Raw genomic sequence first — 144,179 nt, 5'->3', positions numbered from 1 at the left:
AAAACGTAATACCCAATACACATTGATAAAAATTATTTTTTCAGTAAAAAATACGTCGATATTTTAAACTACGGAGTGTTCATTTTGATTCTTGATTTCAATCTTCTCGTAACAATACATAATTCAGAAAGTGGTTCTTAAATATCAAAATTAACTTATTATTATTTTTTGAAAGCCAATTTTTTGGGAAAAATTTTGCGTACCTTTTTTAAAACTGGCAAAAAATACTAAAAAATATGCTTGATAGAAACTAAAGTAAACCCTAAATTGAAAAACTGAAAAGACTATTTCATGTTTGTACGATTTAAAATGTTATATGTTATATGTTATATGTACTGAAGCAGAACACAAGTATGTATTAAAAATAACAACTAAAAAAAAATAAAAATTTATTTTCAACAGATTAATAAACATTCAGAAAATGTTTTCATTGAAAATGTTGGATCCGTGACATTTGTACCCCGTCGAAAGAAAAACAAAGTTTGAACGTTGCGAAATGACTGCACAATCATGCACCGCAAAAAGATTTTTTGCATCCCCTCAATAATCAAGTCTTACAGTTTTTCAACTCTAAGTGTTGCTGTGACATGACAGATGTCCTAGAACGCTCGCACATCCTTTTAATGAGAAATTCTCTATAAAAATCTGAGTTGAATTTCCCATGCGAGCGTTCTGGGACAGCCTGTATGTACTCATTTGAAAAAATAGTACGTTCTGCACCACCATGCACCACCAAAATTTTGGATTTTGATCCAACCCTTAAAGAGTTCATCCCTTACGGTAATTATTTTGTTGCACTTGCTCAAAAATCGATATAGCAATGGATTGCACTCGCGATGCGACAGATCGCAAACAGTTTTTTTTGTACTCCCTTAAGGCTCTACGCTACGCATATACCCGGTATATGGCTTACGATTTTTCATTTTTGAAGCGCATTTTGGACTTTGAAAAATCGCTCGACCTCTGTATGTATGCGTCTCAAGTAGAGCTATGGAGGTGACATCTTCAAATTTTGAAAAAGTGAATAATTTGACTTGAATTAATTAAAAACTGAAATTCCCATTTTTCGTTTTTAACGAATATGAAGCAACATATAAAGTTAAAAAAAAGACCAACATGTGGAGAATTAAAACCTCTATGGAGGTGACATTTTTGTTTTTGTCATTATGCTATAATTTTGAAGTTATTAATAAAAAAACAAATCAAAAATAGGCAACCAACATTACAACTAACTCAAATCATCTTCTTCAAATCTCATAATTTACGGCCGCTCACTGGGGGGTCACTGACGTTCCGCCCAATTGTAATAAACTGCTATCGGGTAAAAGCAGGTAAAGACCCAACTGGCCGCTCTCGGCAACAAACATCGAAGACACTTGTAGCAAGTGTATTGAGAAATAATACTTTATTATCTCTGATATCCGGCAACATTTGTGATCACCCCCAAAATTGTCTTAGAGGTAAAATTTTAAAAATTTACATACGCTAATAGATAATCGAAGAAACTCTAGAAGATGACGCAAAAACTTGTTCTTTATTACCGATAGTTTTGGCGTCGCGACGCCTTAAAAGTGTAATTTTTATCTATTTGTGAGGGTTTTTGGAACCATTCAATATATTATATATTTTTTTAATATAAATGTGTTAAAAATATTTCAATTGATTTTTTTTTATTGTATGCAAATTGTGTTTAAAATTTTAGAAAAAAATGCTGCTTTATCAGTAAGTATAGTAAGAAGTTATTTTTCAAAACTCAATAACCTAAAATTGTTTTTTTGGGTAAACCTAATAATGTGTAAATTATTGTATTGTGTAAAATTATTGTTTATTCATTGAAAAAGCTCTTGCGAAAACACTGTGTCCGAATAATTGAGGTAAAGTTGAGCTAAGTTGAACAAAGTTTTTTTTTTAATTCTCTGTACAAAATGATAATACATAGTAATTAAGGCAGTAAACCTTCATATTAATCCTGACATTGTAAATGATTCTTTAGCGATGGTTGTATGGCAGGGAGCAAAGGTATCTTCAATTGCGTCAACGCAATTTTGCGCCACTGATTTGAAATCGGGCCCTAAGTTCTTATTTTTCAATGTAAATAATTAACTATTTCTATTTAGTGTCCAAAAGGTGCAACAATCAACGTTAATCAAAATTGAAGTGACTTGTAAAAATTTGATGTAGTTTGCCAATGTCCGTCATAGTTTTGAAAACTAACTTGTTAAAACAGTAATTTATGCTCAAATTGCACAAGTTACATTAAATTTAAGATGAAGCTGGTCACAGTTATGTTAAAAAAACAATTCGCGAGTATTTACGCAAAAACTCAAACATCGCTAAAAATTACTCTTCTAACGCATCGCAAATTTTTGCTTTAGATTGTTAAGCTTGATAAAGCGAATGCAAAATTGCAAATATTTATTTTTGAAATTAAAAACGATTTTGAGGGTGATCATAACTGTTGCCGGACTCGGTATAATTCAGTTTTTCACACAAAATCCAGTTATTTACGCATTAATTTTACATTTTGAATTTTCCAGTTTTAAACTAAAAGACCTTTTTTCCGCAATTATAAAATGAGTATTATTGTGAACATTTTCTATTTCAAAAACTTTATCCGATAACTCTGACTAAAAACCGCTTTTTACATTTTCACTTTCTTAACTATTCCTAATATTTTTCATCACCGTTTTTTAATAAAATTGTTGGCTCAAATCTTGGTGTTGACAAAAATTATCAAAAACACAATTTATTCCCAAACACCAAATTTCGTCAAAAAATGCTGACGCGCAAGTTTGATAAAAGCAACTGACCAACTTTAAACGACAAAACTCTAGAAATTTAAAAAAGTACGTTGATTTACAAGTCGAGCACAGTCAAAAACACAAGTATCCAAAGATTGAAAGAATTTAAATATTTTTTCAAGATATTTATTTATAGGTTTTCCGAAATACATTTTTAATTGCTTTTGGATGATTTGGAGTTTTGGGTTTTACAATCTTTTTTTGAAATGAAAATTATGTTATATTCGATATTTTTTAAAGCAAATTGTCTTATTGGTAACATGTAAAATCCACCGGTAGCAGGTAATGATTAGCTTATTAGAGACGAGGATTATTATGTAAAATTCGTACAATTAAAATTTTTTTTGCATAATAACATTAAACGCCAATTTTACTTTTCCTGAGTGGTTCTGGCTTAATTTTTATTGATTAGTGGGATGTATTATTATGAAAAGTTAATTTTTAAATCACAGAAAACAACAGAGTCGAAAAGGTCCAAAAACTCATGTGTCAGGTAAAGAGTTTGGTTAAAAAAAAATTAAATGCGTTTTTCTCAAATAAAAATAATAAAATAATAAGTAATTTTAAAAATTCCCCTTCGACCAGTGAGGAAAAATTTTGGATCACATTTACGAAAATTACATTTTTCAATTAAAAAAACATTCTTCCATTACGTACTATTGGAACTGGAAATTTGCGGATTTTATACATATATTTTATATCAAACCTTAGTGAGGTCCAAAGGTTGATCCTGGCCCGAAATTTGGGACTGTACCCAAAAACTGTGTCGAGGAATGTACTTGATAGGGATATTTTTAAACACCAAAAGTTGCCGACATGCATGGCAGCATTTTGACAGGAACGTCAAAATTTGTAAACATTGATGAGACATTTGCATTTCGCGTTGAAATAACATTAAAAACTGTTGAATTCTTTCGAAAATATGAAGTTATTGCATTAAAAATTGGGATGGTTTTTAAATAAGTGGTTTCTTTGTTTGTTATTAACAGTGAAGTAATAGAATCTCGCCGACTAGCAGTTTACTATTGTGTTTTTGAAACACGAATGTTTAATCACCGAATTAAAGGATTAAAGAGGACAAGAAAAGTGATGCAAGTGAAACTAGAATGAAATCTTAACCGAAATCTTTGCCTACTCGTCCACAAAGAAGTAGTAAATTCAAAATTTGATAAATTTGCTCTAACCTTAACCACTCTAGTTGGAAACTGTCTGATTTTACTTCATGAATGTTTGCAACTGTACTGCGTTTGCGTAAATTCAGCACACATTATTAACTTTATGACCAAATGCCCTACTTATGTCAAACTCTAAAGGAATCTTCAAACTCTAGCATTGTTAAATTTTTCGCAATGAATTGTTGTCAAAGGCAAACACCACTTTTCTTGTAGTTTATAAATAATAAGCATAAAGCATAGATGTCAATTTTATCTTTAAACCGAGCTACAAATCAGTTTTTGCTTCAAAAGTTTCTTCACACACGCTACTCTTACTGCATTGATGTGCAATATGATATAATGAAATCTTGAAATCATAAATCTGATATAATCTTGCCCCAAAAAGCCTATGGATGAGTTTAGGGTTTACCTCTTCGTATTAGATGTAACGGATGTAACCTATCATTGCGAAGTCTTCAATGGCAACTTACGCCCGGTCCACTGTAAGAAAGGACCGGTATCATTTTTTTAGTGTTTTGCCAACTACTTTCAATTTACAGTGCAGTTTTTAAGAGCCAGCGAAGTTCATAAATTTAAGTTTGTAGGTTAGTGTAAACAAATCCATTTTGACATATTGACGTTTGACACGATATCCCCCTCTTCTTCAAAACACCCCAATTAGTACCAACTTTAATGAATTTTACTAACACAATACAATACACTGGTCATTCATGTATACTAGTTGACACTAAAATGGGGGCCACACTATCAATTGGTATGACATATACATTTTCCATTAATTGAAAAAAAAAAAAATTACGCCCGTAAAATTTTTGTCTACTGTAACCAGAAATTTCACAAGCTCAAAACGCAGAGAAACTCAAATCCTGATATTTTAACTCATCTTTGGTCCAACACGAATTTATTGTTCCAACCATTATTATTATTTATTGTTCATTACCAAATCCTCGGTAATCCCTTTTGGCAGCTGTCAATCAAAGGTGTTGTTAAAGTTGCATACTTTTCAAACACGAAATTTTCGGGCAGGCTCGTAGACCCTTAATAGGGAGAAGTTTTCATCTAGCGACCTTAAACCTAATTGACAACTAGCGCCACAGCGCTTACCGCATGAACTACAAGCTAGCTAACTTCACACATTTGAGATCAGCTGTTCGGTAAAACCACGCGTGCTGCACGTTATTACAAGCGTGCAGGTCAAACAATTTGTTTATAGTGTTTTGGTTTTTATGATTTAAAATTACTTAAATAGTCGTTTCGGTTATCGTCGTGTGCAGTGTGATTATGTGCAGATGCAAGAAATTTCCTGTTCTGTAACCGGTAAGTCAATAACGATAGGAACATGGGGGCCCACAGCCAACCGCTAATTGTAATTTTTCACAAACACTTGCTTTGGGCCCAGTATTTGGTAAAAACGATAATCCGTAAGGACTAAACGTTTTGGGATTTGGTTTTTATGATGAAATCCTCACGACAGTCGTGCATTGACTGCATCGATTAGGCGCGAAATTTAAATTACTTACCAACATTGGTTAACCCCAACATTTATTATTTTTGTTATGCTTAAAATAATAAATAAAAATTATTTACATTTTATATATATTTTCGTAATAAACATAGAATAACATACAATTTAATAAATAATCATAACATCATAACATTTGAAAAAGTTAATAACAATAACATACAGCCGGGGACAAAATATTTTTTTGAACTATTATCTACCACAGATAAAATAAGAATAATCTTTTTGGAATAGAACCGTAAGATGCCTGTAAAATTAGAAATGCCGAAAAAGTTTTATCCATTTATTTTGAAATTAAAAAATGGAGACTGTCAAAACTGTCATTTAAAAAAGTAAGCTTACAAATTGTAAATAGTGTTTTACACCATTCGATTTACGTCTAAGATGTCCATGGCTATAGGACCAATACAAAAACAAAAAAAACAAAACTATGTAACGTCATAGAGTAAACACATACAGTTTGGGGAATTGATACCCGATGAATGGGAACAATTTTAATAAGAAGTGGGAGAGGAGTAGTGTCAGTGGGTGGCATTACTCCCCTCAATGCATCCTAGCGACAAAGTTCTCGAAAATTGTAACTCAAATTCATTGAGAAATACAATGCCTATCATTACTCTAAAAAAATAAAATTGTTGCATTTTGCATTCGAAGGACCAAATCCCTCTAATAGCGAAGAATTACTAAAGGAGCAATCATGTTAACACCTCGTCTTGCCAAAAATGATAAAACAATGCCACGACGCATGCATTCGCGCTGATGGGGGTAAATTATTTTTATCTTCCTCGCTCCAATGGCAATTATGGTTTTCTTTGTTGCGCTCATCTATTTGTCCATTAATCGGTCTTGGACTCACCGAAAATTCATGTTTCTTGATGTGTGTGAGAATGAAAGAATGCAAGAATCTCTTTCTCGCTCGGTGTCCCCCACTTTCTATTAAATTTAATTCCATGCATCGGGTGTCAATTCCCCAAACTGTATAGAGGAATCATGCTTATGGGAGATTTGTAACGAGCCAACTTTTGCAAACTTGACAATTTTGTGCCTAAGGAAGTGCATCAACCTACCAGTGGGTAGCTTAAAAAATAGTACCGTTACAGTTATCTGTAATAGTTCGGTAGCAAACCCAAAAAACGACGGTACTAAACAAAGATAGATTATTCGGAAAAGCGTTTATCGAATAATATGCTGACGATTCAATTTCTGGTATCGGTTTTATTGCAGGATTGTTTTCGTTTCTTTTTTTAAACAAAATTATTTGATAAGCTGAAAAGCACTACAAAAATCTTTGTCTCTACTTATAAAGGGAACTAAAATCAAATCACATAATATAACAATTTTTATTTCAACTTTTTGGAATACATACACTTTCAATACTACATTGAATTATATTATATCGTATACATAAAGTAACAACTAAACTAAATTACACAAACCATATTTTTTGATCGATGGTAAAACATTCTTGCTTTTACGTTTATAATAATTTATTTCGTGTACGAACTAAACAAACCTAATTATCTATATCTTAAAAAACACTTAATTATGAATGAATTTACAAAATGTTACATATTTATGAGTAACATTCTTAATTTTACGTTGGACTTGTTTTGCATCTGTTTCACTAGACGATTTTGAAATACTGAACAACTTGGTATTTAAAAGCTTATTCACTAAAAATGTCCTATGTTCTAAGCAACTCTAAACCTGTCAACCATTGTCTGATGGAATTGTCACAATTTATTTTATTTTTTAAAAATCCTTTAATATTTGATAAATGAGGTTTTTAACATTTTTTTAACAATTTGATAAGTCTCGATCCGGGGCCTAGTGAGTGAGATATTTGATCGAACTGTCACTGTAGTCTCTATTAAGTATAAGCAATTCATTAGTATCAATCACTTGTTCATTAGCCAGTGTTAATTTAGTTCTGCAATTATTGCATTTAAATTAAATTTTTCTATAGACCGTTGTATTACAAAACCAGCTAAATAATTAACTGAGCAGGTTTCTAAATTTGGAATATTGATAGTTTCATCTTTATTATGAGATTCGGAAGACTCTCTCTGCTTGTAACTTGGTGATAGATTTTTAACATTTTTTTAACAATTTGATAAGTCTCGATCCGGGGCCTAGTGAGTGAGATATTTGATCGAACTGTCACTGTAGTCTCTATTAAGTATAAGCAATTCATTAGTATCAATCACTTGTTCATTAGCCAGTGTTAATTTAGTTCTGCAATTATTGCATTTAAATTAAATTTTTCTATAGACCGTTGTATTACAAAACCAGCTAAATAATTAACTGAGCAGGTTTCTAAATTTGGAATATTGATAGTTTCATCTTTATTATGAGATTCGGAAGACGATGAAGATGAAAAATGTGTGGAAATATTTATTTCCGACTCCTGAGAATATTCTTCAAAATCACTTTCAATTGTTTTACTGTCAAAGTTATCTGATTTGAACATGTAAACATCTTCATCGTTTTCACAGTTAGAGCTTTCAGTAGATTTATTTAAAGACGCTGAAATTATAGTTTGTAGTGCAAGCCGAAAATGTTTTGTTGAAGGATTTGGATCGAATCCTCTCTTTTGCCTAATTTGGGAAAACAAATTTTCCAACGCGTCTTGATTGAGACAACTTGTGAGCAGATATGAATATGTCTCTTTATTATCACGTCATAAAGTTAGTATCCCTTTTATTGATTGAATTAAACCATCGAAACAATATGGTCTGTTTTTCTCTACAGTCCACGTTTTAATCTATTTTAGCGCACGTTCCAAATTATTTTCAACTTGTGGATTTTCATCAGAAAAAGCACATTTATTTGGGTTTCTGTCAAATTTAAATTTAGAATTCAAATTGTCAAAAATATCATTAATTTTTAATAAAAAATCTGCTGTTGCTTCACCTGATTTTGACTTTAACTCTTTTGTCGCAATACAAGTATTCATTGCCGATGAAAATCGTCTACTAAATATCTGCGCTGCCAGTGACACACTCATTTTTTGAAAATTGTTAGGAGAAATATGTTTGGGCGTAATTTTTGTTATTGAATCGGACAAAATACTCCTCTTATTAATGTTATATGTTTCAACTACATCTTTCCAAGATACGCATTTAGAATCATAAATGATATCACGTTTCAACAAAACATTTCGGATACTTTTTATTAAGTGAGGAACGTCAAAAATCGCTAAAATTTTAAGTTCATTAAAAAGAAAATAAGGTTTATCTTTTGTTACATTTAGCTTGGTATAAAGCGATCTATTATTACTTCCTTGGTCACAAACAATAAGTTTGACATCTAGTCCTACGTTATATAGGTGTGACAAACATTCTTTGACCAGTTTCTCTAAATTATTTCCAGATACTGTACCGGCTGAAACAAAATATGCTACAGGTATTTTCCAGTTATCGTACAAGCCTTGAACTTCAAAAGTCAACGCGTGATTTCCTAATTTATTGGCTCTTCCCAAATTACCCAAATCTTCAAAACCCTCAATTATATCAAATTTTAAATTATAATCCAAATGTTTTTTTATGGACATCTCATCAAACAAGAGGACACATTGTTTTTCTCGTGAAGTCATTACTGACACTTTTGCACGGATTTTCTGAAAAAGCATATTACAAAAGCCGGGTCTTAAGGGGATGTCTAACAAATCGTAACGGTAAATTCTGCTGCAAATAATGACGTGTAGAAAATTTTAATCCAAATTTTGACAGTCAAAAGTATTGTATAACCATCTTGCTTCAACACCCAACATTTATTGGCGGAACTCCTTTAGTGAGGACCGGTAGTGAATTCATACCCGACCGTAATAAAAGCATAAATAAATATTTCTTTTAAACCGCAATTCTGGTCGGAGATACAAGCTTTGACACCAGTGTTGATATTTCGAATGTTCTCATATCCACTCCTGTTTCATGTAAAATTGCAGAATAATAAATAAATAAGTATTTTTTTAGAAATTAAATGTTTAATACAAAATTATATGTTACATAGTTAATAAATAATAAAATAAATAATAAATAGTTAATAAATAAATAAAAAAAATCCCAAAAAATAATAAAAATAATTTTTAAATTCGTTTATAAAAGAGAATTTGTTTCCAACAAAAATTCTTGATTTATAATTGCTGGTAGCAAATGTTCAGCGTAAAACAATGCCAACTTTGGAAGCATTTCAAAGCAAAATTTTGTATCTTTGGAAATTCTTTCGAATAAAATGCCGCGGGGAGTAAATATTGTAAAAAAACAAACTTCACGTTCAGTAATGTACAGCTGACCCTGGACTTGGTAATAATAATTATGTTTACGATTTAAAGTCATTTTGCCATCTATTATAGAGCAAAAATTTATTTTTTTCTTCAAAATTGCTTCCTCTGGAGTTAAATGTCTTGCAGCGTATGGGCATTTCACTTCCACAATGGCGCTACTGCCTATCAATCCATCCGGTGATGCACCCAGAAATGGGTGTATTTTGTCAATTATTAGTCCACCCGGTCTAATTCGCAGACCAGGATGATCCTCCTGAAGCACCAATTCCAATCGTTCAATGGCTTTATATTCGTTTTCACTCCCATATCTTGTAGCCACGTTACCTGCAAATTTTGGTTTTAGAATTCTATTTACGGTGTTACTTCTACTTGTTGTTGGCCGCAATTTACAAATAAGTCCAAAATTTGACGATGTCAACCTTTTTGTTCTTTCTTCGAACCATAATGAATTGTTACGTTGGCCTTCTGTATGTTTCATTATAAAGTCTCGTTCTAGGCATCTCTTTCTGAGGTGATCTAAAAACAGTTTTTTCCGCCTGTTATAATCTTCAGGATTGGATTCACAAAGATCTGGCTGATCGGCGTTTGGCCCGTAATCGGCATCTGGCTTCCCGTGGTTTTGATTAGAGCGATATTTTTTTGTTTGTTTTTTCTTCATACGAAGTTGTAATTTTTGTTTCACAAATTTTTGTGTGTAAAATTCTGATTTGCCATTCTTAATAGCATTCAAGTAATTTCCTTTACTATTAAAAGAAATCGCAGAAGCAAAACAACGCATGCGATATCCTCCTCGGGAAGTATAATTTATGCGTTTGCCCCCAACGAATTTTGCCACAATTGAATTGTAAGATTCCGCAAGGTTGTTGGTCATTTTTTTCAGTAAACTCCTTGCATTGTATTTTAAGCGATGTAATGCCGTTTGGATATCATTTAAAACACCACAATTTTGCATCTGTTCTATCAAGTTTTCTTCTGATGGGTCTTTTCTCTTACAAAAGTATGATGCACAACTTTTATGGTTACCAAAAACGTGTTGGACGCTGTTATCGATATCATTTTTTAGATGCACAATACTTTCCGATTCTGTCATATTGTTCTTTCGATAGTAACAAATCGCGGAATCAATTGCTATTCGCAAACGTAGAGCATTACACTTAATTTTTGCTCTTATTTGTAGTGGCACTATTTGGCCCGTTGAACTGCATCGTTTTCTTCCAATTGTAATTCGATTTTTTACGCTTAAATGCTGAATTTACGAAACCAACCCTCATTACAGGGTTGTACTCATTTTCTTTCCTTGAAAGGGTACTTCTAACTACCAACACAATGCTACTTGACTCACCCCTTCCGGAACACCCTTATTTAGTCAGGTCCGGGCTTAGCACAACTGGGAAGTCACGGAATTCTCGCAACAAAACATATTGCCACCTGCCTTATCGGCCTTAATCATTTATAATGGATTAACTTACCGGGGGAGTTTCGCCCCCTGCCCCATCGCTGGATAGCGGCTCGGATTACTGGCACTGACCCCATTTTCTGCAACGGCAGGACACCCATGTCCTTACTCCGACCCTGGAGAGTTACTCGAACGGCTGGTCTGCACCCACGCCCTGGCAGCATCGTGGCATCTTTTTCTTTCTTCGAGTACGGCAAAGTCAACCATTACCGTACCCACCCGCGTACTGGAAATTAACCATCCAGCACGCTACCTGGAAGTCAGCCATCCAGGCCTTCTGGAAGTAAACCATCCAGGCCCTCTGGAAGTCAGCCATCCAGCTCTCTGGAAGTAAGCCATCCAGCCCGACATGTAGCCCCTCGCCTTCTGGAAATCTACCATCCAGAACACTTCCTGGAAGTCAGCCATCCAGGCCGCCTGGAAGTCAACCATCCAGACACCACATGTCCCTCACTCAGCGCATTCTGGAAATCTACCATCCAGAACACTTCCTGGAAATCAGCCATCCAGGCATTCTGGAAATCAACCATCCAGGCCCCGCACCGCGCACAACACTCAATTTCCACCTTCTTCTCCGACGGCCAATTCTTCACTGCCTTAAGCCACACATTCTGACGTCATTCACCCCAACCCGGGGTGCGCACAAGTTACTGAGCCAATCCAAGGGCTCTTAATTACAACATTAATGACTCCCAGTTACGTCATCATCATTATTACAAATGCCACATTTTTATCGTCTTACATTCGGCCAACCTGACAAAAATCTCGCCCTCGAGATGGTTAGTTCTCAACTCGCTGCTCAGACACACTTTGCCAGTGCTCAACATGCTAACGCTCCTACTAGCGTCTATCTCTCACCCTTTGGTGCAACTCACACTGCTTGCTACCTTGTCGACTACCATCGCCTTTTCCCTTCATCACATGCCAGTATCAGCCTTAGCTCGACCTTTAAAACCACATTGATCATGATCTTTGTTTTTGTCATTGTACTAGTACTAGATTTTCGACTTTTGAGGTGATCACCTATTTCATTTTGTTTGGCCAACTCAAGATTTTGTCTTTTTTTGTTAAAAGAAAAATTCAAAGCTAATCAATTTTGCCCCCACTTAACTTAAGCTAAAGTAAAATTGCCTAATTTTGAGTCCTAAACTAGAAAATATTCAATTTTCCTAACCATATTCTCTACAACCTTTCATGTCTACAACCTGAGGTTACGATCTTAAGGTTCCGATTCAACGATTCTTTTGGTAATTCCATTAACCATTTCAGCCCTTTACTCTTCATCCATCCATGTTCAAGAATTCCAGCCTTTTCCAAAGCCCACATTTCCAATTTCCAAAGTGCAAGCTTTTATTAGAAACTTTCCACCATCATTTTGGAACCACTTGTCGTAAGCTTCTGCAAACCTCCTGACGACTTCAAATTTTTTTTGAGTTCCCAAATTCCATCCAACATTTACCACAATTTGCTCTTCTTGTGGTAACCTTTTCTTGTTATGGTCTCATGCGTCTTCACAGCTTTTCGACACGGCAATCCTTTTGACACTGCCCACCAACTTTAACAACACTTTGTTGACTTCTAGACTTTCATAGTCAGATTGGATCGTTCCATAGAAATTTGGAATTTCTGCGTATCTGTCACCCCTTTTTGGGAGTATCTTCATCAAAAGGATGAGTACCGTCACTTAACAGTTTAGAGTTGTCAGAAACGAAACTTCTCAGACTCTGACGTTTAACAAAGTTCTGTTGAAGGTAAAAACTTAATCGCATGCTGATGTACTAGCTCTACCATCCATTGGTAACGCCTGCTAATACAGTTTTCGAAATTAGCGGATTAACTTATCTAAACATTCTGTCTGCAAAGAATGTTATTTTTCAACTTCAAAGAGTGTTTCTCTTTCACTCCAAAAGTATTTCTCTTTCACTCCAACTTTTTAGAGGGTTCAGTAATTTGTCCTCCATTTAAATTACTGGCAGTTCGTGAGATCCGAAAGTCCCCAGTTCCAGTTGAATTACTTTCAATCAAATGCGGTACACAATTAGTAGTGTATCAATTTCGCATTCTGTCCTTTACAAGCCTTTTTTATTTCGAATCGTGCTTTTCTTCCGGTACGACCATGTGTCACACGTACGCCTCTGTCTTGCTCTAGCGATTCGATCTCCAAGAAGAATCAGCTGCTCAATGTTGTACACTTTTAATTTTCAATCTCTTGTCGGTCTTGTGACGTTTTTCGCTTTTCGAACTTCCCTGACGTACACACATCTTCAATCAATTTTGCTGATTCCATTAATTAATTTCACCTTGATGATTTCGCCCATTGCCCTTCAAACGGGTGGCGGCACCTCCACCATTTCGCAAACATTTTGTCTTTTGTTGTTGAGTACTTTGTTTTGCTGAAGTCAATTAGACTGTCGTAGTTGAACCGGTTATCATTAGACAGTATCAGTCAAACAATTTACTCCAACACTGATCAATTTATCAATCGCATTTTGATGATCTTGATTAACGATCCGCCAATGCTCCTGGACTGTCGCGCGTTCAAGTTTAAGCGTCCAATGATGTTTAGAACAGGTGTTTCCTCTTTTCTTGTGGAAACTGATTTCCCGATCAAGGTAACCAAAACTCATTATCAAACGACGCCGTCGCGATTTATGCAGAAATGACGTCTCAACTGATTCCATCTGAGTCTAGGTTAAAAGCGTATGCTCTTCTTCAGTTAACAATTGCAGAGAACGCTTTGTTTTATTTGATTCGTCTTCTTAATCATCTCAATTCAGTTCTTGAATTTTAATCTCCTTCGACATGCTTGACATTAATGCATTATTCACATCCCTTGTTATTGATTTCCATGTAGTACCTAGATGATACGCCACTGGAGAAGACGTTATCACCATTTTCTACCCTTCTCACACCTTACGGTTTGTTGTCTTCGAATTTCGGTGCAATGCCCTCAAAGCACCCTAATTCGCTTCACATCGGTTTCCAACGAACACGTGTCCCTTCAGGTACTCCGATGTCGTCGCTCCTTCGAGCCTCCGATTACATTTTGAATGTGATTTTCTTCGCGCAACGACGACTGATTTCGCATCCATGAGTACTTTGCAATCACACTTGTAATTTCATTCAGTATTATGAGTGGTCACTGTCGTCGTTGATGCAGTATGGTCAACATTCTCATCTAAAGCATTAAAATGTCAGCAATGATTTTTCATTGCTTGCCAATCAACTTTGAACCTTCTTTTCGAATTGTGGAGCGTCTTCTTCAAACTTCTCTATCTTCAATTCGTGTCGGTTAACCCTTTTGACCTTTGGCTTGGGTTGTTTCCTTTTTCCAATAAGAATTGGTCCAGCTGATGTTCGCATATTCGAACATCCAACATCTGGTCGATTCCCATTCGGTACCTGCTTCGTTCCGCCCCATCAGCTGATCGACCCTGATTGCGCTGATGTTTTGCAGACTCCGAAATTATGCTTTCGAAGCGCTACCCCTGTCTCTGTCACTTTACGTAATTTCTCGGTGCTTTCTTTTCTTCTAATTTAGCGATTGACCGCACCAAACGTTAAGTAGGCCATTATGTGTCAATCCGCTCCGGTGTTAATCAAAGGGTTGAAGATGAAGACAGATTTTGGACTTCGCACGTTTCGATATCACCATCGACATTATTCTGCGGGTAGTTAAATCGCACATCAATGCAACTTGAATCTCGTTGATGCGCCCCAGCTTCCCGATTATCATTTCATCTTCCGTTAAATTTGAAGAAAGTGCTTTTGATGTCATCACCGCCTTGAAACTTAACTCTGCGGTACAATTGTACGAAATTTTGCATTCTCTCCATTCCTTCAATTTCGGTTGATCTTAGATTAACCCTTTACACCATTTGCAACATCCCTCGTCATGGTGTTGGACTTTGCAGTTCTGCTTTCGTTCGATGATAACGATTGGTGATTTTTGGTGGACGATGAATCCAATTAATCGTCAATTGTTGTGCCAAAAATATACTCCACGTTAAATTCGCCAATTTTTACAGTCGGCAATTTGCAAAACTCAAACCGTTTAATTTTGCACAGGATTCCTGACCATAACCATTTCTCATTGTTGATCTCAGATTATTCGGACAGTCTTCTTCTTTTACTGCTTGAGGTAATCACAAAAACAGTTTGTTTCCTGATTGCTTAATTTGGCAATACCTTGATTACCTCCACTGGTCTCGTTGTTAATATTCGTGTTGAGTGTTGTTTATTCTGAATCCTTATTAGCGTGACGTCAATCACATAAATTGTAGTACCCTTACCGATCTCATCGTTCGGCACCCATCATTCATCACGGAGACAATCGTGATGTTACTTTATCGTACTTTGTTGCCCTTGAAGATTACGCGCCCTTTTAGTTCTTGATTCGGTACTTCCTATCCAGTATTTTATCGCAATCAAATCAATTAATTTGAAACACCGATAGCCTCATGATTTACCCAATGTTTCGTTGTACAAAAACGATTAGAGTTATTGTTCTCAATTCACGGTCAACCAAAAATGGTTCGCATCCCTTTTCCGGGTCATCGTGCTCACAGCTGTTTGTTGGGGGAGTAGGCCATTAATGTGTCACGACCCAACACTTGTCCTTCAGCTGAAGAGTTCGATCTCGATCCAGCTCAATCGTACCAGAACCTTATCGTCGTAATCGTTTTACATGAAATTCATATTCATGTCTTACACCCTAATTAGCTAGACTGATGCAACAAAACCAAATCTTAACAGCATAAAAATTACATCACCCATTGTGGTACCAATTAATTTTTGCTCGTCAAGTTACTGTTTTATTATTTTCTATGTTGCCCTCTCTGTCATGACCATTAAGACTTTCTTACTTTACCCTCAAGTTAAAAACCGTCTCATGGTATTTTTCACACTAATTCTCCCAATACCAATAACTTATCGTCTGCTCTTAAGGAGTGAGACTGACGTTTATGTTTTCGTTTTCTAAAGCTATGGTTTCCTAAGAAAGCGGTGGCGTAATGTAGCGGCCGTAAGATAGCGGCAATGACGTCATAATAGCGGCAAGAAAAAGCGTCCGATCGTAGCGGTGGGTTTGAGTGTAAAGTTAGAAAACGTACAAGATAAAGTCAGTGTGTTGAACGACCATGGACGAACTTGACGTTGCTTCACTGGGGTGTTTAGAAAATGAGTTATCTTTAGATTAAGAACCCGAAGGTCAAGTGAGGCCGACCTATTCAAAATGGGCCCAAAAAAAGGGGCTTATAAAATTTTAATTCGTCGTCATCTGCAGTGCAGCAAAATTAAATTTAGAGAATATTTTCGGGTCACCTTAGTGTTGTTTAATTACATTTTAAATTATATAAAAAAAAGACATTGTGGCAAAACCCTATAGTTTTATAGCACCCTTATTTGACACTCGAATATACTTGATGCAATAAAGTAGTAAAAGTAAAAGTGCTTGTTATTATGATTTCAACTTATTTCTTTAATAGTAATAAGATTATTTTGTTAATTAAATAAATATTTGTTTCTCCAAAAGAATCTTTATGGAAAAAAATATAATTTATAATTGGGGAGTTTTCACTTATTTAATTATTCAGGCTTCATTTCTAAGATACTACAGTTTGTACATCAAGTTGATACTTTTGTTTTAAGGATTGGTTTTATTAATTTTAGGTAAATTTATGTACTTTTTAAATTGTTAAATGAATTTAATTAATTACTAAAGACGTCAAACTGATGAGAATATACGCATAGCATCTTAAATGCGGCAGAGATTCCACCACCGTAACGTCAAAAAACGTTGCAAGAACAGTTGCCACCGTACAGGCCACCGCTACAAATATTGTACGGCCGCTATTTTACGTGACGGTGGTTGCTACCGTCTTCGAGGAAACCACGCCAATGCGTTTATACAGAATGAATTTTTGGCCGTCATATTACGGCCGCTACATTACGGCACCGTTCTCTTAGGAAACCATAGCTTAACACCCTAAAACGAAGTGGTCGGCTAACATGGGAAACGTCTGGCGATTAGATACGGCGTGCACTAAAAATTCTACACACATGCAGATCATGCAATGGCATTTTGGTATTATTAGAGATTTTTACACATGTAAACGATTCGCAGCGTTACATTTACTTATGTCAGGTAAAACCGTAAGACAAAACCTTACAAGTCAAGTAGTACACAGTTGGTTTAGAGTACCCATTATTTCATTCACTGACACGCAAATTCAGATCCCACTTCTGAATTGTAATTCGATTTTTTACGCTTAAATGCTGAATTTACGAAACCAACCCTCATTACAGGGTTGTACTCATTTTCTTTCCTTGAAAGGGTACTTCTAACTACCAACACAATGCTACTTGACTCACCCCTTCCGGAACACCCTTATTTAGTCAGGTCCGGGCTTAGCACAACTGGGAAGTCACGGAATTCTCGCAACAAAACATATTGCCACCTGCCTTATCGGCCTTAATCATTTATAATGGATTAACTTACCGGGGGAGTTTCGCCCCCTGCCCCATCGCTGGATAGCGGCTCGGATTACTGGCACTGACCCCATTTTCTGCAACGGCAGGACACCCATGTCCTTACTCCGACCCTGGAGAGTTACTCGAACGGCTGGTCTGCACCCACGCCCTGGCAGCATCGTGGCATCTTTTTCTTTCTTCGAGTACGGCAAAGTCAACCATTACCGTACCCACCCGCGTACTGGAAATTAACCATCCAGCACGCTACCTGGAAGTCAGCCATCCAGGCCTTCTGGAAGTAAACCATCCAGGCCCTCTGGAAGTCAGCCATCCAGCTCTCTGGAAGTAAGCCATCCAGCCCGACATGTAGCCCCTCGCCTTCTGGAAATCTACCATCCAGAACACTTCCTGGAAGTCAGCCATCCAGGCCGCCTGGAAGTCAACCATCCAGACACCACATGTCCCTCACTCAGCGCATTCTGGAAATCTACCATCCAGAACACTTCCTGGAAATCAGCCATCCAGGCATTCTGGAAATCAACCATCCAGGCCCCGCACCGCGCACAACACTCAATTTCCACCTTCTTCTCCGACGGCCAATTCTTCACTGCCTTAAGCCACACATTCTGACGTCATTCACCCCAACCCGGGGTGCGCACAAGTTACTGAGCCAATCCAAGGGCTCTTAATTACAACATTAATGACTCCCAGTTACGTCATCATCATTATTACAAATGCCACATTTTTATCGTCTTACACAATTTCTAAAATTTTGCTTGAAAAGTTTCGAAGAAGGTGGTTTTTACATTCAATTTTTTCAACAAAAAATTCTCTCCCGTAAGGTTTTGTTTCACAAATTTTCTTGAATGTGCTGCTGTCACCATCAGCAATTAAATATTTATAGCGTAAACCGTGAGTTTTTACACTTTCTTGAAAACCCTGAACAATAACGTCACTTTCCATCGAACTAGATGAACCAGTATGGTTTTTATAACAAGTGTGATCATGATCATTACTTTCATTTTTATTTCCATTCATTTGACACAAAAAACAATATTTATTTCGAACGCCCATGTGTAACACCTTTCCTGTACGTTGTCCAATAATCGTTGCCACTCCTGAATTTGCATTAAAAATTGATTTGTTGGATCTTCTAGACCAAGCACAATCACTAATAACTGTAATAAACGGTACTCCATCATTACATGTGTCTCCGTTTTTTAAGGCCAAGTCAAATTCTTCTTTTCCAGCTTGCAGCATGGAATTGTGGACGATTTGTGAAAAATCCTTGCTAATTTCTTTCTCAATTTTGTTATAAAATTGCCATGAAAAAAATGGAATGTTTAATGATGCCAATAACTCCTTTAACTGAGTGTATCCAGCACCGATTGAAGTAATCCCAACTACAGCGGCCGCGTTAACTGGAGTTTCTCTTGTAGATGGTGCATCTGTTTGAACTTCATAGCTCACTTTACAAACCGAACATTTTAATGTTATGACGGATTGCAAACCTCGATTCTTTAGAAATGTTTACATTTTTCCCTGTACAGGAAAACAATTCGCAATGTGGAAAGTCCAGTATTGTTCGTATAAATTGTCCAATTGAGACTAGTCTCCTGCCTTCAGTTTGCGCATCGGCGTTACAACTGTAATAATCGTATTTATTGATTTTTTAATATAAAAAAATTAAAATAACTTACACTCTTTGACCAGCAAAGTCGTTAGAATTCAATAAAATGTCATCTGAAGCAACTGTTTCGTGTAGTGGAGATGATCCATTATTTGTTTGATTCCTAAAATTGTTTAAAATAATAAAGACCGGAATTTTAGACAATATTCAATTTTATTACTAATTACAACAAGACAATTAATTTTAGTTGACCAATTGTAATGTTTTTGAATAAGCTACCACCAAATTTTTAAACATTTAACTAAACTTGATCTGTTACTAAAACTAAAAATTTATTCGCAAGGCGTTATAGGTAAGAATGTTACGGCCACAAACTAATAGCAAAATTTTACATTCTTATGACTTTTGAAATTTCCAATCAAGACACCTCAACTTTTAAAAAATCTTGCCAATAATATGCTTGCTGTTATAGTTGTTTTGAAATTCTTATTATACATATTTATCAAAACCGTGAAATAAAATAAAAAGGCATGTCTTTCTGAATGGAACATAATTATTATGTACATTGTATTAATAAATTTGTAGTTTTTACATTATTGTTTATTTTATATGTAGTACTTAGTGATAATCACATCAGAAATGTTATCCAAAGACTATTATAATTGTATTCAAAACTTACCTTTGTTGCAAGAATTTTTTCATCGCTGCACTAGGTTTTTTCTTACGCAAACGCCTGCTTAAACAACCCATTTCACTAATAATAATAACAAATACGAAACACACAAAGAACTTCGATTCAGGAAGAACTTCGAAAAACTGAAAATTCTGAATATTTGTTTCGGAATTTAACTAAAATTTGAAAAGCGGTAGGGATAAACAGAGTAAAATTGATATTATGGATACCTCTATGTTCCTAGAAATGCCTTGCAGGGTTTTTCCTAATTCATAAGAAAAATGAATTTTCTGTTATAATACTTACCCGCCCTTATCTCTTTGAAGTTGACCGAAACTACAGAATTAATACTTTCTCAGGTACATAATTTTAAAAATTAGAATATGTATTATCATATTATAGCGAAAATTTTGTAACTACATAGTTTTTTGAATTGTATTTGACTTTATCATAAGTGAAGCTCTTAGTGAATAAAAAGACAGTGTGACAATTTTTTTTAAATGAAATCGTTCCAAAAACACATTTAATGTTTTTTATACTTTATTGACCAGATTTTCACATACGGCGGCTTAAGTCGTTAAATTGCCAAGTTCATTTTGAATTTTTTTAACCGAGAATTCTTTATTTTTTTCATAATTATCGTCAAATCTGAGATTTGAAAACTTGGGGACTGAATATAGAACGTTTCTTAAGGGGATCTCGAACAAATTTCAGTGTAGAACAAATTCATTGTAATTTTTCCAAACACGATTACACGAAAACTATTTGAGCAAATTGCTTTCTGTTTTTTGCATATAAATCTGTTCAACGTGCACTATGTTGAATGCTATATATAATTTTTGTAAAGTAAATATTTCATTTAAAATAATAAAATAAAATTCTATAATTTACATTGGGACATTTGAACTCCCTACAGAACTGCTGTAACAAATATTTTAGGATAAAAGCTTATGTGATAAAAATAATTATTATAAAGCGGCTAGTTCTAAAAACACAAGAAAAATGTTTATTTTCTGTTATCTTATCCCCAGTCATTCAAGAATCAGGACGCAAAATCCCATTGAGTTTAACCAACACCGACACAATAGGATTAAAACTTTCTTTCTAGGTATACATACCGTACCCCATGTGGTTTTTTCCCAAAAATAACTAAACTAGTTCCTATTAAATTCATTAAAGCAAACTGAAACATTCATTTTTCTCTTAATAAAACAAGTTTATCTAATTGACAAAAAAAGTGCATTCGAGAACTTATAATCACGTATGTCAAATTTTCGTGATTAATTAATCGAAAAGTCTATAAAGAATCATGTTATCAACATATTGTACATCATTGAACATAGTGCGCGTTCAACAGCTTCGTATGCAAAAAGCATAACGCAATTTCATCAAGTAGTTTTTCTGTAATCCTGTTTGGAAAAATACATTGAATTTCCTTTATACTAGAATTTGTTCGGGATCCCCTCAAGTGATTCTAAAACAGACAAATAGGACCATGATTCCCGTCAACTTTTAATTTTATGAGTTTATGGAAGATTGTGGGTTGTAAATTATCCCTTCGACCACAAAACTAATTTATGAATGCAGAGAATCGACGGGACTTTGTCTGGTTGCGAGAAGTGAGACATCTGTGCTAAACAAGGATAAAAGAAATTCTAAAAGACATTTTCGAAACACGATTACACAAAAACTATTAACTTTAAAAAAAATCTGTTTAGTCGACATTATGTAAAATTAGTCTACGCATGTGGAATGCTAAAAATTATTTTGCTTTCAGCCAAGTTTATGTATTTAATTAATCAAAAAGTCATTAAAGAATCATTTTACAAAAATTATATATAGCATTCAACATAGTGCACGTTGAACAGATTCATATGCAAAAAACAGAAAGCAATTTACTCAAATAGTTTTCGAGTAATCGTGTTTGGAAAAATACATTGAATTTGCCCTATACTGAAATTTGTTTGATATCCCCTTAATCCTAAAACATTTATCCACTTTCTAACTGTAGATACTGCGGGAAGATTAAAATTCAAGTATTGTCTCATAAATTTGTAGCATGAAGTTGACTTATGGAAAATACTTATTGCGAGTTTTTTTTTTCTGTTTTTTGCCATGTATGTCTTCTTTTATATTTACTTTGCATTTCGATAAAAGTGCGAATATTACTATTTGTTTTAGTTTGAGGAAATATGTTATTAAGAAAATTATTTACTGTAGGTTTCATTTGAAAAAGTTTCTTTTTAATTCGTCTTGTCGTTTGTCTAGATGTCGCTAAATTTTTCTTTAATCGTTTTTTACGCGGAGTATCTTTGTTGCGTATTGAGACAGGTTTTTCTAAAGAGGGCGAATTTTCAAACACTGATTCAGTTAATTTTGAAGGAGTCGAAAATATTGGAATATCCGATGTTTCAAAAAGTTGTCGTTTAGCAACAGGTTTTGATGTAAAAATATTATTATAAACTGGCCCGATTATTTTTTCTGGAGTAATGATTGCCTGCAAAAAAAAGTGTGAATTAAAAAAAAAAATTATGAATTTATTTACCGTTTCAATATTGTAGTCTGAAGTGGTTTATTTCTCTATTTCTGAAGCTATTGATGATCCTTGCAAGAGGTGAGGTATAGGTACTGCAGAATGAATTAATCTGTGATGACTTTCGTTCACAAAAGATCGCTCAGAAAAATGACTTTCACATACAGTATGTCCCCGGATTGAGTTCACAAGAGGAAAAAAAACTTTATTTTTCATTTTACAAAAAAATTACAAAGGAATAATATTTTTTGCTTCATTCAAAACAAATAAATCTTTAATCAAAACTTTAATATTATTAGGCTGTATTCTTAAAATCGATAAAAACAAAAAATAACAAAAAACTTTTTTATTTTTAATTTTGCAAAAAATGTCAAAGGAATAAAATTTATTCCTTAATTTAATTATATTTACCTACAATTAAACAATTCAGTAAATAAAAATATGAAAAAATAAGGTGTATAAAAGAATATAAATATTAAAAATCGGATAATAAATGAAGTTGCATCCATAACAATAATTGAGAAAATTCAAAACAAATAAATCTTTAATCAAAACTTTAATATTATTAGGCTGTATTCTTAAAATCGATAAAAACAAAAAATAACAAAAAACTTTTTTATTTTTAATTTTGCAAAAAATGTCAAAGGAATAAAATTTATTCCTTAATTTAAACAAATTTCAACTATTCGATTAACGCACAACCTCTTTCAGCACATAATTTAATTCTAACTCGTAATTCTTTAAGACTGTTTTCAATTTTCTCAATTATTGTTATGGATGCAACTTCATTTATTATCCGATTTTTAATATTTATATACTTTTATACACCTTATTTATTGATATTTTCCCTTAATTTTTAACGCACTATTTGATACTTTGATTCCACAGCCTGCTTATATTTACCTACAATTAAACAATTCAGTAAATAAAAATATGAAAAAATTGAATTTCAGAGTACAAACTAATAATTTTGAAATTTTAATTGCAGATTTATCTGTTTTGAATTAAGCAAAAAATGTTATGCCTTTGTCATTTTTTTATAAAATGGAAAATAAACTTTTTTTCCCTCTTGTGAACTCAAATCTTACTTCTTCTTTGCAGTTTTCCACAACCGGAGTAATTACATTTGGTGTAGGACATTTTTTAGGTTGTTCAAATATATGTTTAAAATTGGGTATAAAATTACAAAATTATATGAGCCACGAAAGAAAGTTTGAAGTTTTTCCACTCCAATCCTTTATTTGTAAATTCTAGCGGTTTTACCACCGGCTTGAAAATACAGCAGCTTATAATTTTGTATTGTCATTACATTATTCACATTTGATTTAAAATATATTTATAGAATATTTATATTAAAAGCCACAAAAAAGTTCGAAGTTTTTCCACTCCAAGCCTTTTTTTATCTGTAAATTTTAGCGGTTTTACCACCAGCTTAAAAAGTACAGGAGCTAATAATTTTGTGTTGCGATCACAAAACTCGCAAGTAAAATAATGACAAATTGCTTCCAAACTCAAGCTTTTATATTGGTTCTTAATGGTTTTCAGGTGTCTTCTGAATTCTGATACGTATGCAATTTTAGCTATGTCTCGGTTCTCACAGATATTTTATTTTGCTAGAATTTAATAAACATTTTAAATGTAAACGTATTGCAATCACTTTACGAAAAATAATATTGCGAAGATAAGAAAATTTGGGAACGGATCAACAAAATTATGACGCACCAGGCATTTATTTCAGTATTTGTTATTAGGATTAGTCATCATAAAAAGCAACACGAAGTAAGTAATTAAATTATCACAAATAGACAAAGTTAATTGAATTTATTCAGATATATTTAAGAGCAAATATATAATAGTTATTATTTTACAGTTATTATTACAATCAGATACAAAAATTTTTTCCTAGCTTTTTCATTAACAAATTTTGTAATTATTTTATTACTACATATTTCTATTTGTATTATGTATAATTATTATATTTATAATTTTAAATTCAGTTGACATAAGTACTAGGCCTACCAAACGATCATGTAACATGGTGAAGCATAATTAATTATAATAAAGTAAATTGAACTATAATTAATTAATTATAATAAATCAAGTTTGGCAGTGTAAGGGACGGGTCAGGTGGAAATAATACCGTCCCGATTAACATTTAAACTTTAATAATAATGATTAAACAAAAACTTAATTGTTGGAACGAGTCGTCGCCGCACGCCATGTTGGCTTCGCTGCTTCTTCTCCCTCCTTCAGTCTGAGGCGCGCAATTCAAAATTTAACATAAACTCTTACAGCCGGCCTTCCTGACTTCAGATCGACCACGATCTTCATCAGTAAGACTAAAATAAAATGAACAAAATAAACATAGCTTAACCTAAATAATAATTGTTAAAGTCATTATCAGTTGCTTGTCAAATCCAGTGAATACGTAAGTCTATGTCAGGTACACATAAATTAGTCAAAATCGGTTTTCCATAAGATACAACGTAAATAGTTCATAAGAAATCACATAATAGTCATAAGTTTTGTAGTTTAACATAATAACTCCATAACATAAGTAACATAAACATAAGTTGCATAAACATAAGTAACATAAACATAAGTCTCGAAATCTTTTTAACATAACGAGTTAGAAACATAAGTAGTCACAGCCTGTAGAAAAAAGAAATGTCAATAATGGGGATAAGTCACAACAAGTATAAAGACATAATAGGTGAGTACACTAAATGGATGTTTATTGAACATTGGGATCTGCGATCCAAGATCTTAACTGAGATGACTCGTGAACACCCTCGTATGGAATTTGAGTTATCTGAAAACCTTCAACATCTTTTACGACATATCGGTCATTGTCTAGCACTGCTGCCACCTCGTAGGGCCCTTTGAATTTGGGGATTAATTTTTTATTAACCCCTACACTAACGTCAACGTTTTGAACAACAACACGATCACCGACTGCGTAGGATTTTGGGATTTTATGGTGCTTGTCAAAATAGCTCTTGTTGTATTCCTGACTCTTGCCGATACGTTCTGCCGCTTTTGCTCGTAACTCAATCAAATTAACTCTCTCAGTATCTTCCAAAGATTCAAGATACAATTTTAAATTATCGTCACATACGCCCTTTTGATATACCCCAAACAATAACCTACTTGGAGCTTCTCCAGTTACTTTATTCACCGTGTTATTCATACAAAATTCAACGTCCTTTAGTACAGCATTCCACTTATCTTTGTGTTCAGTTAATTTTGATAACATTTGAGTTAGAGTTCTGTTTATTCTCTCTACCTGACCATTCCCTCTTGGTGTACGTACTGCAACCAACACATGTTTGACATTATTTAACTCAAGAAACTGCTCAAATTCATGACTCTTTAAAGAAGAACCTCTGTCCGATACGATACATTCCGGACGACTGTATTCCATGAAGTAAGACGACAAATGTTTAACCTTTTCGCTGCTCCTCATGTTTTTAAGAATTGTTCTGCAGTGCGCCGTTCGCAAGCTCGTACGTGATTATACGTTCAGAGCAGTTCACGGCTGTTTTGCTTGAACGTATATTTACGTTCCGAGCAGTGAATTGATCAAGTAATTTCGTAGATGGTCACAGTGGTTTATATTTTTCACGACGTCAACCAATTAGACAAGATAAAGGAATATATTAAAAAGAGAACAAGAGTTATTACTAATTTAATACCTTTTCAAAGTATGAAATTTTTCGAAACATGGAAGTATACATAAGGGTGCATCACATTGTTGACACATATAACGTGTCTCACGTCTTATTTTGTTTTTAGAACAAACCACACATCGTTTGGTAGGATTCTTTCTTTTGGTGGTATTTGGCACGTGCCCTGGGAAATGCCGATCCGAAAGACGAATAGGGTTGTCAGCATCATTAGATCGTCGGCCTGCAGTTCCAGGATTATTATTTTGTGATATTGGCTGATGGTACTTTTCTAGTAACTGCCGAATGAGTTCTTTTTGAAAAGTACTTGAAGATATATTGTTTCCAGAAGCTGTTTTATACAGTATGTATGCGTTTAGCAAGGATAAGTCTAAAAAATGGAAAAACACCTTTTTATACCACTTTATGGTTTTTCTTACTGATTCCAATGAACTTAGTATTAAATCAGATTTATCTACAGCACCCATATATTTGTTGTATTCAATGATACACAGTGGTTTTTTGATAGGTTCATTTGTTTCGTGGTCTCTTTTTTCCGTTTCTGTTATTTCGTTTTGATGACAAGTAGTCAACATGCGAACATCACGCTTATCACGCCATTTCAAAGCCATCATATTTTTGGTTGCTTTGACATCTACTTCACCTTTCTTTAGTTTTTGGTCTAGACTTGGCAAATATTTTCTGTTGCTTTTGACAGTGCCACAGGCATTTGTGGCTCTGTCATGGAGAAAATTAAATAGCGTGGGGCTGGTATACCAGTTATCTACGAAAAGACTATGGCCCTTTCCAAGATAGCGTTCCAGCATAGTGAGCACAATTTGTCCCGATTTTCCAAGTCCTTCTTCGTCAAATCCAGTATTTATCTCTGTTGTACTACCAGTATATATTATAAAATCGAGGATGTAACCCGTCTCACAATCGCATAGCAGAAAAAATTTGATTCCAAACCTGTGTCTTTTTGAAGGAATAAATTGCTTAAAAAACACACGCCCTTTAAAAAGCAATAAACTTTCGTCTATGCAAACGTTTTGAAAAGGGTAAAACGAATTTTGAAATGTTGTCTTCATGTGGTCCACAATTTTTCTAATTTTTCTTAGAGAATCGTTTTGAATTATAGGCTCGTTCAAATCCATGAAGTGAAGGCAACGAAGAAGTACCAAGTACCTATCCCTGCTCATAATTTGAGAAAATATAGGGGTTCTTATTAAAAAATCGGTAGACCAGTAATCGTTAATATTTTTCTTGCGTACTTGAGACATCAACATGGTGACTGCAAAAAAGCAATACATCTCTTCCATATTGGCGTTTTTCCATCGCTGTAGACGCGAATCTTCGGTAGCACCTTCCAACAAATGTGTAGCATACTTGTTGGTCTCAGAAACAATGAAATTTACTATTTCTTGAGTAAAGAATACTTCAAAACATTCCAGCTCTGTAGGGGATGTATCAAAATCAACTAAAATACCAGAGTTTTGATGTCCCGTAAAATCATGAACGACCGGATTGAAATTATCGCTTTTCCAGTCAAAAGGATTTGGCAATTTTGCAATTTTTTTTCTCTTTGGTGTTGGTTGAGATTCTAAGTCGACCTCGTCCTCAGTATCTTCTTCAATCGCTCTTTCTGTTTCTTTTTCAATCTCTTCGTCGCTTTCATTACATTCTTTTGGATCGTCTGGATCTTCTGCATCCCAATCATCATCTGAGTCATTACAGATAAAATCTTCATTTTCACTGTCACTATTGGAAAAAAGTTCAGCTAATTCAGCTTCGGTTAAAGATTTCTTTTTGCACCATTGTTTCGCCATCTTAATAAATCAAATCTGCATTCAGACTAACAAGTAAATGACTTGGGCAAAAACGTGTCCAAACAAGTGCGTAGGTAAAAAAACATGTGCAGTAGCGCGTGGAGTGCATTTTAGCCGCATGCGGAAATATCTGGCTTGAGCAGTCAGGGCGTAGAAACAAAAAAAAATTAAATTCGACACAACTTGTAAATTCGCACTCCTTAATGGTAGGTAATCCTATATACATGTCCATAAAAATACGCTTTGAGCAGTTTACTGCCTCTCAAGCCATGCGAACATATCCGCTTTGAGCAGTCTGAAAAAATTTCCGTTTTGCGTATTCTTACGTTTGGAGCAGCGAAAAGGTTAATAACTTCCTTGGTATTAGTGGTTCGACAAGCGTACAGCTTCACAAATTTAGTAAAACCATCTATCACGAGGAAAACATACTTGTCTTTGTTTCTGCAAGTTTCGAGAGGACCATAATGATCAATATGGATTGTTTGAAATGGTATGTTATTCTTTGGAATACTGTGAAGACGACCCTCTTTCATACCATAATCTGACTGATAAATAATACACTTGAGACAGTTGGATACGTATTCTTTCACTTGAGCTTTCATATCTTTAAACCAATAGACCTGATTAATTAACTCAACAGTTTTCTCAACACCAACATGTCCTATGTCGTCATGATTTTTTCGGATTACGTTCTTGATCAAAGAGCTGGGTACCCAAAACAGTAATTTATTCTTTCTATTTTTCCGATAGACTAACCCATCGCGCAATTTAAAGAATGGTACATCGTGAGATTCCAGTTCCTTTCGTACCTTGAGTATTTCATTGTCCGTCTGTTGCTTAAGTGCCAAAACCTGGTCAAAGCTGCTTTCTTCCAAGACTAAGATGTTGTGACATCTGCTTAACGCATCTACATGTCGCATTCGGTCTCCCGAACGATGCTCAATAGAATAATTGTAATTGTCGAAGAACAAAGACCAACGCATGATTCTAGGAACAATCTCCTTCTTACTTAATGTCAAACGAAAACTATCGCAATCAGTGAAAATTTTGAACTTAATGCCATACAGATACACATGGAACCTCTCAATCGCATATTTTACCGCCAAGCATTCTAATTCGTAACTGGAATATTTACTCTCAGTTTCTGTTGTTCTCTTACTAAAAAAAGATACTGGATGAAATTTACCATCTGCTTGTTTTTGCAGAAGAATAGCACCATATCCCAATTTCGACGCGTCACAATGTAATTCCGTTTCTGCATTTACAGCATAAATCGCTAGAACCGGAGCATTAACAATTTTGCTTTTCAATAGTTCAAAAATCTCAAGCTCTTCCTTAGCAAATTTGAACTCAGAGTCTTTCTTAATCAAGTCAAATAAGGGTTTAGCCAGACATGAATAGCCTTCAATAAATCGTCTAAAATAAGATGTCAACCCAAGGAAACTTTGCACTTCTCGTTTACTTTTAGGTACTGGAAAGTTAACAACACATTGAATGTTCTCGCAGTTCGGTCGTATACCATTTGAATCAATACTATAGCCCAAATAGTTAATGGAGGTCATAACAAATGAGCATTTATCGACTCTCAACTCTAGACAATTGTCAACCAAGACCTTATAGACCTCACGCAAAATTGACAGATTCTGTTCCACTGTTTCTGTCGCTATCAGTATATCGTCAATATATATCAGCACCTTTCCTGCCTTCAACAACTCCTTGAAAATAGTCGAAATATATCTCATGAATATGGCTGGTGAATTGCAAAAACCGAATGGCATGCGTATGTATTCAAATTGTCCCGTAGGAGTTACGAAAGAAAAGTATTTCGACGAGCTTTCTTTAATCCTAACGTGATGGAACGCATTTTTCAAGTCAAGTCGCGAAAAATACTTTTTGTTCTTAAGTTTATCAACTTGTTCATCAATTAAAGGAACAGGGAAAACATCTCGTACAACCGAAGTATTTAAAAACCTAAAATCAATACACAGTCGAAATGAATCATTTTTCTTTTTCACCAACACCACTCTGGAACTATATTCGGAATTGCTTTCACGAATTATGTTTAGTTTCAGTAACTCATTAATCTGTTGGTCTAATTCAGCAGCTTCATGGAAAGACAATCTACGCGGTTTGAAATAGAATGGTTCATGGTTTGGCTTTAATGTCACAGACATCTCAAAGTCAACTTGAGGGTTTTCAGGACGCTCAACCTTCCAGTATAATTTTGAAAAATCCTCTCTTACATTCATTTTTTCGACCGGAGTTAACGAATCATCCACAACCAAGATAGGTTCGGTGTTATTGTCAACAATATCATCAATTAGTAAAATGTTATTCCCATCAGAATCAAACATAATATTACTAGAGGCTGTAACATTAACAATCTCAGAAAACGAAATATCAATCAATGGATCAGCAATAAAATCTCTACCTAAAATTATTTTGTAAGGAATAGCATTGCAAGGGACCACATAAAGATTCTTTTTTACCGTGACACCACAACCTGGCAAATAAATTTTGGTACAGAAAACTCCCAAAATTTCTAATTTAGACTTATTAATTCCCTCATAATGCTTTTCACCTACCTGCAAGATAGAATTTGAATTAACTAAGTCTACTGTAATTAAGGAAATACCAGATCCTCCATCCACAAAGGCTGAGCCTGTAGACGAGTCCGCGACTCCTTCGACTTCAACCTCCAACAAGTAAGGTGGAATTTTCTTTTCATCGATCAGCATTAAGGTTTCTGGTGGATTTTCCTGTTTCGGAAATTTCACTCTTCTCTGGTCACAGTCTTTTAGTTGATGTCCCATCTTCCCGTACTTAAAACAACTTTCTTTCTCGTTTTGGTTGTCGACATTCGCTGGCTTTGTGACCAACATTGTTACAGTTGTAACACCTGACCGGAGACGCTGGCGCTTCCATCTTAATGGCTCGTTTCATCACTGGAATCTGACTAGTTACCTTATCTTCCAACGTAATGTTTTTCATAGTTGCTAATAAGTCAGATAGTTCAATAAACCTAGACATCCTCGCCTGACTTTGTAACGTGGGGTTGTCAAATCCATCAATTACATAGTCTATTTGGTCTTCCTCGCTCATTGTTAACTTATCACACATCGCCACTTTCTCCGTAAAGTACTGGGAGAATTTCTCCTGCTTTTTCCACTTTCTTGCTTCCATTTTCCTCATAAGAGATACTCGATCGACTCTAGTTTCAAACATGGCCCTCAGATCTTGTTTTAACCTTAACCATGTTTTGCCCACATTATCCACTTTGGCGTGAAACCATTGTTTTGCTTGACCAGTCCACTTTCCAATGGCGATTAATTGCATCACTTCATCTGGCACCTCATATGTAGCCTGTATCGCATCCGCTCTTCGTAACCAGACACTGACGTCGTCTTCGTGGCCTGAAAACTCAGGTAGCAATGCGGCGATCTCACTGTTCTTAAACCGTTGCGGGGCTGTAGTCTGAGCCCTATGCAGGTCCGCATCTCTTGTTATTTGCTGCTGTACAGCAGCCGTTGCAGCCCTAACAGCTATCTGTACTAAATCTTCCACGGTAACCTGGCGTTCCTCTGTCATCTTAAATACAATGGTAAGCACAGATGACAAGCTCCCACACAACCACGCTTTTCACAATATTTCTTCCATGTATTACCAATCCCGATTAATCCAGCTCATCTAGCCTCATCCAGGTCAATTCTACTTCTGAACTGTAAGGGACGGGTCAGGTGGAAATAATACCGTCCCGATTAACATTTAAACTTTAATAATAATGATTAAACAAAAACTTAATTGTTAGGAACGAGTCGTCGCCGCACGCCATGTTGGCTTCGCTGCTTCTTCTCCCTCCTTCAGTCTGAGGCGCGCAATTCAAAATTTAACATAAACTCTTACAGCAGTTAGATTTTATTTTATTAATTATTACATTATTAAAAAAATGAAATTCGCCCTTGGGCGGGTGGCGCCTCTCGACCAACTTGCCCAAGTCTTCAGCCGCCCCTGTGCATCACGATTTAACTAACACGCCTTTTTCAATTAAAATTTTTTCGATTTCCAAGCAGATTTGTCGTTTTTGACAAAATAAAATTTTAAACTGTAACTCGAGAACATTTCGAAAACTTTTATTGTTCAAAACAACGGAACAAACTAAAAAATTTACGGCATAGCTGAAGATGGAAGAACCTAATTAAAAAATTTAAGATTAAGCTGCTAGATCCAACTGTATCGATGTGCTCGAGTTGCGGTTTTGTTTTGGTTACGTGAATTTAATTCTATAAACAAACAGCCAACATTGTAGACGTTGAAATGACGTCAACGTAAGTCGTACTGAGCTTTTGGTTACGAAACATTGTACCCTAGAGGTCTATGAATTTCATCATTTCAATTTAGTTGTTAACATTGTTCGCTAGGCGGATTTAGTGTCGCCCCCTGGATGTTAGTGGGTTCGTTTTGTTACAAAATTTAACATTGGACGATTCCTCTATCTGTGTTTACTCTGTGGTAACGTATAATATAGCACGTTTTAATCCAATTTTTTCAGTTTATTGAAGTGCTTTGAATTCATAATATTAATATCTATAATAATTAATTACTATCATCACTATCACTAAATTATGTTCTTATGGTCGAACAAAATATTAGATTTCATGTTTATGAAGATGCAAGAAATTTCCTGTTCTGTAACCGGTAAGTCAATAATCATAGGAACATGGGGGCAATGCTAATTGGATTAATTGTAATTTTTCACACACACTTGCTGGTTAACTATGGGTCCAGTATTTGGTAAAAACGATAATCCGTAAAGACCAAACGTTTTTGGGTTTGGTTTTTATCATGAATTCACGACAGTCGTGCATTGACTGCATCGATTAAGCGCGAAATTTAAATGACTTACCAACATTTATTATTTTTGTTATGCTAAAAATAATAAATAAAAATCATTTACATTTTTAAGACAATATTTCTGTAATTACATAGAATACAATTTAATAAATAATCATAACATTTGAAAAAGTAATAACAATGACATACAGTCGGGAACAAAATATTAGACGTCATTTTTTGAACTATTATCTACTTATCTATTGTCAGTAATGAGTCGTAATCGGTCAGGAATAAAGCACTTTCCAACATCTGAGGGCGCCACAGACGATTTTGAACTAAAATTTTTAAATTAATTTAGCTGGATTATGTAAACAGGCGTAGATGGTAACCGCAATCGATTTTTTTTTGACAAGTGATTAACTTCAAAGACACATTTTTGTTTTAAAAAGTGAGTTACTCTTTATAACCTTTATTAACAGCGCAATTCTGGCGGAGTACACTCTATTTCACTGTCGGACATTGTTTTTAGGAAAAAATCACGAGGAGAAAACCCAAATTTGTTACGACTTTTGCTAACAAAATTGATAGAATGTCAATCGTGCAGCGCCTGCTAAGTGTTAATCTGTGGTGTTAATTATGAGCATTATTCTGAAGTACTCAACAACAATAAAAGAGCCGGCCATCTCGAATAACGTTGTAACCGTCAATTCGTCAAAACTGAAATACTAGTGAAAAATCGTTCTCCAATATACGATATATAGTTTTTCTTAGGAAAATCTTGTCAAAGGAAACTTTTCGGGTGCAACATTTATCAACATGTGTTTTAAAAAAAATAAATTTTAAATATTGTTTGTAACGTCGCTTTTTTGCACGTAACGTTATTCGAGATGGCCTTTTAATTTATCACTAGGTATATTAGTGACATTTCACTCTTTAAGGAGATGACAGAATTGAAGTAAAAATCCTTAAATCAAACATGTTTCTTGTTTGTTTATTTAAATGATTGTGAATAAAATTGTATACATACCTTGGTGGAAACTTTCATTCCTGTCTCGCATATTAGCTGCGCTCTCGGGTATTAAACTTATGCTCGACAGGAATGAAACACTTTCCACCTCAGTACATAATCTACTATTGTTCATTTAGAAACTGCACCAATTCGAACAAAGTTCTAAAATTGCTTTTTGATAATCCTACTGACCAATCATAAAACAAGGTTGGTACACAAACAACGAAAAATATCTACGTCATTCGTGTTTAAAATATTAAAGAGTTGGAAGAAATTGTTGACTTTCTTTTTGTAACCCGCTACCTTATAAAACAGTTTTCATCTAGTGACCTTAAACCAATTTGACAGCTAGCGCCACAGTGCTTACCGCATGAACTACAAGCTAGCTAACTTCACACATTTTACATCAGCTGTTCGAGAAAACCACGCGTGCCGCACGTTATTAGAAGCGTGGGAACCGAAGCGTGTAGTTTAAACAATTTGTTCCTAGTGTTTTGGTTTTTATGATTTAAAATTACTTAAATAGTCGTTTCGGTTATCGTCGCGTCGTGTGCAGTGAGATTATGTGCAGATGCAAGAAATTTCCTGTTCTGTAACCGGTAAGTCAATAACGATAGGAACATGGGGGCCCACAGCTAACCGCTAATTGTAATTTTTCACAAACACTTGCTTTGGGCCCAGTATTTGGTAAAAACGATAATCCGCAAGGACCAAACATTTTTGGGGTTTGGTTTTTATGATGAAATCCTCACGACAGTCGTGCATTGACTGCATCGATTAGGCGCGAAATTTAAATTACTTACCAACATTGGTTAACCCCAACATTTATTATTTTTGTTATGCTTAAAATAATAAATAAAAATTATTTACATTTTATATATATTTTCGTAATAAACATAGAATAACATACAATTTAATAAATAATCATAACATCATAACATTTGAAAAAGTTAATAACAATAACATACAGCCGGGGACAAAATATTTTTTTGAACTATTATCTACCACAGATAAAATAAGAATAATCTTTTTGGAATAGAACCGTAAGATGCCTGTAAAATTAGAAATTCCGAAAAAGTTTTATCCATTTATTTTGAAATTAAAAAATGGAGACTCAAAACTGACATTTAAAAAAGTAAGCTTACAAATTGTAAATAGTGTTTTACACCTTTCGATTTACGTCTAAGATGTCCATGGCTATAGGGCCAATACAAAAACAAAAAAACAAAACTTTGTAACGTATAATATAGCACGTTTTTATCCAATTTTTTCAGTTTATTGAAGTGCTTTGAATTCATAATATTAATATCTATAATAATTAATTACTATCATCACTATCACTAAATTATGTTCTTATGGTCGAACAAAATATTAGATTTCATGTTTATTTCATGATTTTATCGTTTATTATAAAATTATAACAAGTTGCATTGTTCGAAGAATTTTTTCCATGTTTTTGTTTTTAATAAATTGATAATAAAATATTTTGTGAACATTGGCACTAGAATGTGGAATTAAACCAATGAAACGAGCGGGGTTAAAAATAAGAATAATAATAAAAGAAATACGGTAAATAAAAAAAAATATATTTAAATTAATTGAGTATTATCGAAGATAGACATTTGTTTATTCTAATGGAATGCATCCCAACTGGTCTTTAAAGTGTGAAAATAACTCTTTAACGTCATCTGAATCTCCTGTATTTACCTTAAATATCAAGTTTATCACTCGCTTCATTCAACATATGTTCTTTTTTTACGTAGTTTTGAACGACCTCATCTAGACGCTAACAAATTTTGGCCCAATTTGCTGCTGTTAGTGTTGAAAAGCTTTCTGTTGCAAGCTCCTTGACACCTTGTACAGTCGCTCGCCTTCTTCGAATGGTCGAGTGTTCCCTTGCGAACTAGAGGGAAAATCATACACATCAACTGTAAATGTCTGTTATAGCAATAAACATTGTAACTATCAAAACTATATAAACACTAGATAAACACACTCACACAAATATAATTATAAACTAAAAAGCACCACAAACCGTTACTACACACACTATTATCCCACAAATGTAGTTTGTGGTAATGTAGTAGGTGGATCAAGCAATTACAAATTAATATCCAACGCCACGGAAAAGCGAGATCCACAGATTTCCGAGGTCCACCTATTTACAAGTAAATTTTGAAATTTTTTAGCTTGACTTAAATATAAACATTTTTAAAAACTTTTTTCTTTTTCTATTTTTTTTTTAATAATTTATGTTAATAAACTCGTGGGTGGTCACCTACCATCTTACTGGAACTTATGGGACCTTTTATTTATCGTACGAGCAAAATAATTAGTAATCGAGTTGGACGATTAATGATGTTTACAGTTCCGCCATTTGCCGGTATTAATGCGTTTTGGAAATTTTATTAAAATGAATGCTAAAACTTTGAAATTGTACTAAGGCGCTCTGCTTTACAATTCTGCAATTTTTACAATTTATTCCTATTTTTTACATTTTTTTTTGATGAATTCCGCCGTGAGACCTTGATCGATATTGGACGTAACTTGAACCGCTGTCAACTCAACTGTTTCATATCTTTGAATTCTGAATATAACTGGCCCCAAGATCATGTGATCTTACACCTGCAGATTTTTTTAATTAATGATTTGGAAGATTTAAGGAACAGAATAACTGAAAAAATTAAGAAATAAACAACATTGAGGTTATCTTGAACAATGTCATGATGTAGTTCGAAGAAGAGCTTTGCTGTGTTTGCAGGTATAACGACATTTTAATGTTCGACTTAAAGTCCCCACTTTTTCTAAAAATTAAAGAATTAAGAACAAATAGTTAAACAGACTTCTTACAAAAAGATTCTGGAAAGTACCTATTTGTGGATTAATTAAACAGCAAAATTGGATTGCGATAGAAATCTAATTTTGCATATGTCAAATACGAATGCAAATGGTACCGTTCTGGGAAAAAACAATGAGAAGGAAACGAATGTTTATAATTTATTTCGCAAATTCAAAAAGATATTGTTGATATTAAATTTTGAATAACTATCGCGAAATTAAAATTTCGCACATCAAATTGATTGATGTTTAAAAATTGTAAACTGTCCTTTGTCTTTAGAACCTTAAAATTTATAAACGGCACAGCAAGTGTCAGAAATTAGTTTGAATGTCAGTCACAATGACATTAAAGGTTGCTTTACATAGCCATGTCAAAAATGATTCGAAAATTCTTTATAATTATATAAAATACACGTTCCAACATTAAAATGATGCTAATTTTTTCGTTCTCATTGTAAAATTTTGAAAACTTGATAGCCCTCGATTTTTTTAACTTGTTTAAAATTTAAATTAATAAACAAAAATTAAAAGCTTATCAACGTCATTAAAAATAAAACACGGTGAAGAGATCAACAATCATCTTAAGCCCCCGCGCTAATACCTAGAAGAGGCACGGGTCCACCTTTTTCTACCTACTTGAAGATGTCGTAAATTTTAATTTTCGGACACAATAGCCTGTTTACACCCTCCACATTATGAGTGCAATAAGATAATATTCGACTCTAAAAGTCAGGTTACGCCATGGTAAAAGCTGCCTACTATAAACAGGATTTACCTCGTTTAAGTAAAATGAGTTGACCATAATAATCGACATTCCTTTATCGTGAGCTGACTTTGTGCAATCATATCAATTATCGACATGACTTTTCCGAAACAAATGAAAATTATGCATGACTCGATTACAAATTATTTTGCTCGCGCGATACAAGGTTGAGTTTGCAACACGAGCGAGTTTGCGAGCGGGTAGAGTAAATCAAGCGTGTGGATAAGGGCCATGACATGCGAGTGTAATACTATGGTTTATCTACGACCACAAGAAAGTAGACACGAACGTTTGAAGTTTCTCCGCAAGAGATTTAGGGTTGCGGTTTGCAATGTCCAGTGGAGTACTCATTAATTCTTCAGAACTACTATCACTACTATCATTCGTGTTTTCTTCTTCATGACTGTTTTCTTCTTCAAAATATACAAAAACTTTGATGACTTTAGTGAATTTTTAGTTATCAAAATAAAATCTGACTGTTTTCATTGTGCTCTAGGATAAATTGTTGAAACAATGAGTTCTAATCAAAATAATCATAATTAAAGGATTTTCGGCCAATCACAGGTTTCAGTTATAGTTATTATAGCTCGTTTAAAACGAACTACGTTATCAATATAGTATAACTAAATGGTCGTATGTAATAAAAATTAGTTTGTACTATAAGTACATATTTATTTAATCGGAAATAAGGTAATGTATATTACAAAACAAATGTATTTATGGTATAAATGAGTTATTATAATTTTAACATTCGAAGCTTTCCCAATAGCCGCGTGTCACTCAGCAAACAGAGTGCCAAAAATGTAAGGTGAGCGTTAAAATGAATGTACCAGTAAATAAATAAATAATAAGACAAGTCTTCATTTTTTTTTCAATCCGAAAGAACGGCAATGGAAAAACATAATAATGAGAACCAATAAGAAATAAATACATAATATGGAGGTTTTTAGTAAGATCATTAGATTCGCGTTTTTATCCGTGTTGTAAGACTAAAGATCATCTTTTCAATTTTTTTGCGAGAGCTTTGGAGTGGGCTAACTTCTGCACCATGAGCTTGTATACTTACTTTAACTTGTGATTATCTAATTTGAATAGTGTTGCACTTTGACCTTTCTTGATCAATTCTTGATTGGTTGAATCAACAAGTAAATTTATTACTGATTGGCTATATTGGTCACACAAAGTCGCCACCAATTCTAATCCAATCTATTGCAAGGAAGAAATGATTTTAATCTTTTTAGCAATCTCAGCACTTTTTATTGCGTTCTCCTTATAAAAGAATGCAAGCGGTTGTTTCCACTGGCGTGTTAATCCTTTCACCATAAAGATCCTAGCTTGGTCTGCCAGCTTCAGAAATTTTTCATTGTTATTGTCTTGGAAACCTTCCACTTCATCTTTTTTTACATTCCACTTCTGGTAACAGTACGAAGTGCTTATAGGAGTAGCTTGTACCCTCACACCTCCTTCACGGAATCGTATTAACTATACGACCGAATAACAAAAGAAATGCGACGGAGGATGATTCTACAGTAAGCGTATAACGGCGAAAGCTTGAATTTCGTTGTTTTAGGTTGCGCACAGATGTTGTTGGGTCAACGATCTTAAAATGCCCAATTCTTTATGGAACTCCAAAAAGTCTTCCATACCGACCATACGCGCTACGATTGCGATATTTTTATCGTTAGCACGAAACTATCCATTCTTAATTAATGGTAATTGATTATTGCTCTAATTCTAACTGATTACAATAACTTGTAAATTCCATTTGATGGCAATCCAAGAGCTGAGGTGCTAGTCCTTTGGCAAACCTTCGCAAGTGGCACTTCTTAAAACAAACCAATCAGTTTTATGTTTTAATCCTCCTCTGATACTACCAAAGCCATGACATCATAAAGATACTGAATTTAAATCCCAGATTTGCAATCTGCGTACAGTTCTGCGTCCACTGATGTATAAACTACTGTTTACTCTAAAAAATAAGCGTGATATCGATATCAAAATTTGGCCATAGTTTTAGTCATGAATTTTTGCAAAAATTTGCAAATTTCGTCTGTAGAACTATTTCTTATCTAAAAAATTGCGAGAAAAACGATGGCGCAAACCGCATCTCACTCAATATACAAAATAGTTTCCGAGATATCGAGCACGAATTGTTTTGAACCGTCAAAAATTTGGCCCTCTGGCGACAACCCAAAATTTCAAACGGCCATAACTCGGTTATTTATTGACAAATATTAAAAAATTATCATGTTTTTGAATTTAGTGTAAAATTCTGCGTAAAATAAGACCCAAATTTGTTGAGTTTGCTTAAGAAATAAACGAGGTATTGGCCAAAAACTGTTTTGGAAACATCATTTTAGGGTGATTTTCAATCAATGTTTTCAAAATGAAAACGACGTTTAATAGCATTGAATTATACAACAGTCGAAAGAGGAGCTCGAAATCTATCTAGTGGCCAAATTTGTGGCCAAGTTTATAAATTTATTGTTTGTTCGTTTTGTACTTGCAAAACTTCCTGGTTTCGGCTCTTCGGAACCCATCTCAAATTCTAAAATTTCTACTGACTTAAATGTCGTAAAATATAAAATTTTAAATTAATGCATAATTAATATACTCTTAATGCTTCCAGCACGACGCTGCTACTAGGATCTAGGCTTGGTTCCACAATTTTTTCATTTATTTGACGAATGCTTTTTTTTTTGTAGTGACAACATGTTTATCTCCTATAAAAAGTACCTAGAACAATAGTAATCATATTTCAAAACAATAATGTTTAATAGAAATGCTTAGTTGGTCGGCATCACAATCATAACTATTTTGTAAACGAAACGCAGTTTTTGCACTTGTGATATTTAAAACAAATTGTGCCACGGGATCAGTATTTTCTTCTTGCTACAGTCCTCCACCCGTTATTTTATAAAACGTTTTGTTTTGGGCCACGCTTTATTTGGCCTTGATTTTTAAGTTCTCATATTTGGCTTTCAATTGATCCAAAGTTCGCATTGTATTTGTTTTGGAGTTAAAATTTAGCTCAATGCTGCTCCAAATAGAAACAAAAAATATAAAATTTGTAACTTGTAAAATTATTATTTACTTTTTCTTGAATTGTTACTATATTGGACATTTTACATTCCACTATCCCCATAAATTTATCTACTTCTTCTAATAATAATAATAATTCTTTCTCTTTGGAAAAATTGGTGGAACGTTTTCGCAGAGGAGTGGAAAAAGCACATGAATTAATCCTTTAGTAAATTGGAAATGTTTAGTTCAACGTTTCGTCTATATTGACTGACTTATAAAAGTATTTTCAAATACCTAAAATTCCCTCGCATTTTCACTCCAGATGTTTGTGATGATGGGATTTGGGTAGCAAAATAATTGAAGTCAAGTTACGGGGAAGTTCTATTCACACTTTCTTTTTACACACATTTCGGCATTAACAATACATTAATTGTGAGGACGATGACTCTAACTATATCTACATTTTACAGAAACTATTTATATAAACAAATTGAGTAGAATCAGCAGATTCACCTGCAATAACCATTACCATATATGGAAGTATTTCGTTGGGTATTGAACTCATTACTCAATTGGGTTCTCAGCAATTGGTAGAGGTAACTGTCCGCTTTGTTGGACTTTAAACTATTAGCAAATTTAATATATTAAGATATTTTACCATTACATGTTGACCATTCGGCCTAAAAATCTTTCATCTTTCCATAAATTCTCCCAACATTTTACCTAGTTTACCATAAATTTATTGTTCCAAAACTACATATATGCTCAAACACGTACCTACCACAAATTTACTTATTCTTCGAACATTTTTGAAATTCCCGACTGATTACATGAATATTAACACAAAATTGTATTTTAGAATAGTTTAGAATGTGATTTCCCCTAAACGCGCCTTTAGTTAAAAATTCATGAAACATGGGGTCCCTTTAAAGGAACTGTTAACATAAATGTACCTTTTCGAGGTTCGATTATGAAACTGGCCCTAACATAAATTTTAGTTCGCTCCATTCTTTAATCTCTTTATAGTGGATTACGTTTAATGCCCTACCGTTTAATTTAGTTATGACGTCTTGTAACAAAATTGGTTTTACGGTGTCTTTAACCTGGTTTAACGCGAATTCACACTTGTTTGCACATTCTTGATAAATAGGATGGTAAAAAACAAAGAGGAATCAAATTTTACGATTTATATTTACAAGTAATTTATGTTTAATTACATACTAGTCATTAAAAATAATACTAATTTATTTCGTTTTTGTCGAATACCACTTTTTTTCTTTATTGTGAGCAATGTGTTCTCACTTAAAAAAAATGTATACCTAATATACTTAAATATGTAATAAATTAACTCTGAGAACAGAATACAATCTTCTAAATCGTTTCTTCCATGAACTGATAATGTTAATTAAATGTTCGGGTGGAAAATATTTCTAGCTTGTTTGATGTTTTTTTCAGTCGTCTGACATATTTTTATAACTGATTTCGATGGCTTAATTAACTCGCCTCTGTTTTTTAAGTTAATCAGCTGGTTGTTTGTAATGATGTTAAACATATATCACAAATGATTTTTTTTTATTTCTTTTACTACAAAACCCAGGTGTGAATTCCACCACGTTGGCGACATACATGGTGGTGGAATATTCATTATTTACATTACATAGATTTTTTTTCCTGAATAAAAGTCATTCTTTTTTTCGGGATCAAGGACATCTAAAATTTAACCGTATACTTATTTTCAGGCTTAGGTACATTTTTTGTGTGTATCTGTTATTGTCAACATTATCAAATCTCGGATTAAATCAATTTTTATACAACTGGCCCTAAGATTATTATAATAGGATTAATTATATTAATAAGACTAACTATACAGGGTCCTGCAACACTTGTGTCCACCCCCAAAATCGTCTTTAATTTTAAAGATAAAATTTTGAAAATTTGCATACACTTATAGTTGACAAAGCTCTAGAAGCCGACGCAAAAATTTATTTTTTATCATTTATAGTTTTGGCGTCGCGACGCCTTAAAAGTGTATTTTTAGCTAATTGTGAAGTTTTATGAAATGAACCTTTAATTTAATTTTTTTTCAATATAACTGTGTTAAAAATATCTCAGTTGACCTTTTTAGATTTAATGTAAATTGTATTCAAAATTTGAGGAAAAAATGCTGTTTTATCAAGTTAGTTTCCAATTTTATTACGTCAAAATTACACCCATCTGTCAACATCTTGTGTCAGAAATGACATCTATTCTTTGGTTCGTTTTAGAAGGTAACAAAAGTCTTACTTGGCGAAATTGTCGCTTTGTCGATGTTAATTAACGATTTCTAGTGTCCAGAACGTGCAACATACCCGAGCTAATCAAAATTCACCTTCATAAGAGTGAATGAAGTGACTTGTGAATTTTTGGTGTAAACGTAGTTTGTCACTGCACCGTCAAAATGTTGAAAACTAACTTGATAAAACAGCGTTTTTTTCACAAATTTTAAACACCATTTGAAGTAGATTTAAAATAAAAACTCAAATACATATTTGTATTACAGTTATGTTGAAAAAAAATTGAATTCGCTAATATTACCTCAAAAAACCCAAAAATCGCTAAAAATTAAACTTTTTAGGCGTCGCGACGCCAAAGAAACCGTGATATCAAAACAAATTTTTGTGTCAGCTTCTAGAGCCTTGTCAACTACATATAAGCGTATGCAAATTTTAAAAATTTTATCTTTAAAATTAAAGACGATTTTAGGGGTGGACACAAGTGTTGCCGGACCCTGTATAAATATTACATATTGTTCTTTATATTATTCTAGCTAGTATCTGATACAAAGCATCCAATTTCACTTAATATTGTTAAATTATCAATCCAAGCCAAAAGGCTATCTGTGTTCTTAGCACAGCTATAAGGATTCGATGTACTTCCGGAACGTGCCATTTTGATATTGTTTTTGGCCGGCTCAGTTGTTTTGTTTGATCTTCTGGACCATAAAGCTTTAACTTCGCATACATTTTTGTTATCTTCTTGAAAGTTATGGTAAAGTTATTGCATTGTTACTAGTAGACATACAGTCATACATACATACCGCCGCAATTGCTTTTTTTTTTCACCATGGAAAGACACTTGTATTTTTTGGAAGCCATGCTGCACGTGTCAAACTCAGACGATCCCAAATTAAATTATAAAACCTACAAACAAGGCAAACAAAGAAAAAAGAGACGACATGAATGCATTTGCTGATGGCGTGACTTCGAATTGTTGAGAGTTTCTTGGAAGGAACTTCGAATTACCGAGTGTTCCCGGTCAGCCTTTCTACAACCTAAAAACAAGGTATACAAAGAGGAAAGAGACGACATGAATGCATTGCTGATGGCCTGACTTCGAATTGTTGAGAGTTTCTTGGAACAAACTTCGAATTACTGAGTGTTTCCGGTCAACCTTTCCTCCGTTTCAACTTTGAATTACCAAGTGTAACAAAATGCATTGACAAACTTCGATTTAGTGAGAGATTCCCAAGGGACTGAGCTTTTGGTTGGAAATACCAAGAGTTTCGAATTAGTGGGAGTTTGAATTAACGAGAGTCGACTGTATATGCATTTATGTATAAAATTGACCTGATCTGACCTGACCTGACTTGACTTTTTTTTGTCCCGGCCTCAACTGTTCTTAGGCCGAGGGGGATAGGAAATCCTTTAAGGACCAAACAACGCCTGAAGATCTTATGCCTAGAGAAGTCTGGTCTCCAAACCCACTAAAACCTATCCCCTTCTCTGCCCTATGCCAAAGGGGACCACCTCAAGATGGCATAGGTCTCTCCTACCACACCTTCTTGCTCTCTACGCTTTCATTTGCTTTTCTATTTCCTTTTTCTCCTTCATGATTGTCCTTATCATTTTTTCCACCTCTCTCCATTCTTTCTGCCTCTTCAGCATTGTGCTGATCAGGCTTTCTTTCGTCAATTTTTCTCCAAATCTGTTCCATTACTGCAAACAAACAAGGTATGCTCTTCTGTGTCGTTTTCCTCCTCACACGACCAACACCTCGGATTCACGAGTTTCCCTATTCGGTGCACAGCTACTGCTCTCGATCATACATATGTTGTATCATTTTTTGGAGTAACTTCGGTGTTTCATTCTGCTTGCAGTTCTGTGCGCCATCTGCTCCACCTGGGACAAACGAAGAACGTGTGCTGAGCGGAGTTCTCGTCAGCACCGCAGTTTGGGCACCTCACTGCTTGCTTTTTTCCTCCCAACCAATTCTGTTGCTTGTGGTCTTAATGCTTGTTGCTGTTCCTTCAATGTCCCCTTCTACTGGGACCATTGAGTTCCACCTTCTCAGATCCGGGTATTCCCATTGCCCAATTTGTCCAGGATTTAATCCCCCTATGTGTATGCGCATCAGGTTTCTTTCTTGTTCCTCTTGTGCTTTCCGTTCCAGCCTTGTATTCGCATACATTTCCTTTGGCCACTTGAGCTCGGCAACATTGAGAAACTTGTGAACGTCCTTTTCCCGGTCAGCCAGTGATTCTCGAATGCACCCTTTTCTGTTTTGCCTCTCTTTCTCTTCACTTAGTTTAATTTGCTCCTCGTTCTCTTGTGTCGATCTTGTAACTATTTTCACTTGCTTTTGATAAACTACTTCTCTTGCGTCGGCCTTCTCTAGGGCTACACTGGCTGAAGGTAGTGAGAGTTCTTCTTTCAGTTTTCCTTGCGTCTTTTCACGCAGCTCCTTCCATTTCTCGCACCTGAACAATGTGTGCTCAGGCGAGTCTGTCTCCTTGCAACACCAGCATCAGTCGCTGTCCAACTTACCTCAAGGTTTTTGATATTGAAAATATTTTTTTGCGCTTTTATTTGTTGCAAACACTTGTCAGTAATTATACAAATTTTAACGACAACAGCAGAAGAAGATGCAATGGAATAAATTGTTGAATCACTTTACACTGCATGTCACACACTTTTCAAGAAATTTTCTCAAAGTAAATTGGATTTTTTGTCATATGGGACAGCTAGATTTGGAAACTCAATAAGAAAATCGTCGTAAGCGTCTTCAGTTGAATAAACCCATATGCCATCAACTTTTCTATCGTTCCTCAAGTATATTTCAATCATGAGTCTTTTTAGTTCGGCAGTAAACACGAAAGTCGTTGTGTTTTAAATCAACTTGTCAAATTCAAATGACACTTTAAATGAATTTTGCGTATGACTCGGTCATGGCCAACTCCATAAAAAAAATGTGGCTCACACGTTACTATTTGAAGGTTACTAATTTTGCAAAATAATTTCATTTTATGTGACCACCGCTGTTGTGTGTTAATTATTTCTTCATACATAAACAATTCTGGATAAGTTCTAACATGTGACATGCGTCTACATACTCCCAGCAGACAGTTTTATTATCGGTTTGTGGTTCCTGAGAATGGTTTCGGCTATGTAGATACAAGTTGATTTATTCGTTACATCACACGTAAAGTTTGTCACAAGATTATTGGGATTATCCAAATTAGTACCAAACATTTTAGCCATGCTTATACATGTTCGAAATAACAATACTAAAATCGCATCGGCCAGTTTACTATTTGAACTAACCAATTTATTTAGGCATTTTTTATGTGTTTTGATCATATTTTGTAGATCCGGAAGATTCTTTCGCTTGCGGTCTCTTTCTTTGGTTGAACTTTCCTAATATTTGAATAAATAAATGAAAAATATTAATTTACAGAAACTATATTGGAGTTATCCACAAAGAAATTATTCAAATTGTCCTACTTTGGTTTTTCTTCATTATTGTCGGTTTGAGCAACTAGCTAAAAATTGAACACAGTAAATCTTTTTTTCACGTCAACAAAAAGAATTTTTCTCAGCTTCTCCAAAATTTTCTCTTGAAGTCCAACCTGCTATAATAACTGGAGATAGTAATGGCAATAATCTTTCTTCCAATGCCTGCAAAGATATTTGTAAATTGGGGCCCTCACCAGTTCAAAACATGTCTACATTTATGGCCCGCGCTTTTCTTTTGACATTCGCCTTCAAATCATGTAAGGTCTAGAAATTTTATTATTATTAATATAATTAAAAAATTCTTCATTCTTTAAGGATGCTTTCGACCATTGTGGAGATTATCTCCCTGTTCTCCCGCTTCCTCAACATCAACTCGGTCATGTTTCGTGGGGATCATTGTCGATTAAAATGTTTCCAGGTTTAAGATTGCGATGTATAATTCCTTTTTGGTGAAGGTAGTGAGAGTTCTTCTTTCAGTTTTCCTTGCGTCTTTTCAGGCAGCTCCTTCCATTTCTCGCACCTGAACAATGTGTGCTCAGGCGAGTCTGCCTCCTTGCAAAACCAGCATCTGTCGCTGTCCAACTTACCTATTCCCTCCAGGTAGTTGGAAAAACACCCGTGTCCGGTGAGCGCTTAGGTTAGGTGATAGTTAATTCCCCTCCAGTCTCTTCTCACCCACCTCTTGACGTCGGAAAGCCTTTCGGAGGAAGCCACTCAAGGCCGTCGAGTCTGCTTCCGATTGGCGGGATGGCGCTCTCTTATTACTAGATCCAGAGATAACTTCGAGATGCCCAAGTACGGGAACTTTTCTACTCCTGAGAACTTGTCTGGTCGACTTTGCGGCCTGGTTCGTGTAGATGCCGCTACTTGTCAAAAGGCGCACGATTTAATAACTGAACTGGGGTTTCATTATTCAAAGTAATTTTTATGAATTACATTAAAATCACAATTTATGTCGATTATTATCTAAACGATAATAATTAACATAAATTGTAATTTTAATGCAATTCTAACCACTTCGCATTCAGATTAATGTAAATAAAACTCTTTGGTTTAACAAATAATTTATTACATAATTATTTTCAATTTCAAAGGAAGTACAGACTATTTTCTTGTTAATAAAAAATCATATATTACACAGTTAGAGATCTTAAGACCACAATATGATTGTGTAATAACATTTTTAAGACTAACATACATACATAAATAATATAGTACGCAGGTAGGAATTTTCATTACTTCTTAAAAACACTCAAGGATTCGCATTTTTCAGTGTGAATTATGGACAGAGTTTTTAGGCGTTTTGTGTCCTGACGGTGAAGCCCTCGGAGAGTATTAAAGGAAATTATCGTTTGTACAAGTAGTAGTGCAATAAAACCAGAATGCGATTTGCAAATCTTGATAACTAGAAATATGACAAGAAGAGAACAATAAAAACTAAAATAATGAATATGACTTGTCTGAATCAGAACGTTTTATACGGGGTCACCCCAATCAGCTAAATTTGACTTATATATAATTTTAGAATGGTATCCTTAAAAAGGATAAAGACGTAAAGATCACTTGAAAAACAAACATATAACTAGCGATATTGAAATTGAAAACTTACGTTAAGTCCACATTTTGAAAATTTTGAAGAACGTGTTGTTAATTGTAAATTCCGTTAATTCTTTAAACTTTATACGCATGCGAACTAGTTGCAAATTTGACTGACTTTTGACAGTTTAGCGATTGGTATCCATCTAATATCATCCGCTGGTACTAAACGCGATGGTAGGGCCATCTATTAATTAAGCCCACCTAAACGGCAGAGTACGATATAGTGGGAAAAATGCGGAAAAGAGACACGAGATTGCTTTAAAATGGGATAAACTCTGCCATAAGACTTGACGATCTCGAAGTTATCTCTGCTATATCTCTCAATTGGACCAACGAACGGAAAAGTGTAAAGTAAGTTGGTTTCCCATGCGAAAATTTTTTAGTAATGTGGTAATCAGTAACGCGAAATCAGTTTGAAGTAAGACGGCGTGGCTGCTTTAATAATTGAGCGCTGTAAAATGGTTAACGCACGAGAGTTGTATTACTCTTCTTGGCCGAAAAATTTTAATTCAAATAATTGGGTTTTTCAAAATTCATGAGAACTGTCACATCTGACACACATCTGACACACATCTGACTAATTTAGGTAGATTTCACTTTGGTGATTAATCTTTATTATGGTAAAATGATTTTTTGGCCTCATGAATTGTAAACGTCAAATTAACATTCAATTGACATCTTCGGAAACACTAGATTTACAAGCGCCCTGGACGTTTACACATGCTCTTCACATGCGTTTATAAATTAAAATCACTTTACCATAATGAAGATTGATCACCAAAGTGGAATCTACCTAAATTATTATCTCAATTAAGACAATATTTCTATTTTTAAAGTAACATTAAAATGTTTTTTATACAGCGCCATCTTGTGTACTTTTTGTGCACCAACTACAAAATTGACAGAATTGACAGATGATGAAATTTACAAATGTCAGATGTGACAGTTCTCATAAATTTTGAAAAATCCAATTATTTAAATTAAAATTTTTCGGCCAAAAAGTTTAATACAACTCTTGTGCGTTAACCATTTTACAGCGCTCAATCATTAAAGCACTCCGGCTACGCCGTCGTGCTTCAAACTGATTTCGCGCTGTAAAATGTAAGTTACCACACGCGGCTGTAAATAACTATTAATTTAGAAACGCATCTGAAGAGCAGACGATTTGGGCATTTTTTACCGCACGGCGTGTGTAAACGTCCAGGGCGCTTGAAAATATGTTTCCGAAGATGTCAATTGAATATTAATTTGACGTTTACAATTTATGAGGCCAAAAAAATATTACGAACAGGAAACCGCAACACAGCAACACCTCCCGTTCGTTGCCCTTGTCGTTTTAGAGTGTCAACTCTGCCGAATTTTTGCCTAAATTGTTGATGGTATAATAATGAAGATAAAGAATTATAATTATCGTTTTACCGGAAGTCCACAGCAATACCGCGCCCCATTCTGAGGTTCTCCCCAACGCAATGCGCCAGGGAGAAGTACTCAGGTATCAAGAAAATGTTTTGCCGGATTTCTTCTATGTTTGAATATACGTCTTGTACTCCGAAGTGCAAGAATTTAGCCTCTAGCTCTTTAAAGTTAGCCTAAACATTCTTAAAATCTAAACAATTGTGTATCAGTACAATGTATTTAACATACCATAAGTCTAGTAAACTAAGGGCCCGATTTCATGTCAGTGGCGCAAAATTGCGTTGACGCAGTTGCTAAGGTAGCATCAGTTTGATTGGGGTTCCTAAGGCGGAACTCTGATTTGCAATGCCACAAGTCAACATGAAATTGGGCTCTAAGAACACAAAATAAAAGGCAATCAGTTAAGATTCATAACTTTAATTGTTCAAAATAATTTAAGTAATTATACGTACCCTGCTTTTATAAACGTAAAATTCAGAGCAAGTCATGATAGCACTGTTGTTCACTTCCAAAGTTTACAACACAAATGAATATCCAGCTCAGTCTAGATACAGCTTTACAACTTTGGTACTATATCTAGTGGGGTGGACTGGGTGAGAATATAAAGCATATTTTGTGTCTGGGGAAAATAGCGGGTTACAAGATACCCAAGAGCGAAAAAGAACATTGCGAAATTATTGAAAACATTCGGCGAAATACGCTTATTATATCTGAAAAAGTAGAAAACGGTTGCAAAGTTGAAATTCCTAGAAGACCTACAAGTTGCTTTATACCTTTCCTTTATAATGTAACGGTTTCTTTAGTTGAGCTTTGGTTTTATTCGACAATCGAAAGAAACGTATTTTCGATCAATAAATTTAATGCAAACTCACAAACTTGAAAGTTGAAATTATTGTCACTACATAGTTCCTGTGCTATTACAATAGATGTTTCTTCTGTTGTTTGTACTGCGCTTGTGTGACTCAGTTATGACAATAAGATCTCATTTGTTTTTTGCGGCCGTCGCCATGGCTATGTCATGGGACCCCGTGCTGTTGTTTGTATTGATCTGCGGCACCCTGTAGCACTTTGCTGGTTTACTAGCCCTTCGGGCTAGGCCAGCGCTTTCTTCAGCCTCCAGCACATATAGCTTCCTGCCTCGTGTCCCTTGGCTTGGCAAAGGGGACAGAAGGCTTCGTCTTGGCATTCCACTTTTTTGTGGCCCTCCTTTCCGCATTTCTGACAGTTTTTTCTCCTGTCAACGTCGGTGCAATTTTCTGCTATGTGTCCGTAACCCCAGCATCTAGCATTTCTCTGCTCTTCTAATTTCTGAAATATTACATATAGAAAGACCAATCTTTATCTTTCCGCGGGAGATTAGTTTTTCCGCATCCGCCTCGTTGGTTATTAAGATCGCCGATTGATTCCCGTTGAATGTCTTTCTCAGGGACTTTACTTCTATTGACTGCTCCCCACCGATTAATTTTTCTTTTAATAAAGCCCTTATTTGGTTGTAACGACTTCTGGTACAGAACTGCGCACACAAAAGCAAACGGCAGTTTTACGCCGGAGAGCATTTAGGTCGCAGTAAGGATTTATTTAAAATTTCCAAAACCAGACAGATGATAACGAGATTGGGCGCTACTGCGGTTTAACACTATCAGCAACCCCCGCAGAAGGTCACTGAAATAAGGCTTTGAATGAAATGAAAAGTACTGAAATGAAAATTGTCTATTAATCAAGTCCTAAAAGATCTACATGGTTGTTTAAATTCTGACTAATTCAAAGTTAAATGTGTTGGTGCCGTGAAATTGCTAAGTCAAGACATCTGTGAAGCAGGTCCTGATCGAACAATTTATCTAATATTTCTATCTAATTCAGATTTGTATCTTTTACAAAATGATGATGTACACAAAAGACGTGGGCTTAACGCTACGGCATGTGTCCTCACTCACATGTCGGTGAGAGCATTAAAACTGCCTACCAACTCGCCCTTGTAAGTTGATAGGAACGACATGTACTTATAACCTAATCTCAAGAGGCGTTGGCGTAACTGAACATACCTAGTAGGGACTTAAATACTGTTACACATATTTTTTTCCATAAAATCAAAAACACAAATGACATTTTAAACAAATTTTACTTAAGTGTTTCTTAAAACAATTGAAATATAAAAAATATGTTAAATTTCGAAATGCCCTCCTTTGGCCTTAATACAGGCCTTAAGTCTGTCCGGCCAAGCGTCAATAGCAGTACGCACCTTTTCTATTGGAAAATTGGCCACAGCTCGTACTAGAGCTTGTTTGAGAGACTCGATGTTTGAGTATCTCTTATGGCACACCATGTCCTCTTAAACAAACCACAATTTGTAGTCCAGTGGATTGAGGTCTGGACTGCCTGATGGCCATTCTTGTGTATTGATAAAAGCTGGTAAATTGGTGCTAAGCCAAGTCTGGGTAATTTTGGCCTTATGTGCGAAATTCGAATCAAGTTGGAGCCTCTTATCATCTTTTTTGATCTCCTCTTTCTTGACCATATCCCCCACACACCCCACCATACCTTTACTGACGCTGGATGGTGGCCTTTTTCCACCCTCGGGACTAGCTTGGAAGCTTCACGAGATGACCTCGCATAGATTCTGTCATTTTGTTTGTTGAATTTTTCCTGAATCGTAAAGATTTTTTCATCAGTAAACAGGATTTTTCTGTATCCACCTTCCGCGTACTTCGTCAGCAATCTTTTTGATTTTTCTACCCTGTTTATTTTCAGGGCAAGAGTGAGCAATTGCCCAGTACGGCGTTTGAAAGCCCCAAGTCCCAGATCCTTTTTAATAATCCGACTCATTGATTTCGGTGTGATATTCATCTCTCGGGCCACAATTTTTTGTTTCCGGAGCGGATTTCTTCGGATTCGGGCTTCAACAGCTTTGATCACCTGTGGTGTTCGTACCGTGCGAGGACGCCCTGTGCGCTGGCGGTGTTTTATTCCTCCAGTCTCCTCAAACAATTTAATACACCGGTATACAAACATTCGGCTGATACCAAGAGGTTGGAGCTTCTTGAAAATATCTCCTTTAGTCATTTTACACCTATGTAGTGCCAAAACAGCGATACGATTTTCTTTATTAGACGATTTCCTCGTAAAAGAGTACGTAACTTAAAAGTTTTTTTACACACTAATATCTTAGGGTTTGGTTGTAACAAATGTACTGTCAAAATTATAAAATGTCAAACGTGCCTACCACGATTTAAGGGTTTAAAATTGTAACAATATTTATGTCCCTACTAGGTAATTCGATAAAATGACTTGAGGTTCTCGAGCGGAAAACTAAGGGGTAGAGTACGAATACTTTCAGATGTACACAGTGAGTCATCACGATCTGACAAGCGTGAAAAGAACAGTGGCGTAACCGTTTGTACAAGGTGTTTATAAATGTTTCTAGCATCAAGCGTGGCTTTGGAATTCCTGTCGTACACTATTTTGCCGCTTTGTTTTCATAGTGAATATCAGGAAAATAATTTATAATGTTACTTACTTCAATGATGTTTTAGTTACGGTTTTGTGCCCAAGTTTTCGATTTTCAGGTTTTAAACTACAATTGGAACAGTTTATTTCTCAAAACTTACTTTGCTTCATGTTTGAGGTTAACTGCAATGTCAGTTGACAAATCGAAACCCACGTTTGTAATGAGCGGCATATTTCTTTGACGTTTCATAGCCACCCTTGATGCTAGAAACATTTATAAACACGTTGTAGTTATAATTGGGGTTATCCGCAAATTTAAACTAATTTTTAAAGTCGATGTTTCTGACTTGAACAGTGTACCAAACACGATTTTTACTTCAAGAATTTCGCATTATTATGTCCCATTTGATAAAGTACATGCTAACTTAAAAAAAAATAAAAAGAAATTCATAACCGCTGCTACTGCTACTGTGTAAGTTTTCAAATATTCAAATTTAAAGAAAATGACTTGAATGCGGATTTTTGTAAAATAAACATAGCAACGTTTATAGACACAGGTTTATTAAAATTTCAACATTAATGCACTAATGGCGAAACGCTGAGACCATCCTCAGTTTCTTCTTCATCAGACCATATATCGTCGTCTGAATCGCCAGTGTTCACAATAAATGACATATTGTCTTGCAGTCCACCTAAAATATGTTCTTTTTTCATGTATTCGTCGACAACTTTGTCCACATGTTGACAAATGTTCGACCAATTTTCAGTAGTTAGTTGTGAAAATTTTTCCCTAGCCAAATTTTGGACATCACCTCACTTAAAAGTTAGATTTCGAGCTGCCACCCAGTTTTTTACCAAAGCCCAAATTTTTTCTATAGGGTTCAGCTCGGTATGATAGGGTGGCAGACGAAGTGCATAAAATCCTTTTTCATTCATAAATATGTCTAACGCATATTGCGGATTCTTATTTTTATATAATTTAATTATTTCGTAAAGTTCAGGTTTTGTGCTGCCTTCATTAAAAAAAATGTTCTTTTGCTGAAGCCAAGAAATCATGTCTGCTTTTTTGGTGGCTCACGTATAATGCATTCACGATCTTTTTAGACCGCGGCAAGCCATGGAAATCTAGTAACTTGGTTGGTAGTCAACCTTTGCGAGCTAAAGTTTCCTGAAAATGATTGACATTCGTTCTGTCGATTGGAGTTGTCACCTTTTTTTGGTTATGAATTGTGTCTGAAACCTTTCCTCTGTTGCCAGCTTGAACCGAACATTCAGAACTTGAGAATTTTATTGAATTTTTATCTAAAACTTTGAAATTATTTTTCAACAAATGCAATATTAATCATAATGGAAGACATTACTGCTGGTACATTCCATTGGCAAAAAATTTACCATTCTCAAGAAGCACTTCTGCCAAGTCTTGATTCTAGTCATAAAACCTTAAAAAAGTTTATTTGATCGAATTAGCATTTGACCCAGGGTTTTATGTTCTGGAATCTCACACTAAAACCAAACTTTGGCGAATTTCGTTAACTAAAAAGTGCCGCAATTTAGAATTTAAATTGTTTTTGTTTACATAAAGTCATCGTTCACTTCTCTATGTTTGTAACTCATAGACTTAATAATTTTGATAAGTGTTGTTCTTTCGGCATAAAATTCTAATTGTTGCCGCTTATCAGCCAAAAGTTTTCATCTTTGGTGTCCAGAACTTTGGAAACGGTTGCACACCGCACCTAAAAATATTTTGAAAACAAACGTCTACGGGACTTTGTACCTTACAAAGAAGATATTTGTAACACCTCAGATCATTTGTTCCAGTCTTAAATCAGGCCAATCTTTTCGAAACTGCAAGTAACACTTTTTAAAGGCAAATTTGGTTCGAAAACGAAATCACTTTAGGCATTTTATTCAATATTTTGAAGATAATGCCTTTAAACTGTTACTTTCACGATTAAAAGGAAACACACGATTTTTCCGGTATCAGAAAAGTGGCAAACTAGCATGCATGAAAGACACATGTCAGATGTGACAGTAAAAAAAACTACCTCTGTCAGTCATTGTAGCCAACAAAAAGAAAAAAAAACATGGCCTACTCTGGTCTAAAAAGATCGTGAATGCATTATAGGGTCCTTAATAGTTGTCAAATTGTGATAGGATGCGTTGTCAATGACTAACACAGAATTGGGCTGCAAATTAGGAACCAACTGCTTTTTCACCCAATTCATAAAATTAGTGTGGTTCATATCATCGTGATAGTCTCCAGATTTTGTACCTATAAATCAATATTGTTAAATCATGTGAAACCAGAGTTGTAAGATTACTAACCAGATCGGAACATCAAAAGAGCACCAGGAATAAACCCAGTTCTACCCCCCGCATAACCCATGATGAGGCGCTGACCCTTGGACACCGTTTTTTTAATCACTGAACCAGTGGTATCATCACTCCATGTTTTGGACTTTGTTTGCGAACTGTGAATGTATGATTCATCCGTAAATACAATGGGGAGTCCAGCCTGAATATAGTCTTGCAACTTTTTCAAATAGTGAATACGCTTCAGACGTATGTCATATGATTCTATCAATATTTTTCGTTTGTTTTCTGTTGTGCGCCACCTAAAAAAAGGAATCGAAATCGTAAATACAGAAGGTCGAAATATCATGTGTTACTTACTTAAAACCCATTTGCTTAATGACCATGGCTAGTGTGGATAAACCCCCTTTAAAGTCGATTTCAGAAGCAAGTACCTTTGCGTAGATACCTATAAATTAAACAATTATTACATCAAAATTATCAAATTTGATTATTTACCTTTCAAAGTGGGAAGTTGTTTTTCAGTGGTTGTGTAATCATGGATTAAGGTCCGTATAACTGCAAGTTCTCCTTCGTGTAATTCGCTCCGAACAATATTTTTTCTGGGTGAGGTAAACGCAGTTGAAATTCCAACAGATATATTTACAGTTTCTTTTTGGATAGAACGATAACTTCGGTCGCTAATTCCAGTAGCTGCTAATACACGAGCTTTGTAATTGGCGAGAGGAATAGTGACTGAGCCATTTTCTGCTTCTTCTTTCATGAACTTCATGACTCTGGCTATCAGTTCGCGGGCTTGACTGTGCAGCACTTTGCCTTTTACACCAATTTTTTGGTCGGAATTCGGCATGTTGTTTTAGCTCTATAATTAAAATTTGTCATTTTTTTTTCAAAATGAAATGTTTAGAAATACTGACCTTAATATAGAACAAACGAAAGGTGTAGCTCTGAAAAGAACTGATTTTAAAAAGCGATTTAAAACAGAGTATAAACACAACAAACAAATCAAGAAAACAAAAGCACAACGACACGACGACTAACAAACAGAAAAATGGCCGATTTCGAATGCACGCCAATGACCATGCCACTTCACCCCCATTTTAAACATGAACTCGTCCGGACTATATTTGCAAACCAACAAACTTAAAATACATTTTTTGAACAAAAGTCAAAATACTAGTTTGACGCAATGCCCTATTTTTTTTGTTCTAAAAGGCAATTTTGGAAATGGCATTCTAAATTTTGTATATGGTGAAAAATCTTTTCGTGCAAAGTGCTTTAATCTACTGACCACTTTTAGAGCCTTATAAGAATTAATATCGTTGTTTTCATCAGTCACCAAAATGTCATCTTTTGTTTCAACGATATCTTCGTCACCATCACTTTCATAGTTGAAGTTTAGTTCTTGAATTTCAAAATTTTCTGATTCGGTTTCTAGATTTTGATCTAACTTGATAAAATCCCACAATTGTGGGTTTTTTGGATCTACAAAAATTACTTTTGTCGATGGATCTTGAATGTCCACTTGGCTTTCAACCTTAAGCTCTACATTTTCATACAGAGTAGCGTCCCACTTAAGCTTGTTAATTTTTTTCCATTTTTGGGAAGAATCTACTTGTTCTAACGTATCCAACGCTTCGTCGTATCCTATGTAACCTTCGCAAAGTAGAGCTTGAAATCTATAAAACCATCAATTTTTATCAAGATTCAACGGCTGAATTGCAAGAAAACAGCAGAAATCTGCATGAAATCATCAAAATTCTTAGAGAAATTCGCTTATTTGGATGCAAAACGTCGATTTCTCGCTGATTTCGCCGTTTTCTGGCTTGAATTCGCAAAGAAGAGCTCGAGATCTACAAAACCATCAATTTTTATCAAGATTCAACGGCTGAATTGCAAGAAAATAGCAGAAATCTGCACGAAATCAAAATTCTTAGAGAAATCCGCTTATTTCGATGCAAAACGACGATTTCTCGTTGATTTTCGTTGTTTTCTGGCTTGAATATTATATTTCAAAACAACATTCTTTAGATCTCTTAACGTTGCGTCTAGGACAAGTAAGCTTTATTTTTTATAATCGTATCTTTATTCATTTTTATAAATAAGTCTAAGTTCGAAAGCTTGTGATGAAGGTCTTTCAATTAATTCTGCCTCTCTAAGGTGATCAAGCCTGTCTTCTAAAACTAAAGGAACTTCTTCACTTTTTCTCTCATTGTTTGTAATCTCTTTTACGTTCATTGAAGAACACACGTTGTTTCCTAATTCTTTCAAATTTTTTGAGTTGATTTTGATTCTAGATAAAGCGTCTGCTGTCACGTTATCTTTTCTTTTAATGTATTTGATAATAAAATCATATTCTTCGAAAATTAAACGAAATTTGGTTAGACGACTAGATGGATTGGTCTTACCGAATAAATATACTAAGGGTCGATGATCTGTATGAACTATGAATTTTCTGCCGTATTAATATGGTCGCAAAGACAATATCCAGAATTTCTTTTCCAATTGTGCTGTATCGTTTTGTCTAGCCTGATTCAATTGTAAAGACAAACAGGCGGCAGATTTTTTTGATAAAAGCAGTCGTCGCATGTGTCCTAACAGTAGTGCATTTGACCTATACTCGTTTCTTAGCCTTAATTTGGCGTCTAGTTTTTAACACATATTTTGTTAGAAGCTTTTTCTCGTCTGCGTCCAACAATGAATCGTACAGTTCTGTACCATCTATGAGCTGTTTTGTGACTTGTTCTTTTCCATTCATTATTGGAAGCAAAGTAGAAGCCGTCACTAGTCTACTAGTTGTAGTATGGATTGCATTCATAACAATCGTAGTTGTGAATGCCAACCTGCATCTTTTCTCTGAAGCCCGGATTTGCTGAAGCAACATCTCTTAGAAAACAATCTAATTTGGCCGTTAAGTCTGGATGGTTGTCCAAGATGGTGTGTCGATACATCAATACTCCAATATCACCATCGGCCAGCTCAACATTATTCACTGTTCGCAGCGTCTTCTTTAAATCTCTCCAGGAGCGTTCACATTTGTTCGTAGAAACGCGATACGCTTGTTCCATACCTGGAGGACGAGGACCGATAAATGTTTCCAGGCATCTGGGATGAAATGTGCCTGCCGGTGCCCAAAGTGGGTCTTCATTCTTTGGTGGATATACAAAGTTTTCGCTATGATTGACCATCATGTGACCAGCAAATGCTTGTCCTACTACTCGATGATATGCTCGCCATTCGTCCGAAAATACCACCGAGTCGGAGTCAACAAATTGCTGCATCAATGGCAAAAGCGTGTTCCTGTCACGTCTGGGCACCACCACTCCAAACCTCTTGTCAGTAGTGCGTGAGATTCCCCCAAATAGCCAATGATGCGTCCACTGTGTGTATCTCCCAACATGGTTCTTCCGTTTGAAGAGATGGGTTTCGTCAATCTCCACAATATCGTGGTCACCGCCGATCGGAACGAAACGAAGACAATAACTGTACCACGCGTTGATGGTGTCGGTGGTACAGTGCACAATTTGGTAACAAGCAGCTTGTGTTAAGTCTGAAATTCCAATCAATTTTAGATGTTATTCAAAAATGACCTGACAAACATCATACCTTGTAACCAGCAACATATTATCTTCAGAATCCTGGATCCCCCCACATCGTTGAGCCGAACACGCTCGAGGAAGGTGCCACCAAAGCGTGAACGTTTGTGGCCATTGGGGAAACAGAAGCGCCATCCCTCTCTTGCATTGTCTGTTACCGTCCCCATCAAAACAACAGGAGGATTTCGGTTGAATGAGACGTTGCAAACAGTACAACGCACATTTTGTTGGTCTCGCGTCGGTACCACGTCACAATGCTCAAACAACTTTAACGCTTGACTATTGGCTTCCTGTCGGTTCCTACCAGGGTGCCTGTCTCTTCCACAAAACCACCCAAGGGAACAAAGATTTATGCCATCCTGATAGAGGTCTGCCACATCCATGTATCTGTTTAAACATTATGAATATATTAATTGTCTAATCATCTAACGATAATTGTAGGTACATATTTATTTATGTAAAGGTAGGTAAACGATTAAATAAACGTTGTAAGATAGTTACTATGATCATATGCTGTATTTATTGTCTCATACAAATTTATCGATAACTCTTTAAAGGCGGTTTAATGAAAATCACATTTTTCACAATTTTTTACGAAGAAAAATTTGAGAATTTTTCTTATAAATGGATGTTCAAGATTTGTCACAAAATTAATGCAAAAAATTTTTTCCCTGTTCGTTAACTTCCAAAATCAGCGGTTTGGGGTTTTTTTCTCTTCACTTGGCGCATTGTTACTGCGCAGAATTGTGAAATTATTTGTGATTTTTTTAGAACATTGTTTAAAAGTTTTCTGCAAATATTTTTGCAAAAATATTTTCTACAATTTCGGGTAAACCAATTTCGCTGTTTGTCACGAGAATATTTGCTTGAAAATAAATTCTCAAATTTTTATTCGTACAACTGCGTCCAACAATGAATCGTACAGTTCTGTACCATCTATGAGCTGTTTTGTGACTTGTTCTTGTCCATTCATTATTGGAAGCAAACTGGAAGCCGTTTTAAGTTCATATTTTCCTATGTTTGAGGAAAGGTCTGATATTGTGTTATTTTTATTCTCTATATTTGCTTCTTTAGACTTTCCCGCAGACAACGCCCGTCTAGATTCTAAAATTTCTTTTATTTCCGCTATAATTGAATTTATACCGTCTACGTACTGTTTTACCTTTTGAATGTCCGCTACATCATTCTTTTTTGCCTTAAACAAATTTTGCAAAGCTAAACATCGATTTTGAAAATGACCAACCTTTCCTATCTTCTTTTTGGTGGTTTCAATGTTTTGTCTTCGTTCGATGCTGTCCTTTCCTAGGTTTCTTGCAAAAACTCTAATGTCTTCGTACCGGAACTCCCGAAGAAGGTCCATTTCTTTTTTCCATGCACTAGACCTGTGTCGAAGCCTTCAAAAAAGGTAAAAAGTGCAAAAAAATCGTAGTAGAATGAAACGTATTGGAAAATGTTGAGAATATTACAAAAATGAAAGGAAAAATAAATTACGGTCGATTCGAGGTCGGGACGTGGGAGAGGGTTGGTTTTTAAGGGTTAAAATCGGTTTATCTCGATTTCCGGTAAACAAAAAAAATTTCAATCCATCAAACATTAAGGGGGTCGCCACCATGCTTAGCAATTACCCTTCGTTTGGTGTTTTCAAAGAATTCCTCAAATTGGTGTCGCCCTAGTTTCAGTTGAAATAATCTTTGCAGCGACTCTTTTCTAAAGAATAAATAATGATCGATATCATTGTTCTTTTGGACCAACAACATTTTGTATTGTTGTTAGATTACTCGGAGGGTGAATGTGGGTGTTGATATTATGATACTCATTGTTTGCATATGGAGGACAGTCAACAGTATTTTCTTCGGCAGACATCTTGAACTAACACTCTATTCCATTAGCCTCTTCAATTTATACACGGTAGCATTTTTTTTTTTGTTTCAAGGTTACATTTTCTTTCAAGGTTGCTGTTCAAGGTTGCTTAAAAATAGTTTATCGCCGGAGCTTTGCTTAACTTTTCCGTCATTTTTAAGCAGCAACTGCTGCTACAACTTTTGAAAGGTTTTTCTGAAGATCGATTCTCGATCTTAAAAAGAAACCGTAGAGCTGCAGGCTGCAATGACGATTCATAGGTGTGCAACTAATTTCGACCATGCTGTATACGTGTGGAGTTCGCGCATCGCTTCGGTCAACGTCTCGTCGATAATCAAGGTCAACAACATTTCTTTAACAGTATTTATTATAAACCAACATCATCATCATACATACAAATCTTATAATAAGTAGGATGCTCAAAATATATTCTCAATCCTATAAAATATTAACTTTTTATTGGTAACACAGAGTTTTGCAAACCCACAATCCTTTGAATACTTGAGATGTTATTCGGAAATTACGTCCGTTGCTCCCAGCTCCCAGCTCGACGTTGCAATGAAAACATCGCACAAAATCGAACTTCTTGAGGTAGTAAAACCCGTTGTGGGCTAGTTTTAATGCATCAATATCTTTTAACGGCCAATGGTAAAATGTCAACAACCGATCTTCAAAACACTTCATTTCTCTCAACGGGTATTTGATAATATCTTCAGTCATGGTGTTTTTGCAACACTATGCACTATTTCTTCTTCCAAATACTCATCATATGAATGGAACACTGAACCCCACATGAATGACTGTCTTAGACGGAGAGCCAAGGGAGACTGTCCCCGGCAGTGTTGCCAGAGATACGAGTAAATAATGAACTGTCGCTACGAGTTGGTACAAAATCCGCTACATGTCGCTACCAAGTCGCTACCATAGACAAATATGAAAGAAAAAGGCGGGAATAGTGAAAGGAAGGAGGATTTGAGTTATGAAGGGTTTATAAAAAACACCTGAATTGAAATAAAAACTACATTATTTATTAACAAGCAAAAAAATTATGTAGTTATCAAATAACAACAAAAATACAAAGAACTACATAGAAAATTAGTATAATTACTCATCTAAATCTCAATTATTATCGGATTCACCCAAAGTAGGTGTGTTTGTTTCTCTCACGCTACATTGGTATAAATTTTGTTTAATTTTTTTAATATGATTTTCATTAAATTCGTAGGTCATACAACAATGTTTATTGCATTTCATGTCTAATTGGAGCCTTAAGGGGATATCAAACAAATTTCAGTATAGGGCAAATTCAATGTATTTTTCCAAACACGATTACTCGAAAACTATTTGAGTAAATTGCTTTCTGTTTTTTGCATATGAATCTGTTCAACGTGCACTATGTTGAATGCTATATATAATTTTTGTAAAATGATTCTTTAATGACTTTTTGATTAATTAAATACGTAAACTTAGCTGAAAACAAAATAATTTTTAGCATTCCACATGCGTAGACTAATTTTACATAATGTCGACTAAACAGATTTTTTTTAAAGTTAATAGTTTATGAGAAATCGTGTTTGGAAAATTTCATATTCGAAACATGTTATCCTTGTTTAGCAGTAACATCTCTTTTCTCTGTACCAGAGAGGTCTGTCTGGTAGGTAGAAATGCGGGTACCATAAATCAATTTTGTAGCCGAAGGGATAGTTTACAACTGAAGCTTTTCCATAAACACACAAAATCTTAAATTTGCCTGAAACAAGATTTTTCTCTTTTATTCAAACTGAACGTAGCTTTGAGGATAATCATTTAAATTTTGAACTTTATATCTGATGAATTAGGATTTTAAATTGTTTTAGAATAGTTTTAGGTGATAAATATTTGTCTTTATCTTTATTTTTTAAGGGGATCTCGAACAAATTTGAATATAAGGCAAATTCAATGTATTTTTCCAAACACGATTACTCGAAAACTATTTGAGTAAATTGCTTTCTGTTTTTTGCATATGAATCTGTTCAACGTGCATTATGTTAAATGCTATATACAATTTTTGTAAAGTGAATATTTAATGACTTTTTGATTAATTAAATACAAAAACTAATTTTTAGCATTCCACATGCGTAAACTTTTCAAAATTCACACATACGTATTTTGAGAACAACCAGACAGTAATATAACGTCTTGTTGTCAAAATTATAACTTTGGGGTGGTGAAAAGACTGAAAAAATTTTCGTAATTTAAAGGTTTTAAAAGATAGATCAATCACTAAAGCAACAGAATATAATTATTATATATAATTTAATTATTTATAATTATGTTCACTATTTTTTGTTACATTCACAAAAATCTTGGACAAAATTCGAAGATCCCAGTGCATCCATTAATTAATTCTTCAATTTTTGCTATTACACAAATCCCACCTTTTCGAGAAAAATTTAATTTATTTATGAAGATAAACATTAAATAATAATAATGAGATATTGTAATTATTAAGTTTCACGGGTGTAATTTGTAAAATATCGGACTCTACTATCAAAGTATTTAAAATTTACTGGCCATGGGCAATAATAATTTGGCCATCAGTGCAGTCAAAACTATTAGCTATTGTCCTGACCACAAGATGATGGTAATAATAATCTAAACTACTCCGGCTGGGGTTTTAAGAAGTAGTTTTTATTTATGGTTTTATTACCGTAGTAAGCAGACTGACCATGGGTAACTCACTAAAAGAGTGCCGTCTACAAATAATGAGGGTTGAAGGGAGATGCTGCATTTAACGTTTGGATGTTTAAAATGTTTCATATAATTTTTCCTTTACGCAGAATTTTGAAGCAGAATTTACCGTTACAGTTTGTTAGATATCCCCTTAATAGTGCGCTCAAAGTAGTAGGTAAAATTCTATTTCTTTTTTTCTCTTTCCACATCTGCACTACCATGAGGTAAAGATAAAATTATAAGAGCGACATTTGCAATATTTTCAAATAATTTTTTATCGTTGTAGTTCTTCAAGTTTTCAATTGTATACCAAAATTCTACAATATTTGTTTTTGTTAACAAAGTATTTTTTTCTTCTTCCGACAAATATGCAGCTAACTTTCTCAACTCCATGAGAGCTTTATTTTCTTTGACCAAGTGTAAGACGTCAAAAATTGAGACGAAGGTAACAACATTAATGCGAACAAACCTCCCCGCTAACATATGTTTTACTTGACCTTGACTGATTGGTTCCCTTTAACTTATTTGAGGGAAATATCTTGAGTATGCTGGTGGTCGTGATTACGTGCGCTTGGGCGTCTGTGTCGTACCCGTCAGGGTCGTACTGGCCCATTACGGAGTTGTTGCTCTACGTCGTTCTGAGCAAGTGTATTCCTCTGTGTTAACCCTTTCCTTCAGGGGCTTTGGCCCCTGGCCGACTCCTGTAAGTTGGAATGACAGAGCGAGTATAATTCACTATGCTATAAAATCCTTGGCAGACATCTAGATGTAATTCTTGAGCACTGGGTCTCCCCTGGGGGGGGGAGGTGCAGGTGAGGCAGACTTTAGCTCATGTAATGGAGAATCCGGAAGGGTTCTCGTGGGCACACAATGCAAATGACGAGAATGTACGGCGGACGTGTTGGAGGGGTCCCCGTGTCCTGTCGCTGGGACGCCGCTTAGTACATGGGTGTGATGGGGATGTGCCCCATCACCTTGGTGGCTGGAACTCTCACACACTTCGTGAGTTGATGCCGCGGGCTGTATATCCCCGAACTATACACCTTTCAGCGATTACGTCGTTAACCAGGAGGTCATCTCCAGAGGGTTGACAGATGGCAACAGTTCGAGCCTAGCATCGCCTGGGGCAAGGGGGTGGAACACCCCTGGTGAGTGTACCTTTCTTTCCTATCCATAATCACAGATAAACAGGTGTTGTTATCTTTTGTTTCGAGTCAATCAATGTGGGCCCAATTCTGGTGGGTCCGGTCCTGACTAAATGTACCGATAGGGTGGTTCAGATGTCTGGTGAGTCGATTAGTAGTTTTGATTGGCCATAGCTAGTACCTGTTAATTAATTTGCGATAATCAACGACATCGAGACCAGTAATGGTCTGACACAAGTGACCAAATTTTTTTAAAACAAAATTACTCAAATCGTCGTAATTAATGTTTTTTGCGGTCAATGCGTTCTCTGGTGACAGAAAAGATAGATTTGCGAAAAACTTGTCATTTATGGGAAATCTTCTCAACGAATCTGAAACGGCTTTTTGATAAAATGATAAACATTTTAATTTGAACTGTTAGTTCAACACCGGATCGCAATCTTTTATACATTCTGTCGTATCAGCACCTACAAAAATTTGATCAATTGGCAGAAGAACGTGGGGATGATACACATTCAATGCATATAACTGCTCATTTTTCAAAAATTGGGGTTGCACAAAATTTAAACATAGTTTTCTTATAAATCTTTCAGTTGACATAACATTTATTAGAATTTTTTCTACAATTATGTCTACAACAGAATTTTTTTTCTCAGATGTTGCTAACCTGAACAAATCTAATAAAATATCCCACTGATCAAGAACTCGTTCGACACATTTCGATAGTGCAAGCCATCGTGTTTTACTTGGACCAAGAATTTTAAGTTTTGATTTGGTGAAATATTGCTGCAACTCCTCGAGGATTGACTGTCTTTTTGGACTTCTTGAAAAATAAGAATATAAGCTATGCAATAAATTTAATAATATAATAATAATGTTAGAATTATCTGTCAGAAGATAAGTTTTAAGCGATTCTTTGTTACCCATCATTACATTTGCATTGTCTGAACAATGTTATTAATGTTTAAATTAAATAAAGCAATACAAGATTTAAATAACTTGTACAGACCTTTAGCCGTTCCCTAATCCGCTTCTATTTTTATAATATCAAGTAAATGAGTTTTTAAGAAACCATTATGTACATATCTGACAAGAATACATAGTAACCTAGTGTTGCTTATATCTGTGCTTTCGTCTATTAGAATTGAAAAATGTTTATTTGCTAGTTCAGCCATTAAGTTATCACAAACAACAGAAGCTAAAACATTTTTAATGATATTCGCGCATTTAGTTCTCTTTTGCTTAATTTGTTTTGCGATTTGTGAATCATTAAAAATTATTTTAGAAACTTGGATTATATGATCAATTGATCTAAAACTTAACTTGTGACTAACTACAAACATTGAAAATCTCAAATCAGCAAATATTTGTTTTCTTTGTAATTCGTACATGTCCTGTGATCTAAAGGTTTCATCTAAAGGTTTCACATTAGCAATTGAAGCTGCGTTAGCAATATGTTTGCGCGTCTCCGAATGTTTAATTAAATCAGACTTTTTTGTACTTAACATTACGTTACAACTTTTGCATTTGGCTTTTGCTTTTGATTGTTTAATAGGCTCTAACCAACCTTTGAATCTTGGATCTTCTAACCATGATAAAGAAAACATTTGTTTTCTTTTTTGAAGGCGGGGAGCTCGCTTTTCCAATATTGAGCTCCAATTCGGAAATTCATTTCTTTTCTTCATCTGACGATGATCCAGCAGCAGCTTTATGAAGTCTAGTTGAAACTTCCATTGCAGTGGATGGCCCATGTCGCAACAATGATTCGGCATCACTTGACGATTGTTCAGCATCTTTATTAAATTTTGAAAAATAGTCCATTATAGATTTGTTGGGCAATTTTTCTTTGCTTGTATTTTTATTCATTGCAGAAAAGAAGGGCCTGAGAAAAACAATGATTAAAATGATTGTTGCTTACCATAAATCAAAAAAATCAAAAAAGTAATAGGAGCAGCAATTTTACTTACCCACAATACAAGAGGCGATGCAATTTTGTTGTCACAATTTAAATAAGTTGAACTAACTTTTACGAATACTAGAGTTCAAGTCGACTAAACAATGAGAATTGATGAAATGATCGCTATACGTGCTGCGACTCCTATTTATAACTTCGGGGCACGTAATTTTTTGAGGGAAGAACCTAAATTTCTACAGAACACTAAAAAAAGCCCCGCAATTGATTTTTGAGTTGCATATTTTAAACCCCTCAATCAATGTTCGTGAAGTGTAAGTCTGCCATTCGCCACAAGAGGACAACAGTGTAATAATACTACTATTATATAAGTATGCACCCAGTAATGTTTACTAGTATATGTAGTTTTCAAATTTTATTACCCATCATTTTTTTTTATTATTATTATTATTATTATTATTGCCAAGGTTTCAAAAGTCGCTACATTTTCGTATTTTTTGAGCTGTCGCCGCTACGTCGCTTTTTGGTCGAAATGTCGCTACCGGTAGCGGAATTCCGCTACGTCTGGCAACAATGGCTCTCCGGTCGGTGGTCGGGCGGACACTGCCGCCTTTGGCCTTGAGAAAAAACAGGGGTGGAGAGTCGCCTTAGAATGGCCTTGGAGTGACCTCGTTTGTCTCCTCATTCTTATACTACTGACTTGTGAGCCGTTTGGATGACAAATTTCTGTCCTGCTAGGTATCGTAGTGATGTAAATTCTTTGCAGTCTAATAGACTGCTAGACCTTTCTTGTCCATTACCGAATAGTTTTTCTCTGCCTCTGACAGCCTTCTGGACATAAATATTACCGGTCTAACGTCCCTGTTTTTTATTTTGTTATGATAGTTTGGGATCCGTGAAACTGTAACGCATCAGCAACACTATTACTGAAAGTTTGTGCCTCATTTCTTACTTGCATTTTCTCTTGCGTTCATTAGATGTGTCGCTGTTTATTTTTATTTTATTTTATTTATTTTTATGCCAGCTTCTAGTCTTTCTCCTATTTGCAGGGTTACTAATTTTTCAAAAGAATCCCATTTTATGTGACCACCGTTGTTTTCTGTTAATTGATGGTCTATTCGTCACATCACACTTGAAGTTAGTCACAAGATTATTGGTATTATCCAAATTAGCAACATTTTAGCTATGCTTATACATACTCAAAATAACTAGAACAACACCTAACTAAAATAAATTTAAAATTTTAATTACAAAGCAGCACTAGAATGAAAACTCTTTTTTGTCGGCTTGCCAATAGTGAAACTGCATTGGCCAGTTTACTATTTGAACTAGCCAATTTATTTAAGCCTTTCTTATGTGCCCTTTGTTCATCCGGAAGATTATTTCGCTTCCGGCCTCTTCTTGGTTTGAAAAGGGTGTTGCTCTAAATATGCAACCTTCTTTTTGTTTTTCGGTAATTCTTGCGGCTCTCGACATATTTATTTAAATTTTGAAACAAAGTAAGATAAAAAGCATTAACTTGACGCCCCAAGCACAACCACAAAATCAACAAAAATTCTAGTTCAAAATGATCATTGCCCACAAAATTTATCACACATTCAATCCAAAAAATTCTTACGTTTCTAATAGGAAGTGCATCTTTACACAGACGCCTTCTTTTTGCCTCACTCGCCTTCAAAATGTAACACAAATGGTATGAAAAGCGTTTTAATCACGTATTGAATTAAGTCTGTGTAAGAAGCTTGGCCTGCTGCATCATTACTGGCATGTGCATTCGGCATTTGCAACTGATTCCCGCATGGCGCTGCATTCGAAGAAAAAAACTAACCTCAAATAGTTTGCACTTGTCAGCTTGTCAGATTTTTCATTTACTGACGCTGATCTGTTCTAGTCGCTCCAAAAGTTTTTGTTAGAAGTATTTGTATTGATATATTTTCCGTTGTTCTGCTTTCTTTTGTCGCACTTACACCATGTGTTCAGATTAAAAATGTCTAAAGTTCAAATTAGTTTAACAATAAATTAAATTTTACAAATGAAGATCTAACAGATCGACTCACCTTGCACAGCCTGGCATAACTTTGTTTCATAAATGATAACTTGTCATGCCCCGCCTAGTATATTTTTGACGACATTCTGTCGGATAAGAAGAATCTCATAATATTTTGTACCACGTTTCGGACAGTCGTCCCTCCCACAACTGAAAGGCAATTCACCTAGAACGTTTTTATTTAAATACCTTTTACACTTATTACTCAAACAGACAGATATATAAAATATACATCAGTTTTAAAACATTCATCGCTTTCAAAATACCAACTCGTATTCAAGGTAGAAAAAGTTGAGAAATCTTTTGGTTTCTTAATACATATAAGACATTACTATTCGACACCGTAGGATCTTTCATCATCAATTGGTTTGATTATTATTTATTATTTCTTCTTCGGTGATTTTTAATGTAGCGTAACTATAACTTGTAGTCGCATCATGTCGAGACGAGACTTTTGGGTTTCGCAATTTGAATTTTATTTAGAAAAATATATGCTCCTGGAAATATTGGCACGGGATTGGTCCATTACGATACCGAAATACGCTCAAACGCGTATCGAAATATCTTCGTTATGAACGCGAAATAGAAAATAGTATATTAAAGAACGTGTTTTATAATGGCCAATTTGGTGCACGAGTTCCCGATGTACAAAACGAGCCGTTAGACGAGTTTTGTATGGCATTATAAAACATTATTAAACAAGTCCTTTATACTATTTTTTCGAATTTGCACCCTTTTTTAATGAAAAATTTAAATTTTCCAATTCAATTCTAAAAGTTTTCGTGTTACCCAATTGATAATGGTTTTGCAACCACGACTTGCCACTTGATTTTCAAATTTAATTTAAAATTTGACATTTATTGAGTTTCACTGTCATTGAATTTTGACATAACGTAACCTAACCTCACAGCAAATAAGTATCTATTATATTTAGGTACCACAATTTTTTAATAATTTTATTGTAAGAATGCATATGTTATACATACCTGCATAGGAACATTTTATCTCCAACAAAATGGATGGGACTCCATCTTCTACAATGACTCCTAGCCATGGAAACTTTTTACAAATTACAAAATGGGGTTTATAAACTTGGCACTTGGAAGTTTGCTCATAAACCTTTAAGGCTTCTGCTTCACACTTGATTGATTACGGTTGGTATATTTAGAGGTAAACTCTTTTGGAAAAAAATAGTCGATGGCTTTTTCTATCCCACTGATCTTTTTTAGCAAATGTAAATATCGAATAAACTCTAGATCCTGAAATAGTAAAATTTAAATCCACATCAAGTCGATTCCGAATGCCTGAGACCAAATCGGCAAAAGAAAGAAGGTTTGTCGTTTATTATCGTACAGTTTCGTGCATCTCACCACCCGGACACATGTTATTTTTGTCCCCACCATGGTGGTCACCGAGGGTTGTTTCAACCTAAGATGTACGCAATTTATCTACAATTTGGACGATGCAGGCTTCATTTAAATTAGATCCTACATGATTATAAAAAGATTAACAGTAGAACGAACATGATATTTTTTTTGTTAAAGGATGGTTCTGTGTCGGGACGAAGAGTTTTTTACAAAAGGCATGTTATTTCCTGAGATATTTAGTTGTAAACTTGGTCAAATTTAACGATTTTTAATAATTTTTTTATCATACTGTCATTACTTTTTAAAAAAAAACTCAACGTCCCGACATTAATTACTATCTTAACTGCACTTTCACAAAATTTGAATCGCTTTTTTTCAGAAACAACAGATTAATATCGAATTTTGTGAAGCCTTAAAACACACATTTTTCTGGAGGTAAACCGCCGCCTATAAATTGCTATAAATTGTGCTAAATAACAATCTTGGAATGTTTATAAATTATAAACCTGTTATTCTGAGTCTCCTTTCTTCTTTCCATGCGTCGGATTTTTGGTAAAATTCTGTCATTATTTTCATTTGCAAGTTTCTTTAATAGTTCTTTGCAACTATTTTTTGAAACCATTCCATACGTCATTGCCTTTATTGTTGGAGAATTTTTGGCCTTATCTGCAATAGCTCTAAAAGTTGTGCCTTCTTCATAATCAGACAATGTAAACCTGAAACAATAGAAACAAGCAGCAGGAAAAGAAAACAAACAATAAGGGTGTGAAATATAAATTTGAAAAATTGCAAGGGCTTGATGTTGCCATATTATTAACATGGAACTTAATACACCTTTGGATTTCTGTACTTTCTCTTTTTTCTGGATGTAGAAATTTGTGAAGAGCAGTTGTTGTTTTATCTAGAAAGAGTAAAATTATTATGTATTTTCATTGCATAATTAGGTCCTTACAATTCAATACGTAATCATTAAAATTTTCCTGGTCAATTTTAGGACAAATTTGGTATGTTGCCAACTTAATCCGTTTCTTACTGTGGCAAAATTCAGAAATTGGACCGCCAGAATAGATTTCAGCCACCTCTTCCTTGGTCTTACCCCATGCCTGAGATAAGTCAGTACAACTCAGTTGTTCTACAACGTGTTTATAAATGTTTCTAGCATCAAGGGTGGCTATGAAATGTCAAAGAAATGTGCCGCTTATTACAAATGTGTGTTTCGATTTGTTAACTGACTTTTGCTGTTAACCTCAAACATGAAGCAAAGTAAGTTTTGAGAAATAAACTGTTCTAGTTGTGGTTTACAATCAGAAAATGAAAAACTTGGACACAAAACCGTAACTAAGACGTCATTGAAGTAAGTAACAGTATAAATAAATTTCAAAATAGTTATATTTACTATGGAAACAAATCGGCAAAATAGTGTACGGCAGGAATTCCGAAGCCACGCTTGATGCTAGAAACATTTATAAACACCTTGTAATTCTTCATGTCTAAAGAAAAGAGGCAACTAAAGCATCGTAACATGAGTTAATCAAAAAACCTTACCTATTTACATAAATTAAAGTTCCGATAATATGTTTGCAATATCCCGACTGACCGGCTTTACAATATATCCTATAACAATATATCCGATTATTTTATTTATTTACTTAATTTGTTTTTTATTCACTTCATCACAAAGGTCCAATATTATTTCATGTGGCGCCGATTTTAAAGCCGAGGTTTGCAGACAGAGACTGTGCACATTCATTTTGGCGTCAAAACCGCACATGATAATGTGTCCCGCCTCCTTCGACAAGAGGCCTAAATTTCTCTCCAATGTAGGTAATGAGATCTAGTAAAGAAACTTTTATGGAAGAAGACATCGTTTACAGAATCAGACTACAACACGCGGACATAAAAACAAGGTTATGTTTATTTGTTTTCTCAGATGCTTTGACAGTTCCGCAGCGCCATCTATTGGCGGTGGTGTTCTCGGATTGTATTTTGAGAACCACTGGACTTGACAACTAGCGTCGCCACGGCTACCGCATAAACTAGTTCCCCGCCAGTTACACAGTTCACAATTGAGATCAGCTGTTCGGAAAAAGCACGCGTGATGTCGGAAGCATGCTGATCTTTAAAACTGAATAATTTGTTACTAATTTTGTAGTGTTTGTGATTCTAAATCATTTTAAAGTGACATAAATAGTTGTGTGCAATGTGGAAATACGTACATTTACCGCTACATGAGTAATAATCTAGAAACAAGAAATTTCCAGATTTATAAGCGGTAAGTAGGAGCATATTTTTTTGATTTAATTGACAGTTAACAATTGTTGCGATGTTGATGTTGTATTTTAATATGTAAGTCGTTCGAACAACTTTAATATTGACCTAATATTTTTGAGTCTTCGAATTTATCCAAGTCAACATCTGGGGCTTCAATATTTTTGCACGAATTTGATCTCACTTGATGATCTCGAATGCACCGGATTTTAAGCAATCGCTGACGTTCCGTTTTATTGCTAACACTTCCTCTGCCAATATCGCGTCTCTCAAAAGGTTATACATACAGTTTGGGGAATTGATACCCGATGAATGGGAACAATTTTAATAAGAAGTGGGAGAGGAGTAGTGTCAGTGGGTGGCATTACTCCCCTCAATGCATCCTAGCGACAAAGTTCTCGAAAATTGTAACTCAAATTCATTGAGAAATACAATGCCTATCATTACTCATAAAAAAATAAAATTGTTGCATTTTGCATTCGAAGGACCAAATCCCTCTAATAGCGAAGAATTACTAAAGGAGCAATCATGTTAACACCTCGTCTTGCCAAAAATGATAAAACAATGCCACGACGCATGCATTCGCGCTGATGGGGGTAAATTATTTTTATCTTCCTCGCTCCAATGGCAATTATGGTTTTCTTTGTTGCGCTCATCTATTTGTCCATTAATCGGTCTTGGACTCACCGAAAATTCATGTTTCTTGATGTGTGTGAGAATGAAAGAATGCAAGAATCTCTTTCTCGCTCGGTGTCCCCCACTTTCTATTAAATTTAATTCCATGCATCGGGTGTCAATTCCCCAAACTGTATAGAAATCTCTGTTGATTATTAGCACTTGCTCTTGCTAATTGTCTTGATTTTCGTTAGCTAATTTGTTTAGAACTCGGACGGCTATAAAAGGGGCGCAAGTAGTCCCGAACGTTAGGGTGGGTGGTTAGATTTTAAACCTGGCTACGGTTGTTTGGAGAAGATTCGTTGAAAGTTTGTGTCTTTGGGTTCGATTAAGATCATCCGATACATTTTTTTTAATATCGGCAGATAAGACTACCTAGTGAGTTCGAAATCGACATAGAATTGAAATGAGGTCTTGTAACGTGGGTCCAGTCATGAACTCGTCAATAAGGCTAATCCCGTTTGAGAATTTAAAAGATGCATTACACGAATTTTCGGGCCTTCCGGCGTTTTTTTGAACACCGCATGGTGTGGCAGGTATCGCCGTTGGAAAAACCTGATCCTTTTTGGGAACCGACACCATTTGTCCGAGGGTGTTTTTATTCTTTTATAATTCCTGGTAAGCGCATTTAAGTTTATGGTTTTTATTCTTTTATAATTCCTGGTAAGCGCAATTAAGTTTATGGTTTTTATTAAGGTTTCGTTTCAAACTGAAGAATTGCTTCAACGCGGCGTCCCTTGTGTTTGCTCATTTTACAACACCCTTTAGCGGTAATTTTACTTAGAACCGACCAGATGGGGAAATTTAGAGTTTTAGTGGAAACACTCGCTAACTCTTTTTTTAACATAACTGTGATAAAAAGTCTCGGTTTTTATTTTAAATTTTATGCAAATTGTGGTTTAAGAAAAAACGCTTGACTTCAACATCATGACGAAACACTTGCAAACTACATTTATTCCAAATTTCACAAATCACTTCATTTATTTGTCTGAAGGCATTTGAGATTGAAGGCTTTTGTTACAATCTAAATAGAACTAAAGGATGGTTCGGTATACGCGTAGTTTCCAATTTTGACTAATTTGATAAAAACGCATTTTTCTTTAATTTTTAATTTAAAAATTAAAAGCAATTTAAATTAAATCTGAAATGACAACTGAGGAGATATGTTTAACACATTTATACATATGTATTAAAAAAAATCAATTAGCGTTTGGTTTCACTATGCTTCAAAAATGGCTAAAATTTACGTCGCGACGACAAAATTATTGGTGATAAAAAACAAATCTTTGCTTCTGATTCTGTATAACAAATGCATATGAACGTGACATAGGTAGTTGCTCCTGGTACAGAAATCTGTATTAATATAGGAGTTTTTTTTAAACATTTTTCCTGTGGTCTATGGCTTAGTTCAATAATGCAGTGTAAAGATAAAAATACAGTTTTATTGTTTTCCTATGGTTAGTTCACAAACAGCTGGAACTCTTGTTTTAGTCAAACTACCAAACTACAAATGTTTGCTTTGTCAGCTTCTAGAGCTTTGTCAACTATAAGTGTATGCAAATTTTCAAAATTTTATCTCCAAAAATAAAGACGATTTTGGGGGACTGGTCAGAATATTTATTTTTGAAAATGTTAAAAATAGTGGTAGCGTCCTTGAGATAAACGAAACGCGTAAACATACCCCATTTTAAATGATCTTGCCGAAAATTTGCTGACGCAGAACTTCCAATATCTTTCGCAAACTCGATTAAAATGTTTCTCTACATACATGGAATCTAAATATTTCTTATATTTAAAAATGTTTTGTTCACGTCTGTTAAACGTACTTTTGGTGAAACCCGAATATTTTCAAAAATGTTTTCCGCTCCTAATGAATTACACAATGAACACCGATAACGATTTTTATCAACAAATGGGGCAGCGCATTTGTCTTCGTGAAGCGATCTATGGCAGTTTATACATTTAATAATTAAGCATTTATTAAATATTGGTGCGGAAGCGATGAATAACACGTTTTAAAATCTTGGACATCAAACGGTTGCGAGTATGAATTTTCAAAATCAGCCATTTTATTTAAACGCGATACTATTGTAATATAATAAATCACGAATATACCGCAATTATGGGCGTCGCCGTCGTTTTGAACGGGATGGTAACTAAATTGTTGCAAGGACCATTTTCTCGCGTTTAATTTGACGTTTTTTTCGTATCGATTTTCATCTGCGTTGTTCCGTATTCCTTGTGGATCGATATAAAAAACAACTTTGGAACGAATATCCAGCACGAAAAGAACAAAATGGGCGTTCCGGACATTGAATGGAATGATGACCAAATTGAAATTTTGCCATGATTGTATTAATTTCCTTTCCGACGATCGTCTTCCTCCCTTGCTGGAAATAAGTGCGATCGTTATCGTATCGAAATATAAAAAGTCACCTCTTGATGCCAAAAAAGTTTGCGCCAACGAATTTATGACGTAGTCGGAAATATATCTTTCTGTAGGTTTTGATTATTTGGTAAAACGCGTTATGAATTGATAAGAGAGTCTCGTAATCATTACTACGTAACGGAATAGTGCTATTATTTTCCAAAGGAAACGAATCGACAACGTATGAAATCGAAGAAGTTGATAAGTAATATTCACTATTCAAAAACAATCCATTCGGAAGTAAAACCGAAAGGATCATAAATGAAAAATTGTGCAGGTTTGTCCACGGTTGATGAAGGAAAGGTTTTGTATTTTTAATATTATATAGCTGCCTTAAATGAGGAGTTTCAAAATGCGTTTTTAATTTTCGCTGTTTTCTTTTTGTCCATTTTTCTTCGTCCAATGGATTATCGATTTCTTGGCGTGTTTCAGCAGTTTTGAAAAAAATCCGTTTCTTACTTTCGCAATATTTAATTCGGCGGCTTTAAATCCTAGAAAATGTTTTCTTTCAAAATGGAAACAAATCTACCTATTTGTAGATTAGTATTACCGTGAAGCAGTTGCTGTTTTACTATTTTGAACCAGTATTCTACATTCGCATTACTAAATTTTAATGGCGCTATTTTATTTCTAAATTCAATTAAAGGCGTAAGAATGGCCGTTCACAAGGATGCGAACGGCATGCATCTACGTAATAAATAGTTAATGAACGGTAAGGAATGAAATGAGTTAATAGGAAACCCCCGACGTTTTTCCGAAGGTTTTCGTTAATTTGATCTTGTTCCTTTAAATACACGCGAAAAAAGAATTGAAAGAAAGGCGATTCTGCAAAATTTGTGTGCACGCTCAACGTCGAAATCATCGAAATTTTCGTCCTTAATAATATCGCATTCTTTTTCCAAATCCGAAGCCGAAGAAAATCGCGAAATAATTGAAATTAGTTTTTTATTGACCGCTTCAAAATTTTCATCCTTAACTTGTGATAACTAAATTACGCAGGTTATTCTGAAATATTCTTCTAAATCTGTTAAATTTGATGCTTGGATCATTAACGCGATGATCTTTTGTTCATTTTTACGTATCTTTGATTTTAAAAGTTGGCGCGAAATCATTTTTCTGTAATGTGAACAGCAATTTCTAATGCATGTTATGTGACTAAAATCAGAGCAAGTGCTTTTATCAGTAAGAAATCTGAAGGTAGCGTGTAAATACGAAAATAATGTCATCTCGTTAACACCGAAACACAAAGATGACACGATGGCAAAACTGAAATCGACTTCTAAGAGATCTAAAATTGGCCACTTTTTGTGACCTTCAACAGTGACAAACCTTTTAAAATTAATAAAAAATTTAGATAACGTCGCGGAATCATGTTTTGAACTAATCATTTCTAACAATGGAATGACAATGCCGTTTAATTTTAATGTGCCTATACAGGGTCCGGCAACACTTGTGTCCACACCCAAAATCGTCTTTAATTTTAAAGTTACAATTTTGAAAATTTGCATACACTCATAGTTGACAAAGCTCTAGAAACTGACGCAAAAATTTGTTTTTTATCACTGATAGTTTTGGCGGCGCGACGCCTTAAAAATGTAATTTTTAGTTAATTGTGAGTGTTTGTGATATCAACCCTTAATTTATATTTTTTTGATATAAATATGTTAAAAATATCTCAGTTGTTATTTTAGATTCAATGCAAATTGTCTTCAAAATTTGAGAAAAAAATGCTGTTTTATCAAGTTACTTTCCAATTTCATTACGTCAAAGTTGTGAACTACGTTTACACCCATCTGTCAGCATCTTGTGTCACAAATGGCATCTATCCTTTGGCTCGCTTTAGATTGTAACAATAGTCTTACTTGGTGAAATTGTCGCTTTGTCGATGTTAATTAACGCGATCTGGTGTCCATAAAGTGCAACATGCCCGTGTTAATCAAAATTAACCTTTATAAGAATGAATGAAGTGACTTGTGAAATTTTGGTGTAAACGTAATTTGCCACTGCGTTGTCATAAATTTGAAAACTAACTTTATAAAACAGCGTTTTTTTCGCAAATTTTAAACACAATTTGCATTAGATTTAAAATAAAAACTCAGATATTTGTATCATAGTTATGTTGAAAAAAAATTGAATTTGCGAATATTTCCGTAAAAACTCAAAAATCGCTAAAAATTATACTTCTTAGGCGTCGCGACGCCAACCAAACCGTGATAAAAAAACAAATTTTTGCGCCAGCTTCTAGAGCTTTGTCAACTATGAGCGTATGCAAAGTTTCGAAATTTTATCTTTAAAAGTAAAGACGATTTTAGGGGTGGACACAAGTGTTGCCGAACCCTTTATAGTAATAAATCTTTTTTGCGCAAAACTCTAATTTTCTAACAACCGAACCGGTAGCATCAAAATGACGCAATAATAAGTGTAAGTGTACGTTTTGTTGAAAATCGCCTTCTGCCATCGCTTCCGAACGCGCTTTTTGATAAACCGATAATGATCTAACATTTTGATAATTACCATCCGCTACCAATGATGGAGATCACACGTGACATGTCGTGACTCGTTTGGGCACTTTTTAATTGGTACGAAAACTTCTCTCCTTCATGACGTTCGTCCTTGATATCGCTTTTAAAAATAATTTTAAGTAACCTCGAATTTGGCAAATCTAAAGTTTCTATCCTAAACTTTTTACAATTAGTATGTTTACATTTCGCGTTTTGAACAGAAAGTGGTCCAGTTATTTGTTTCCGTAAACGTAATCCTTTCAACGAAATAACGCATGATATTCCTTCTTAGGGCAAAGCATCTAACAAATATTTTCACATGACCTTGGCATTTTCTACTATGTCTCCTGATGCACAAAATTCTACGTTAACGAAACGGAATTTTGAAATAAACTTTGTATCATATAAAAATGGATTTAACATTAGTTCTGGACTTTCTACTTTCAACTTTACTTTCAATTTCCTCCTCAGAATTTTCCAATTTTACGTGATTCAACTCCGAATTCAATGAACAAGTTGCAACGCGACAGACTTCTATATTTTCAACATTGACCTCAACTTTAAATTTACGTTGTATAATCATGTAGATATATATCCGATTCTTTTTGGAAAATTTTAATTTAAGTTCAGAACACAAAATTTTAAAACTGTCTTTGTTTCAATTCAATAAACTTCTTGACAATATTAACAACAATAACGCACATGACCTCTTCTATTTTGGTAGAAATAATAACAACTAGTTATTATTAAATTTAAATTAACTGCTGAGGTAACCCTATTATGCAATTATTAAGTTAAAAAGTACAAATATTTAATTAAATCACTGGTAGTAATTTGAGATTAATTTATAAAGAAATAAGTTTTAAAGAAAGATATCTCTGTCACAGTAGGTCCCAAGCAGATATTATCTATTCATAAACAATTCCGAGATTTTTGTACTATTTTCTATTCCTGTACAGATAATATCGTGTGATTCATTAAATTTCCATTCTAGGTAGGTCGTGTATTTTGGACGTGCGTTGACTTCTTGTTCGATAACTAGCAAATCTCGCAAATATTAAGTCGAAACTACTGTAATTGTGTTAGTTACGACATGAATTTTGTTCTCAAACCCAACTGCGAATGGAAATTTAATGAATCACACAATACAATTTTCTTTTAAGTAAATATTGTAGAAACTTTTAGTTACGGTTACGACTCTACCATATTTATGTTTTAATATGTATTTTAGGTTTTTCTGAATGCATTTCCTTATTTAAAAACGTAAAATAAGGTAAAATATAATTTAGAAAGTCCAAATATATTCTCCTAAGAGAAATATCATAGCCTTCTAAAAATTAAATTAAATTATATACGGTTCCAATTCTTCTAACGTTTTTATGGCAGTACCACCCTTAAAGGACCCCACAAACCTCGTTCTTGCACGACGGTTTCGACGGTTGGAACGAAACGGTCGGAAAAACCGAGGTCTGTGGGTAAAACTGTCGGTTCAACACGACGGTTTTTGCCCACAGACAACAGTACACAGTATGTCCCCAGATTGGGTTCACAAGAGGGAAAAAAAGTTTATTTTCCATTTTACAAAAAAATGACAAAGGAATAACATTTTAATAATAACTTTATGTGCAAAGGCGGAAGAATGTTTTTTTCTCGAGGCACCAAACACTCAGTTATCACATTTTTTTCACCAACAACAAGACTATATCTTATAGCCCAATTTTTTTGTATCCAATGACTTGCCAAGTCCTGGATCTTTGAATTCATTTCTATTTGAATTTTATGTTGATTCTAAAGCCCCAGCTTTTAGGCTTGCTGCGTGTTTCTATTAGCGTAGTTAAAAGGGTTATTTTATTAAAAAACTATCAACTTTTGTTAAAGAATCATGTTTTGCACAAGAAAGAGGAAAAGTTTAATAACATGAACAAAAACGCAAAAATTGCTATTGTTAACTAGGAAAATAGATAAAACCTTTGCGATAAATTTAAGGGGATTTATGTGCTGAATCGTACAACGAACAAGTTCTTGTTTGTCAAAATACCTTTAAATATAACCTTTAAATATACAATCCAATGTGTAAATTTGTCTTAAAGTCTCAAAATTTTGACGAATTATGACCTTGAAATGAGCTATTCAAAGTAAATGGTGTCTTACAAATAAGATTGTAGGTTATGTCTGGGTTTTTTTTGTTCCAAGTACTACAGTGTGCATGCGATGTTTCCCGTCGAACTTCATTGACATCCTCTGACATCCTGCGAAATTATCTGACGTCTTAAGGCAAAATTCTATGAAATATAGACATTTTCATAGGTGTGTACACCAGAAATCTCCTGCGGATGACACCTCGGTTGTACATACAGGGTGTCCCAGAACTCATGACCTAGAGAAAAAAGGCTTGTGGAGGAAACAATTCTGAACCAAAATTTCGTAACAAAATAATAAATATAATTGAGTTAAGACAAAAAAAAACGGTAGCCAATCTTAAAGCAGAGCAGTATTTAAAAATCGGTTAGTGTGAACACATACTATCACTCATTGGTCAGAGAGACATTAGACTCTCGTTGCCTTGGAAATTTTACTCCTGTAGAATAGGCTTCTGGGATTGGTTTTTAATTTTGTATCCTTTCTCGAATTCTATTAAACTTAATTAATTTACTGTCTGTATTGCTGTCGGCACCTTCCTTTCTCTATGGGTCATGAGTTCTGGGACACCCTGTAAATGAGCCAAATATTGTTTTTGAAGATTTGCAAAATTTAATCTGCAGTTCTCAATATTGTATCTGCCTTCTTTAACGTAAAACCCTACATCATTTAGTTCGCCAGCAATTTTTGTCCAGATCTGGGACTTGTTTGTTCGTCTGACATTGAATGGTTTTAGAGTATTTCTCTCTCAGTCTCAAAAAGTAAGCAGTCACTTCATTGTCGTTTTTACTAGGTTTTTTTGAGGTTCAAACCATTTGTGCACCCTGAGGCTTTGCTTAACGGTTGTAGCAACGTCATCATTACCCTCCACGTTTAGAATATGTGACATTATAAAGTGATGCACCTCATCAGGATCTACAAAAATAATGAAAATGCGATTTTATTATATTTGTTACTTTTATAAATGATTATCGTAATAAAATAAGGCATCGTTTAAAAGCACAATGGCTTGATCTATTGTGAAAACACAAGGGTAATAGTCGCCTTGATAATTTAAGATAATTTCCACGAATAAATTCATAACTGAAATAACGAAATGGCATATTGTGTCAAAGTTTAGTCATTGTTATTAAAAAATAAATAAATTTATTAATAATATCTTTGACATATATAGATTGGTTTACAGTGATTGACCCATTTTTATGAAGTGTAATAATTATACCTATAAGACATGCCATGTTACCAACAGTAATCTTGAACTCTTCTCTCATTGATTCGAAAAACTTTTCAATGTCTTCGTTGTCACTCCCGACTACAATACTATCATCAACATATGTAGATCCCAACATACAGGGTGTTCCAGAACCTCGTTACCCAGAGAAAACAGGCACATCCAGACAGCCGTTCGAAACCAAAATTTGAAAACAAAAAATCTGGAGGGCAAAAGATAATCGAGTTAAGACGAAAAATAGAGAGTACTGTTGACCATTTATCTGGCTGACATAACGGTCCTGTTGCCTAGGAAATTGAAATAGCTTTTTATTTCCCTGCCATGCAATATGCAATAGCTTACAGTCAGTGTTAATCGCAAATTATCTAAAACGCGTTGGTGATTTCCTATATTTTCCTCTGCATCTCGAAACTGATTAAAATTGAAGCAATTAAACTGATGAAGAGGTTTCAATATAATTTTTAAGTCTTTGAGTTTTACTTCAGATTCACCTGAATTAAGAAGTGTTATGACAGATTTCTTGTTCTCCCATTTAATTATTGATTTAAAATTGAATTTGAGTGACTTGACTTGAAAATGATGTAATCTCCATCTGATACATTCAATTGAATTTTGAAAAGTTTTTCGCATCGCGGAGGTATTTTAAATTCTTCATTTTCTTTAACATTGGCGTTGGAGGCACTTGTGAGAGCTTCAGGTGCTTGAATTTTTGATTGAGAACAAGAGATTAGAATGATCAAAAATTGTTTATTCGCCAAGATTTAGATTTAGGTTAACTTGCTTTAACAACGGTTTACCTAGAATGCCATCACGTGGTGCCGGAAAAGAGTCTTCTATAGTATATCCGGTGAGATATTGGGACATTTCGACAGTTAACATATAGGTTGGCAGCAAATTATGCTACAAAATACACTAAAAATACTAAATTCCTACGCGAAATGGGTTGACAAAGTTGTCAGTAACTTGGGTTATTTTGTGATTTTAAATTTCGCGCGTATGGTACACTTTTTATTGCGTAGGTTTAGTGACTTTTCTGTCATTCAAACTCTCACTACTATACAATATAAAATTTGATTGATTTTTCAAATTCTTCCACAAAAAAATCCGTATAACCGAATGTTTTTACTGCGTTTTCATTTATGCCTATTAAAAATATAACTTCTTCAGTAAATATTAGGAAGGATGTAAGATAGAAAGGATGCAAATAATTAAGTTACTGGAAGTATTGTAAAGTGGAATAAGTGAGAGTTGTCGAGATTGTTCAAAGCGCTGAATAATAGTAGATTTTGTTATACGGCAGAAAAGTCGTACCTTTTGTCGAGTAATTAAATTGCAGTAGCGAGGCGAAGCGCAGCGTAACCGAGCGTATGCAAAATTGCGAGACAGCTAAGCCACTTTTCGGCCAAATAACAAACACTACTTTTTCTCCTAACGTTAAATTCAGTTCCACGACCGACAATGAGTGAACGCAAGTTGAACTAAAAACATGGATGGCTATGCATGTAGTTGTCATTGATGACATTTACTGTGAAAAATATTGGTTTCAAAGAGTTTCAAAGTTAAGATCGTGCAAGTGCCATACAAAATGTAAGTCTCAAATAGTAGCCGTCACAAAAAGTACTTTTTCTGCCTAGGCCTAGGCAGCAAAAGTGTTTCCATGTCAACGAGCGCTTTTCATTACTTATAACTACTTTCCTGTGAGTGAGTTTTAAAATTTTCGGCCAACGTAACAATATTCTTCAAAGTCCGCTAAATTTGATGCTTGAATCATTAACCCGACGATGTCCAAAATGATCTTCTGTTCATTTTTACGCATCTTTGTTTTTGAAAGTTGGCGCGAAATCGTTTTTATGTAATGTGAACAGTAATTTCTAATGCACGTTATGTGACTAAAATCAGAGCAAGTGCTTTTATCAGTAAGAAATCTGAAGGTTGCGTGTAAATACGAAAATAATGTCATCTTGTTAAAACCGAAACACATAGCTGACACAATGGCAAAACTGAAATCGACAAGTAAGACATCTAAATTGGCCCCTTTTTGTGACATTCAACTATGACAATCTTATTAAAGTTAATAAAAAATCTAGTTAACGTCGCGAAATGTGTTTTGAATCATTTCTAACTTTGGAATGACGTATCTAACATATATTTTCGCATGACCTCGACATTTTCTACTATGTTTCTTATTGCCCAAAATTCTACGTTAGCGAAATGGAATTTAGAAATATACTTTTTATCATATGAAAATTGATTTTACTTTAGTTCTGGACTTTCTACGCATGCATCAACTTTACTTTAAAAATTTTCTTCTCAATTTTAGGGATTTAACTTCGCATTTAATGAACGAATTTCAACGCGACCAACTTCTGTATTTTTAACTTTGACCTCAACTTTAAATTTACGTTTAATAATCATGTAGACATACACCCGATTCGTTTTAGAAAAATTTATTTAAGTTCAGAACACAAAATTTCATAACTGTCTTGTCCCAATTCAATAAACTTTTGATGCTAATATTATTCCGGCAGCTTTTTGTAATGAAAAATCAATGAAAAGTAATTAAAAATTCCTATAGTAGTAAACGTGAAAAAATGCCTTTCGTCAAAAATGCAGATGTAGATTGATCACAAAACACTCTAAAATAATAAGGTAGGAAAACGTATGGGGATGATTAAATCAAATTTAAAACTTTTTCTTAGTTTTGATAAAAACTCGGTTGTAGCGCACTGTCCAATGCTTTGAAAAGCTCAAAACAACATAAGAAGAAAATTTAAAATTTCACGAAGTTTGTCGACTCTGGTAGACGTGAGGTGTAGCGAATGGTTTTATTGGAACATTTTATGAAAGACGGAAACAAATATAGGTAAAGTTTCTCCTCTTTATTGGGAAAAAATATCGGATTATTGGAACTTGTTAAACACTTCAAATTGCAAACTGTGCAGATTTCAGATTCTGCTGTTTGTGTTAATTTATGCTTGTTGTCAAGGACATGATATGTCTATACACTACCTCAACGATATGACACTAGTCAGAAGGGGCGTGATGGTGTGGTTATGGTTAATTTCGAAGGTAACGAAATTTTCCCTGCTTATACAGTAGACTAGATCCGAATTACTGAGTATTAATAATTTTCAATGCTTTTGTACATACAAAAGTAGTAAGACAAATTGTTCATTGTACAAGTTTAAAAAAAAATGTAATTATTGACCGTTGCTTATTGCGTTGGAAATTTTCAAAGGCATTTCCTTTAACCTTTGAAGTGTCATAACATCGGTTAATTGAACGTTGTTTTGAGATGCCCAATTTAGCACAGTATTAATGCATTTAAAAGCTTTCTTATTTTTGACCTGTTTCACAGTTTTTTTTATTGTTCTCATTTTTACTACTTTCTTTTTTTTCTTCTTCCTTTTGAGTCCCGATTAGCCTTCCATCCCCATCAATCCAGTCGAATACTTCACCAGCATCTAAGGCAGTATCCGTCAGATCACCAAACATTACTGAAACTTCACCAATTTCTTGAGCTGCTGAAGTCAGCCTATCTCCTAAAATGCTTAAAGGGATTCTATCATCGGAATCGTCGTGTTTTTCTACTTCTCGTTCTTTACATTGTTGTCAAACTTGACAATTTTTTTTACAACATTTTTGTAGTCGAAGAAATTTTCTCAAGCATTTTGGAGCAAACATACAGCTGTTTTCAAATTCATAGTTTTTAAATATTTCAACAAATCAAAATTTTCAGCATTAAAATTTTAGACAGAAAACGTTTTCTGTAGAACAATTTTGTCAATCGAATGCCATTTTGATCTGTGGGTTGGATCAACGCAGTTGTATTTGGAGGGAGAAATTTTACTAGAAATGTTCATCATCACCAACCATTTCATCACTATGACTAGTTGCATTATCAATTAACACTTACTAAAATGTGCTGGGTGACTCTCACTTAGATAGTTGAGAGTTCCGAGTTCCGAGCGTGGATGATGATTGGGGGGTGGTTTTATCGATAGAGAAAGTCGTTTTACGGTGCCAGTTGAATTTTTTATTTCTTAAATTGTCTTTGGGGCTGCGTTATTAATTTTTTTCCGATCCGACTTTACGTCGACCCCGTCGATTTTAACGTGAAGCAAAATCGTGAAATGTCATGGATTGACGTTGGTGGCGCTGGTGTCGTGTTTCGGCCAATGAGCTTCCGCCACGTTCAGTGGATCGAAAACCCATCGCATTAAAAAAAAATTCGATCCAGTGACAGTTGGCATTGCTCAAATTATGTGTTTTATGTGCTGCCTATGCAATTCAAACTCGAAACGACGTTTTTGTGAGGTTAAAACACCTAACTGTGTAGTTTCAAATAGTAGAAAAACTTGAAGATTTTTAAACACACAACAAAATGAGAATTTGAACAGCCTTCATTGAAGTGAAGCAGACACGCGTTGAGAAGAGACGGGCAAATGGTAATGGACCAATGAAACGAAAGGCATTTGAGGTTAAGAGCCCCCTTTCCAGCAGAACAGACAGATGCGATTCCCCCATTAAAATTTGTTATTCATCGACAGTATGAAGCCTGGAAACAGGAGAGTAATCTAGGTCACGTGATTGGTGGCAAAAAGCGTCGCGAGCTGATGGGCCGCTGCGCGGTGGCTACTGCGCAGCTTTTAAAACTGCGCGCCACAGCAAGCCAATAAAAACACTCACGGTCGAAAGCCCACCAGGGAAGCTGTCGATACTGTCAATCATGACTTTTTGATTTGTTGGTTATGGTCACATTTTGTTGATGACAGAAAAGTGTTTCTTTACTTTATCTACGTTATATGAGAATATTTGTCTAAATATTCCGATTATTTTATGATTAATTCTGCCATTAATAAAAAACTATGTTGGTAATTTTTTAAATTAATTATTTTTTGGTGTGTACAGAAGTCAGAGAGGGTGATATCCTATCACCTCTCTGACAGAAGTACAGCTTACACCGAGGCTCACGCGTTTTAGGATGGCGAGAGTTGGTGCAGCCGAATGAATAGTAATGAATTGTGCTTTGGTCACCGTTCGCAACTAAACGTTTTGAATTCATCGTCAATCAAAAAATGTGAGCGCGCTTTTACTGCGCATCTACCGCTCTCGCCATCCCAAAGCGCACGACTTGTACACATAATGTAAGAAATTTAAATGTATCGAATGGCATGTTAAAATGGCTCGAGAATTTCCATCAGCAGAAGCTTCGCTTTTGCAGTTTATTAAACAGCAAAGATGAGCACGTCATGAGTTGACCATGTGATGCCCAGTAGCCAATAGCAGAGAAGATGCGCAGACGCTACCGCGCAGAGCCCGGCAAGCTCGCGACGATTTCTGACTCGCGTTTTTCGACGCGCGGCATACAAGATTGACCTCCTGTATACATATCTCCTTGATCGACAGTCAAGATGTGAGGTTATCTTCATTGCCGATGTTTCAGTTGGCACCGATGAAACGACCAACTCAGGCTCTAAGGTTGGCAACACTGAGTGTGTTTCAGGTGCTGCCTAAGCAAATCGAACTTGAAATGTCATTTTTTGTGAGGTTATAAGGTTGCGTTTTTTTTCTTTGCCATTAATTAGGCCATTATCTAATCCTTAACGATCTTTTCGCATCAAAATTTCCTTCCATTGTTTGCAATTGTGGGATTGGTGGAGGTACCGCAGATTGTGACGACCAAACGAAAAAGATCATCGGGTGGTTGATGAAAGAGCCTTGAAAGACAACGGAACAATCGTTGTAACAAGCTGTTGTAAGTGTGGTATTTTCTTTCACATTATTAATGCTGTCATTCTGAAGTCAAACTTTTTTCCCATCAGAAACACCGCACTGCGTGGTTTCAATGACGAACAACATTTTTGAAGATGTGTTATGCGTCACAAACTCTTATGGAAGGTAACAGAAAAACATGGAGATTTTTAGACATCAGCAACATAATGGAAGTTTGAACAACTTTAGGAATCACATTTATACTTGGCAACCTCTTTTGGAAAGTTGCAGAGAAACGTAGCGATCGTTTGTGTTGTAATGATCTGTTTTGAGGTAGTTTCGTTTACATTGTCAAGGCTGTCATTGTGAAGTCAATCGTTCGGAAACTCCTCGCTGTGCGGTTTGAATGAAGAACTTTTGGAGTATGCTTTATGATTTACAATCCTCTTTGGAAAGCAGAGAAACATGGAGATCTTTAGATATCAGCAACATAATGGGAGTTTGAACAACTTTTTGGAATAAGACTTAGACTTCACCACCTCTTTTGAAAAGTTGCAGAGAAGCACAGAGATCTCCTGTGTTGTGGTGCCCTTTTTGAAGTATTTTCTTTTGCATTGTCAATCTGAAGTCAAATTTTCTTCTCTTCAGCAACACTTCGCTGTGGGGTTTTTTATTCAAGAACAAGATTGGGGAAAATTTTCGTGGAAGGCATCGATAGAAGTTCAATTGCGAATAACAAAACTTTCTACCGATTTTTGCTCTCGCTTTTGTTGCAATACTTTAAAGAACAGCACGATGGGACTTCCGATTATTGCAATTCTGGGACTGGTGGAGGCTTCGCAAATTGAGACGAACAAACGAAGATGATTGGGCGGGCTATGAAAGGACCTTAAAAAGGACAATGGAAAAACACTTGCAATTGCAAGTGAACGATTATGTTTCAGAAGTAGTACAATTTACTTCAGTATTTGTAGAAAACATCATCAATGACGTGAAGATGTGTCTTCTGTGTTGTAATATTCTGTTCTGAGGTAATTTCTTTTACAATATCAATGCTATCATTCTGAAGTCAAACTTTTTTTATCAGGAACACCTCACTGTGTGGTTTAAGTGACGGACAACATTTTGGAAGATGTTTGATTTTGGAAGATCTCTTATGGAAGGTAACAGAGAAACATGGAGATCTTTAGACATCAGCAACATAATGAGAGTTTGAACAACTTTTTGGAATACGATTTTTGGTGTTCAACTTCGATGATATTATGGAATGAAGAAGAAAACAATTTGTGCAAGCATCGCAGATTCTGACCAAACGAAGGTTGATAAACATTTTCTTTTAGAGGTTGGCCAATTCTTTTCATTTTGCGTGGAAAGCATGTTTTTAGTCATCACATTTTGTTTTGGAAGATACATTATCCTTTCAATCTATTTTGGGAACTAACAGAAGCTAGGAGATTTTTTACTAACATCAGCAATGTAATGGGCGTTAATTGTGGCCAAAAAAATTCGAAAAAAAGGAACAATATTGTCGATCTAAAGTCAAAAAACCTACTACATAGACCGCGCTGCGTGGTTTCATTGAAGAACCGCCTTTTTAAACATGCTTTATCCTTCACAGTATTTATTGGAAAATGAACTGTCAACAAGTACGTACATGCTCTTACCTACATATGGATCAGTATGAAGAGCCCAAATAAAGGGAGCGGAATTAAGACCGCCCAACAATGTATGTAATAAATGAAAAGTAAAAAATCAATAAAAAAAATCTAGAATACATTGCACTACATTGAACACTTGAGGAAACTAAAGGCAAGAAGAGAATGGAAGATAGAAAGATCGAATTTGACCGACAAAAATGGAGAAGAGGAAGAGGTAGCGTAGTTTATGACGAAAAAGATTCTTAAAGATATTTAACCGAAAATTGACGGATTGTTGAAGATGAGGTTTAACGACAACTCTAAAAAGCGAAGCAAGAAAGGCTACTCACACATTGAACCGATCGCATTAAGCGAGTTAGTAAAAACTGGGAGCGAATTACACAAAATCAAAGCGAATGAACAACATTATGAGAGATTTTTTTTCACCAGGGATCATGGATGACAACTACACTGTTATTAGAAACGTCTATTCAAAATTCCAGGACCTACACCAAATATAATTATTTTTGCACATCCGTTATAAACTGAACACTTTCGCGAATAGACAGGAAAAATCAAAGAACATGTATAGAAGAGGTCAGGAAAATGGTAACAACGAAAACAGCTACTACAATGTTTTAATGACTTAACATTATGGTAACTGCAAATGCTTTAGACTCATATAATAACTATAATTTATTAAGGATATTGAAATGCATTGTTCATATGAAAGACTACACCGTGTGTCTTATTTTTTTCATCGACAACAAAACTTGCTATAGACTCAGAGACCATTAATAGTTTAGCCTGATTGTTTATTTTTTCCGCGTACTGTGAAATTTTTATAGTGAAACACGTTGGCTTTTTAATTTATGTTATTTTGAAGATTTTATTCTTTTTTTTTTCTGAAACTTTCAGAAAAATTTTTATTTTGCCAAGCGTAATTATTTTTATCAGGGTTTCAAAAATCGAAGAACACACAAAATCAAGTTATTCTAAAACTTTCTTTGCTAAATGCTAAATAACCAAATACAATTAACTGGGTGGACCTCGGGTATCTGTGGACCTCGCTTTTTTCGGGGACCTAACTTTTCCGAGGCTTTCTTTGTTTAATAATATAACGAATAAGCAAAGCCCCGGAAAAGCGAGGTTTACGAAAAAAGCGAGGTCCACCTAGTAAGAAGAACTGATTTCTGTGGTAAATTTTCTTGTTTCAAAAACTTTTTGACTTGAGGAATAAAGCATGCCTTAAACCATTCCTTAAAAACTACACGAGTTATCCATGCACTAGGTGGCCCTCGGAATTCTGTAGATCTCTTTTTTCGTGTACCTCGCTTTTCCGTGGCGTTGGATTTTAATTTGAGATTGTTTATTTGATATACTATGAAACAAAGATGGCCTCGGAAAACTTAGGTTTACAAAAAAACCGAATTCTAAAGAATTCCGATGGCCACATAGTTAATTGCATTTTGTCATTTAACATTTAACAAAGAAAGTGTTAAGATAACTTCATATTTTGTGGTTTTCGTTTTTTGAAACTCTGATAGAAATAATTACGCATGGCAAAATGTAGATTTTCCTGAAAATTTTAGAATCAAAAAAAGAATAAAAGGTTTTAAGGTTCTAAAACCAACGCGCTTCGCTATTAAAAATTTAACAGTACTACGCAGAAAATTCATAAATCAGACAGGCTTCGTCTTTCGTGGTTTCTGAGTCTATTGCAAATTCTATTACTCATACAATAAAAGAAGAAAAAATATAAGACACACGGTGTAGTCCCTCATTTGGGCGCCACGTCATAGCAAGAAAAAAATATACAACAGAATCTCGCAAATTTATATAAATTGGTGTTTCAATGAATACAGGCGATTTCTGAGTTAGTGTCCTCTAAGCCATAAAATGAGGCTGTTGTAAATCAGTAATAGTCATCTCCTAATTACCCAATTTACGATTTTCTTTTGTGAATGTGATGCGGTACGACTCTCGATCTTTGTTCAAAACATCTGATGACAGGGGTGGAAAAGGAAAACAATAAACCATCGACAATAGAGCAGCAGTTACAAAACTGGTCCAAAAAAGATTATACCTAAAGAATAACAGAGTTCGCTCTCTTACTAAATTTCTATTTAATCAAAGAAATAAAAAAAATTATAAATAAATAGAATATTGACGTAGCCATGATGTTAACGGAGATGATTGAAGATACAAAATTTTACGGTCGCTTTTGCGTTTGAGAAGCTCTGGTACCTGTCATGGGTCCCAACCATTTTATGACTTAACAGAAATCGCCTGTAAATTCGTTAAATCGCAAATAAACATTGCATTTCAATATTCTGGATAATAAAAATTATTATACACTTTCGAGATTTTCGCTGTCATATTTAAAATGGACATACAGAAAAATGGTCGAGTCAAAAAACTTTAGAACATTTTGAGATGTGAGCAATAAATGGGTTACAGTAATTTATATTTTGGAATCCATTGTTTGGAAACGACCTGTTTGTTTAAGTTTATTCATTTATCTATAAATTGGTATTGACCAGGGGCTGAGTTCACCTGATTTCCTTGTGATTTCGTCTGACAATCCCTGGTTTCCTATTGAATGCCCCTGATGTTCTAATAATTTTCCATCGATTTCGTTTAACTTTCTTTGTTTTTTTGTATTTCGTCAAAGCTTCCCTGATTTCGTAATGAATTCCTCTGATTCATAGTGATTTCCTAAGACTAACACACTGATTTTTCAGGAAGATTAATCCTAGAAGTTAATATTTTTCAAAAATGGCATACGACAATCTTCCCTTGATTTCCTTGTGTTTTCGATTAACATTCTCGGATTTTCTTGTAATTTCGTCCAAATTCCCCTGATTTTCTTGGGATTTCGTCTAATTTTCCCTGATTTCCTAGTGATTTTCTCTGATTTTCTAATGATTGGCCCCCGATGTTCTAATATTTTCTCCTGATTTTTAGTGATAACTGCCCCTGATTTTCTAGTGATTCTCGAGTATTGATAAGCATACCCGCTGTTTGCAAAAAAGGTTTATTTGCGCTTTTTCTTGAACTCCTGCAAAATCACACAATACATTCTCAGTTTAAAAAGAAAAAATGCTGTTGATAATTTTTCATGAAATTCTCCAGTTACCTTTCAAAACATTCTTTTTTTACCGAAATAGGGACCTAAAAAACTCATATAGCTCACTCAAAGCAAATACTTGTATCCGAAACATGCGTGAAAAATTGTATTTTTTTGTAAATTGAGAGTACGGATCCGTAATTAATTAATGTCAGATTATGATTTCTTCACAGCTCGGACTGATTTTAATAAGTGCCGTTTCTCTCGAGGAAAACAATATTTTATGTATTTAAACTTTGTTTAATTATAGACGTACTTTTTGGGGTATTTAAGGTTCTGTTTTTTTCTGTTAGATTAAAATAAAACGATTATCAGGATGTCCGGTCCCATTCTTCAGAGATTTCGCATTCTTCATTCCTTGTGAATTTATTGTTTTCTTCGAATTCATATTTAATTATCGGTTCATTTATAGTGAACATTATTTTAACAAATCCTTATATACCTCCTCCTTATCTCTGCTTGAACAGTGACTTTAAGTCTTAATTGGAGTACTCACTACACAATAGTACCAAACTACCAAATAGCAGATTTTGTTATTGATGAAAAATATCGGTAAAATGAGCCACCCGATTATCCCTGTCTGATGGTCGGTTTTTTTCTGGTGAGAAAGGGTGTGAAGTGGATGTCGGTACTTATAAATACTCATAAATAACAAAACTCAAGTGCTGTGATGGTGTACTCCTTTTGTGTAATAAGTACGTTAATTAAATCATACACATTTGCATTTTTAGTCTCTCTAATATCTATTATTTACTGCTTTAGAACGATTAAATGTCGGCCGAGTCGTAAATGGTACTTACGTTTCGGGGTATTTATGATGAACGGTTCGTTTTTCTTTTTTTGTTAATCTACAATGAAACGACCATCAGGATTCTTAATCCCTTGTTAATTTATTGTTTTAGTCAAATTCATATTTGTTTATCGCGACTATCGCTGTGTGATGGTCGTTTTTTTAATTGTGTGAAGGGGAATGGGGTGACGCCGATTTAGAACTAATAATTAAATTATGAAGAATATTTAATTTATATCATCAGAACAGAATAAGTTAGGATTTATTTGTAGATATGTTTTCTTTTGTAACTTCTCCCCGTGCCAAAATCACACGCTTGCAATAAAATTTCCATCGGTAACTGTTTCGTGAAATATCCCAATATGCGAAAAATTAATGAAAAATCGTATTGTTTCGAAACGCTATAGTTGTAGTAGGTCGGGAATGGATTAAAATTTAGAAAGTCGAAATTGATTACACGTTCGTTTCTTTGATTATGGTTTAAGTAATAAAGTCTTCGTCACCCGGAAGGGGCAGTTTGTTTAGATACTAAAGCTGTAGCAAACCGTATGTATTCGGTACTGAGTAACGGGAGCGTCATCTAGTACCGAGTAACGAAACGTTACTCACAAATGCATTTCGTTACTCGCATTTTTCGTTACTATATGTTTTACGCATGTGCGCGCATATTCGGTGAATTGAAAAATTTACGTTACAAAGAATGATGTTTGATAATTATCTAAAGTATAATTTGAAAATTATAGAGTTACTTAAACGTGCGAAGTCATACAGTACGCATACGCAATATGACTCGATTCGTTGCTCTAACATAACATGGCTTGTTATAAGGTATCAAAAGTAACGAGTAACGTAACGATACGATAGTAACGAGTACTAACTGTTATAGTAACGAATACATACGGGTACGCTTGTTTTCGTTACTTTTACACCACTATTAGATACCACTCAGATCCCAAAAAGAGACGTAAAAAATACTGGTCATAACACTCGGGCAGTATTTGAAGCTCCGTTGTCAAGTTACAGTTGCAGCAGGTACCAAATAGTGATTTTATGGCTTAATTGCAGTACTCACTATACAAAAGCATTAAACGGGTAAATTAGCAGATTCTTAAATTTTCTTATCTTTTACATCTTTTGTGTAATGAGTTTCCGCAATTACGCCTAACACACTTGCATTTTTTGTCTCTCTAATATCTACTGCCGCCGAACGATTAAAAATCGACCGAGTCGTAATAAAATTCGATACTCGTCTTATCTGTTGTACTTTTGCATAAGTACCCCTAAAAAGAGCCTGTTAGATACTTGGTATTTATGCAAATTTTTTATGCAGAGTGTCAACAAATGTTTGTCCATCAAATGATGATCTGTGATTAAACAATGAATTCGCGCTTGTAAAGAGGAGTTCCGAAACATGCTTCCAGATTTTCAAGTGTAAGTTTCGCGCATACACACCTTGATGGTCAAAGAGATCCTGTATTAAAAATAAGCCAAACTCGATTAAAGAAATCTGCTAATGTTTTCTTGCTTGCTCGGATCGATTTAAATAAGTGCCCAAACAAAAAAAAACCGCTACCGTATATGTTGTGTATACAAAAAATCTGACCCTTTTCTGAAATGTTTACTGCATCTTTATAGTCTCTCTCGACTTAATGGTTATGGTTTTGTCCCCACGAACATTAAAGCATTTTGAAACATCTACCACGTCAGCAAAGCCGGACGAACGAAAACGATTTTTAAAAATTTATTTCTCGAAAACCAAACGGCCGAAAAGGACGAAAACCGGCCACTTTGTTAGTTTGGAAACTCGTCGATTTTTCTAGCGGGGCAAAAGTAGCGAGAATGGTACGGTTCGGGAGGAGATAATTTTGAAAGTAGGTACACGCTCGAACTCGAACATCTCAACTTTAGAGTGAGGGTTACCCTACACGTTTTAGTATAGAGTTAATTAGCAGTCGCCTTATAATGAACGGGTAGAGTAGCATTTTTAAAATATCTTGGATTTTTGGCTTTTCCAATTACAAGAAGTTTTAGTTTATGTCTACCATCGGTATTACAATATGCTAAGAAAGTAATTTTTTCTTTCGTTGTTTTTCTCCCTGGTGCAGTCTTTTCTATTGAAGCAATAAGGGTTCGTCGAACTTTTGAAGTTTGAGGTTTGCATGCTGAAGTTCATCCAAATTATTGCTACCGATCTGAATAGGATTCATTTAGGATTCCCTACCAAAATTTTCTGAGTTTGTACACAACAATCGTCGGAATTGATGTCGACATGTGGAATGTAGTTCGCGAAGTTGTGGGAAATATTGGATGTAGCAACCATGTTTGTAGTCATCGTGTAGCAGTGACAGTGAGGTGCCAATTCCAAAATTCCAACATCTTTGAACGTAATTTCGATGGCGTTTTTGAAATCAGATTTGCATGAGATCATAGCTGGTGTTGCATGCTCATAGCGTATAACGATGTTTGCCTTGATGGTTCTTGTCATACAATCTTCAGGTATGGACTGGACATCTTTAACTCTAAGTTTCACTTCGCAGATTGGTTGTTGTGACGTGAGACGTGTGACAGGTCTTGGACAAAGATATTCGGAATTCGGCAGTTCCAAGCAAACAGAGAGATCTTCCAACTGTCCGTACTGCGTCCTTGTAATGCTCTCATTATTAGAAAGGAAAAAGCTAGGATTGATATAGGAATTGACAGTGGAATGATTTGATGGTGAAGGGAGAGGAATTAATTTATACAAAAACTACCTAATGTTATCTACTAAAGGAATTCTGATAATATAATTTAGAACATCATTGTCATAAATTACTGAAATGTTACTTAATGCAAAATAATTGTGAATTTTAAATTCTTGATCTAGAGGAATTGGAAATTGAGTTTTCGATTTAAGTTTGATGTTACTTAGTTCATTCTTAAAATCGGTCGGAGTGACAATGAATGAATGTAAAATATTTTGCTTTGCAAATAATATTGAAGATATTGTGTCAAATTCTTTATTTAGTTCGACAATTAGTTCTTCCAATAAAGTGAGATGATTAAGAAAGTACAGCTTGAGCTGATAGGATATTATTAATATTATCCCATACTAATTTACTAAATGAGTTTTTGTTAATGTCATCACTGAACTTATTTTCATTTAATTTAAGAGACTGAACAGAGTTGTTATTTATAATAAAGATGACAATCTGAACATAACAGTAAAGGTTTTGGTTTTCCTAATTTGAAACATATGGTTTTAGTAAGTTTTTGTGATATGTTTTCCGTTGTTTCTTATTAATTACGACGACTGTTTGGTTTGGATTAATTTTGTCTATTTTATAGGGACCTTTATAAGTCGGTGATAGTGATCCTGGCTTATTTGCTCTATCTTGGATTAGTACCAAATCATCTGTCTTGAAATCATAGTCGTGGGAATTTCTGTCAAATCTAATTTTGGATTTTTCTTTGCTTTTTCTCTAATTTTCGCCGGCAATTTTGAATGTTTTGTTTAGTCGGTGTTTTAGTTGTTGATGGTAGTTATCATAAGTATTTCTGAACTCTGGTGAAGAAGTGATTGTGGTAAAATAGATTTATTACCAAAAACTAGCTCAAATTGAGTAAATTTAGTTGTCGTGTGAATTGATGTGTTATACGAAAACATGGCACTTGATACAAACTTATCCCAATCGGTTTGTGTTTTGTTAATAAAGTGTTTGAGGTACTCTTTAAGTGTGGAATGTGAACGTTCTAGAGCTCCATTGCTTTGTGGATGATATGGTGAAGTAGTAATGTGACGGATCTTGAAAAGTTTATTAACTTCTTTAATCAAATTAGAGGTAAAATCAGTACTCCTATCGGTTACAATCGATTTATGTATGCCGAAAATCATGATGAATTCGCATAATTTTTCAGCAATTTGCTGAGCTTCATGATTTGGAATTGGATATGCGTATGAAAATTTTGTTAAATCGTCTTGAAGAGTTAGGATGAATCGATTGTTATTTTCGGTAATAGGTAATAGACCTACAATATCGAGAAATAATATTTCGAATGGTTGAGTGGCGGTGGAAGTTATTTCCATCGGTGCTTTAAGAGGGTGACGATTAGTTGTGTTTAACTGACAATCTTTACAACTTTTTATAAATTTCCGTATGTCCTTTTTCATGTATTTCCATTTGTATGTCTCTTTGATTATCTGATACGTTTTGAAAAATCCCCGATGTCCTGCGATGCGAGTACAATGATTTTCTTTCAAAATGTTTTTAATTTTTTCTTCGTCTTTTGACTCTAATTTGCAACGGTCAGTTATGGAAACTTCAACATCAATCTGATTTAAAATGTATTGAATCATTGCATGTATTAAATATACTATTTTAAATTTCTTTAATAATTCTTTCTATAATATTCCATATATTATAATATCACGACCTGCTGTATACCTACGGCCTGTGCAAAATCTCATTTCCCCGTATCAAGAATGTTTCCGAGAAAACGCATTTTTTTGCCGAGGAGGGCGCCACTGCTCGGGCGCTTTTGACATTGTTGACAAATTGAATTTTGGGGTTAGTAAGTTTTTTGACTTTTGAAAGCTACAAAAAACACAAACGTAGAACGAAGTAACGATCGTAAACAGAGCACACAACGAAAACTTGAAAAAGCAACAAACAACGTGTAATAATTTGAAAATTCAAACTTCAAATTTGAAATGTCAAAAACAATGTTGGTAATAAACCCTAATGGTAAAATATTCCCAAAAGTGCCCGAGCAGTGGCGCTTTCCAACGCATATGCGGAGAAACAGTCGAACTGCACGAATGCACAGATCGTAAATATACAGCAGGTCGTGTATAATATAATATCCCATTAAGCCAAGAAATTGTTTAATCGATTTTTGATCGACAGGTATAGGATAGTCGACAATTGCACGAATCTTTTCAGAATTTGGTTTTAAGCCATTAACAGTGATAACATGACCCAAATATAAGATTTCCTTATGTAAAAATTCGCATTTGTCAGGTTGTAATTTTAAATTGTTTGTTCTTAACCGTTCGAAAACGTTTTGAAATTTGTCGTTATGTTCCTGTAATGAGGAGGTATATATTATGATGTCTTCTAAATATGTGAAGCATTGACTTTCTTACCTGTTAATACTGATTTCATTAATCTACTAAAAGTTGCCGGTGCATGCCCATTAGGTGTTGAAAAAGCTGTTTTATTGACGTCTTCAGGTCTTACTAATATTTGATAAAATCCCATTGCTAAGTCCAGAGTAGTAAAATATTTACTATGCCCCAACTGATCCAAAATATAGTCTATATTTAGAATTGGAAAGGAATCGCCTACTGTGAGATAAAGTTGACGATAATCTGTTACAACGCGCCATTTACGTTTACTGGAAGTGTCTGTTCTTGTTTTAGGCACAACCCAAAGTGGGCTGTTGTATGGACTCGTTGATGGTCTGATTGTATTGTCTTTTAACATTTTATTTATTTGATTTTCAACTTCGATTTCGTGAACTTTTGGATAACACAGATTTTGGATGAAATCGGTTTTACATTCGTTGTAACTATTTTGTGTTGAACCATTTCGGTATGCGTTAAGTTATAACCCGGAAGACAAAAGATATCGTCATATCGTCATATGATTTACAGAAATCCATGAGTGTAGATTTCTCTTCTGGATTTAAGTGTTCCAATCGTAAATTGGTTTGCAATGGATCCAATCTTTTTTTTAAATTTTCGCTTTTGTTTACAGTGTTTGTTTATCGTGAAACAAGCATGACTGTCGAATTCCTCTAATACTAAGTCGATTTACTCGATTTTGATTATTTTATCAGAGGAATTAAGAATTGTGGTTAATGCTTTACCATTTTCATTAACTTTTAGAATTGCCTTAGCAAGATAGATATCGTGAAGAATTTTGATTTCAGGAGTTAGACCTTCTGAAATATTTTTATTTAGAATGTTCGCTGCAACTATTGTCTCTGAACGAGGTGGAAGATAATAGCAGTTATTGTTGACAACATTTGAAGTAAAACTGTGTTGTAAAGGAAATGGCAGATCTTTAAGTTTTCATACAGATTTTTCGTAATAGATTTTGACTTTTTGCCCTCAAACCGATCAACGAAACTTTGAGGATGATAAAAAACACCTTTTAGTTTTCGTAATTTGGCTACTTTAATTAGGCTTACACTTGCCTCAGTGTCTACAAATACCAGTGATTAACCGATGAATAACAGGCACTGTCATTATGCGGTAAGAAGACGTTTTCTATTTTTAGTTTAGAATGCTTATTGAGGTTCTTGATTCGATTATTTTCAGTCTCATGATTATTATTATTAATAATGCATTTGCAAACATTTAGATTTTTGTTTCGACTTCTTGCCGATTTAAGATTTAGAGTGAGTCCACAGGTCACCCGGGACTGTAAGGAATTTAAATGTACATCGGCTTGGGAAGTTGTAGTTTGATTCTGTCGTTTTTTGTTATTGTCATATTCGCGTTTTCGATATTCTTAAATTTAATGTCCAGACTTTTTGCAATAATTATGTTTTGTTTTGATTTGGAATTTGATTGCTCGCGCTGGGTGCATTTTGATTACTAAAATTTACATTGTTATCGTTGTCTTTTTTCTTGTTCGACAGTCTTTAAGTAGATGACCAGGTTTTTTACGAAAGTTACAAATTTTTACTGAGTTAAAATTGCTAATTTTTTGAACTTGTAAATGTTTTTCTTCTAGTAAAGCTTCTTAAAGTGCAAGAGCCGTGGAAATTTCGTCCGATAAATAAAAAATTCATCGTTGTAAAGCCATCTCGCGAATTGAGTCCAATCTACCTTGTCAATTTGCATCACCTCTATGTTTAAGAGAAATTGCATTTAAAACACGAGCTCGAGTCTGGAAAAATCTAGTATGAAAAGAATGTACTGATTCGGTTCTATTTGGTCATTATTATTTAAATTTTTAAGCAACATGGATATTTTTCTGAAATTACAAAGCCTATTACTTTCAAGTCTGCCTCTGTATTGGCTTTTTTGAAGGCTGTAATGGCAGCAGCTTCAATTTTTTTCCCATGCATCACAAATTTTAGAGCTTTTTGGTTCCAGTTATTTTGTTTATAGGTGTAGATGGCGTAACACCTGGAACCTACAAAAATTTTAACATAAAATATAAAATTATGTTATTTATCTACTCGTAATCCGAAGCAGTCGCAGTTTAAGCCATTCGGAAGTATTTTGTTTAACAAAAGTAGCGACATGTTTACTATCATCCTCACGTAAATTCTCAACTACCTGTCTGGAGCATTGCTGTGGCTGTAGGTAGGAATTTAATTCCAGTGATTCCAAAAATTCAGACTTGTTGATGTTGGAAAACAGCGTTTCAATTTGGATTACCACTCGCCCACAATTCCTGCAAAATCAAAAAAAGGACAGAAAAGAGAACTACACAGTAAAGAAGACGTAGTATATAATAATATATATATATATATATACAGTATGTCCCCGGATTGAGTTCACAAGAGGGAAAAAAACTTTATTTTTCATTTTACAGAAAAATGACAAAGGAATAATATTTTTTGCTTAATTTAAAATAAATAAATCTTTAATTAAAACTTTAACATTATCAAGCTGTGTTCTGGAAATCGAAAAAAACAAAAAATAACGAAGAACTTTTTTATTTTAATTTAGCAAAAAATGTCAAAGGAATGAAATTTGTTTCTTAACTCAAACCAATTTCTACTATTTGATTGGCCCATTACCTGTTTTAGCACATAGTTCAATTCTAACTCGTAATTTTTTCGACTGTTTCGAATTTTCTCAATTATTGTTAAGGATGCAATTGCATTTTTTTCCAATTTTTTAATACGTACACATTATTAGGAAAATTTTTCTTTAATCTTTAACGCACTATTTGATTTTGTGAATCCACAGCCTGCTATTATTTGAATACGATTACAAAATTTAATAAATAAAAATAATGAAAAAATTAATTTTAAGAGTACAAACTAATAATTTTGAAATTTTAATTTCAGATTTATCTGTTTTGAAATAAGCAAAAAATGTTAGTCCTTTGTCATTTTTTTGTAAAATGAAAAATAAACTTTTTTTCCCTCTTGTGAACTCAATCCGGGGACATACTGTATATATATATTTTGTAACTACTAAAATTGGAATACACAAGGACCTGATACTTGTACCCTGAACGTTACGTAGCGGCCCAGCTTGCGGTAATTTTGAAGACATACTGGAAAACAATTTTTGATTAATATAACAGCCTGAATATAAAATAAACTAAAATACCTAGCAGGTTCTTTATTAAAGGCTCCCTTTTTAGTGCTGCAAGAGCAGAATGTGAGAAAGTTAAAATAAATTTTATGTTGACACAAATATTTATTGTTACTCATAAATGCAGGTATATTTACAAGCCAACAACTTAAAATTGAATGAAATGAATGAAATGTTACTAACCTCAATTACAACAAACGAAAGGTGTAGTTCAGAAAAGAACTGATTTTAAAAAGCGATTTAAAACACAGGAAGGTATAAACACAACAAACAAATCAAAAAAACAAAAGTACAACGATGCGACGACTAACAAACACACAGAAAAATAGCCGATTTCAAATGCACGCCAATGACAATGCCATTTTACCTCCATTTAAGGCGAGTGCCAAGACATTTTTCTTATGGAGAATCCCATGTAAAGTATCGTCTAAATATTTCGCTTATTTTTTCATGTATCAGTTTCGTTCTTATTCTCAACTGCTTGTATTCATATTTTCTTCTAAAACTAAGAATCAAACATTGGAAAAAACATTTAATTTAAAAGTTAAAGGACTTGAAAATTCGATAATTTAGGGGTAGTTTTACGAATAGAAGTTTATGTCCGATTTTTGTGAATTTTTAAACTTAGAATTAGTAAAGAATACTTTCAAAATCACTTTCCCGCTAAATTTAAATCGATATCATTAAAATTGGTCTAGTTATGAGTGAGATAAACTAAAAATTTTCAATCGAAGCTCTGAGCTTTGCAGATAATTTACGAGTAGGGTGATTTATAACCGAACCCTTATTTGCGGTTTCTTGACCAGCTTTGGAAGTTGTAAATCAAGGGATTTCTTCTAAAATTTTTACCTGCTTGTTTCGCACAGAGGATAATAAAATGGTTACAATTAGAAGAAGTGCTAATAAGTACAAGCATATCGAAGTTTCATAATGCTTGATGTATGAAATTATAGAAACAACTATGTAGTATGAAAATTCATTTAATTTATAGTCATGTTTTCAACTAAAGTCTTTCAATGACACACGAATTAATTTCTCGACTATTTCACGGTGTTGGACGTAAAATTTAGAAAATGAAATTTAATAAAATAGTAATTTATTATTATTTTTCTTATTACATATTTTATTATTTATGTTTATTTTTCTCTTATTTCACTAGAATTTAAAAGTTCATCAATGAATAAAAAATGTTGAATGAAACAAAATTGTTTTGAATGGTATGACTCTATGGAGCGACCTGACCGGATGCAATTTACCTGATGTTTGCAATATTGGATTAGAGTTTATCTAAGAAACTGACCGGAGTTTTACTAGGTGATGACAATTTCTTTCATTTTGCCGCCGGCCGGTTCAACTTTTACTGAAAAACCCACTAAATCTTGTTCCTTTCAGAACAATATAAATTTTTTTTGGGAGAATAAAAAGGTTGACTTCTGGTAACTAGAAAAAAATGGAACATACATTGTAAATTCAAATCATAATTGGTATTACTAAATCCAAGGGCAGTTAAGAATAACACGAAAAAAAATGTGTATTCTGGGTGTTTGGTTTGGACAAGAAAGTGATATGAAATATGAATATATTTATGAAGACACAACTTTTTGGAAAAAAAATGGAACCAAAATTGATTAAGTTTTATTTTGATCACATGTTGCTGGAATTAATTGACTCTAGTAAACAAAGATTGTCTATTCCGATCCGCCGTCATTGAGTTTGTATTACCTATGTATTAGTTAATTGTCAATATTGTAAATAAGTACCTATTATGTAAATACCACTTTTCTTATAAATACTTACTAACATGTACATATTATACACATTATTATACTATGTATTTACCAAATAATACAAATACCAAATACGTATCTATTTGAAAACAAATAAAATTAAACATAAAACAGATAAGTTTAGTTTTTTTTAGAAAATTTCTGTTTGGCATTCTAATATTAAATAATACTTTAATCTATTTATTATTTGACTAGTTAAATTAATTTTTGAACAACGTACTAATGTACTTACAATTTTAAAATAAATTTTTTTGATTCATTTTATTTTACCCATGAAGAAGTATTTCTACCAGACAGAGGCAAAATAAGCATTTATCATTTTACAATCACTTTACGATAGCACAGTAAGGGGTGTTGTAAACAGAGGTACCGCTTGACAACCTTCCCGATGTGACAGCTCAGCTCGAATTCTGACCAGCGACGAGTCTTGGCACTCGCCTTAATACATGAACTCGTCCGGACTATATTTCGCCTTCTGCGCATCTTTATTGGTGTGTACTTCTGAAACTATTCAAACTTTAGTTTAATAATACAATGACTTTATTCTGAACAGTGGCGACACGAGACAGTTTAGCTCCGCCCATCCGCCACGATGGAGCTAATTGTTGGCGGGAATTTAAATGTATGTAGTTTTTAAATGCAAAATATTTAACAATACAAGTGCAAAATTAAATCTGCCTTTCGGGGAATTAAAAAGTTTATTGGTTTCCTTAACAATACATGAAAAAATAGCACTTTAACATTTACTTTTTTGGTCACTTTTGCCCCCGACAAAAATAAAGGTGCGGAAACCGATTGAATCATGATTTTAATATTTTTGGGGTCAAAATTCACCTCAAAACGGGTGCGCTCAATATTTGAATTAGGGGTGTTTTTTTTGGGGCGAGGAAATGCATTTACGCACACTGGGAAAGGGATCCAGTTGTGGACTACCCACTAAAACCTGACACCTCCTGCTAAGAAAACTTAAGCAGCGAATATCCATTAACTTCGTTAAGGATTAGGGTCCAAAAATATATACATTATTAAGTTGCAAGAAACTTATTATTTCATACTCATTTTGATTAGCTTTTTCAGGCTATTTTGAGTCCAGTAAGTTTGCTGGTATTAATAAGCATTGTAATTGTAATTGTATGTGTTAAACCTTGAACATGTATGAAATTAAACCTTTGTAGAGCTACATAAAACTAATTTATGACATGACCTGCCACCGATTTGCTAGCATGTGTTTTAGTTACATGTTGCTTTTTTTGGATTGATCTTTATCTAATTGTTACAAACCTACCAATTAATTTATTTTTTAGTTTGTCACAATTGGGAAGATCAAAAGAAATTTATAACATTTTTTCAATGTAAAAATCTTTAATAGCAAAATTTTGGAATTGAATATGGTCAATGTACTTTTGGAAGATAGATTCCATTTCTATAAAAAAACAAAACGTTGCGTCTTTACAAAAAAAAGTATTCTCGTTCAAACGTTTGATCATTGTGAACTTTGAGAAAGTTCTCAAAATTGGACCTATTTCAAGTGACTATTTGTTCTGAAATTGAAACCTGATGTTCCAAGTTCATCTGTAAACAATACAAATACATAACTTTGATAACAATTAGATATTTATTACACAACAACCACCTTCATTTCTCAAATTTTGCTCAGGTGGAGGACTTGGAGTTTTCATTTTACGTATTTTGGGGGGCTTTCGTGTTCTAGATGTAGTTGAAGTAAAACTGAAAATTGAAGGTACTGCATTTGTTTTCAGTTTTCGTGTCCCATCTACACGTGTTTTCTCCCACATTTCGGGAGCGAAATGAACCTACAATTATTTAGTTATTGTTGAAATTGTTACATGCTGTTGTTTAATAAAGAAAAACAAGAAAGTTTACCTCACACTAACTAACTAATCTTTGGTATCCACTTGTCTCGCTTCATTTTGATGATCCATTCTTTTCGCCTTTTTGGGTCTGTTGGGAAGCGTTTTATCAAAAACCTCTTTTTTGCAGAATTGGAACATCCCACAACAGCACATCTCGACATTTTCGTACAATTAAACTGACTGTATAAACAAATGAAATTGCAAACTCATAACCTCAAGTACGTTTTCATACTACCGCATGTAATTAGTAGTCTTCAAATTATGAATTTCGCTCACTTTGCACCGTGACAAACAATAAATAGCTTTAAAATCAAACAGAAAGCTTACGGGCGTTCCACGTAAACAACGAGACTTCGCTCCAAAATGGCGATTTTTACTACGTGACCGTAACAACCAATCAAAAATCACGCATTCGCGTGTCGCCACTGTTCTGAATAAAGTCACTGTATTTAATAACTGATACTCACGACATCTCCCTACGATATGTGGTTTTAATAAAAAAGTCGTGGTTACTTTTGGCCCAGGTGGTTCCACTTACCCGGTCTTTCCCTATCCATTTCATCCGACTGTATTTATGTTCTTGGCTTATTTCATGCTGTCTAAATCTATACTCCTTTTCTATTCCTCGCTTCCAATTTCGATAAGCAGTTGTTATAAACACAGAATTTGAGTTATGATGTATCGAGAAGTGTTGACAAGAAAAACAAAAAAACACCATCTGAACTTGAACTATATTTATTCTATGCAATCATATTTTGTATACTATTTGTTTTAAATTGTCTTAAAACTTAAAACTTCGTTTTGACTGAGCAGGTCCATCGTCAGGCGACTGTCATATGTGCAAAGGGTCTGGACATGTAGGACTTTGTAGGGAAACATTTATTGTTGGTATATTGACTTTTTCTGAAGATTCTGGTGCAGGGTTCAATGCCACTTCCACTATCATATAAACTTTCACTCTCACTGTGTTCACAACCTCCCTCAACAATTAACTAACCTTCCAGCAGTCTTGTGGGGTCTGACAGACCCAGAGGTGGAAAAAAAGCGTTGCACTCTCTAAACTAATTGACTTAAAAAGCCTAAATCTCTTATAGCTGCTTATTTTGACTCATTCTAACTACCGTATTTTTGTTCCGACTCTGTCGGTGCAAAAATATAAAATTTGTAATAAAATATATTGATCGGGCCTCTCAGACCCCACCAGACTAAAGACGCGATATTATTTATTCCTGATTTCAAAAGTTGGCTATGTTGTTTTCTAACTTTAAATGTATTATTTTTTTGAGTCACATGCGTATTTTTAACTCGGGATTTTTTTATAAATTGTAACCATAAAAAAAATTGACTTTGAACATGAAAAATGTACTTTTTTGTTTTTGGAAAAATGTGCCATTTCCAAAAAAGAATTTTTTTTCGAATGATAAAAGGAAGATTGATTATCTAAGTGATAATGACTTATACAGTGAATATATTTGCATAGAATCTATAGAGTCCATCATTTTCTGTGTTTGTTCACTTTTAAATTGATATTTAATGGTTTGCAAGTTTATCATCTTTTCACGTCGTAATTAAATATGTTTTTGAATCTACTAAAAACAATCTTTTAATTTACAATGTTTGACATCATTTTCAAGCAAATTGCAGTATTGAATTTTATTTTAGGCCTAAAAATTGACTGGGGTCTAACAGACCCTACTAGACTAATATCGTCCGGCTGAACTAGCAGACTGCTGGAAGGTTAACATTACGTTAAGGATGAAGTTGCAAAATCACTTACTGATTCAGGCGTTTGAATCAACTGTTTTTTTTATGCTCCTTATGAAAAATATTTGGAAATTTTTCGATTGCTTATTTTGGTTGGATTTTAGATCTTCAATCATTGAAGCAATATTTGTGTTTAAAGTATCTAATCTTTGAAGCTTTTTTTATGTTTTATTGCTGCTATTTCTTCTTTCAATGTTCCTTTTTGTGAAAATTTAGTCTGAAATGGTTTTGTCTTTTTAGAACTCATTATTGTCGTTAATAACCAGATCGCTATGGGAACTGCAGGAAGCTGGTGGCGTTGTTTCAGCATTTTTAAATACAATATTGAGCATAATAGAACAAAATTCCCTATGTTTCCGCGGCTTTTGTGTGGTATTATTGTGTTCTTTTATGTTTTTAAGCACCATAATGAAAGCAAGCTACCTATCGTACGCTTATCTACTTACCCTTAAAATTATCCTGACGGTTTTTTTGCTCTAGGAATAAACACAACACGTTGAAGTCATACAATTATAAGGTTATGTTGGCAAAAAAGAAGGTATATCAAAATTAGCAAGCATTAGACAAGGATAAACGGCCGGCACCATGATGTTTTTAACTACCCTGTTATAAAAAGTAAACATAACAACTCCGTTCGACTTCGCCTGTACAGAATATCGATATTGGTTAAAAAAATTTAACTTTGCCGTTATTTTTTAACTGTTAACAGTTACGTTAATTTGAACATATAGCTTACAGAATCGGCACAATTAGGTATTTAATCGAAATTTAGGATTTAACTTGGATTCTGTAAACCGACCCTTAGCATTTTGACTATGGTAATTTAATTTACGAGATACAGTTGTCTTTCACTTATGATTTAGTTTCTCCTATTGGACATGGTCTCAATTTCGTATAATTCCAAGTAACGATTTTATTAAAGTCTTTATTAAAGCTTTTGTAATCAAATAACTCGTAATTTTTTATAAACATTCTTACAGCTCGTTTTCAGTGCATTTTTTTAAATCTTACAAATTGCTATTAAAACAGTTATAAGAAATTATAATAAAAATTCGCTATAATAGTATATTATAACGTGTAACGTGTTTTATAATGGCCAATTTGGTGCACGAGTTCCCGGTGTACAAAACGCCGTAGGCGAGTTTTGTATGGAACGAGTGCACTAATACCATTATGAAACAAGTCCTTTATTATTATTATTATTATTTTTTCGAATTTGCACCCTTTTTTTAATAAAAAATTTGAATTTTCCAATTCTAAGAGTTTTCGTGTTACACATCTATTATATTTAGGTGAATATATTGTTGGCCGTAAAAGGCAATTCATTTATATTGATACATTGGTTATTCACGCAGCAATTAAACACGAATCGTAAAATCCGTAATGTGAAATTGACCAAGAACTTGACAGGAAACAGGTGACAGCCAGACTAATTAGTTCTGCCAACTCTTTAAAAACAAAATTTCCTACTTTGAGTTCTTATATAGATACCTATAAACGACAACGACTCTGAATTGAGTACTTTAATCGACCTATTAAAGCGGCGAATTCGAAAAATCGTTTTTGTAAAACGTTTCTTGTAAATAGAGTTTATAAATAATATCTCCAAAACATTTTTTATAAAGTTGTTATACAAAACTTATGGCAATGGATGGGAAGTTAAGTTTTCGATGTTAGAAAAACTTTAAAACATTTTAAAAACTATTTATTACAACTAAAGATGAACTACTCTTACTACGTCTAACAAAAAACTATCTTATTTCCTACTCTCGTGACCCTTTATAATGCAACAAAGTGCCGAGGTTGCACTATCGCGGGGTCGCGGGTGGTACGGGGATGTAACTCCTCCCTGCCATAGAGGCGACCTTAGGGCTGAAGGAAGCCTTCAAATGACTATTGGTTGGTCCTTGGGATCTTCGTTCGAACAGCTTCTACGAGTTTGATTGCTTTGATTCCTTCGATTGATGATGATGCGAAAGATCTTTGGACCTCTGTTTATGAAACGGCACTTCCACGATGTTGGAGAGTTGATCCTTTTGTAGCTGGAAACTTCCCTTCTATTCTTGTATTTCCTCTAACCCAATGCCATTCATTGTTAAGTTGATCTTGTCGTTCTCGCAGGAGTGAATGGCGACTGTTGTAGTTGGTACGATCAGAATCCACTTGTTTTTTTCCAATTTCTCTACTTGGATGTCTGAAATTTCGACCCAGAGGTTTCGACAGTTTTTGATGTCACTTGAATATTGAAGCATACTGATTTCACATGGCGTGGGTAGGCCAAGTGGGATGACGTTGATGTCTTGAGAGATGAATTCTTCTGGAGCAATTTCTCTACAGGGTTCGTTGAAGAAAGCGTAATTTTGCTCGTTGAGGGTTAGGTATTTGGATTGTGGTACGATAACATGATAAGTGCCATTTGTGGATGTAGGTAGAGGGTATAGGTGATAATAATTGTAATCAATTGTTTGAACAAGCGGAATTTCAATTATAAAAATAATTTGATTACCTTTGCTAGAAGCTTTAATATTAATGACATTTTCGAAAGTTAAAATTTTGTTTATAGATAAAGTAAAAGGTAGTTTTATATCGTTATCTAAATGATTTTTAACAAAAATTAGTTCTTTCAACAAATCTTCAGGTTCGACGATCGAATTATGTAGAGTATTCAATTTTGAAAACGAAATCGCCACTTCAATCTTGTCCCAAGATTTTGATTATCATTTCATAGGTAATACTAATTTGGGAGAATCTGTTAGAAGAGGAATTTTTAGCTCTTTTAGGGAATAGTGTCTATTTTATTATTCTATTTGTTTTTAATTTTGGCTTTATTAATTATTATTAAAGTTCTATTAATTCAAAGGGGCCTTTGAATTTATTTTCCTTTTTATTTCTTTTTTCACTAACTTTATAGACGGTTTGCCCAATTTTAAAGTTGTATTGCTCGGGACCCATTATGTTTCTGTTGTCTAAAATTTGTAGTTTTTGTTCGTGAACTTTATTTTCAATATTTCGATACAAATGTTTGACTTTTTGACGATGGTTATTGACATATTCTGTATAGAAAGTTGTTTGAATGAGATCTGAAGGATCGCGCATATTTGTATGTCCAAATAGTAGTTCCAATGGTGTAAATTTTGTAGTAGAATGTATCGAATTATTATAAGCGATTAAGGCATATTTCATTAGTTGTCGAACGTTACAATCTGTATCATTTTGTTTTAAAAGTCGTAAATGTTCTATTAAGGTAGAATGGAAGCGTTCGATTGGTGAATTTGACTCCTGATGTAAAGGAGTGCCAAAATGGATATTAATTTTATGAGATTTTAGTAGTTCTTTTACTGTATCGTTATTAAATTTAGTGCCGTTGTCGATAATGATTTTTTCGGGTATGCCGTAAAGAGAAAAATAGCTAGTAAGACAATCGCAAATTTCTATAGCTGTTTTACCTTCTATCGGGAAAGCTTGTCCGAATTTAGAAAAAGAATCAATTATTGTTAAAAAGTTTTGGTTATCGAATTTGAAAACCTCAACATGTACAAGTTGAAAAGGTTTACCAATTGATTCAGTTAAAACAAGGGGAATGTATGGTTTTTTCCGAGAATATTTGGCAGTTTGACAAATTTGACAGTCATTGATATAATTGTTAATGTCATTTTTCATTGATGGCCAGTAATAATTTCTTTTGAATCTATCGAAAGTTTCGTTAACACCTCGGTGGTTGGTTTTACTTTCATGTTGATGCCGAATCAACAATGTTCGTTCGTTTTGTTCCCGAACAGAGTTTACCAATTGCGTACATTTGACAAGTTTATGCCCTTTTGAGTAAAAATATTTCATATATACTGCATTGAAATCCTCATACATTTTGTCATCGTAAAAATACAAATGAAAAGTTTTTCCGAGAGTGGTATATTGAGCAAGAAAATCAAATATTGCATTTTGGTCAGATTTTGGAATTTGAACAATTAAAATTTTGTGGTTTTCAAAATCATCATTGCTAACTTCAATTTTAGGATGAGGGTTCGGTGAAATAAAAATTTGGTTTCTTTTGTTATTATTTATTTCATCTAAAATTGGAATACCATCGTTATTTAAATTTGCGTTATCTGCTGAGTGAATTGTTATTAATTTTTGGTTTTGGAAATCCACGGATGCATTTAAATTTCTCAAAAGATCTGCTCCGATTAACCCGTCAAAATTTAATGAAAATTGAAAAATGTAAAATTTATGTTCGATATTTGTTCTAAAAACGTCGAATAGTGGGATTAAAGCGATTTTTGAATGTTTTGAAAATCCATGTGCTGTTTCAATTTGGAAATTTTCGTTTTTAATAAATGGTTCATAAAGACAATGAGCTAATTTTGGTGAAATGAAACTTTTTGTACTGCCTGTATCTACAAGAAAATAAGAATTTATTTCAGGGATATAAATGTATGGTAAGTTTCGTCCAAAATTATTAATTTTTATTATGGTGGATCGATTGGGTTGATGGCTTGGTGAAAATTTTGCAAACTTGCATTTTCAACCGTGAGATCATGATAATCTTGGTTGTCTTCTAGATAAAAATGCATGTCGTTGCAAGCTGTTTCTGGGTTTTGCATGTCACCAATATCTTCTTCGCGATAATAAGAATGCTCAACACATGTAGAAGTGGCGTTTTCTGTGTAAGGATAAGAGTCTGCATAGTTTCTACTTTTTTCCGAGTAAAGATCACACGGTGTGACTTCACTTGAAATATTTTCGCTGACGTTTTGCAAATACAGTTCCTCAAAGGTAAAGTTCGGTTTTGGCTTTATGCTTACTCGTGTATTACTTGAACTTGTATCCATGGGTTCTGGTTTTTGTAATTTGCTAAATTTTGATAATGAGCTTTGTCGGCTGCCAAAAGGTTGTGAGGGTCTGTTCTGGACAAAATTTGGATTTCGAAATTGCGGAAAATTTTGCAATGATCTGGGTTGAAATTGTTGAGGGGGTTCAAACTGATTGAAGTTAAAATTTGGTCGCGGAAAGGTTGGTCGCGGAAAATTTGTTTGATTAGTTTGATGATTTGGTCGAACAAAATTATTTGGTTTCGGATTGAAAGGTGGTTGATTTGAATATGACAAATTGCGATATGGTGTTGTTGGAACTTGTTTAAAAGTAGAGAGTGGAGGTTTTGAGTTAAATTTGAAGTTTGACTGATTGTTATAATTAACTGTACATCGGGGTTGAGGTTTATATGTTTGCTGATTTAAATTTACATTATTACCATTGCTTAAATATTGGAAATTTTCTTCCTCTATCACGAACGATAGGGCTGGGGTTTTTTAGTCTAACCGGAAGTTGCATATTGTACTGTAATCCGTTGATAAAAGTTTTTAGAGCGAAATCTTCGTAGTGAGCAATTTTGATTAATTTTTCCTGTTCATTCTGAATGTTGGTATTTAATTTTGACACCAAAAGACTTCTTGCATCTTGTAACCTCATACCAAATTGAATTGGGGTTTCGTTTCTCGCCCGTTTAATATTTATTAAGTCTTGAATCAAGCAATCGATACTCCTTTGATCGGAAAATGTTAAAATTAAAGCGTTTTTTATATTGTGCCATCCTACTAATTCGGTCCTCGAACCAATCAGATCTGCGGCCCGACCTCTTAATTTTGATAAAACAGTATCCATTAAACAAATATTAATTGCAGCATTTGGATCTGTTGCGTTTTGGAAAGTTCTAATCAGATTTTCGCATGAACTCGATTTAATTGATAGGGGTTCCCATCAAAATGAGGGATATTATCTGCATAAAATCTTAATAAAGGAACGTTAATTGTATTGGTATTATTTGTTTCTGTTTCCGGCATATTATTAGCAATATTGATAGATCTTAGCTGAGCAATCAAATTATTTAAATCTTCGAAATTGTTCGACATAAACTAATTAGAAATAAAATACTAAATTTCTTAGATGACTTAAAACTTAAAGTAAAGGTAAAATAAAGTGAATTGGAAGGAAAGCAAAAGGATGAGCAACTTACACGCTGATGAATAAGACGAATTTGTTCATTCTCTTCTTCCTTGGATTCTTGGATGTATGAAGACACCCAATCACTGAATTTTAAATGACTGAATTAATCGTTGAAACGAAGACCATCAAAACTCGATGTGAGATGATTTCAGTCAATCCTACCGACTGCGCCAGTTAAGTTTTCGATGTTAGAAAAACTTTAAAACCTTTTAAAAACTATTTATTACAACTAAAGATGAACTACTCTTACTACGTCTAATAAAAAACTATCTTATTTCCTACTCTCGTGACCCTTTATAATGCAACAAAGTGCCGAGGTTGCACTATCGCGGAGTCGCGGGTGGTACGGGGATGTAACTGGGACAACTACAATAAATCATTTAAATTAAAAACTTTTTATTGTGGTACATTGACATATTGTGTGATTCATTAAATTTCCATTCGCAGTTGGCTTTGAGAAAAAAATTCATGTTGTAACTACCACCATTTCAGTAGTTTCGACTTAATGTTTGCGAGATTTGCTAGTTATCGAACAAGAAGTCAACGCAAGTCCAAAATACACGGCCTACCCAGAATGGAAATTTAATGAATACGATATATAACGAACACGATATATAACGTTAATTCATAAATGGAAACACAAATGTATATTTTAAACAAATTTAAAAATATAAATTTAATTATAAAATGAAATTAAAAACAAATAACAATTAAAGAAGTTATCACAAATCTCTACGTATTTTATTGTGAATCGGCTTCAGTATTTTCAACGATGTAATTTCTCTCTTCTTGGTCAGCTTCCTGGATTGCTGTGAGTTTGCCTTTGGTTTTTTAATCTAACTTATTTGGCCGATTTTTTTTGCTGGAAGTACGTTGCAATTTACTTTCATTTTTTTTTTGTAGAATTACGTATGATATTTAAAAAAAAAAGAAGCACAATCATCAAGTGTAAAATGTATGTCGGCAATTTTAATAATCTTAAAAAACAATAAAAGGATATTTTTAAACGTTTTAAATGCAATTTTGTCCACGTTTTAGATTTTCTCGCCCATGAAAAAAAAAGCTCGCTTTTTTTCTCGTATCTTAAGAACTGCTATTACTTTCTGAAGGCTCAAAGACTTCTTCAATTACTGGCTGATAAGATGTCCGATGTTGCTGGACAAGTCTCTGTCTGTATTTTTGATATGATTATTTGTTTTTGTTTAGTTACATTACCAATCTAAGCAAAACCAACTTTTGTGTCTGCTGCGACAAAACAGAAAGGTTATAATTAGCAGGATTGTTAATTTAGCAGAAGTACTCAGAATGTCATACTACAAATCAAGACCTACTTGATATTGTTTTAAATTTAACTTTCTATAAATAATATAAATTGCAAAAGCTTGGAACGCCTGTGAAGGGGGATAATGACACAGTTTTGAGTATAAAATATTACTATGTAAAGAACTTAAAACTTACGTAATAAAAACTCTTCGGGGTGCCATCGTTTTTTGCCGATGATTTTCATACTTTTTCATTTCCTAGTAATTATTAGTTCCTTGCCAAACTAACTTTGCACTCTTCGCAAAGCTGACTGTGCTAATTCTCAGTGTGCAATACGTAAAATGAGTATTTTTTAATAATTCAAACTTATGTATTACTAATAGTAGATTTTATTATACGACAGAAAAGTTGTACTTTTTGTCGAGCAATAGTAGCCGAGCGCATGCAAAATTGCGTGACAGCCACTTTTCGGCCAAATAACAAATAGGTACTATTTTTCTCTCAAAACGAAAATTTCAGTTCCACAACCGACAATGCGTACTGTATTTTAGTTTTAACTTTAATATTTCTTGCTTTAAAAAAATTGTGTCTTGAAAATACTTGTTTTGTATTACTGTCTGCATATGCCTGTGTCCTCTGACTTTAATTCTGAGGCAATGAATATGTGTGTACAGAGAGATTCTTATTAATCTATACAGAGTGAACCCGAATAAAGTACAAAGTTCTTAACCACAGTATCAGAGACCGCTGTACGTAATAATTCTGCAAAAAAAAATTGAATTTCGAATGAGGCAATCGTTAGTTGTATTAGTCACATGTTCAATGATTTCTTCCTCGCTGGGCATATTAGAAGAAAATCAATTCATCATCAACTTCGATGAAATCTTGAATGGTTTCGTTACCGATGTTGACCCAAAGAGCTTCGTTCCCACAAGGGTCCTAACTCTTCAGCCTCGGTATCTCTAAAACTTCTTAGATTGGCTTGAGGCACAAGATTTTCTTCATCCCAGATGGAGTTACGTCCAAAACCAGCTTTTTTAAAGCAATTTGCTTATGGTCTCTTCTGTCACCGAAAACCAAGCTTTTGCAAGATACCGAATACAATCTAACAAAGATAGTTTGGGGTGTAGTAGTTGAGTTTCTTCCTTCATTGACTCGATAGTTTTTAATAAAATGCTTTTTTTATAGTGAACTTTTAGATTTTTCAGTTTAGAAGTTGTATTTGACGGAAAAAGCTGAATAGTGATGAATTTTAATCAAGATTGAATGTCGGGAAGATGACTGGTGCAATTATCTAAAAATAAGAGAATTTTGCGATTTTGAGCACCAAATTTTTTGTCTAGATTTAGTAGCCATTTGTAAAAAATTTCACCAGCCACCCAAGCTTTTTCTTTTGCTCCTCTAAAGCATCGCGGGTTTTGGCCTTTTCCAATAACAAATCATTTTCAACTTTTCAGTACCCGTCATATTTGCTCCTACCAAGACATTGATACGTTCTATACTGTGTTTTCCTCCAAAACATTTTTGATTCTTCAATGCTAAGGTTTTATTTGGCAGGCATCTAAAAAATAGTCCTGTTTCATCTACATTCTAAATATTTTGGGTCTGTAATCATCAATCAATATTGTGTCTAGTTTTGAATCTGTTTAACCACCCCTCACTAGCATTAAAGTTTTCATGCCCCAAAGGCGTTTGCATAAAATGCAGCTTTTTCTTTTACCAAAGGTAAATTTTGCGCTCTCACAGAACTAAACCACATAAAAACGGGTTCTAAGATTTTGTCTTTGTTTTTCCAAATCGTTGACAAGGTGCTGCGTGGAATACCATAGTTTTTAGCAACCACACTTTTTTTAATATCTTTAGACACTTTACTAATTAAATTGTTTTGTTCTCTTCGACATTGTGCTTCCAATTGAAACAACTTCGAATTTTTCGAGTATTAAAAAGTCAAAGCAAACAAATATTGTTTCATCTGTTCAATAAAGTTTTAGGTTTATATTATACTCCTATAGTTTTTCGGAGACCTTTGTTTGTGCAACATGATATTTGTTATGTTCGACTTAGATGAAGTAATTAACACTGTTTCTGGCATGACACGTTCAAAAATTATGTTCGAGTTAAAGGGAGTTAGACTTACGACATTCGAGTTCACCGTATTTCAACTGAAAAGGCGCGTTTCTAAACATCACACCGTTACCATCGGAGATATTGGTTGGTATTCCACCGGTGACATCGATGAGCCGGTTTTCCATTTTCACTCTTCCATTTTTTTCTGCAATTATCTATGGAGACAAAAGTTTTTCTCGCAATCTCTGTGAGTGCATCACCTGCAACATTTAAAAAAATAGACAATTGATTAAAATTACACAACACATGCATTACCTTCACGACCCAGCCACAAACAGATTGATTGTACTCCTCAAGACTTTTGTACGCGCACATTTTGTCCATAGTATATGTGCTCGTTGTAAATACTAAATAATTTACAATATCTGGGTATAATATTTTAGGAAAAACAGCAAAATCTGTATCACAAGAATTCACATTAATAGTGTATGGGTCGTTGACGTTGATTATGATATGATATTTTAGACAAATATCTGTTTTGGTGTTGAGCAGTAAGTGTATGGTAATAAGCATTTAAATCCATTTGGACACCTGCACGTCACGAAAGATCTAAAACATCCTTTAATTACAAAGATGAACAATCCATCAGTACCCCACTCACGTATAAAGAATAATGTAGTAAATAAACTGTCAGTTAGGTTATTTTACCTCCAATCACTGTCAACTGTTAAACGCTGCACGAGCCCAATTTGTCAAATTCGATTTGTTACACTAACCTACAAACTTAAAAGTTTATACTTCGCTGGCTCTTCAAAAGGTCAATGTAAATTGAAACTACTTACTAAAACACTAAAAATAATGATACCTGCCATTTCTTACATTGGATGTGTAAGTTGCCATGGAAGACTTCGCAATGATAGGTTACGTCCAGTACGAGAGGTATCCCTAAACTCATACATAGGCACTTTGAGGCAACAAAGAAGATGTTTGTTTATAAACCATTCTAACTTTTATGGAAGTAACTTCATATTTTCGAAAGAATTCAACAGTTTTTGATGTTGTTTCTACGCGAAATGTAAATGTTTTATCATTGTTTAGAAATTATAACATTCCTGTCAAAATGCTCCCATACATGTCGGCAACTTTTAGTCTTTAAAAATTTGTCTTATAAAGTGGGGGAGAGCCCTGAATATTGATTGGATGGGTCGCTTAATTCTGGATCCATCGTAACTCAGGTTGGAAAAGCGAGCCATTAGTTACCGCTGCGTGATTGGCTGCGGTTTGACAAGATGTCAGGTCATTGACTCTCTGCACGTGGCTGTTTTTCAATATGGCGGAAATGTGGCGGAACACGAAAGTCTTTTGTGCTAATTTGAATATTTTGTTTGTGTGGGCTAAATACGTTTATTTTTTATAAAACTCAAGTTACTGGGTAAGTAAACCGTATTTAATTTGTTTTATGTTTGTTTTATAGTAAAAATTAATAACAATTAATAATCTGACATAATGAATACCGAAGTTTTTTCCCCGAAACAAAGTATGCTGCTAATATTGAATACCTTGGTGCTTTCAATATTAGATATCCTGTATTAAGTAACCATGGTATTGAATGTTATATTGAACCACGTCGTTGACTACATTTTTATTAATTAGGCTTCCCCAAGCAAAAACACAGTGGGTGGGATATAATTTGGTAGTTCGTTATCGTATTCGGTATTTTGTTTCTCTGCCGTGACAGATACGATGTGACGAATGACAAGGCGCGTTTCTAAACATTACACCGTTACCACAGTGTTGCCAGATGTTGTACGTAGATTCCCCCACCAACCATCGGCATTTTCCCCCAAATTCTAGTACAAATTCCCCAATTTCGCAAAATTTATACAATACCTACCTAATTTAATTATTATTATTATACATTAATCATTGTATCATACATAAAAAAACTTACCTGCAGTTAGCTTTTTACTTAATAAACGTGGACCGGTTTTCCAAATAAATCAGGTATAAAATGAAGCAATTGTAGTTCAAACCACAACTCAGAGATAGTAAAACGAACGAACAGTGGAAAAGGTGTATAACATTAGTGGGAACAGCAGGTGCATTTATTTCTAAATTAATTGCGGAGGACCCCTAACATCTTCATCAGATGAGGACATCGACGATGGTGAAGTACCACCACAAGAAAGAATTTGTTCCGATATATTAACAAAAACAGCATATTTTAAAGAATTATCCGACATAGATTTTAGAGGACATTTTAGGATTACTAAGTTATCTACAGAAGTAAGATCATATCTCATATCCTCATATCTCCATATCCCATTTCATCCTTTTTGTATACAATTGGGCAGTGGTTGTAACTCTCTGTCTTTTCAAAACTCTGCTGTTTTTTGAAATACTCTAAATCAATTACTTCAGCTTTGATTTCAGTCTTGGTCTTGTCATTGTTTTCTTCTCTCGGATCATCCTCTGTATCATCAGTCTCTTTGTCTCCAATGTTAGTCTTGTTTTCTTTGTTTTCTTTGGTTCCTGCATTGGTTTCATCTTTTAAAGTACTTGCTAGTAGGTTAGGATGGGGGTTTACTGCTTGTTTTTCTCCATATTGTTGATCTGTTAGGTCAAAATGAGGCCACTTTGTTGCACCAGTGCCAGTTTGTTTGTTTTTGTCTTTAATTTTCCTGTACGTCGTCATAGTTGTTCTAAATTTGTTATCACAGGTTGGACCCGATACATCGTATTTTCCGACACTTGTCATTTTTTTTAGCTACATCTTCCCATAGCTGCTTCTTTTTGTGTGGCTAACTAAGCTGCTTTTCCATACAAAATCTGATTGACAACAACAGCTTAGTGGATTGATAAAGTAACCCAAAAGGTATAAGGCTATATATAGCAGCAGTAAAATTATCCCATTGTGTAAAAGTTAACTTGTCTACAATAGAAAACATCCCAGAGTTGTAAACCATCTGGTTGTACCGCAGCGCTTACTTTGGTCACTTCGATCAGTCCCGGCTTAATAATATTTAAAAATTATGGAAACATGTACATGAATTACATCAAACTTGGCCAAAGAGATTATTATTAACCGCTGATTACCAAAATTTCTATTGTTTTTCTTAAACAATGTAATAAATGGTAAATTTAGCACCGCAGATAAATCCTAATTTTAATCGTTACTAAAATATTTTAAGCCGGTTCTGGTAAGTTTAGGCAAACCATGATTTATTGTTGGGACACGCGCTTGCCGATAAGGGTACAAAAGAGATGATAATTGACGGTCAAAATTTTTATTATTGCAATATAGCCTTATACCTTTTGGGTTACTTTAGTTCCAAACCAATTCTGAATTTTCAGATTCATTATGACCATCAATAATTAAAAAACTATAGGTACAGCATTTTTCACATGTTTCACTTACTGGAAATTGTCTCTAGTTCTTCTTGTTTACAATTTTGCACATGTGCACTCGTTATGTCAAAATTTTCCGATTTGAAATTACATTGGTCGCATGCGTATTAGTATATTGAATAACAAGTGTTGAAAATGGAAGATTTCACACGAGTTTTGCAGAATTGAGCCACGAGCCGTAGGCGAGTGGCTTAAGCAAACGAGTGTGAAATCGAATTTTCAACACGTGTTGTACACGATATTTTCCCGACGATCACAAAAATTAATATTTAAGTTAATTATATTAATAGTTAATAGTTATATTAAGTTAATATTTATTTTTTTAATTAAAGTTTATATTTTATCCTCTTCCACTTGCTAATAACGGTGCAAAAACACGTCAAGTTATCTCTGGACAAGTTAAAACTTAAAATGTCATTCGGCAGAGCACCTAGCCGCGGACAAAATAATTATGCCGTTGCGCCGAAAGTTAGATACCGATAATGCCCGATCTGCGTCAACCTGTGTGCAATATAAAAACACACCGTTGTCGGCCAATCAGAGATCTCAAATTTTTCATTGCACACTGATATGCGCTTCGTTCGTCTTCGCACTGAAATTGTTTGCAATTTTAAATTTTCACTACGAGAAAACTGTATGAAATGTGGCATATTTTATAGTGGTCGTCGGAAATCATATTTTTCCTACGACCCCATATGAAAGTGACATTTTCCACACGGTTAAATGACTCCGAAAGTTGATGCTTTCGTACATCAATTATTAATTAATATCGCTACCTTATTTACCTGTTCGTATTTTCTCTATTCTATTTCACTTCTGCAACACTACTACTGATTTCCTCTTCTTCAATCAACATGTGCACACAACCAATTTCTACGATTTTTAATTATGTCGGATACTTTGTGCGCAAATGCAGATTTTTAAAAAGAGCACAGACCTCTCGTAACATTCGTGTGTCTTTTGTGTTGCAGATGAACATAAAATTATGTTGAATAATTCAAGATTTATCAGATCACTTTTAATTGCCTTTCTTTTCAGCATTTCTTTGAACAGAATTTTAGTTTAAATGACATTAAAACATTAAAAAAATACAGTGCAAAAAAGGAATTGTTGGTTGCTTTCTTCAGACTAATACAATTTCTCGCAACTTGCACAAGCGCAATAAAAAATAATTATTCCATCCATCACGTGTGAGGTTGCTTTTTGAAAGAAAACGAAATTGTTGGTAAGTTTTTATTTATTAACAAATTTTCTAAATAGATCTAAAAGTGTTTCACTTGTTTTGGCCAATCTTTCGAGCGCATCAGCTTGGCGCTCCCCTATTTTGACCAGGAGGCTGCCAAGACGGTTCGCCTCATCTTCTGCTTTCAGCAACTTTTGACCCACGGTGTCTTCGGGCTTTTCGGACCGTCTTCGTTTGGGGGTTCTCCTGGCCTCAGGACTTGCCCTACTTGTGGATGGTAATTGGGGTAGAGGGATTGGAAGCAGCTCTGGAGAAATCTAAAAGACACGAATGTTATTGAGGGAAGAAATATTTCCTATAAAACAATTATTACTGTAGGATGTTTGCCGGCACAACTTGGAAGGGCGGGGGCACAGTGTTGAGAGGTAGGTTCAACAAGGATGTTCTATAATACATAGGTAAATGTGAACAAAAATTTAACTCGTCTTAATTATTACATGAATCTATTTAAGTAACCTAAAATGTTATTTAAACTGATTTGTTCAGTTTGCAAGAATGGAACTTTCATGTGAAGACTTACCTGAGAACCAAGCTCTACGGTCTCATTGCCAGCATAGTCTGGCCCCAGGATTTGCAAGATCTTCAGATCTAGCTGATTTAGTAAAACTAAATCTGGATCTTCACTGGGGCCAGCACCTCCTGTTTGTCCCTGCTTTTTCCTCAATGCCCATGGCTTTCGCTTTCGTCGAGGATTTCCAGTCCCCCCAGCACTGAAATTCATACAAAATTATTATGGATTTAAGAGGTGATCATACTAACCCGTTTGTTTTTTTGTCCTTCCGGACCCCGCCAGACGCATTCAGGCTTTGGGTTAGTTCTTCCCAAAGGTTGAATACTTTGGCGGGATCAGAGTCCTGATGGCGAGCGAAAGCTAGATGTTTTAGCATAAAGTCGACCAGGGCTCTTTTACTTTTGCTGAGGCAGTGGCTTTCCGGCATGTTGCTTTCCTTTACCTTTGTCCATCTAAATTAACATTTCAAACATTGTAGAATTGTTGATATGTTGTTATTTTATACGGTTTTTACCTATATTTGTTTTTAATTACAATTACCTTGATGCGTCTTTGTGGGGGCGAGGTGGCGGCAAAACTGGTAGATGAAACTCCCACAATGCACAAACGACGCTAAAAAGACCGCGCTCTGTCAAGATGGGGGTTAAGAACTCCAAACATTTCGCGCGCCCGCGACATTCGACATCTGCAATGCACAGGATAAAAACTCGTAGCTCACATCGTGGCTCGTATCGTTGAGCCACGATAAAATCCAGAACCAAAATACCGATTACGATATTTTTGGTGTTGCCATAGAAACATCGTATCGTCTTCGTATCGTAGTAGAACCAAAATCCCACCCAGTATCTCCTTTTTAATAATTTTTTTCTATTTCGCGTTCATAATGAAGATATTTCGATACGCGTTTGAGCGTATTTGGGTATCGTAATGGACCAATCCCGTGCCAATATTTCCAGGAACTTATATTTTTCTTAGGTTTGCAGCTGACAAACCGTCAACTTGCCGTCAACGTTGACAATTTAGATTTTGGTTTTGATAAACCATGATAAATCGATCAATACACTATTATTTCTTGTTGTACTTGGCTTAATAATTCATCGGAGAAAAACTCTTTGGATGCAAGAGAACCATCATGATCATGATCAACATCTTTGCTCTCTTGACTCCCTTGCGCTCCGGTAACCTCAAAACGTCACACCTGTCAAACTGACTGAAATTGGATTTGGCTACTTCGTTTTTTTCCCCGAACATTTTGTTAATGCCAACTACCCTAAAATTCCCTAGATTTCGAAATCAAGTTTTTTCGTTTTTTTTTTAAAATAAGGCGAAATAGAAAAAATAGCGTATGATACTTGTTCATAATGCATTTTGCCGCACTTTCTACTCGCTGCGCTCGTCGTGTCTTAAAAACGTGCGTGCGGCAAAATGTTCATTATGAAACGCGTTTCATAATATACTATTTCACTGCACAAAAATAGTTATTTGTGTACCAAGACGAAAAAGTGTTTCTTTTTTGGCCGAGCCTTTTTTTGATGAGAATGAAGGCGAGGGCAAAATGGCACTTTTTGGCTGTGATGCACACAGGATTTTTTAGGTGACATCATTAAGTTTACAAGTTAATTAATTTTTATTTATGATTTATTGATTTAATCATTTATAACAACTGAAAAATTGTAAATATTTATGAATCCTTTAGAAAAGTTTATATTTTCTTTATTTACATTTGCAGTTTCGGCATGCACAATTTGTATAAATTGCTAGACATCTGCATTTTCAATAATTCAACACGTTGCACTTTACAGCAGTTTGTCGATTTGATTTTCCCCAAATAATTTTAAAATTGGGGGTAATGTCGATAACTATAGATACAGGGTGATTTTTTTAAAACGGCAGGCGTTGTATAATTTTTATTTATGAACCGATTTCAAAAATTTAAAAAACAAATTAAATGGTTTTTAATTTACTATAAACTGATGATCTTAAAATTTTTCTAAATGTCTTAGTTTCTTTTGGGCGATACTCAACTTTCTTATTTTAAATTGGAACCCATATTTTTTTTTTCATAATTTGGAAGATATTAATTTTGTTGATTCAGAAATGTGTAATATGTTCTACTTTTAACCAAAAATATTTTTTTAAAAATTATCAAAATTAGGAAAAAAATGCAATAAAAATTAATAAAATCTAGGTGCATTGTGTCAAATAAAAGAATGTCGTTATTGTAATGTCAAAAAGGCAGCAAATAACAGAAAAGATCGGCATTTTTTTTTGAAATTATTAATAACAAAAGACAATAATAATTACAAATCAGAAAAAACAACTACCTAATTTAATTAAAATACTGTTGAAACGCCATCCCGTTTTTTTATTGCACAATTGACACCTACGAGAAATGCATTGTACATTGTAAGGTGTAGCCCCATCTTGTTGAAAGAAAACTAGTTCTTTCTGTTATTTACTGCTTTTTGACATTACAATAACGATATTGTGTTATTTGACACCACGCACCTAGATTTTATTAACTTTTATTGCCTAAATTTTTTCATTTTTGAAATTTTTTTTTTTAATATTTTTTGTAAAAGTAGAACATCTTACACATTTCTGAATCAAGAAAATTAATATCTTCTAAATTATGAAAAAAAAAATATGGGTGTCAATTTAAAATAAGAAAGTTGAGTATCGCCCAGAAGAAACTAAGACATTTAGAAAATTTTTAAAATCATCAGTTTATAGTAAATTAAAAACCATTTAATTTGTTTTTTAAATTTTTGAAATCGGTTCATAAATAAAAATTCTACAACGCCTGCCGTTTTAAAAAAATCACCCTGTATATAGATAACTATAGAAAAGACTTATTTTTGGGCCGCATTTGAGGCCTAAAAATTCCATTTTAAGTTTAAGTCGCCTAAAAAATGAATTATTTAAAATGCTCTTATAAATGGTTTGAACTCTACACAAGCGCATGATCAAACTTACAAAGAGGGTTAACAGAATGCAGTCTGCTCATTTCAGTGTAGAGGGGGATGACGCTGTCAGTTTGAATAGTTGAAATTTTCTGGTTTTAAAGAAATGGACTGTTGACGGATGAAAATGCTTAATATCCATTCACAAAAAAAACCCTAAAAGGAACAGTTGGTGAGATTGGTAACCAAATGGACATTTGACAATTATAATGCCAAAATTTTAAAATAAAATCTTTAATTTCGACTCACTCTGCAAGAAAGCGTAAGAAATAGTTAATTTCTGCATTGGGAAGTTTCAACAAGACACTAAAAAGTTCTCTAGGGTACACTAAAATTAAACAAACTGAACTGACATTGACAACAAACTTCAAAGTACAGTCCCATGAAATGATGATTGAAAAGTACACTCTGATTTTACAGAAATCAAAGGTAACTTGATTTTTATGTTTTGTGAATGGATATTTCACCAATGTTAGAAAAACCTATTTCGACCTTTCTTTGTCCAGTAGGAATGTGTAAGTTGACATTTATGAGATTCCATGAGGGTTATAATTTTGTATAAAATTTTAGAGCACAAAACGATTAAACGAGAGTTAAATGGTTACAAAGGAATATTATCTGGCCACCATGAACTACTGTATAGTGATAATAGTTTCACTATAGAAGAAACCTAAAACGAATGATTAGTGTGTTTTAGGACATATTCAGTTTCTTTCTGTTTGATAGTTTGCTTATTGCAAAGTCTGTTTTGCACATTTGCGATATCGTTAAAAAGGGGGGACTTTGCTAATGGAAAACACTGTTTAAACTGTTTACCAAAAATCTTAAAAATTCATCTTTGAAGGATACAACTTTGTTATATTTTCTTGCAATGGGAAGTTCTGTACTGATTTAGTGTGCAACTGCGCTTAGGAATGAATGCTATGAAAATTGATCAGACGAAAACGACGACATTTTATTCTTTACGCTAAAACAACTTGAAATCTTTGATGGTTGAGGTGGTTAGAATTGAACACATTATAGTTGACTAAAACATTAAAAAGATTAGATGAATTTTCCATGTGTTTCACTTCTAACCACTACTTCTATGTTGGTAACATAAATATATCAGCCATGCGACTGCGGGTCTCAAAAATTTTATAATTTGATTGCCAACAACTAGGAACGGAATCAACTTCTTTGAAAACCATTCGAATCATGATACAACTTTGAATTTCCATAAATACGTAAGTCACTTGCTAAGGTTTATAAATTATGACTTTTCTGCCAAAGGGCTGTCAGACACGGTTGTGAACTTTTGGTGTATAAATTTCCTTATAAAGTACTTTCCTCCAAATTTTGGGTCAAGTTTGACATTTGAACCTCACTATCAATTGGTATGAAGTATAACTTCAAAATCTTATGGTGTAAAAACACACATGTCCAAAAAATGTCAACGCACCTTGATTAATATTAATAAGAATCACGCTTTATGCATATGTAATGAAACATTATTTTAGTTGTGAAAATGCCGAAAAAGGGGAGGAGCAGCTGGACGAGGCGAAAGGGTGTCTATAAAAACAAGAAGGCTGTCCTTAAGAAATTGGAATCAGCTGCTTTATTGCTTGCCGAAAGTAGCGAGAAACAGCAAGTTGGCACTAGTGGAACCTCAATATTAGCACCAAAAAGACAGCATTTTACAGGTAGATCTTATTAACTCTTACGATTGATTGATGCTAGGAACTGGGGTATGAGACTTGGTTTCATAATTTTCTCATTTTATTTATTTGTGGACTGAGTTTAAGTCAAAATTTTTCTTCGGCGTTGTTTTTGTATGAACCTCGGCCTTAACAGTCAAACACTCAAGCTGAATCTAATTACTTGACATCAAAACGCGAAAAATAATTTCTGAAGATTGTTTTTTAGTAGTTATAGTCCGACACCTGAAAATTGAGGTGTACCTACTTATATATTGTGTTTGATTCATTGTTCTGTACTGGAGTTATGTACACTTTTGATTGTATCGCTAAATCAGTGATTAGGGTTCTCAGTGTCAAACTCTTTCGGGTCAAGGGTAAATTCATGTAAGACAGTTAAATCATTTTTATGGATGCCTGTAGTATTGGCTCAAGTTACAGCTTAATAATTTGTATGTATGTTTAAAGTTTAACAGTAAATATTTTTGAAGCGATGAACTTTTAATATGCATCTATTATGAAAAATTGCATCTTGCGAACGCATCGCATTCATGTTGCTATGAGTGCTTGAGGTTTGATAGGAAATATCTTCGAAATGGTGAACTTTGCGCAAGTTTTATGTGTGATAAAAAATGCGCCTCGCAGAATACTATCGATATGTGAAAGAATTTTTGATATTTAAAATTTTTATTGAATTGAGTTTTGTACAATTAATGTTTAAGTCAATATTTAATGATAAAAACATTACAGATAAATTCGAGGGATATGGTCCATCAGAAAAAAATGCAAAATGTGAGCTGAATGTCGAACAAAAATCCAATTTATCAAGCTCGACAATGTATGTAACCGTCGAGGATGACTTCATTCTCGCCGGCCAGTCTAGCAAAGGTAGTTATTACTAGTTATCAAATTAGATTGCATTGAGCAAATAACTATATGCTAATACCTACAATAATATAAACTACAAAGTATATAAAGTAGACGTTTTATGTCGTACTAAAAATCCAACAGTCTACAAAGGGATGCTTGCCATTGTTACATTTATTACTTCTTTAACAAGTAGTACAATAGACCGTTCTCGGGTTTGACATTCGCGGCCCCTTTGAAACAATAAATAAAATTCTGAAACGGAAATGTCATACTGCTTTTATGTGTTTTCGGAACAACTCGATGAAATATTGGCCAAAATATAATATTAATATATTTCGTTGACTTAACATATCTGAAGTTCCACAGCTAATAGACTCAACATTCGCGAATTTGACATTCGCGTCTTAAATCTGGAACGGAACTTCCGCGAATGTTGAGGGTACATTGGATTCCGTATTCATGATATAAGCATTTGAGCATTGAAATTCTCGAATTCTGTAGTCTCATTTAACAACATTATGCTGTTATAGGGTATTACTATACGAGCGTGTTATAATGCCCATTATTCACTAGGTTGTTTGCGAGCGAGCGGGGTAAATCAACCGAGGAACACGAGTCATTATATGTGAGTGTAATACTATGCTTTATCGACGACCATTTACTGAAAAAACTTGGTTCATTTTTTAATAAAAAATAAAAAAGAAACATACAAGTTACAAGACAGTCATTATGATGATTATAATTGAGATCTGTCATTTTAAAACGTTGTAAGTGCCATTTACTGAAAAAACTTGGTTAATTTTTTAATAAAAAATAAAAAGAAACATACAAGTTACAAGACAGTCATTATGATGATTATAATTGAGATCTGTCATTTTAAAACGTTGTAAGTGTTATTTTAATAATTTTAGACGAAACGAATAAAACTGTTTTATTATCGAAGTAACTAATACCATGAACTGAATTAAATTTATGTGTTTATGGTGTGTTTTTTAAAATTATTCTCGCAAAAGAAAATCGAAAAAAGTTTATATTGTAGCGTTTTTCGCGTTCGATATATTATTTATTAAACCCAAAAACAACTTTACAACAACTTTACAACAACTCTTGCACTATTTCCAATTCTCTCTTATTTTCTAATGTCAATCTGCCCCTCGCCGCCTCCGTTGTTGTTCTACCTACTTGATTTCGCTCTATCTGATCCGTTACATTGCCCCCTTCTTAAATACTCTTCGTCCCGAAGTGTTTTTCCGGTCAGCCTGTGAGCAAACTTGCATTTAGATCCTCTCTTGCACCGAGCGGTCTCGAAAAAGTAGCAGGGGACAGTCTTTTCAGGTGGCGATAAAGTTCTAACCACGCCTTCTTCTTCCCCAAAGTATGGTGATAACCGATTGAAATGGATCACTTTCATTTTGCCATTAGGAAGCTTCTTGATAGCATAGATGACGTCATTGATGCGGTTGACAACCCGATATAACTTACAACCCTCGACGACGACGAGGGTTGTAAAACCAGACCAAATCCTCGGGCTGGTAACCACCACGGTCTGCGTTGACGTCGTATGCTTCCTTCATTCGATCGCTAGCTATCTGGATGTTATGACGCACCCGGTGGTGAATATCGTCCATTTTCCTGCGTAGCCCACTGACGTAGTCTTCACCTGCGATATCCTGTCCAGGCGGACATCCAAACATTAAATCGCAAGGCAGACGTAACTCACGACCCATTAAAATACTTGCAGGCGTTTGTCCGGTGGTCTCATGAACCGAAGAACGATATGCCAACAAAAAGAATGGAAGATGACGATCCCAGTCTCTTTGATGGTCAGAGACAACTTTTGTTAGGTACCGATTCATTGTCCTATTCATTCGCTCCACCATCCCGTCAGATTGCGGATGTAACGGAGTTGTTCTGGTTTTGCGAATTTTTAGAACGCGACACATCTCCTGGAATAACGCGGACTCGAAATTTCTTCCTTGGTCTGAGTGTAGTTCAAGCGGCACTCCAAATCGGCAAACGAGCTCTCTTACTAAAACATCCGCCACAGTTACAGCTTCCTGATTAGGCAAAGCGTATGCTTCGACCCACTTGCTAAAATAATCCATAACCACGGCAATATACTTGTTTCCGTCGTCAGTCTCTGGAAATGGACCAGCAATGTCCACGGCCATTCGCTCAAAAGGACTACCAACATTGTATTGACGCATGGGTGCTTTTCGACGTCTAAGCGGCCCATTACTTGCCGCACAGGTCACACATTTCTTTGACCATTCCTGCACATCTGCCTTGCAGTTTACCCAATAAAATCGCTCTCGCAGTTTACCGAGCGTCTTGGCTACCCCCAAGTGCCCCCCTGTAGTACCACTATGGACCTCTCCTAGCACTTCGGATATTCGATTCTTCGGAACTATAAACTGCTTTCTGTCTTCCTGACTCTCCGATGTCCGCAATACCCTTTTCAACAATCCATTGTCGACGACAATGGAGTTCCATTGAGCCCAGTAGGATTTCACAACAGGTGAAAACCGCGCGACCTCCTCCCATGTCGGACGGCGGTCCGTTTTTTTCCATTGAAGCATCAGCCCCAGGTCAGGATCATTTTCTTGATCCCTTTGAAGCTTCTCATTCTCCCAACGGTCGTTCACTACTCTAATTCTGCGAGCAGATTCATCTTTCTCCTCCGCTCGCTGACAATGTTTACAATCCTCTTCGCAAGGTCTTCTTGATAAGACGTCGGCATTTTGATGGATTTTTCCAGCTCGGTGCTCGGTGTCATAATCAAATTCCTGGAGCCTCTCAATCCATCTGGCCACCTGGCCCTCAGGATTCTTAAATTGCAAAAGCCATTTTAATGCAGCATGGTCTGTTCTCAGCAGAAATCTCCTTCCATACAAGTACTTGTAGAAGTGCTCAACAGCTTTAACGACCAATAACTCTCGTCTAGTAACACAATAGTTCTTTTCAGGTTTCGACAAGGTCTTACTGAAATAACCGATGACCTTTTCTTGTCCGTCTTGTTCTTGTGACAGTACTGCTCCTATTCCCACATTACTTGCGTCGGTGTCCAGTATAAACTTCCCATCAGTCATCGGATAACTGAGCACCGGGGCACTAGTCAAAGCCTCTTTCAGCCTCCCGAAGGCTTCCCCACTTTCTTTGTCCCACTGGTATTTTCGATCTTCTTCAGTTAGTCGTGTCAGTGGCTTAGCAATGTTAGCGAATCCCGGCACGTAACGGCGGTAATATGTGCACAAGTACTGGACTTCTTTCTTAAACAGATGACACTTTTTGGGACTAAGTTTCAAACCGGAACTTCGTAATCGATGGAAAACTTCTTCTAAGGTCTTCGAACTGCTTTCCTACCACGATGATATCGTCGAGGTATACCAAGCATGTCTTCCACAATAACCCTTTCAGCACTGTCTCCATTAATCTCTCAAAGGTGGCGGGAGCATTACACAATCCAAATGGCATCACTGTGAATTGCCACAATCCAGAACCGACGGTGAATGCCGTTTTCTCGCGATCTTCAACTGCTAACTCAACTTGCCAATAACCACTTTTTAAATCCAGGGTTGAAAAAATTGTTGATCCAGCCAAAGTGTCTAATGTATCGTCGATTCGAGGTAAAGGGTAGCTGTCTTTCTTTGTAACATTGTTTAACTGGCGGTAGTCGACACAAAATCTAGTTGAGCCGTCCTTCTTCTTCACCAAGACTACTGGAGAAGCCCACGGACTATTCGAAGGTTTAATCACGCCTTCTTGCTCCATTTCTCGAACAATGTTTTCAGCTTCTTCCCTTTTGGCAAATGGTAACCTCCTTGCCGTTTGCCCAATTGGACGCGCATTTCCAATGTCGATCTGGTGTCGAACAATTTTTGTTCTTCCCTTCTTCCCATCTCCAATGTCAAAGATGTCTTGATACGAGCTGACCAATTTTCTCAGCTTTTTCTGCTGGAAAGTACTTAAATCCTGAGAAGATGTTGTAATCCGTGAGTTGAGCTGGACAGGTAGCCTTTCTGATGTTTCCTCCCCAAGGCTTAATTGTTGGACAATTGAAGATACAAGAGAACAGTTTCCCAGAAAGGTGCCTTTCTTCAGTGACATAGAGTAATAATTCACATTCATTACCCTCACGGGCACCACATTGCCTGCACAGAGCAAATTTTTCCCAATCGCTTGCCCCCGTCCAACTTCGTTGTCGTGGCACCTGGGTTCAAAAAGTAAAATACTGCCGTCACGTGTTTTTCCTTCCAGACGTGCACTTAAGATAACCTCACTTCTCTCTGGAACCGAGGTATCTTCTGCTAGGACTACGCGAACCGCTTTTTCTCCAGCCCGGTGAAGTACAACCTCTTCGCCATTTATTTTTAGTGTTCCCTTTTCAAAGTTTAACTTGCAACCTCTTGCATTCAAAATGTCCATGCCTAGTATAACTTCGTCTTCGATGCCGGCTACTAGAACCTTATGTTTAAACGACGTACTTCCAATTGTGATGGTAGCTTCAACTTCTCCATGGGTTACAGCTGCTTCCTCGGTGGCAGTACGTAATCTCCAATTGGTGGGCGATACTTTCTTTCCAGTCTTGATAACATCCGATCTTACAATTGTCTTTGTCGCACCTGTATCTAGCAGCAGCACGTGTAACTTTCCGTCAATAAGGCCATCCACGAAAGCGCTGTTCGGTTGGTGTTTAAGCGATGCGATTTGTGCTCTTGGGGCTTGCTGGCGATAGGTCGACGGTTGCCCCCTTTCCTCGACCCGCCTTAGTTTTCCGACACCGACGAAGTCGACGCCTCCCTGGGCTTTTCTTTGCAGTAACTACGTATATGCCCCTCTTTTCCGCAGTTCCAACATCTTATCGGACGTTTTTTTTTTCATGACCTCATTCAAGATTTGCTTCACGGCAGCCTCCAGATCTTCTCCCTTACATTCCAACTCTTTGCTCTCAACCATTCGAATCTTTTGATGGCTTCTTGATGTCATCTTCGTTGTTTCAAATTCTAAAGCACGAGCAAGCGCATCCATTAATTTCGCGGGATGAGCCATCAGTAAAGAGTGTCTCGTATCGCTGTCACGAAGGCCGTTTATGAACGCGTCCACCGCTAGCCGTTCCAGCACGTTCTCTGGAGTTGCGGGGTATGCTAGACGCGTCAAACGAGCCACGTCGGCTTCGAATTCTTGTAAACTCTCATTTAGCTTCTGGGACCGGTTCTTTAACTGGCAGTGGTAAACACTTTTCAGATGAGCTTGTCCATAGCGCATTTCTAGGTGTTTCACCAGTTGCTGATAATCGTGTTGTTGTTCTAAACCTCAGTTGGATCACCGCGCAGGGCCACAATCAATGCTGTTGCTTTCTCCGCTGGAGTCCATCCATTCGTTGCTGCCACTGCTTCGAACTGAAGAACGTATGTGGCCCATGAGGACTTTCCATCGAACGGCGGAGGTTTTAGACGCAGTTTTGATGTTTCAAATATAGGCAACGTTGCTTGAACATTCTTCTCTTCTATCTTTTCCTCTAATGCCAGCAATAGACGTTCTAAGTCTGATAGATCATCCTTCAATTGTTCCGCTTGTTCTTTAAATTCTTTACGCAGCTCTCTAGAATTTACCAGCATGTTTTGCTCCAACTCAGTTGTTCTATCTAGCAGTTTTTTTTCCATCTGAAGCATCGTAGTCAAATAAAAATACTTCTGGATCTTCTCCTGAACTTCGTATTGCCTCTTGCAGCCGCTGTTGGAGTATGGTCTTTTTACCCTCGGCGTCCAACTCGCGTTCCTCTAGCTCCCGCCGTAGGTCTGCTACCTTCAGATCCTTTAACAAGACTTTCCTCATAGCCATTTTATGTCTCTTAATGCACTACCCTACACCTGACGCCAATTGTAGCGTTTTTCGCGTTCGATATATTATTTATTAAACCCAAAAACAACTTTACAACAACTCTTGCACTATTTCCAATTCTCTCTTTTCTAATGTCAATCAATCTGCCCCTCGCCGCCTCCGTTGTTGTTCTACCTACTTGATTTCGCTCTATCTGATCCGTTACAATATCAATGTTTAAAAACATGTAAAACGTGGGCACATTTTTAAAACGTAATTCCAAGTACAAGGTGTTTATAAATGTTTCAAGCATCAAAGGTGGCTATGAAATGTCAACGAAATTTGCCGCTCATTAGAAATGTGGATTTAGATTTTTCAACTGACATTTGTAGATAACCTCAAACATAGAGCAAAGTAAGTTTTGAGAAGAAATCTGTTCTAGTTGTGGTTTGAAACCTGAAAATCAAAAATGTTGACACAAAATCGTAACAGAAACATCGTTGACATAAGTGACATAAATAATTTTCAAGATAGTTGTATTCACTATGACAACAAAGCGGCAAAGTAGTGCACGACAGGAATTCCAGAGCCATCCTTGATGCTAGAAACATTTATAAACACCTTGTACTATTGCTAGTCAAAACGTTTTAAGTCCAGCTAAAGGTGAATACATTTAAGAATGTTTTTTCCAGAAGGCGATTTATATTGTGCCCTGCATTATATAGGGTGAACTTGAATAAAGTGCAAAGATTTTAACCACAACATCAGATACCACAATTGATAAAATAATTCTGCAAAAAAAAATTTAAATCCTTGTGGGCCCGAATTTAACCACTGTTTCCCAAAGATTGCAAAAACCGTTCGAACAAAAAATGTTTACTCTCGCTGTTATCGGATGTGTTTAACATTTACTTAATTACAGATTTTAAAGGCAGAACACATTTCAAAAATTGAGTATTTCTATAAAATAGTTTGAAATAAATGAGGTCCTAAAATGGACCAATCTTTATCTCGATTGGATTTGTAAGGTGACTTTTTCCGACTCGGAAAAACACTTTATATAACTTTAGGTTTGTCACAACACTTTTGAAGAAACCACTGGCAAAGATTAAAAAATAACTCAAAATAATCCAAATTTGAACAATTTGGCACTGTAAAACTCAAATTTCTCTACCACGATTATTGTTAAACTGGGGGGAACGATAAAAGCGTTTTTACGACCATCTTTTCGATGGTCTTGACTGAACGTGAACTTGAACTAGAGCCTCCAATCGCGCACATTAATTTCTGCAGAAAAATTTAATCATTTTTTTCTCGGAAACGGTGACATTTTGGAACGCGAAATTTCGTTGTGTCAAACTGCGTTATCTGATATTGGGGTTAAAATCTTTGCACTTTATTCGGGTTCACCTGTATACAACACAAATTCAAAGAAGTCCAATTTCTGCTTAAATTGGCAACGTTTTGGAATGGCAGGCCTCTCTCTATTATATAAACTTGAAAACATTTTTTTTAAGAACTGGTTTCTTATACTTGATTATTAAAGCAAATCAATTAGAAACAACACTTATTCCAAAAAAAATTGAATACTGATAAATTAGTATTCTTCTTATTTAGCGATTTTTTTGCCACAATTGTGTTAAATCAGGTAATGAAATTGTTAGTTTTGAGAGTATTGCAGAATGCTCTTGTACCTCATTAATTTGCATTTTTGGATTGTTCTTTAAACGCTCTATAAAATTTATAGTTTTGTTAAGTTGGTAGGAATCGTCAATAATTTTTGTAAAGCCATTTTTTAAATGTGTAAATCGATTTTGCGGAGCAGTGTATAAGCGAATTTTAACAGTACTAGTGTTGTTAGATATACCTTTATACAATTGCTAAGGTTGCTAAGGTGTTGTTACTGCTACTTCAACAATTATTTTGGATTTAAATAATTGATATAGTTTGTTTACTTTGCTGTTAGTTACATCAGAAAATTGTTTATTTACATGTTGAATGCACATTTATGTAGCGTGACATTTAATTGAGAGTTTACTTTTTTATTTACTTATATTTTTTTTAATTTGGGTTTGTAATTGTAGATGAAACGTTGTATTGCATTCGTATTTTAGTTACGTCTCATCAACTTAAGGAAATTAAACGTTTGCAGTACGTTCTCGCGCTTAAACATTCTGGCGTGGGGAAAATGTTGTCTAAAACACTCTTATAATATAGTTAATAACTTAACTATCAGTCATTATTATTGATTGTAACATTAGGTGCTGATAAAACGGAGGGGCGCAGTCAATCAAAAAAAATAGCAACGTATGATGTGCAAATAGTACAAGAAGCTCAGACGCCAAGCACGCCAATGGATGTGTGCGTCGTGAGCAGCTTCTTTCCCGCCAACCGCAACCAGGCGACCGAAGGTACAAATTTTAAAATTTCACTAAATTGAACACATCAATTTATCAGCTTAAGCATCGTTTAAGAGCGAGATGTAACGTAGATAAAAATTGCTGTGTTATTTCGCAGAATCTCCGGACAACGACGATGGCTTATTAAAACTGTCTCCACTTGCAAAAAAAACGGACATGGCTTCTACTGAAGAAGGAATGGTGTCTGCAGATGAAAGGAATCAAGACGCCGCTAATATTTCTAGGGAACCCAGTACCGTAAAAACTACGAGTTCGAGGGAAATGAATTTTTTTGCCAAAGTTGTACGGCGCCTGGAAGCTTTTACCTCGGAAATCAACTAGGTATCTTTAATGGACTTAAATGAATATGTTTCGTTGTGGCCAGTTTTCGACTGACGTACTGTTTGATAACCCTGTATACTGAAATTCTCAGAACGATAGTTCTTAAAGTAAACTCGTCGTCATAATCTGAAAAGATTTTTCTGTTGTACCGGGTGTTTCGCGTTCTTCCGAACCTTGAGATTAAATTTGATTAAAAATGAAAAATTTCTCACTCGAAGTTTCGAAGGTTGTGTGACTGCGAAATGATGATCTGTCGCTTTGTGTCTAAGCTAACATTTTTTTCTGTAATTATGTTTTTCCCAAGCAAATTGCTTTGGCCCGTGCTTACCTTTGGCACCATTCACGCACAAGTAAATTTAATAAGTAAGGTTAGTTTAGACAATGCCGTGATCGCTCTTCAATTTTCAGTGTTAAAATTGAATCCATTGATGTAAGCGTGTTTATTTATCTTCTATTTGTGTTGTATCTGTCCCATTTTGAGCTTAAATCTACTCCTATAATAGCTATTTATTTTATAAGTTTATATCGTGTGATCAGTATTGTTTGTAATTGAGTCAGTCTTGCAAATTAATTTGTGGGTATGCCTTTGATAGATTCGTACTGAGAGCTGTCAAATGGTTGTCAACTGCAATGTCAAAAGTGAGCAAATAGCGAATCTACGTTGAAGGTGTTCTTCCATCCTGTGTCTAGCACCTTCCAGATTTCCTTTTGATCCTCTTTTGTCGCATGATTTATCAATTTTCATAGATTCGGTTGCTAAGTTTGATATCAAATCGCTAGTATGAATTGTCGATAGACGTACGTATTCATTTTTATGGATGACTCGATTACAAACAATATTGATCACACGATAATTAAGGCCTTTGTGGACGATCGATTTTTATGGTTTATGGTGGAGCGAGCTTGCGAACGATGCCAATGAATACGTCGGGTCAACAAAGGCTCATTATGTACGTATTACATACTTGACTTTATGTTCCATCATGTGAGTTAAGTAAAGGTGGAATGAAAAAGGAACCATAGCACGGCGCTTGAAAGTTTCTAGTGTAGTGCTTGAATTAAATGAAACTTTCTTGAATCATTTCATGGCTTTATATTTGTAAACAGAATTAGAAAATTTTGCGATGACAAATCTCGTTAGAGTCAATGAAAATTTATATGAAGTGTAAAAAATACCCTGAGATCAATTAAACATACAGAGTGTACCCGAATAAAGTGCAAAGATTTTAACCCCAATATCGGACACCGCTGTAGATAACGATTTAAAATTCGAATGGGGCAAAACCCTCTCGGATTACCCGTTATTCGACGCTTATGGCACCGAATTCAGCAACTGTTTCCCTAAGACTGCAAAAACCGTTCAAACAAAACGTTTACGTTCGCTCTTATCTACCATAGTTGTTTAATTTTCACTTAATTACTGGTTTTAAAAACATTTTTAAAAGTACCTGTTGCGAAAAATTAATTTGCTTGAAATAAATTGCGCTTTCAAAAGGGTTAATTTTTACATCGATTGGTGATAAGGTGACTAAAAGTTACCTGAAATAATAACGAAAAATTTTTCAAATGCCATTTGTTTATTAGCGTTTTTGTTCCCAACTTTTTGATGACCTGGACTGATTGTGAACTTGAACTTAGACTGCAGTGGCGCCCACTCATTTCATTGGCTGTTATATTAAACTGATTTGTCTGATATTGGGGTTAAAATCTTTGCACTTTATTCGGGAACACCCTGAATAAATTACAGCAGGCCATGATGATCTTTTAACAAGAATAATCTCTAATATTAAAACAAAAGTTTAATTCAATTCTGTTAATGCAATGGTCGAATGTCGACCAGATTTAAGATTTTATTATTCATATGCAAATTGGCCAGGAAGTACTGATGATTCTCATGTTTTAAGAAATACTGGACTGTTCCATCGAATAAAAAACGGTTGGAGGCCGATTTCAGATGAAATTCTTCTTGGGGACAGCAGATATCCAAAGGCTAATTCCTCCAGTTATAATTAACCCTTTACGATATAGCAAATGTGTAATTCTTATCTTCTCGGAAACACCTACTCGACGAGTTGTAGAAAACTATTCGGGTATTGAAGGAAAAGTTTCCATGTTTAAATTATAATTTATTATTATATTATTATATTATAATAAAGTCTGGTCAAGTAAGCCCAGAGACAATGTAGAACTAGTGTGTTAAGGCTTTTCCCTAGCAATCCTGTTTATGGGTCTATTCATTAAAACATTTGTTAGACTTCATTTAGGCAAAATTTAAACAAATTTAAAAAAAAATTGATTTCTCACTAATCACTGTCATCGGATTCACTGGAACTGGACCTAAAATTACAAGATGTATGAAATAGAAACAACAGTTAACAGTCTTTCTTGCATTGTTGCAAATATAATGGTAATATTCATACAATCATTGATGCGGAGTAGAACTTCTGTTTCTCCCATTACAATTAATGGCTGTCGAGGCAGCTTAAAATTCTCGATGCGTGGATTTAAAGGCGTTATAGTTATTGTTATAGTAGACGCTTGTACACTTTTTTCCACCTCTTGGGAATTACACAGAATATGGGCTTTAGTAGCAAACGGCATACTCATGCGCTTCTGTTTAAGAGCTAACTGAAATAATCTCAGTTCTTCTATAAGTGAAGTTTTTACTCCAAAACGTTTTTGCTCCATGGTAAATGATAAGCAAATACAAGACAGACTCGATTTGAAAAAAGGCCAGTAAATGATAATTTCAATAATTTGGGATATTTTATCTAATAATTTCACTTTATAAAAATAAAAAAACAATTGAAAGATTAATATAAATGTTAGCCTGAAATTCAACGATTTCTGTTATGGACTTCGGTCTTCAATAACTACTTTTCGTCTATTGACTATCAATTTTAAGCATTTAAACATGGTTGTCATACAAAGCAAACTGAATAACAAAATTATATGAGTATTTGTAAATGATAAGAAATGCTGACTCAAAGAAAATGAAATAATGAGTTTCTTAATCTAACTTAACTATTCTTCTTTGAAAGATGAAATAATATAATTATGTGTTTGATGATGATAGTAAAATGAGAATGATGGAATTATTCTATTAATAGGGTAATTAATTATAAATTAGTACATAACACAAATAATGAAGCACAATGCACAACGACACAACACAAACCGAATTTTGGCTTTTACAGATAAGAAAACAATTACAATTAACACACTAGAAACTCGATTTTGAAAAGGTACGACTTGTATATTATTATTTTATTAATTAAACATCAAGATGATTAAGTTTAAGTGATCTTAAATCATTTAAAAATATATAATATTTTATGAATTTTTACAATAGAAAATTAATTATTTATGACCCCATTCCAAGAGTAAAAACATCTCCATGTTTATAAATTCTTTCAATTGATCAAGTCTCCCATTTATGTGCATCAATACCGTATAGACCATTTGTTATAGGTCTTTTATATGGGCTAGCAAAAGGTATTATTTCTGTAGCTTTTTCCTCTTCTTCCTTATACATTCTCATATATCCTTTATCGGCTCGCTGATTTCCATACAATTATTTTTAAATTTTAAACTAACCTTTTCTTTCATTAGGTAATCAAATTTAAGTTCTATCATGTTATTGTGAGTAACTTTTTGATTAAATATTTTTTCATATCTCTTTAAATTATAAAGTGTACCTAAAGTAATAAAACCTGAAAATATTTGTTGTTTGTCTTCGCACGAAATAAGTTCGTCTAGATCTTTTTGTAATTCTTGTATAAAATCTTGTGATGTTTCGTTCTACTTTTTGATAGGATGAGTTGTATGGGTTGAAGAGCATACAATTAACAATTAAAACATCTATTAACTATGTAGAAATACAGTAAAATGTGATTAGACACCGTCCTCTAAGGGACGCTAGAACGAACTGTTGGTATCCCCGGGAGTAGGGGATGCGTGAAGGGTAAACGCAGAGGGCGAGAGTGATTCACCCACCAACTCCTGTTACACTCCCCCTTTGGATTCCTTACTCTGTCCCCAGGAGGGATCCAACTAAAATAAGACCTCAAACACAACATGGGGCCGTGCATGGGTTCCGTAGACGGCGGCGTGGGCACTCCGTAGAGGTTCCTGGAACTTCCGCCACAGCCTCTTTGGCAATCGGGTCAGACAACGCGACGTTTGGTTGAAGGGTTTTTCTTGGACGCCCTCGTTTTCTCAACGGTAAGACCGGAGACGGCGTCTCGAGGCCCTCGACAAATGGTCGTATTGCTGACACGTGGTATCTACCCAACACTACGTTTGGATTTGCGGGATCTGCTACAGTGTAAGATACCGGGCTTGACTTTCCAACAATGAGATATGGACCATCTCGTTTTGGGGCGAACTTGTTTGTAAATGAAGCTGCCGCGTTGCTCAAGGCGTGTACGTCGACAAGGACTTTTTCTCCAACTTCATACCCAGGACTTGGTCGTCTTTTTTGGTCGGCGTACTTCTTTGCCCTGTCTTGTTGTTGTTCATGGACCTCACGAGCATCCTGTAAATTATTAGTTAGGGATTTCAGGTAGGGTGTGATCTCGGCCACGAAATTCTCGTTTTCTATCACCGCCCGAAGATCATTGTGGACCTCAAATGGTGTTCTTAATTCGCGCCCATAACACAAAAACGCGGGACTGTGTCCCAGACTACAATGCAGAGTGGTGTTCATCGCAAACCGAACAGAGGCAATGACTTCACACCAGCGAGTGTGATTCCTTTCTACCAACATAGATATTTGCGTTTTTATATCTCGATTTCGTCGCTCCTCGGGGTTTGCAGCAGGGTGGTACACAGGAGTCAAAATTTGCTTGAAACCCAGGCAGAAACAAATTGTGTCCCATTGTCACTTATGACTTTACGCGGAGTTCCATATCGTAGAATTACTTCGTCGATTAAGCACTTCGCGCACATTTCGGCGGTAGCCTTCTCCAGCGGGAAGAGCTCGATCCACCTAGTGGCCACATCTTCCACAGCAAAGACCCATTTTTTCCCACTCACCGAAAGTGGCAAAGGGCCGAACAAGTCCATAGCAAGTACCTCGAACCGTTGCGCCATCACTGGAGTTTGCAACAGACCAGCAGGCTTGGAGTTTTTACATTTGTACCGCTGACACTCTACACATTCGCGAACATATTTGCGAACATCACGCCTCATGGAAGACCAATAATAATGTCGTTGAATCTTCTCTATAGTTCGATCGACTCCCGGATGGCCAGCGAGGGGGGAGTCGTGAAACTCCATAAGCACGTCTTTAGTCATCTGAGCTGGAACCACCAGCTGCGGTTCTTCAGCCTCCGTGTCGGGACTATATCGGTACAAAATCCCGCCTGACAGCAGATAGCCTCTGTCAACCCAACGCGTTGCCTCTTCCTCGTTGCCATCTTCAAAAGTCTTAATAATGTTCGCTACAGTCTCGTCCTTCAATTGTTCTTCCCTGAGATTCGAGGCGGAGACCTGTGGCAAGTTTACTTCCACCACGCGAACATCGATTCCGTTTGATACGGGAGGTCGGCTTAGTGTATCTGCAATTACGTTGGTTCGTCCGGGAATATAGTCAACTCCCAGGTCAAAAGACTGTAACAACAAGGCCCATCGAGCTAGCCTTCCAGAAGGTGACCTGAGTGACATTAGCCATTTCAACGGCTGATGATCCGAAGCCACAATAACCCTCGCTCCCTCCAGGTAACCGCGGAACTTTTGCACACCAAACACAATGGCAAGCGCTTCACGCTCCGTGGTTGTGTAGTTTTGTTCTGCCTTTGTAAGCAGCCGACTCGCGTACTCTACAGGACGTTCGTCGGGACCCTCCCCCTGGAGTAAACATGCTCCCAACGCGTAGGCGCTAGCGTCGGTTTTTAGAACATATGGCAGTTCTGGGTCAGCCTGGCGAAGAATCGGAGCCGTTGTCAGCATTTGTTTCAGTTGTTCAAAAGCTCGTGTCTGTTCGGTCCCCCATGTCCACTGAGTTTTCTTCCTGGTAAGAACCGATAATGGCTGTGCGACCTTCGAGAAATTTGGAATGAACCTCCTGAACCAGCTACAGGTCTGCAAAAAGGTCATTAATTCTTTGACATTATTAGGGGGTGCCATTTTGGATATGGCAGCCACTTTTCCGGGGTCTGTAGAAATTCCACCTTGGGTAATGGTGTGGCCCAGGAACTTTATTTCGGGGCAACCGAAAACACACTTCCGCCGATTGGCACTTAACTTAAAAGTTTTCAGTCTATCAAACACACGTTGTAAATCATTTAAATGTTTATCGAAAGTACCAGACAAAACTATGAGATCGTCCATGTAGGCCAGTAAGGTGACATCCGATAATCCTGTTTTGAACCGATCCATTAGTCGTTGGAACGTTGCCGGGGAATTTCGCAACCCAAATGGCATTCTCAGATATCTATACAAACCAAAAGGGGTTACAAACGCCGTTTTGTCGCGATCCTCAGCTCTCACGGGAACCTGCCAAAACCCACTTGTTAGATCTAGAGTACTCATGAAAAATGTCTGTTGGGCAAAATGAAGAACATCGTCTATTCGCGGTAACGGATACCGATCGGGTACTGTAACATTATTTAGTTTCCTATAGTCTACACATACACGATAACCACCGTCTTTCTTCGGAACCATCACTACCGGTGCCGCAAAAGGTGATTCGCACTCCTCGATGATTTCTTCCTCGATCATTTTCTGGATTTCACTTTCCAAAATTGAACGACGCTGAGGTGACAATCTGTATGGAGGTGTCGCTATTGGTTGATCATCAGCCAGTATAATGCGGTGTTCCGCGAAAGGAGTGGGGTCCGAATTTCTTTCGAACACTTTCTTGTTTTGTTCAAGCAGCTCCGCTAACTTGATCTTCTCTTCCACCGATAAAGTCGTTCCTTCATCTTGACGCAGTGGCTCAATGCGTACCGTGTTGACGGGTAAACCACTAACAACTTTTGATTCGTCAACTAGTGGAGACCAGGCCGGATCGTTTCGGAACCGCCATTGCATTTTGGGGAGATCCAAAATGATGTCTGCCATTCTAATAAAGTCGATGCCTAGCAATGTCTTGCTGTGGATGTGCTCTGGTACAGCAGTTAGTGAGACTTGAACTTTTCGATTGTTCAATTCGATCTCAACATCGAAAACCTCGGTTTCCACCTTGATAGGGATTCCATCAGCCATTGTCATGACTTGGGTCACTGTGCGAAATGGGGCTTCGACCAGCTTTAAGTGCTTATAAAGCTTTTGTCCTGCCATACTACACCTAGCCCCTGAGTCCACAAACGCGAGACCATCCTTGCCTGCGATTGAGACTGGTAAAAATGCTCTACATGCCTCACCTACCAAGTCGGCTGACAGTATGTCCATGCTGATGCCAGTGCCTTTTTGCTTTTTATTAGGACATTGGGATCTAATATGTCCTGGTTGGTGGCAACCATAGCATATCAATGCAGGGGGAGCCGGTGCAGTAGTCGTACTCGGTTTTCACACCTGTGTTGTTTATCGGGACTTCGTGTTCAATTTCCTACATTCCGTTTGAGTGTGCCCGTAGTTTCTACAGTACGTGCATTTAGGTCTACCACGTCTGGTGTCTTCTTGGCCTTCTTTATCTTCATTCTGTAGATCCTCGATCTGTCTGGCTTTCAAGATCAGAGTCTCGAAAGAATCTACACTGTCCCGCGGTATCATCTTCCGGAGACCTTTATGGAGGAGACCGTAGACCATATCAATTCTGTGCGTTTCGTGAAGCACAGGAGTCGTTGAAAGTTTTGAAAGCAAGGCTCTTGCTTGCCCCAAGAAAACATCTGTAGGCTCACCTTCACGCTGTTCTCTTGAAAATAGCTCCTTGAAAATGCGGTAGTTCGGCTTTCGCTCGCCGTAACTCCTTTGGAGCGCGGCAATTGCTTCTTCCCATGTTGTGGAGAGCGATTTGCATCCTTGCCACCAAGTCGCTGCTGCTCCATCAAGTAGCATTGGAAATCCCTTCCAAGCATTTTCGTCAGAAATATTTACGCAATCCTTGTAGACCAGAATTGCGTCAATAAACGCTTCTACAGATTCACCTTTGGTTCCGGAAAACCTGGTTTTGCAATCAGCAAAGTTTCCTTTAGACGTTTCGTCCGTTGTACCTGTTGTCAATGCTGTGTCAGAGGTTAAACTAATTTTGACGCTAGCCAAAAGCTGTTGAAACTGCTCTGGAGTAAAGGTCAAGTTTGTCGTCATCTTTACTGGTAGCTGTTTTCCTTTCCCTCTTAGATTGTACGGATGCCTATCTGTCATTCAAAGTTTAAATTTCCCGCTTACGAAATGACAGTCGGAAAGTCACTAACTTCAGCGCCACCTATTTTGGCAGCTAAAATTCCTACAACGGCAAAAGTCACTAGACAAGCGCGCGCACCCACTAATAAGATGGCGGCGAAACGAAAGTCACTAGACTCACCGAAAACCGGGAAGGACTGCGCGCGCATCCAAACGCTACTCCCTCGTTAACGGTACTACAACGGTACCAAGGTACACAGTCCTACAAAAATGGCGTCGTCTTTTCTTGTAGTGCACACCGGGCCACAATCGCTGGCTTTTCCGAAGACCAATAATCCCTTTTAGTGCTTCCTGTCCAAATTTCTTCTCACACGCTCTTGCTTTCTCACTATGCCGATTCAGCCGAAAGACCAAAAGTGCTCTTGCTGGATAATGGCGGCAATAAGAAAAGCTTCACCTCGCGATAACACAACACATCCTTTTTCGAGCCCAAGTTGGAGCGCCAGTGTTTCGTTCTACTTTTTGATAGGATGAGTTGTATGGGTTGAAGAGCATACAATTAACAATTAAAACATCTATTAACTATGTAGAAATACAGTAAAATGTGTGATTAGACACCGTCCTCTAAGGGACGCTAGAACGAACTGTTGGTATCCCCGGGAGTAGGGGATGCGTGAAGGGTAAACGCAGAGGGCGAGAGTGATTCACCCACCAACTCCTGTTACAGTGATAATTTTTGATGGCATAATATAATGAATAAATTAAGTTTATTCATTATATTAATCTTTATTAAAATCTTCAGATAATTTTTGATAACGTGATATTGTGACCCAATCGAGTACATTGTGAAACTCTCTAATAAATTCTTCAGATAATTTTTGATGGAATGATACACATTTCCAATCAACTTTTGATCTAAATTCTCTAATAAAATCTTCAGATAATTCTTTATTAGCAGAAACGTAAAATCAATCATCAATTTCATAACTGTTGTTTCTCATATCATCTTCCGTCATTAATTCAAGTTTTCTCCATTGGCTGAACTATACTATTAGAAGTTTGAATAAAAAAATTCGGCGGAAATGCTGCGCTTGCTGAATTGAATTGATGTTGTGTATTAACAGGTGGATTTCGTTGTGTAGTGTAAGAATTAGCCAATTTCAAGATGCATTTAAAAAACTAATAGTTTAAGATTATTTTGATGAAACTAATACCGCCAATCAAAATTGCGCTCCTGATAAAGAGGAGATACTAAATTTAAATTTAAACGAAGGATTTGACGACACCGCAAAAGAAACCAATAACCGCCACAATAGATTGCGACGATCATTTTCATTCGACGGAAAAAATGTCATTAGATATATTTGTGGATTTTTAATGAAAAAGTGTTTAACAATACATTTTTTCGAAACTTGCACGAAATATGCCAATGACTATCAAATT

The 144,179-nt window shown here is 35.0% G+C and overlaps 2 protein-coding genes across 2 annotated transcripts; one reads left to right on the top strand and one right to left on the bottom strand.

Annotated features, from left to right (window-relative positions):
• The first annotated feature begins 33,847 nt into the window (after positions 1-33,847).
• LOC148170531 (uncharacterized) lies at positions 33,848-134,461 on the top strand. Its single transcript, XM_088041533.1, has 5 exons — positions 33,848-34,478; positions 124,843-125,025; positions 125,770-125,907; positions 133,971-134,120; positions 134,227-134,461. Exons 1-5 carry the CDS (start codon positions 34,451-34,453, stop codon positions 134,448-134,450), a joined length of 723 nt encoding a protein of 240 aa, XP_087897659.1. The 5' UTR covers positions 33,848-34,450; the 3' UTR covers positions 134,451-134,461.
• A 2,185-nt stretch (positions 134,462-136,646) lies between these two features.
• LOC148170530 (uncharacterized) lies at positions 136,647-137,138 on the bottom strand. Its single transcript, XM_088041211.1, has 3 exons — positions 136,828-137,138; positions 136,755-136,787; positions 136,647-136,704 (listed from the first exon to the last, which is right to left on the bottom strand). Exons 1-3 carry the CDS (start codon positions 137,136-137,138, stop codon positions 136,647-136,649), a joined length of 402 nt encoding a protein of 133 aa, XP_087897337.1.
• Between the last annotated feature and the right edge of the window lie 7,041 nt (positions 137,139-144,179).

The sequence above is a fragment of the Gnatocerus cornutus genome, chromosome 7, assembly GCF_029298725.1.
Source record: "Gnatocerus cornutus isolate USDA-ARS CGAHR chromosome 7, icGnaCorn1.1, whole genome shotgun sequence".
Taxonomy (NCBI): Eukaryota; Metazoa; Arthropoda; class Insecta; order Coleoptera; family Tenebrionidae; genus Gnatocerus; species Gnatocerus cornutus.
Note: the sequence above shows the minus strand (reverse complement) of the source record. Positions and strands in the feature narration are given on the sequence as shown.

What these genes read in the sequence shown, in the direction of transcription:
- LOC148170531 (XM_088041533.1), top strand. Translation starts at nt 34,451, where the DNA reads ATGCAAGAAATTTCCTGTTCTGTAACCG. An exon ending in AAAAAGACAGCATTTTACAG is followed by an intron (nt 125,026 to 125,769) that starts GTAGATCTTATT and finishes AAAACATTACAG; the next exon opens with ATAAATTCGAGGGATATGGT. An exon ending in CCGCAACCAGGCGACCGAAG is followed by an intron (nt 134,121 to 134,226) that starts GTACAAATTTTA and finishes GTTATTTCGCAG; the next exon opens with AATCTCCGGACAACGACGAT.
- LOC148170530 (XM_088041211.1), bottom strand. Translation starts at nt 137,138, where the DNA reads ATGGAGCAAAAACGTTTTGGAGTAAAAACTTCACTTATAGAAGAACTG. An exon ending in GCAACAATGCAAGAAAGACT is followed by an intron (nt 136,788 to 136,827) that starts GTTAACTGTTGT and finishes TTGTAATTTTAG; the next exon opens with GTCCAGTTCCAGTGAATCCG. An exon ending in GAATCCGATGACAGTGATTA is followed by an intron (nt 136,705 to 136,754) that starts GTGAGAAATCAA and finishes GCCTAAATGAAG; the next exon opens with TCTAACAAATGTTTTAATGA.